A 125,536-nucleotide genomic window follows, 5' to 3' on the forward strand; every position below is an offset into this window, starting at 1 on the left:
ATAAGGATATTATCATTAGGTCAGCTGATAAGGGTGGGGGTATTGTAGTTATGCCTTACACCTACTATCGGGGGGAAATACTCAGACAACTGGGGACAGCTTCCCAATATAAATGTTTGGGGTCAGATCCCATGGCATCTTATAAAAAAAAGAGATTGATTCGGTCATAGATCTGGGCATTACTAACAATTGGATCTCTGAAACGATTGGGAATTTTCTAAAACAACCATTCCCCATCATCCCTGTTATCTATATCTTACCTAAGATACACAATTCCATAACTGCACCCCCAGGTACAGTAGACCGATTATATCGGCACGTGGCTCATTGACACATACTATTTCAAAGTACGTTGACTATTTTCTACAGCCCATGGTCACCAGGATGCAATCTTTTGTGAAAGATACCACTGATTTTATTAATCAGCTTAGTACCTTATCAGGTATTACAAGTAATACCATACTGGTGACCATGGACGTAGCTAGTCTATACACAAATATCACACATGAAGAAGGCATTGAGGCTAGCAGATGTCATTTTGAGCAATTCACCAATCATCAGGGCCCTCCTCCTGATTTCTTGTTACTATTAATGCACATTATTCTCAATAAAAACTATTTTAAATTCGAGAATAAATTCTACTTACAGTTGATGGGCACTGCGATGGGGTCCAACATGGCCCCATCGTATGCTAATTTATTCACGGATACATATGAGCAGAAGCATATCATGAATAATAACACATTCAAAAATAATATTACCAAATATTTGCGTTATATAGATGACCTGTTCTTTATCTGGGATGGCACAGAAAGAGATCTATTATTGTTTGTAGACCAACTTAACACAATACCCTCTACCATCCGCTTCACTGTTAATTTCAGCAAAGAAGAGGTGTCTCTCCTCGACACAATTGTCTATAAATCCAATGGATCGCTAGCCACTAAACTTTATAAAAAACCAACAGATAAAAATACCCTCTTATCAGCAACCAGCCATCATCCAGGCGCATTGAAGAGAGGCTTGCCATATTCGCAATTTCTGCGTGCAATACGGATCACAAGTGACCAATCACAGCTGGACGAGGCGCTAATAGAGATGAAAGAAAAGTTCCTGATGCGGGGATATGCATATAATGATGTCTCTCTTGCCTTGGAGCAGGCCAAAAGTGTGGACAGAAGCAGGTTGTTGACACCCAAAGACCAAAAGACTGACGATAACCGGATCAACATTAGAAGCACCTTCAGTACGGCGTCTGGCTTCATCAAGAGGTGCATACGTAAGCATCGCCACATCTTGACCAATGACAAAGTGATTGGCAACAACTTTATCAAACCACCCAGATTCTGCTATCAAAGGGGCCGAAACCTGGGCGACTACCTTACAAAAGCAGATCCTACCGCCAAGTATGCTGCAAAACCAATGTGGCTATCCAGACCAGCAGGCGTGTATAAATGTCACGGTTGCATCAACTGCCAGTACTTGATATTGGGGAATTCCTATCCACACCCTCACACTGGCATCCGCCAGAAGATCAAGGATACAATGAATTGTGAATCCAAATACGTTGTATATTTTATACAATGCCCATGTGGCCTTTATTACGTAGGAAAGACAATGAGGATTCTTAAAGAGAGATTAGCCCTACATCGTTCTGCCATACGGAAGGCACTGGCTGATACTGAAAACAAGGAGGATTTGTCACATCAACCAGTAGCCGGACATTACAAAGAGAAGAGGCATGGGCTCGCCACCTTGCGTTGTATGCCAATTGCCCAGGCACGGACTTCGGGGAGAGGAGGGAATCGCAACAGGACACTACTACAGCTGGAAGCCAGACTCATCTACAGTTTGGGCACATTGAGCCCACGGGGTCTAAATGAGGACTTCAGATTAAGCTGTTTCCTGTAATCTCCGCACCTGGCCCATTGAGCTGCCTGCTGATACTAGGATTCATCGTTAACAGCAAAACCAGCGCTTACTGCCTTGGGGTTTCAGCCAGTTAGCCGCATTTCCTCCATCATGTCAGGCACCTTAGGTCCCTTGCAGTCAAGATCCACCTGTGGCAATGTTTGCTGAAAGCGAGACACACACAATTTATTCTGCCTTCAATTTATCACTAGTTTCTCCATGTGACAGTGTCTGCATTATGTGTTTATGTTGGTATTTAAGGTGTCGCTTCCTGAAAGGATACATAGTCATCAATGCATTATCATTTCTTACACTACGCATTATGCGTTCTATGGCTGAGTGCTTTCAGCATTTATATACTGTCTTTTTTGTTTGTGCAAATTATTATGCTTTGATGCACTGTTTCACTTTCTATGTATGCTGGTGCATTACAGTGTGTCAGATACCTCAGGTCCCTTTTAGTCAAGAGCCACCTGTAGCAATGTTTGCTGAGAGTGTGACACAGCATTTATTACCAGTTTCTCTATTTGACATTGTCTGCATTATGTATTTTTGTTGGTTTTTAAGGTGTCGCTTCCTGACAGGATGCATAGAGTCATCATTGCATTATCATTTCCTACACTATGCATTAGGCGTTATATGGCTGAGTGCTTTCAGCATTTATATATTGACCTAGATTCCAGTCAGCCACGTCATCCACACGTGTGTATATATGTTTTATTCCCTCACATTTTTTTGCACATTTACGGTGAGCACATCAGGTGTTTCACATGTTTCGCTTAACTTGCAGTTATAATGTGTATTTTGCACGTCCCTGAAATAGTTAATCTATCCAGGTATCAGCTCCAGATCAGTTTAGCCCATGCGCACTCTCTCCGGTTATCCAAGATATCGCTGGGTCTGGCAGACTTATGTAGTCTCTCAGCAGTAACATTATGCAATTCCTGAGCCTTTTTGCGCATGCCTAAACACATACAGTATCAGGTAAACAAATATAGAGTTAATATATTCAAAATGGCCGCTCTTTACCTGCTGATACTGTGGATGCATGTCACATAGGCAGGTGAGGCTAATTAACTGTGATTGGTTTTGTTGAATTGCACTGGGGTTTGGGGTATATATATGTATTGTGCACTGCATTCAATTGCACCACCTTGAGAAAGGTCCCACTGGGGGACCGAAACGTCGGTTTTTGTGTCTTCTATCAAATATAGAACATTTTTGATTTACTTACCTGCGTGCTGTCCCTTGATGTCGTGTTGCAACCGGTATCGTATGGTCTGTTATTGCTTTATGGGATAAGCACCAAAACTTATTTACTTGCATGTGGTGTGCCGGCTGTGCATTGGATTCTATATATATATATATATATATATATATATATATATATATATATATATATATACAGAAAAGAGAAAAAAAACAGGGACTGTTATATATATATATATTTATATATATATAGTGGTGTTTGGTTTGAAGTGGTAATAATAGAGAAAAGGCTGCAAAATATGACCTACAATTACAACTCCCGTTCCCATAGCACTGGACCACCCACCACCACAGAATTTCACTTACTCATATTGGCATATTCAGACATCACAAAGCATTGGGACTCCCCCTTGCAGGACACGGACTCTCCTTCACATGTGTCACTGTTGCGGTGGAGGCACTTAAGGCACCTGCTGCCATGAGCTGGAAGAGGATAATAGTGATTATTTAGCTATGTACAGTATCATTTACATCAAAAAATCCAGCATTGACCTTATATTTTCTGTGACTTTAAAATGGTGCATGCAGTGTACAGTATCTCTCACATCTGCAACTTACAAATAGTAGGTTGTAATTAAATACCATACCCCTATGAAACAGTACTGTACTGGTACGTTAACATAACTGTGACACATAGCAGCGTGGTGCTCTGGGATCATACAGGGATCATTCTGCCGGATCCCTCTAACTAACAGGTGTGCAGATACAGTGGGACATACTGTATCTAAGAAGGTGAAAGCTCTGCACACAGGTCGGTAACATAGAACGTCGCTAATATCCATGTAAAGAGATTTAGATCCTAGTGTTACATTGTTTCATTTTATCTAGAGATTTCAGATGTAACATTATATATATAATGTGAAGACTACATTCTTTGTACCATATATATATATATATATATATATATATATATATATATATATACATATATATATATATAAATATATATCCCTTGATATGTAGTAATATGTTTTTATAGTAGGAAGAAGTTGTCTTACCTGTGTCAGTTAGAGCCAAGAACACGAAGATACACAGGATTAAGGAGAACATATTGATAGAGAAACTTGTTGGATACTGATCTCTGATAGTCTCCTGCTTGCGTGGCTGAGCAATCCGTGGTAGGGATCAAAGGGGAATTTAGCTGCTCTTTGACAATGTGGATAACCCAATAGTAATCTCTTGATCTCCTTGAAAAAACAAACCAGAAAAGGCAGCTGGATCAGTACATGCAAGGGGCCAAAATCACTCACTGGGAAATGTAGTGTACGTGTTATACTAACACAGCCTCACTGGCCCAGTGGCTGCTCTGAGCAGTTCAGATAAAGCCATCACATTACTCCTAATCATTAAATGTCATTGATCGTATGTCATTCTCAAATATTCTGTAATGTAAAAATGAAAAGCGCATATAGCATTTACTTTTGTATGTACTTTTTTTAATCTATCTTGATAGTGCATGTACAGATGGGGAGGCTGCCGCCCTATGGTGAGATATGTTGTAATATTCTGCGTTATCACTGCCATTCAATCCTATGATATTCTGTATTATAACATAATATTCTGTGATATCAGTAAGTAAGGTAAAGCTGGGTACATCTGTATGTTAACAGTGAAGCATTAAATATAAGCAGGACGTGGGTATCAGATACAGTATAACAAGATTGCATTAAGGCTGCCTATTATAGGAGCTTGTCCTTTTATCTCCTTTCTCACTATCTCGTGTTGTGTGTTTGTTTGTACACAAAATGAAGGGACATCAATTCCCCAATAAAGATATTCCCCCCTTATTCAGATTGGAATATTGTGTCCCCTGGAGCAGCTGTGTGTGGGAGAATGACCTGTTATGCAGATCAGCTGTTCTTGGGACTTCCACTGGGACAGAGGTACTGGGTAATACCCGCTGAGACACCTCTATTACCAGTCATAACTTATTACTGCATGAGCAGCATATATTCATACAGTACTCACCTTATTAGTAATTCTGAGATAGCATTAATCTTCAGATGCGCTAAGCAACGAGTCCTCATCTGACTGTAACGGGGGTATTTCAGATATTAATATAATGTCTATAAGTAAATAAGGCGTATTTATATTAAACAAAATGAAGCTCACGGTTTACAGGCTCAGGATCTGTTTTGTAGGATAAATTATTGCTGCAGGGGACAAATGTAAATACACAAAGATAAATACTTCTGTATATGTTGACAGAGGTTTTCTTGCCTTGTAATACATTCCTGTTTTGGATATTTCTTAATTTTTTATTTAACAATAAGGGATTGTGTATAAAACTGTGGTTTAACCTAATGAAAGAAACAGCACCAAATTATGCAAATAAATCATGTTATTCTCGTGGTCTATTCTTGCCCCAGTCTTGCAGACTGATATAATATCTTAGTGCTGTCAGTGCGCTAATGTACTCATTTGTTAATCAGTTTGGTTAAGATACAGTTGTGTGTTTGCTATATCCTATGGAAGACCAATAAAGAGAAAATATTCTCTCTACAAACAGAAGGGGGAAACCCCACTTGTATGCCCGCTAACCTAAAATAATACTGGCTCAATTTGTCAGAACAGGAGGGTAAAGCACCAACATATCCCATAGCGTGGTACAGTACAGATTGACATCAATTACAGAAACAAAATGACGTACAAATAAGAACAAACAAGTACACAGATACAGAAGGGATTTCAGAGCTTACAATATAGGGGGAGTAAAGGGCAATTTTAAAACAAAAGGTAACGTTGCTACTCATAGTGGGACAGAGTATGCCTCAGGGTGGAATATGGAGAATTACACATCTAGTACGATTAACACAATAGTTGCATGTCAATTAAGGACAACTAAATTTGTTCTGACGATTGCCTTGGTGTGATTGTCTTCATTGAGTGTAAGATAAAATATCCCCAAGAGTAATCAGTATTTGTGAAAGATTGGTTTTTAAAGGATTGCACCTTTATTATTAACAAAAGACAAAAATACCCAATGCTACATCCGATGTGACAAAATACATTGCAGAATACTTCAATGTTAGTCATCTCATGAGTAAGGGTCATTTAGTTAAGCCTTTTGGCCAAAGCATTATAAGCCTACAGCCACTTCACTGCATGACCAGTAAGCAGGTCCTAACAATGCCTGTGAAAATTCTCAGTTACCTCTGTTGGAGGGAGAATTACCTCAGTGGGTCTGTCTTGCACACCTGCTACTTTAAAAGTGGGGTGGGGCGAGCTTAAACAAAGGGAGGACGGGCCAATAACCTCCAAACAACTGATACCAGTTGAAAATTAAAATGAATAAACACACAATCCCCGCAATCTGTAATCCCAATAAAGAATACTGTATCACTTGTGAGCACATTCACATGTCTTAGACAGGTCTGCAACCCGGCCTTTCAACTATTATCACCAAGCATACAGTGCTCCCACTGCAGCAAGGGATTCTGGGAAATGACATGCACATGAGCACACAATGTGTCACCTTTTGCCTGGAATATCCATTCTCATGGAGCCATTTAAGCTGATGCATCGCCATTCACACAGCTTTTAAGCACAACATGGGACTAGCAAAACAAGTGCAAACCACTCACAGACATGTTTAAACATTGATGGGTATCATCAGTATATATATATATATATATATATATATATATATATATATATATATATATACACAAATACAACTGTATGCTCATCTGCATGTCTTAGGCAGGTCTGCAACCCCGTCTTTCCCCATTATCACCCAGCATACAGCATTTCCACTGCAGCAAGGGATTCTGGGAAATGACATGCAAATGTCACTTTTTTGACTCACCATAACTTTACTCAGTATTATGGTTTATATATATATGTAGCCCTCTTACCCCCACCCTAAGTGAGATTGGGGTGTGTAGGTGTATCTGACTACTTCTCAGTGTGGTGCTATACCTGTTGGCTCACAGGAGGGCTGAGCTTCCGCCATGGGGAACCTGGGGCATTTATACTAGGGGTACTTACTTCCAACGATGCAGCGCCTCCACCTGCGATGGCTCCCACCAGAGGGGGAGTGGTTCCTCGCAGGACAATCACAATAATCGATACTCACACAGATATATATATTAACCTGGGACTTTACTGAACATGCATGAAAACAGATCACGGCAACATCATAATAACCTGTGTCCCTCTCTAGAGGAGACACTTACTGCGTCGCGCAGGACGCTTCCCAACACTAGGTGATCCCACCCAGTGTCCCGAGAATCCCCACCCGCACTCTAGTAGAGAACGTGGGTGACTGCGCAGTCACTAATTAATGTGTTAGGCCTGTTGGTGCACATATGTAGAAATACCTTCCGAGCACTCCGATGCTCGGGCCTGCAACACTCTTCTCAAAGGGTCAGACGTGCGATGCATCCGTCTGATCCTATCCAGGTACTTCTCCAGGAACCCCAATGAGGGTCCCACCGCTTCACGGGAACACAACCGTCTCACGGTAACAGCAACCGAATCACGGGAACAGCAACCGCCGCTATCCCTGTCTATCCCTAACTAACCCTAACGTGACAGGAACCCTAACCTAGGGCCTGTCCCTGATGAACCGCAACCTGAGATGGCTTGGGGAAAACTCCTAGGGCCTGCGGGGTTAATAACCTACCCCCCTCCCTTAGTACCCCAAGCCCAGAAACCTCACTAACCACTAGCTCCTAACTCACTAATCCTAACGCGCCTGCAGCCGACACACAGCTCTCAGTCAGCCGGCAGACAGTAACACACGCTGCACACACACTGCACTCAGTACAGGCAGCGTCACATGCAACACTCAACACAGCAACCTGGAACCCGCAGCAATAACCCACTGCACTCACTCTCCTAACTCATCCCAGTCCTGACACTCACTGAACCCTAACACTAACACTACACTACGCACTGCAAACTTCGGAATGCGTACAGCAACTTGCTGCACACTAGCACTATGCCTTCTTGTCAGGCCTCACCGCCCTGCCAGCCGTGATCCTGACAAGACAGCACACACACGCACTAAGGGCAGCGTCCCTGTCTTGGGCCGTCCCTCAGCACTTACCCACTAACCTGGTGGGGAGTTGGGGCCTTACTTGGGATGTGGGGGACCTTACTCGGTGCAGGAGCTGCACATGCTCTCTGCACCCTTCCTTCCCTCACAGCTCCCCAGCTCCAACTGACAAACGTGCTGCAGCCCAAACAATGTATCTCTTTGCCTGCCTGGCCTTCCTAAGCCCTATTGGCTCCCTGGTGTCACTTGGGGCATACAGAGGCTCATGGGATATGTAGTCCCAGCTCAGAGCCTTCCCTGGTAGGCTAGGGGTTCGCGGGCTTTCCTTACCCTCCACTGCGCGTGCGCAAGCTTTCCCGGGCTTTCTCTCTTCTCCCTGAGCTGTCCCTATGCTCGCGCGAGCTATCCCTAGCTCTGGGGCTTTCCCTGCGCCTACGCGTCCACTGCGCATGCGCGAGACGGTCCTCAATGGCGGTGCCCTGCTCTGCGGCCGCCAGGACCTTAGAGACGCGATCGCGGCCTTAGCAACGGCCCGATCGCGTCCCCGGCAACCAGCCGCAGGCAGGGGAAGCCGCGCTGCTCCCTGCTCCAGCCCCCACCCTTGGAAGCAGCAGTCGGGTCTTTCGGCACCTGCGATCGCACTGCTCCAAGGGAGGGGGGTCTCAAGGAGCTGCGGGAGCTCCAGGCTACATATATATATATATATATCTATATATATATAGACCATAGAATACTAAGTGCGCAAAAAGATACAATTTACATCCAAAATATTAACAGTTGCTGCCTAATGTTCAGCTACACACAATAGCATATATATGGGGAAAGGGGGGAAACAACGGCGCAAATAACTGTTAACTGTATAATAAATTTGAGCATAAGTAGAATGGGGGTATGGGTTGCCTATGATTCTGAAATAAAATGAAGAGAAACAAAATATAGATGAAGACCTAAATAGCTGTCCTGGAGTGCAAGTGGATTTTTCCTGTTGCTGGCTTACTGCCATTGGAAGATACACGGAACTGACCTAGAGCAGCTGGTTTTTATTTGATTCCACGGGTTACAGGACCTCCTTATTGCGGGACACCTATTGGCTTCTATTCCAATGCTTTAATTATTTGGTCATTTACACAGCTTATGATACTGTATATTTCATCCTATCGTCATTATGAAGGGATTCATACGATCCTTATCTGAATTTATGGACTTTAATAAATTCCTGTTGCACCACATGTAGATTCATTTCTCCTTTACATAATAGTATCGGTACAACTCATGCTCCAAGGCTGCTATGAACAGGTAATGCTCCGGAATGACGTCACACCTCCGGAGCATTACCAGCGGAGCAGCGGCGGTTTATAGCGGCCTTGGAGCTTGAGTTGTGAGATTTTTGTGAGTTTTGAATCGTCTTGTCCATGTTTTATTACATTTTATTTACGTTATCACACGAAGATCGGGTGCTTTTTCTTATCTTTTGCTGTTAGGTTGCGTCAAGGGAGGTTGTTGTGCCCAAGAAGAAGGCTGCCAGGAACCGTTTTAACAGATTTGTGACCTATCACAGGTCATAGTATTGATTTTTTAATTAATTCTGTTCTATATGGACATTTTCTTTTATTTTTAACATTACCATTTTTATTATTTATTTCATTCACACATTTTTTTTTACTCACAATCTACCATTTAATATTGTCATTGTGTGCTATAGGCTATCATGTGCACACTTTGTCACTTGTATGTGTATAACATCAGTTAGTATTGAGAGTATATACTATTAAGCACATTAATTGTACTTTACATACAATATTTGTATTCTGGTTTTTGCTCAGCAAAACACGGCGCAATCTTTACATCCATTTATATATATTTATATATATATATATATATATATATATATATATATATAGCTAAACCCCGTTATAACGCGCCTCGTTATACCGCGATTCGGTTATAACGCGGTTTTCCCGTGGCTCCCGTTTTTTAAAAAAAAAAAAAAAATTTAAAAAAAAATTTTTTTTTTTACATTTTTTTTTTTGCACACTGCACACACTGCACACATTCACTGCACACACACTGCTCATTGCTCACACTGCCACACTGCACACACACTGCACACTGCACACACACTGCTCATTGCTCACACTGACACACTGCACACACACTGCACACTGCACACACACTGCACACACACTGCTCATTGCTCACACTGACACACTGCACACACACTGCACACTGCACACAATTATTATATAGAAATAAACAGACAACTGCACTTTAACAGATGTATTTTGCCTGTACAACGTCTTGTGACTTTTGTTTCACAAAGTTAAGGGGGTGGGAAGTCATTGTGCTGTGGGGGTTGGGGGGGTGGCGGGGCCCTGCGCTGCGGCTACGGCGGGCCCTGTACTGCGGCGGGGGGGGGGGGTTAGCGGTCTGTGTGTGTGAGTGCCTGTCTGTGTGTGTGTGAGTGCGCGAGTGCCTGCATGTGTGTGCGCGCGTGTGTGTGTATGAGTGCGTGAGTGCCTGTGTGTGTGTGTGTGTGTGTGTATGTGTGTATGTATGAGTGCTCCAGCCCGAGTCCGTGGAGGGAGGGGGGGGGGAGAGTAGCGGGTCCCTCCTGCAGCCAGTGGAGGGAGTGGGGGGAGAGTAGCAGCTCCCTCCTGCAGTCCGGGGAGGGGGGGAGAGTAGCAGCTCCCTCCTGCAGTCCGGGGAGGGGGGGGAGAGTAGCAGCTCCCTCCTGCAGTCCGGGGAGGGGGGGGAGAGTAGCAGCTCCCTCCTGCAGTCCGGGGAGGGGGGGGGAGAGTAGCGGGTCCCTCCTGCAGCCCGTGTAGGGAGGGGGGTGGGGGGAGAGTAGCAGCTCCCTCCTGCAGTCCGTGGAGGGAGGGGGGGAGAGCAGCGGGTCCCTCCGCTCAAGCCACGCCCCCCCTCCCTGTCAAACCTCCCACCTCCTGCTCCGGCTCTTACACACACTTACACACACACTCAGACACTTACACACACTCACAGACACTTACACACACTTAGACACACTTAGACACACACTCAGACACTTACACACACTCACAGACACTTACACACACTTAGACACTCACAGACACTCACACACACTTACACACACACTCAGACACTTACACACACTCACAGACACTTACACACACTTAGACACACTTACTCAGACACTTACACACACTTAGACACACTTAGACACACACTCAGACACTTACACACACTCACAGACACTTACACACACTTAGACACTCACACACACTTACACACACACTCAGACACTTACACACACTCACAGACACTCACAGACACTCACAGACACTTAGACACACTTAGACACACTTACACTCACACACACTTACACACACTTACACACACCCATATACACACACACACACTTTCTCTCCCATATATACATACACACACACACTCTCTCACTCTACACAGACGGGGGGTGGGGTCGGAGCAGAGGAAAGGCCGCGACCAGCACCACCACCCGCTCCCCCCCCCCTCCTCCCGCGCAGGCAGCGGGAGCGCCAGGGACAGCGGTGGGGAGAAGAAACCCCCCGCTACCACCTCCGTGCAGGCAGCGGGATCTGAGGTAAGCGGCAACCTGAGGGACATCCCCGCTCCCATCTCCTGCCCCGCGGCCTGTCCCGCGGTGACAGGGGGAAGCGGGGACAGGAGGGACATCCCCGCTCCCATCTCCTGCCCCGCGGCCTGTCCCGCGGTGACAGGGGGAAGCGGGGACAGGAGGGACATCCCCGCTCCCATCTCCTGCCCCGCGGCCTGTCACGCGGTGACAGGGGGAAGCGGGGACAGGAGGGACATCCCCGCTCCCATCTCCTGCCCCGCGGCCTGTCACGCGGTGACAGGGGAAGCGGGGACAGGAGGGACATCCCCGCTCCCATCTCCTGCCCCGCGGCCTGTCCCGCGGTGACAGGGGGAAGCGGGGAGCGGAGGGACATGCCCGCTCCCATCTCCTGCCCCGCGGGATGAATATGCGCTAAAGCGCGGCAGCCATTTTTTTTTCGCGACCCCGTTAGTAACGCGGTGGTCTCGGGGTGGACCCCGAGACCCGCGTTATAACGGGGTTTAGCTGTATATATATATATATATATATATATATATACTGTATATATATGCTTTGTTGTGGAGGGTTTTTGTCACTTTTTTTACCCACCATAGCTTAACTAAGTATGGTAAACCCTGTCCCTTGTTTCTTTTGTGCACAGCCAGCATAACCAACCCCACACTGAAGAGACCCATTAAGGTCGAAACAGTCTGTCTGTGGGTGGGTTTGCTGGCTGTGCATCTTAACCCTGGCTGTGCTCAAAGCTGTGACCATGCAGCAAGCTTAAGCCTATAGGGAAACTATGTTGAATGGTTTTGAAGCAAAAAGTGGCACTGTGTGCTCATTTGCATGTCATTTCCCAGAATCTCTTGCTGCAGTGGAAGTGCTGTGTGCTGGGTGAGAATGGTGAAAGGCACAGGACACAGGACACAGGACACAGCACAGATTACACAGTACAGAGTACACAGCACACAGCACACAGGACACAGCACATAACCAGTAAAAGTCCCACGAAGTGCTGAGAACCTGTTACCAGCCTGGGGATGTGCTGAGTTATCATGTGGAAGTCAGATGCGGTGTTGGGAGGAAGATCCTGTTCTCAGAGCAGAGTTAATGTGTTCTATAGACACAGACATGGTGCCGGAGTTATTGCAGACATTAACGCATTAGACGATGATTAGGTAACACCATTTTCTGCATGGCTATTGGTGGGCGTTATGTCTCTTTGACTGGAGAGGCTCTGATAAAGTGTGTTATATATTCCCCACCGTAATGTATAAACAGGGGCAATCGTGTTAGCTGCAGCACATCTGTAATCACAACTATACACTAATACTGCACCTCTTCCTATAGTATGATCTTCAGGTATCGATAGAAAGGGAAATTTTATTATTGGACTATAATTCTCCTGACAGAGTAATAGAGTGACATACTGTACAGAAAGTGTGTATGTGACAGGAAAGAGTCTGCATAATAGGACAAAATACATTGGTCGTCTTGTGGCAAGTGAAATGTGGTGCAACCGACAGCACATCTGGTGCAGTCAATTTGCACCAAAATGGCACTTTTCTCTTGATATTATGGTGGACATCAGAAACCTCTGATACAGGATATTTGAGGTTGATTGGCTTTGTCTGTCATTCAAGTTAATGGCCTTTAACTCTGATAAATCTCCAATATCCCTTATCAGAGACCCATGAATCCCCAATAGGGGTTTATGTAAAGGCAGAAGTGGGACAATTCTGGGGCATTATAATTGCAACCGGTGAATCAAAGAAAATAGGATTATCATTACACATTTGAGGGAGATTCTTTGCTCCAAAGGAAAAATTGTTAACCAAGATAATTAACCCTATGTTCCTATGCCAGGAATTTGTGACCTGTTCCTGTTATACCATATTTTCCAAATGGGAAGTGTGTAATATAAACTATTCAAAATCCTTGAGTGTATTTCTAAATGATCTTGGCTTCAAAATGGAGACAATACTGATACAAAAACACAGCGCGATATACACCCAGTAATTCCGTGAATATTCCATTGTTTTGAAGTTGAGTATTTACTTTAATAAATCTGGAGTGGTAGATTTCACCATTTTTTTTCCTCTTGTTTGTAGATGTGTGACATTGATAAATAATCTCCAGTAACCTTCAAATATAAATGAGTTACTCATTTGGATGTTACTTCCCAGAATCCTTCTCTGCAGCGTAACTACTGTATGATGTGGCAATGGGGTAACTGGGGACCTGTGGAAGACATGAAAACACACTTAGGGGTATGTAATGTTTGCTGTATTTTGCATGGTGAAGTGTTTAGTCACTTTTATACCCCATATAATTCAACTACTAACAACCTTAAAATGCAGAATCAGTCACAAGCTCAACCTGGATGAGACATATGTCTTTGGGCTATATTCACTAAAGGAGACCGGTACGCTGAGGTGAGTATGATATAAAATATATACAAGTAGAAAAAAATAACCAAATGTACAATTCAGAAAACATTGGTGCATTCATAGCGGCAGAACCAAATGCTAGTATCGGATAGCACGTTGATCAGTGTCCAGCAAGCTCAAAGCTTGTCGTACAGTATAATATTAATTGTTAGTCCAAATAAAAAAGGTATCACATAATCAGTGTTTGACAAATCACCCAAAAATCTACTCGCCCAACCAAAAAATCTACTCACCACCTAGTCCCGCCCCCAATCCCGCCCCTAGTCCCGCCCCCAACCCCGCGTTAAAATAAAACATATGAATAAAATCCATTTAAATGACAAATATATTTATTGTATTATATTATACTACAATTAGCCCTTGTTAGTGTGTGTGTGTGTGTCTGTGTAAATGTCGATCTAGAAATAAAAGCCAGGTGTGAATGACTAGTTTCCTGAACCCCTTAATCAGTGTCTGGATGCCCCCGCTTCACAATATCTAAAGCAGAAATCCCGCCTGGGAACTTACCTGATCCGTAGTCCCTCAATGTCCAGGTACCCTCATTCCCGCAATGTTATACATTGGAGGGAATGTGTTCCCTACCTGTCTTCTGGGTTAGGGGGGGTTCCGATGTCTTCCGTGTGAAGCTTGAGTCAGATCTGGAAGAAATCAGAATAGGTTATTTTGGTGTAGTATAGGGCAGTTAAGATATATAGGGTAAATAAGAGATCCAGAAACAGAGTGAGAGACAGACACATAGAGAGGGTGAGAGAGAGGGGGTGAGAGAGAGAGAGAGAGGGTGAGAGAGAGAGAGAGAGGGTGAGAGAGAGAGAGGGGGTGAGAGAGAGAGGGGGTGAGAGAGAGAGGGTGAGAGAGAGAGAGGGTGTGAGAGAGAGAGGGGGTGGGAGAGAGGGGGGGTGGGAGAGAGAGGGGGTGGGAGAGAGAGGGGGTGGGAGAGAGAGGGGGTGATTTGGTGGGGTGACGGGGTGATTGGGTGGGGTGACGGGGTGATTGGGTGGGGTGATTGGGTGATTGGGGGTTGGGGTGATTGGGTGATTGGGGGTTGGGGTGATTGGGTGATTGGGGGTTGGGGTGATGTGACACTTCTGGTATCCTACACACACTCTCCCATGCACACACACTCTCCCACACACCCATATACACACACACACCCATATACACACACACACACCCATATACACACACACACACAGACCCATATACACACACAGACAGACCCATATACACACACACACAGACCCATATACACACACAGACAGACCCATATACACCCATACACACACCCCCATACACACACACACACACACCCAGACCCACACACACAGACACCCAGACCTATACACACACACACACACACACACACACACACACACACACCCCCGTATACACACACACATCCATATACACACACCCACCCACCCATATATACACACACACACACACACACACACACACACACACACACACACACACACACACACACATATACACACATATACACACACACACATATTCACACACACACACACATACACACACACACACGACAGGGGTAAGAAGAGGAAAGGCCGCGCGACCGAGCACCACCCTTCCCCCTCCCCCCTCCCATCTCCCGGCCTGCTCGGGCAGCCACGGGACCGTGGAGAAGCGGAGACCAAGGAGGTAGGGGGGGGAACACCCCCGCTACCATCTCCAGCCCCGCGCGGGACCGGGGAAAGAAGGAGGGGAACACCCCCATTACCATCACTCACTGCGCGAGTATCGGGGGAAGCCGGAAGCGGCGCGGGACCGGGGAGAGAAGGGGGGGGCACCCCCACTACCATCACTCGCGGCACGAGTATCGAGGGAAGCTGGAAGCGGCGCGGGACCGGGGAGAGAAGGGGGGGACACCCCCACTACCATCACTCGCCCTGCGGCGCGAGTATTGAGGGAAGCGGCGCGGGACCGGGGAGAGAAGGGGGGGGCACCCCCACTACCATCATTGGCCCGGCGGCGCGAGTATCGAGGGAAGCGGTGCGGGAACGGGGAGAGAAGGGGGGGGGGGACACCCCCACTACCATCACTCGCCCCGCAGCGCGAGTATCGAGGGAAGCGGCGCGGGACCGGGGAGAGAAGGGGGGACACCCCCACTACCATCATTGACCCGGCGGCGCGAGTATTGAGGGAAGCGGCGCGGGACCGGGGAGAGAAGGGGGGGGCACCCCCACTACCATCACTCGCCTCACGGCGCGAGTATCGGGGGGGAGGGGGGGAGGGGGGGAGGAAGCAGGGAAACACATTGGCTCGCAGGGAAGGAGCAGAGGGGACGGAGGATTGGTGTGTACTTACTCTGCAACATAACTCCGGCCAGAAAGAATGGCCGCTCGTTGGGGGCGGGCTCATATAGAGCCTGGCCGCGCGCCCACAATGCCTGGGAGCGCGCGCCAATCAGCTGTCAGGTAGGGGAGTTTTTTTGTTTTTTTTTCAGGCAGCGGGAGCTGGGAAAATTTTAGCGCGAGCAGGGGGAATTTAAAAAAAAAACACGTGTGCTGCTTGGGCCAATATTTACTCGCCCGGGGATTAAATCCACCCGCCCCGGGCGTGTAAATGTACAGGATTGTCGAACACTGCACATAATGCTGAAGTAATTGTTAAATACCGATAATGCCTATTTTAATTTATCAACGTTTAATGTTAATCCCCCTTTTGAATGCGTTCTCTGAATCTGCCTTCTGTCTTGACCCAAACTTAGCTGTACCTACTGGTAATTTTGCAACATTCAATATCTCTAGAGAACCTTGGCGCTCATTTGCAGCTCACTGCACAGCTTAAGAGCCTCATTCTAGTAGCTTCGATAAAATCACTGCCATATTGAACGAATAGCCTTGACCTCGCGGTCTGACGCTTGCTTGTGTTACCATGATATTCGGGAAAGAGTTATCGCAAGTCAGATACCGTTTGGTAGGAAAATGCCGCTCCGGATAGCAGTGTCTTCAGCTCTGTCTTTTTCTAAATTCTGCCCGTACGATCTCCCTGCAGTCAGTAAGGCTGCGGTCCCAGTGTGCACTGTAGCATTCGCGCCCGGCGGGGGGGGGGGGGGGGAGGGGCAGGAGGGGGGTGGCACGTGCACAGCGCTTCACCGCGATCTGCGGTCTGGGACAAGACTGCAGAGTTTGCAACGGGGGGGGGGGGGGGTGTGGCTAGGGTTTTCCAGGGCGTGGCCATGACCTCATGCGGCTGGTTCACCCTCATTGGCTGAACCGCCACTTCTTACTATAGTCGAACCTGCCTGATTATATCTGCATTGCTGTGCGTAGTATTCTGGTTTTACCACCAGACCAGCAGCATCACGTTACTCTTTTTTGTGGAACTTTATTGCCCTTTTAACATATATATTTTTTTTATAAATTATTAGCATAAACTATTTTTCAGTCTTTTATCTGTTATCTGCATTTGTTATTTATTTTGTGTGGTGCAGGTTGTCTTGTGCACATCAGTCTGTGTTGTTGTCAGTTTGTATGTGTTACAGTATGTACTTGTCTTTGTTAACGGTTATAAGCAGTGTACACTACGATGTTTCTTTGTGTGCAACTCCGTGTATCACAAGATGGTTTTCCACAGATCCATCAAGCCTGTCCAGGCGTGCACGATTAGACTTTTAAACAAGGTTTTCTAACATCATTCATTGGTTTATTTGGACATTGATTGGACACTTTTGAAGGCTCCGGTTCGTATTTGTTATTTGTACAGTGAGAACTGTGTCTCCCTGCAAAGCTCATACAGGCGATCACACTGTTTTTATTTTATTTTAATAACACAGTACTGCAGCAGGGGGTCTCCAGAGCTGAAACTCATTCATTTCAGCCCTGGGGACCCCTTACTTCCAGAGTTACAGACCCCGATATGGGGTGACGATATCTCCGCAAAGTGTAAATATCCGGTCACATGATGCGGAAGATTTAAATAGTGCAGGGAGATACGGCAACCCATACCGGGGCCTGTAAAGATTTAAATAGTGCAGGGAGATACGGCAACCCATACCGGGGCCTGTAAAGATTTAAATAGTGCAGGGAGATACGGCAACCCATACCGGGGCCTGTAAAGATTTAAATAGTGCAGGGAGATACGGCAGCCCATACCGGGGCCTGTAACTTGGAAAGCAGTGAGTCCAGGGAGCGGAAATTAATGTGGTTCAGCTCTGGAGATCCCCTGCTGCAGTACAGCTTCATTACCTTAGCAGCAAGCCGCTAAGGTTAGGAAGGAGTTAAACCAGAGAACCTGGTTTGCTGGGGGCAGAGGGGGCGGGTAAAGGGGGTAGTTTCCTGAGGGTTGGTGTTTAGGCCTACTGAGAAGGTTGCAGGAGAGGTTAACCCCTTCCTTGCCTCAGCGGTTACTATCACTAAGGTAATGAAGGAGTTAACCGCTCCCACTACGCACCCAAGAGGCCTAACCACCACCCACACAACTACCCCCTTCACCCGACCGCTGTACCCCAAATAAACATTAATATACAATACAACAACTAATACCATCCAATACACCCATTGATTGCCAGTGTGGTTACCTATGCTTTCCATGGGAGCAAAGATAACCCCAATGGGAATGAATGGGCACCCTACTGCCCACACCTTCTAGCCTCCCCGCCCCCTTTCCCCCAGCACATACAATACAGTAATGGCCAAAATCACTATTATCCAGATCTGGATAATAGCGCATTTCCCATTAAATATAGTAAATTAAAGTTGTACGTACCCCTGCCAGGATGAAGGCCGTCCTCATCCTCATATTTGTCCTCCACGTCTTCCCTGGACAGCAACATTAAAAATAAAAAAATTATTACTGGCAACTAATCCCTTAATTATTATGGTTATTAACCAATATAGTGATTAAGGGGTTAACCCCACCCGCTACCCACCCAGGAGACCTAACCATCCTCCCAGGAAACTACCCCTTTCCCGGGGCCTCCTATTCATGCAACTGAGGATCATGGACTTCTTTGCATCATGCTACTGAGGATCATTTTGTCGTTGGGCAGGAGCTGGTACCGCTGTTGGATAAGGAGGATGAATCTTCATACTGGCAAAGGTAAGAAACACATTGGGCCTCATTCTAGTAGCTTCGATAATCAACTTATCGAGGATTTTGAGCAGCTATTGAGAAATGTTGCTATTCTGAAAGCCTCGATAAGTTGGTTAAATCGCAGGAGGAAAGCATTTTTTTAGCGATTTCTCGCTCCTTGCAAAACACTTCGCTCGGGAGCTGCAAAACATCCGGAAATCACATTATTTCTGATATTACGCAATTCGAGTAGTAGTGTTTATCAAAGATTCATCTAGCCAGGCCAAGCTTGGCGAGATGGGATCTGCGAGAAGGACTTTGAAAACAAAATGTAAAACAAATATATATTCACCGCGCTTCTCCATGTATCTTACTGTATTTTATGTCTTTATTTATATAGCCCCATTAATGTACATAATGTTCATGTAAGGAGCGTGCTGCTGGTGAAAGGATTGGCCATGCAAATGTGCAAAAACAGAAAGTGAATCCCTGCGCTTCTCCCATTGGGATAGCGATAAATGGGGAAATATACTGTACATAGTGCAAACTAAATCTGTAAGACTTTTGGTTAAAACCTGCAAAGGTCATGGTAAATTCACTTTTCACTATTCTTGCTTGCATGTAAGTATCGTCACTGTTGTATACTAGTTTTTAACTGCACTAAATTACATAAGCTTATGCTTAGTATATTAACTGTTCAGGGTATATTTCACGGAACATTTGTATGCATTTAGCATAGGGACCTGCTATTGAGACTCACCTTGACGTTGGTTAGCAGGCTTGGCATTACTTGATGAAAGAATGTAACCAAAAGTCTCCTTTGTCTTATACTGTAGATTTACTTTGAAAAAATAAAATGCATTTTTCTTGCATCACATTGAATTTGGGGGTCTGCGGAGCTGATACACATTAATATCAGCTCCAGATACCCCGGCATCAATCCAATGCAATAAAAATGCATTTACAGGCAGCTTCATTACCGTTGCGGCTAACCACTAAGGGGTAAACTACCAGTGCAAGTTTTATTGTGGGTAGTGGGGTGGGTGAAGGTGGTATTTGACCCATGTTGGACGTTTAGGCCTTTTGGGGGGTTTCTGGAGGAGTTAACCCCTTCATTACTTTAGCGGTAAATACCGCAAAGGTAATGACGGGGTTAACCCTCCCGCTACCCAACCAGTAGGTATAAACACCCACTGCTGACCAAATGCCCCTTTAACCCATCCCCGTTACCCATAATAAACATTTTAAAAACACAACAACCCTACTAGCCACCTCGTCTACTCCCAACAACCCCCCCAACACATACAGTACAGTAATGGGCAAAATTACTATTATCCAGATATCCCTTAAAGTGATGTCACATCCTTTAAAAAAATGGAACATATCAGATGGTACAGGAACCAATGAGATTGTTTTCAATCTTATTGGCTGTAGTACCATGTGATGGAAGCCATGTGTGTCACGGGAGACCAGGGATTTACACCTTTATACCGGGGTCATATCACTGAGCAAAACCAAGAAGTAAAACAATTTTGATGTGTTCCTTAGAAACAGACGTACACACAGTGGATTACAAATAACAGGAGAAAACACACTTACTGGGGGTCTGGGCTACAAAACTAAATGTTCCTATTTGAAATAGTCCATAAAACAAAGTCTTTAGGTTGACCAGGACTTATCTCGAAAAGTCCTGGAACTCAAATCGGCATGAAGTTTCTGACACCACCACTGTATCTCTTCTGGAGATGCCAAAAGCCCTTTACCGGGATTTAGTACCAGGACATTTTGTACTATCTTAGACTTGTAGTTCCAGCTGCGACCGCTACGCTCTCTTCTCAGAACTTGACCCCGAAAAGTGGTACTTAGAAAATATATTGCCTTGAAATTTCTGAAGCAGGCTCGCGTCTATTTCTCACCGAGCATCTTTTGGTGAGTTCAAATTTGCCGCTGCTGTTTTGGTGCTTACAATCTGAGGTCCGGATTGGCTGCTGTGTTTCTTATAGTACTTCAGATACATTCATGAAATATACAACCAATCCGAGCCTGGGAACTTTACAATCAGCCAATCAGAGGGCTGCCAGTCTTCCAAAGTCGGGCAAGCGGTTCTTCTGAATGTAACGAGGGCATGCGCCAGTGTGCCACCTTAGCCACTTGTTATTCAGAACCCCCCCGCTGGGTTACGTGCCTCCAAGTCTGGGAAGGCAAATGCTAGCCGCGATGGCTTTCATTGTTTCCTGGCATGGGTACTACACCTAACCATCTTGGCAAAATGGCTTTAACACCTCTGGCAGCATCGGTGGCTTTAGTACAGACTTAGTGGCACCACAAATTGGTAGCCCACTAGACCCCCTCAGAGAACCATCTTTAAAAGTCCCAGCTTTTAAGTATAATAAATTTACAAACATCTGTTTAATAAAAAATATACTTTTCCAATTTAAACTTGTCTAAGTCTTGTGGGCTATGAGGGGTAGAATGGGACTATATAATTTAATTCCCACTAGCCATATCCCCCACACACTGTAAACCTAACTTGGACTGTAAAAACCTTATAGCCACATTGGCTATTAAACATTTTATGAAACATGAAAAATATTTCCCATTTTTCTTCAAAGTCCCGAAGTGAAATTAAAAGATGCTTAGCTTCAATCCCAGAGCAGTATCTCCTTCCCTTAGCTGCAATCCCAGAGCAGTATCTCCTTCCCTTAGCTGCACTCCCAGGGCTGTAACTCCTTCCCTTAGCTGCAATCCCAGAGCTGTAACTCCTTCCCTTAGCTGTACTCCCAGAGCTGTATCTCCTTCCCTTAGCTGCACTCCCAGAGCTGTAACTCATTCCCTTAGCTGCACTCCCAGAGCTGTATCTCCTTCTCTTAGCTGCACTCCCAGCGCTGTATCTCCTTCCCTTAGCTGCACTCCCAGAGCTGTAACTCCTTCCCTTAGCTGCACTCCCAGAGCTGTATCTCCTTCCCTTAGCTGCACTCCCAGAGCTGTATCTCCTTCCCTTAGCTGCACTCCCAGACCTGTAACTCCTTCCCTTAGCTGCACTCCCAGAGCTGTAACTCCTTCCCTTAGCTGCACTCCCAGAGCTGTATCTCCTTCCCTTAGCTGCACTCCCAGAGCTGTAACTCCTTCCCTTAGCTGCACCCCCAGAGCTGTATCTCCTTCTCTTAGCTGCACTCCCAGAGCTGTATCTCCTTCCCTTAGCTGCACTCCCAGAGGTGTAACTCCTTCCCTTAGCTGCAATCCCAGGGCTGCATCTCCTTCCCTTAGCTGCACTCCAAGAGCTGTATCTCATTCCCTTAGCTGCACTCCCAGAGCTGTATCTCCTTCCCTTAGCTTCAATCCCAGAGCAGTATCTCCTTCCCTTAGCTGCAATCCCAGGGCTGCATCTCCTTCCCTTAGCTGCACTCCCAGAGCTGTATCTCCTTACCTTAGCTGCACTCCCAGAGCTGTATCTCCTTCCCTTAGCTGCACTCCCAGAGCTGTAACTCCTTCCCTTAGCTGCACTCCCAGAGCTGTATCTCCTTCCCTTAGCTGCAATCCCAGAGCTGTAACTCCTTCCCTTAGCTGCACTCCCAGAGCTGTAACTCCTTCCCTTAGCTGCAATCCCAGAGCTGTATCTCCTTCCCTTAACTGCAATCCCAGAGCTGTATCTCCTTCCCTGTAACTCCTTCCCTTAGCTGCACTCCCAGAGCTGTATCTCCTTACCTTAGCTGCACTCCCAGAGCTGTATCTCCTTCCCTTAGCTGCACTCCCAGAGCTGTAACTCCTTCCCTTAGCTGCACTCCCAGAGCTGTATCTCCTTCCCTTAGCTGCAATCCCAGAGCTGTAACTCCTTCCCTTAGCTGCACTCCCAGAGCTGTAACTCCTTCCCTTAGCTGCAATCCCAGAGCTGTATCTCCTTCCCTTAGCTGCAATCCCAGAGCTGTATCTCCTTCCCTGTAACTCCTTCCATTAGCTGCACTCCCAGAGCTGTATCTCCTTCCCTTAACTGCAATCCCAGAGCTGTAACTCCTTCCCTTAGCTGCAATCCCAGAGCTGTATCTCCTTCCCTTAGCTTCAATCCCAGGGCTGCATCTCCTTCCCTTAGCTGCAATCCCAGAGCTGTAACTCCTTCCCTTAGCTGCACTCCCAGAGCTACATCTCCTTCCCTTAGCTGCAATCCCAGAGCTGTAACTCCTTCCCTTAGCTGCACTCCCAGAGCTGTATCTCCTTCCCTTAGCTGCACTCCCAGAGCTGTATCTCCTTCCCTTATCTGCACTCCCAGAGCTGTATCACCTTCCCTTAGCTGCACTCCCAGAGCTGTATCTCCTTCCCTTAGCTGCAATCCCAGAGCTGTATCTCCTTCCCTTAGCTGCACTCCCAGAGCTGTAACTCCTTCCCTTAGCTGCACTCCCAGAGCTGTATCTCCTTCCCTTAGCTGCACTCTCAGAGCTGTATCTCCTTCCCTTAGCTGCACTCCCAGAGCTGTATCTCCTTCCCTTAGCTGCACTCCCAGAGCTGTATCTCCTTCCCTTAGCTGCACTCCCAGAGCTGTAACTCCTTCCCTTAGCTGCAATCCCAGAGCTGTATCTCCTTCCCTTAGCTGCACTCCCAGAGCTGTATCTCCTTCCCTTAGCTGCAATCCCAGAGCTGTAACTCCTTCCCTTATCTGCACTCCCAGAGCTGCATCTCCTTCCCTTAGCTGCACTCCCAGAGCTGTATCTCCTTCCCTTAGCTGCACTCCCAGAGCTGCATCTCCTTCCCTTAGCTGCACTCCCAGAGCTGTATCACGTTCCCTTAGCTGCACTCCCAGAGCTGTATCTCCTTCCCTTAGCTGCAATCCCAGAGCTGTATCTCCTTCCCTTAGCTGCACTCCCAGAGCTGTATCTCCTTCCCTTAGCTGCACTCCCAGAGCTGTATCTCCTTCCCTTAGCTGCACTCCCAGAGCTGTATCTCCTTCCCTTAGCTACACTCCCAGAGCTGTAACTCCTTCCCTTAGCTGCAATCCCAGAGCTGTATCTCCTTCCCTTAGTTGCACTCCCAGAGCTGTATCTCCTTCCCTTAGCTGCAATCCCAGAGCTGTAACTCCTTCCCTTATCTGCACTCCCAGAGCTGCATCTCCTTCCCTTAGCTGCACTCCCAGAGCTGTATCTCCTTCCCTTAGCTGCACTCCCAGAGCTGTATCTCCTTCCCTTAGCTGCACTCCCAGAGCTGTATCACGTTCCCTTAGCTGCACTCCCAGAGCTGTATCTCCTTCCCTTAGCTGCAATCCCAGAGCTGTATCTCCTTCCCTTAGCTGCACTCCCAGAGCTGTAACTCCTTCCCTTAGCTGTAATCCCAGAGCTGTATCTCCTTCCCTTAAGAAAACCTAATTTTCTTTAGAACCAAAAACGCGCAGGCGCACTCCCAGCGCTTTATCTATTTTCCTTACTGAAACTTGGACTTAAAAACTCTCGCAACTTAATATATAGGGCCTCAGGCAGTTAGCACCAATAGAAAAAATCGCCAGGGTTTTAACATCTCAATTTTTGACAGCGTTGCTAAAACGGTATGCAGAAAGCCCCGAATACCAGTGATAGCAACATTTCAACAAATGGCGAGTAGCCGGCGCCGAGATGATCTGCCCTCCGAAAAGGGCTCACCCGGCGAGTTGATTCTGCTGCAGAGAGAGAGAGCTGCCTCTCTCTCTCTGTGCAAATCTCTCCTGAAATAAAAATATTTTAATTTAAATGTTATTACTAGTGTAGATGAGCAAGGGGTCTCCCCAGAGCAGAACCGCATGGTTTTTAGGTCAGGGGACCCACTGCTTCCAGAGATACAGGCTCGTTATGTGGTGCCGGTATCTCCTATGCATTGAAATGTGACGCGGGACATTTACATGCATAGGAGATACTGGCACCCCATAACGGGGCCTGTATCTCAGGAAGCAGGGGGTCTCCAGACCTGAAAACAACATGGTTCTGCTCAAGAGACCCCTGCTCAACTTCACTAGTAATAAAATGTAAATTAAAATATGTAATAACCACCAATACACAACCAACCCCCTGTGCCCCCGCATAAAACCATTATTTATTTTTTAACATACAGGATTAATACCACAGGCTTGCCGGCGAGGGTCCCCAGGTGGTCCCCAAGGGTGTCCGCTGGCCCCACAGGGCCCCCCGGGGGGTTCACACGGGTGTCTGGTGGTCCCCGATAGGATCCTCTCTTCCCAGAGTAGCATTGGGACAAAATGGCCACCTATCCACAAGCAGTCCACTTCCTGCAGACTCGCCGTTCAGTGTCCAACAACCGGCGGCTCTCCTTGTCACAAGATCAGGGACTCCCTTCAGATGATACTCCGTCGCTTCTTCTCCTGCTCACGACCAGTGCTCTGTTTTGGCTGCCACCAATGGGTGCTGCTTCACTTATGCACAGCGACCATCTTGGGCACCCGGCTCTGTGTGCTGCGTGTGCAGGCTCTGGAGCTCCAACTGCCCTGCCGTGAATTTCTGCAGTTTTACACTTTTTGGCTCTCCTATATTCTGGAGGGATTGGGGTAAGTCTTCCCTAGCTATACTCTCTCTCTTTGGGGTCTTTTATGATCGAAATTGTGCTAATTTCAGGTCTGCCAGGACGGAGTTGCACCATTACACGTCCTGCTAGCTTCTACTATTAAAATTTTTATTAATACAGTGCGATCGCCTGTGAGAGTTGTGCAGGGAGAGGCTGCTCTCTCTGTACAGGGAGATCGCCTCTGAGAGCTGTGCAGGGAGAGGCTGCTCTCTCTGTGCAGGGAGATCACCTGTGAGAGTTGTGCAGGGAGAGGTTGCTCTCTCTGTGCAGCTCTCCATGCAGCTGGACACGATTGCACGGGGAGAATTTTGAGAGAGGCTGAGATGAGATTTTCTGCTGTCCCGAGCGGTTTATGCATTTTCCTGCCGCACGGTTTGAGTTGGGTTCAGATTCTTTCTGAATACTGTGATATACCGTGATATACTGAATACCGTGATAATTCAAATTTCAATCCGTTTGGCAGGAACATGCCAAACCTTGCGAGATAGCAGCAAACTCATCGAAGATACTTGAATGATGCTCATTGATTGTATTTTATTTGTGTATTTTTTTTAGGATTCCCATTGACTGGCAATGATTTTATCGATGTCCTTTTCAGGGTATAGATAAACATTTTGACAATCAATGCATTTTTTGGCAAATGTTTGTTTTGATTAAAATGTCATGTATTTTATTAGATTTTTTTTTTTTAGGTTGCACATTTATTGCCATTATGTCACTCCATGCCCATATTCTGGGCATGGTTTACAACAGTGACAATCAATGGGTTTATTGGCAAATGTTTATTTATTTAATCGTAAAGTCTTTTATTTTGTGGTGTTTTTTTTAGGTTGCCCATTCACTGTCATTGTGGCAATCCATGCCCATAGGCACGGGCATGGGTTACCACAGTCACAATCAATGGGTTTATTGGCTACTGTGTAATGTATTGTACTGTTATGTCATTGTTATTTTATTATGTTTTCCTTTTGATTTGCTATCAGTCATTAGCTTGTAGCCATTTTTGGCTACTAGTGCTTTTGCCTGTGTAGTGATAGGGTAGAAGGGTTTGGGGATAGTGGTAGTTACCCTATGGAGGGTGACTAGGCCTCCTGGGTGTGTAGCAGGGAGGGATAACCCCCTAATTACTATAATGGTTAACAACTACTAAGTTAATTAAGGGGTTAGTTGCAAGTAGTTTTTTTTGTTATTTTAATGTTGCTGCCCATGGAAGATACAGGGGACAGCGATTAGGACGAGGGTTGCCTTCATCATGGCAGGGGAAGTACAACTTTAATTTACTACATGCTGGCCGGGTAATTGTCTTGGGAGACCAGGCCCATGACCGCTAAGTTCCTTTCTGAGAACTTGGTCGCAAAAAGCAGACATTTCTGAAGCAGGTGTTCTGCTATTCACGCAAAAGCACTTTCAAAAATCCCGCCCGACTTCTGGCACTCAGAATCTCACCGGTGATTGGCTTAGGGGTTTCTAATAGTATTTTGGAGTTCATTCACAAAATACTACAGCAATCAGAGCGTGGGAACTTTCTCCTCAGTCAATCAGAGCGATGCCGGTCTGGAAAGCCAGGTAGGTGGGGAATCTGAATCTGCCAAGGGACATGCGCAAGTTTGCCACCTTAGTCACTTGCTATTCAGATGCCACCCACTGGGTCAGGCTCCTCCAAATTCTGGTGAGACAAACAGCAGCCCGGACGACTGCCATTCTCCCCAGGACATGGGTACTTGAGCCCTTCCCTGCTACCCAAATTGACTTTGCACCCCTGGCATCCTCCGGTAGCTTTCATCTCTGATGTTCAGCAGACTCACTGGCACCAACTTGGTAGCCCTGGTAACCTGTCGGAACATTGGTTCTGAAAGTTCCAGCTCATTTACCGTGCACAACAGTATTTCAACACAAGGTTGATAAAAATATACTTTTATATTTCTTAAGTCTCTCGGTATGGGGGATAGAATAGAAAGCTGAACTTTATTTTTTACTAGCCTTTATCCCCCACACACTATCTAAGAGACTTGGACTGGACTCTAAGAATCCCTCACAACCTGGGCATTAACTGGGTATCCCCCTTAACCTAGGGACCCTTTATTGTAATAGGGACACTTTGCATCCCTTTGCATCATTTACCTCTCTGAGCTGTGCTGAAGCAGGGAACCCTAGCGGGGAGTCGCACACATTTGACAGATTATGCATTTACAGTTTCTGGGCTCAATAGTTGACACACTTGAACCCCAATACTCGGATCAGATGTAACCAAACAAGGGCTTGATCTTTATTTAGTGCCTGATTACCACGTCACCATCACAGTAATGTCTTATGTTTAATGGGCAAATGTGATATTATAAAGATCTGGATAAAAAGGATTTTGCCCATTACTGTACTGTATTTGTTGGGGGGGGGGTGTTGTTGGGGGTAAATGATGTGGGTTTTAGGGTGCCCATTCAGGGCCATTGTGGTTACCTTTGCACCCGTTGAGTGCATAGGTAATCATACTGGAAATCAATGGGTGTTGTGGTTGCTGTATTGTATTTTAATGTTTATTGGGGATAGAGAGGATGGGGTGTATGGGTAATTTCCTTAAGGAGGGTGGTTAGGCCTCCCAGGTGGGTAGTTGGATGGTTAACTCCTTCATTACCTTAGCGGTAGTAACTGCTAAGGTAATGAAGGGGTTAACCCCTCCTGCAATCTTCCCGGTAGGCCTAACCAGCAACCCTGGGGCAACTACTACCTTCAACCTCCCCAGCTCCCTCTACCCCCAACAAACCAGGTACTCTGGTTTAACCCCTTCATTACCTTAGCTGCTAGCTACCAAAGGTAATGAATCTGTTCTTATTTTAATAACACAGTATTGTAGCAGGGGGTCTCTGAAGCTGAGCCGCATTCATTTCAGCCTCGGGGACCCCCTGCTTCCTGAGTTACAGGACCCGGTATGGGGTGCCGGGGATTGCCCTTATTATTAGAAAATAAGAAGTACTGTATCAAAAATGTAATGTTCTGCGAAGCAAGTAGACCTCTGACAACCAATTCATATACAGAAGTATTTATCTTTGTGTATTTGAATTTTGTCTCATGCAGCAATAATTTATCCTGCAAAACAGATCCTGAGCCTGTAAACCGTGAGCTTCACATGTTTAATATAAATACGCCCCTTTACTTATAAATATTAGCTTACGATTTTAAATATCCCTGTTACAGTCAGTTGAGGACTCGTTGCTTAGCGCATCTGAAGATTAATGCTATCTCAGAATTACTAATAAGGTGAGTACTATATGAATATATGCTGCTCATGCAGTAGTAATGTATGACTGGAAATAGAGGTGTCTCAGCGGGTATTACCCAGTACCTCTGTCCCAGTGGATGTCCCAAGGACAGCTGGTCTGCATAACAGGTCATTCTCCCACACACAGCTGCTCCAGGGAACACACTGTTCCAATCTGAATAAGGGGGGATTTCTTTATTGGGGAATTGATTCTTTTCTATGTACAAACAAACACACAACAAGAGATAGTGAGAAATGAGATAACAGGACACACTCCTTTAATAAGCAGCCATAGAGGAATCTTTTTATACTGTATCTGATACCCACGTCCTGCTTATATTTAATGCTTCACTGTTAACATACAGTTGCACCCAGCTTTACCTTACTACTGATATCACTGAATATTATGTTACAATGCAGAATATCATAGGATTGAATGGCAGTGATAACGCAGAATATTACAACATATCCAAGCATAGCGCGGCAGAGGTTAAAATAACCCTCGCTCCCCATCTGTACATGTATCAAGATCATCATGAAGAGAAATAAGTGAAATATTTTTAAGGTTTTGTTTTAAACCTTTTTTACTTTGCAGAATATTTGGAATGGCATAATATCAATGACACTTAATGATTAGGAGTAATGTGGTGGCTTTATCTGAACTGCTCAGAGCAGCCACTGGGCCAGTGAGGCTGTGTTAGTATAACACGTACACTACATTTCCCAGAGGGTCATTTTGTCACCTTGCATGTACTGATCCAGCTGCCTTTTCCTGTTTGCTTTTTCAATTCCTGTTAACCATTACTGGATCAAAGGAGATCAAGAGATTACTGTTGGGTTATCCACATTGTCAAAGAGCAGCTAAATCCCCCTTGATCCCTACCACGGATTGCCCAGCCACGCAAGCAGGATACTATCAGAGATCAGTGTCCAACAAGTTTCTCTATCAATATGTTCTCCTTAAACCTGTATATCGTCGTGTTCTTGGCTCTAACCACTACAGGTAAGACGGCTTCTTCCTACTATAATAAGATATTTAATACATATCAAGAAATCATATACAGTAAATACTGTAATAGGCATCTGAATAATCTAACATTTCTAGATACAATGAAACAATGTAACACTAGGATCTAACTCTCTTTTACATGGATAGTAGCGACGTTCTATGTTACCGACCTGTGTGCAGAGCTTTCACCTTCTTAGATACAGTATGTCCCACTGTATCTGCACAACTTGCTTCTAAAGCAAAGCGTTTCAGTGTGTCAGTTAGAGGGATAAGGCAGAATGATCCCTGTATGATCCCGCAGCACCTAGCTGCTATGTGTCACAGTTATTACTGTATATGAACTTACAGTACCAGTGCAGTTGTGCTTCACACAGGGGAAGGATGTATTTTATAACAACCTACTATTTGTAAGTTGCAGATGTGAGAGATACTGTACACTGCATGCACAATGCTAAAGTCACAGAAAATATAAGGTCACTGCTGGATTTTTGGATGTAAATGATACTGTACATAGCTAAATAATCACTATTTTCACCTTCCAGCTAATGGCAGCAGGTGCCTTAAGTGCCTAAAGCGCAACGGTGACACATGTGAAGGAGAGTCCGTGTCCTGCAAGGGGGAGTCACAATGCTTTGTGATTTCTGAATATGTCAATATAGGTAAGTGCAAGTCTGTAACGGTGGGTGGTCCTGTGCTAAGGGAACGGGATTTGTAGGTTTAGGTCAAATGTCGCAGCCTTTTCTCTATCCTAAAAACTCCAAAGCAAACACCCCAACTGTAACTGATATATACAGTATATATATAGACATATGTCTCTGACGTTATACAATTTCACAAAAGTATCAAGTCCTTTTGTCCCCAGATGTATCCAATATGTGAAAGTATTCATGTATAGGATTAGTCATGTTCGGAGCTAGCTTGCTGATGGGGATGTACAGTACTGTACCCATGATTTTTGTTATTACATTGTGAGGTTACACGCGTGATTCTGTATTTTTTATTATTTCACTATACAGATGGAGCAGGAAATATTATTGTACTTGTTAATATAGGAAAAATACAGAAAATATTGTGTGCGTTAGCGACATAATGCACGTTACCATTAGTTTTAATAGAGACGCAGTATGTCGGGATAAATATTGCGTTCACATTAAAATATCCCATTCATTTACTGGTACTTGATGTCTGCTACATCTGCACATAAACCAGGACCGGCTTCAGCTGTGAATTGCTGATAACGAGAGGTGCAATAAGAGATAAGGAAATTATCAAAGAAAGAGGTGAGAGAAACAGATCCTTATAATTGCACTCCAACCCAATATACACATAACATATAACTATTAAACTAGGTATAAAGCAAAATAAATAAATGGTATACAATAAAGGCAAAGGGGCATAATCTAGTAGCATTCATAAAACGTCTCGCTGGGCATGTTATGTCGCCAATTTTGTCAGTGTAGTTATCACAGTATTCAGAAAGACTCTGAACCATGCGATAGCAAAATGATCAAAACTGACGATGAGCAGCGATGTGATCTCAGCCTCTCTCCAAAGTTCTCACTTGTGCGATGTGCAGCGGTGTACAGCGGTGTGTAGCGATGTGCAGCGATGTGCTGCGATGTGGGCCATCTGCATAGAGAGCTGCCTCTTCCTTCGCATATCCCGCCAGCAATCGCAGGGTTTTAATAACAATTTTAATGCTGGTTTACGTGAGCTGGGGGTCGCCGGAGCAGAACCGTGTTGTTTTCTGGTCCGGGGAACCCCTGCTTCCCGAGATACAGGCCCCGTTATGGGGTGCCGGCATCTCCTATGCTTTTAAAAATGTCACGTGACGCGGGACATTTCAATGCACAGTAGATACCGGCACCCCATAATGGGGCCTGTATCTCGGGAAGCAGGGGGTCCCCGGACCTGAAATCAACGCGGTTCTGCTCCGGAGACCCCCTGCTCACATACACTAGTATTAAAATTGTTATTAAAACAGCTTAATTACCTAAGTGGCTAGCCACAAAGCAATGAAGGGGTTTACTTCAATAGCCTGTTTATTGGGGCAGAGGGGTGTATGAAGGGGGTTGTAGCCCCAATGTGGGTGGTCAGGCCGCCGGCAGGGTTGCAGGAGGAGTTAACCCCTTCACTACCATACTTCTAGTATTTTGGTATAACAGTTTTTATCGTTTTGCGGTTTTTGTGTTATCAATACAATTATTCTGTGTAGTTGAGGCTTTTTAGTTCTTTTATTCTTGTGGTGTTTAGGTGCTTGTTTATTTCTTTAATTGTTGTGCATGATGATTTTTTTTTTAATATAAATTGTCCATTCACTGCTACAGTGGCTTATCATACCCATATTATATGGGTACTAAGTACCACTGTGCCAATCAATTGTTAGAAGGAGAGTATAGTGGGCCCAGGGTGGGTTGTTAGGCCTCCCTGGTGGATTAAGGTCGAGGGGGGGTTAACCCCTTAATTATAATGGCGGTTACAAATTGCTAAAGAGATTAAGGGGTTAGGGTCCATTAGATTGTATTTTTTATTGTACTCTTGTTGCCAACGGAGGACATGGACCTGGAGCATGGTGATGAGGATGCCCTTCATTATGGCAGGGGTAAGTAGAAGTTTTATTTACTGTATTTATGCAGGCTAATGTTTGATTTAGAATGGGCAAATGAGCTATTATCCATATCTGGCTAATAGTAATTTCCCCCATTATGGTACTGGATGTGTTGGGGGGGGGGGGGGGGGTTGTTGGGGGTTGGAGAGGAGGGTATTAGTGTTGTTGTTTTTAAAGTTTATTGTGGGTTTTGAGGATGGGTGAAGTTGGTATGTGGCCCTTGCTGGGTGTTTAAACCTACCGGGTCGGTAGCAGGAGGGGTTAACCCCTTCATTACCTTAACCCCTTCATTACCTTACCGCTAAGGTAATGACGGGGTTAACTCCACCCACAACACCCACCCCTCCCCCGCACAAGGACTTAAAACCTAAAGGTCAAATGCCACCTTCACCCACCCCCGCTAACCACAATAAACATGGGACCGGTAGTTAACCCATTTATTGCCTCATCGGTTAGCCGCTAATGTAATAAAGTTGCTTGTAAATGCGTTTTTATTTCACCGGATTCACGCCGGGGGTCTTCGATGTTGATATTAATGGGTATGAGCTCCGGAGACTCGCGATATCAATCCAATGCAGGAAAAATGCATTTTTTTCTCTAAGTCCATCTCTCACCGCCTTCTCACCTGATTCTCCCAAGCCTCCAGCCAACTTTTTTTGGCGAGCTGAATTTGAGAAACTCGCCATTCTAAACCATGATAACCAAATCGAGGCTACTAGAATTGCACGATTTTCAGTAGCTGTCACTAAGGGACTTATCGTGGCATGCCTGAAGGCGTGTTTGGCAGAGAGCCAAAAATGGCGATAAAATGCTCTCGCCGCCCACTTATCAACGCTTTCTGAATTGTTGTATCATTTTTTGGCCAATGACTTCTCAAAAGCCTCTAAGTGGACTATCGAGGCTACTAGAATAGGCCCCAAAGTGTCCCTGTGAGTTTGTAGTGTAATATAAGCACAGTATTATAACTCAAACACTGCCACACGTCCCCTCTGCTAGCAGCACAGAGATAATAGATGGTTGTAATGAGGGTGGGGAAGTCACATGAGATCCCTAAAGAGTTCCAGTAAATATAAGGCAAAGTAGCTGCCAGACGTCATACTGTAAATATCCAACCAAAATCAGAATGTAAAAAGCCCTTCCCTCCTAATACAGTATGCTGAGGGGAACCAGCCTAATCCTGTGTATCTCATTCCCTCACCTCTGTGTATTTCTGTATATAGAAACACAGACTGTGACCGCAGATAATAACCCACCGGCCCTGCACCGAGTCAGCCCATGTTCCTAACCGCTGTTAAACCTCACACCCTATTTGAACATTACACATATCATATAATCTATCTAATTTATTATGGAATGACTGGGCTATTCACAGATTTGGTGTGTCATTTGGTGTGTCATTCCACCCTGGCTGTTTGCACCATTTAGTCCCCTAGTACTCCATTAATACATTTGAGTAGGAGTATTTATGTATGTGAGGTGACTTTGGTGTATTTGTCATTTGATTTAATTTATTTTTAACATTTTTACATACACATTCGGTAATATATGTTTTAAGTAAATAAATAAAAGTTATATCTTATACTGTACTAGTGGTGTGCATTTAAGTGAATTCTTTTTGGGTACAATCATTTTGTATCTCCCCTTTTTTTCACTGATACATTTTCATTATATGTATCAATTACATAAAGTCTTGTCAACTTTTTTCTAGTGTTTCCATGTTCCCATAACCCCCTCCTTTGCCTCAGAGTCCAGCAATGCATCACATTCCCCTTCTCTGGTAACATGGTATTTTCGGTATGAACTGGAGACTTGTCTCACATTCTCACAAACAGTTCTATACGTCATATGAGTGACTTATGAGTATAGAAAGGTGTGGGACATACAGGTGAACTTAAAATGCTGCTATGCAATATTTTCTCTATCATAACCACTCCAAAGCAAACACCCCAACTGTAACTGATGATAAATACAGGGGAACTTATAACGCTACTCATCAATTTGCTTGTATTATTTCATCTCTTCAAAAATGCAGCATGTATGTAGTTGGGTTAATCTATGTTATTCTGAAGCTGATTAAATGTGAGAGAAATACTCAAATGTAGATGACACTTTGAGCGTATTTTGATTTATACAGTATATGGTGGAATAGTTGAATTTGTAGATCATTTGTAGATATTTTTCCAATGCAGCCCAGATCTCTTCAGCAATTAATATGAACATTGACTTCTCATTTACTAAATTATTCTCACAGGTGGACAAGAATTCCGTTCAATTGCTAAGGGTTGTGCGGGAGAAATACCGTGTGACTCTTCAGGATATGTAAAAAACAAATTGACACTTATACGTGACAATGTCAAATGCTGCTCTGGGGATAATTGCAACACCAATAACTATGACAGTAAGTGCACTGAATATTTATAGGAATGTAATAAAAAATCCAAATGAATCAAAAGCCTGTATGAAAAAAAGACTTTACCAAACTACTGCACTCAATATTGAATTAAAAAGATTTAAACAATTCTTATACAAGGAATATCCGTAGTGTTTAAAATTGATTATTTCTTAATTGTATTTGAAATATACAGAACTTTTCTCAACGACATATAAAACCATAGAAATATATCAAACAAAGTATCCCTTTATAAAGAATCCTGACTGTACCAACAATGTAGTATACCGCTATTCTTATAATGCTTATAGATCATATCATCTGCAGATGAATGATTATCCCAGGACAAGTCGTAAATACAGGTATCCCACAGTTGGGCAAATTGGAGCTGATATGTTGTAACTTGCTATATTTACCCAGGATGTGGGTCTGTGAATCTTGTGTCTCATGATTTAAGGGGAATTGAAGTCAGAGGGTATGTTGAACATGTTTTTAACAGGCCTATGAGAGATATAAATATGAAGAGAGATATTCAGATCCAAGGACAAACTTACTGCTGATAATGTTAGGTTTATTTGTACGGTATGTATAATGCTCAATCTTTAGTTTATTACATTTACCAAATAATTTAGGAAATATGCTAATAACTTGAAACAAACAGTGATAAAATTATCTACGTAAACATATTGAAACAAATGGCAACCTCGCACTCAAAAATACTTAAATCAGAAATAATTCAAAATAGTATATTTTACTCATAAAGATGAGTATAAAAGTGAAATTCTGTGCAATTCAAGTATACAGATAACAGAGCAATCAAACATAGTGTGAACATGAAGGACAAACGAATAACGAAAAATAAGGGGGACAAAAAGGAAATAAGAAAAAATAACACAATAATATTCACAAAAGTGTCAAGGGGGCAAAAGTTAACATTTCAGGGAGGAGTGGCTCAGTGAGCAAAGACATTGACTGGCACTGAGTTTGAAGCAGGGGAAACTGGTTCAATTCCCAGTGTCGGCTCCTTGTGAACTTGAGCAAGTCATTTTATCACCCTGTGCCTCAGGCACCAAAAAATAGATTGTAAGCTCCATGGGGCAGGGACCTGTGTCTGCAACAACAACAAAAAAATGTCTCTGTAAAGCGCTATGTAAAACTAGCAGCCCTTCTCTCCAGAGGACTCGCTTTTGCTTGACAGGGACTTAGCTCCAAATGTCCTGGAACTAAAATCGGCTTGAAAGCCCATCTGCGACCTCTACGTTCATTTTTGAGAACTTGGCCCCCAAAAGCTGGACATAGAAAATATTCTGGGTTGTTTTTTCTGAAGCCGGTGCTCTGCTATTCACGCAAGAGCATCTTTCTCCACATTCAAAAACCCAGTTACTGTTGTGGCGCTTGAGAATCTCCCGGCTGATTGGCTGAGAGGTTTCTTATAGTATTGTGGAGTTCATTCACAAAATACTACAACCAATCTCAGCGTGGGGACTTTCCTTCTAGCCAATCAGAGCGAAGCCGGTCCTGTGATGCCAGTTAAGCAGGGATTCTGAATCTGCCAACCTAGTCCCTGGTTATTCAGATGCCACCCACTGGGTCAGGCTCCTCCAGGTATGGTGGGGCAAATGGTAGTCCAGAAGACTTCCATTCATCCAATAACAGTCCCCTCACAACCTTATATAGGGTTGGAGCCCTCCAGAACCCCTATACCAGTTCTGAATGATCTGGGCATTAACTGGGTATGCCCCTTAACCTAGGGAATCCTCATATTTACAGGGACACTTTGCATCCCTATGCCCCATTTACCTTTCTGGGCTGTGCTTAAGCCGGGAACCCTAGCGGTGAGTCGCGCAAGCGTTTTCAAGAGGAGATATTGCCGGGATAATGGGCCTATATGTATCCGGGAATCAAGCATGATTCCCTGGTACATTTTTGGGGTTTCCAACAACTCTTGACCCCGACAACCTAGACTCATTCTGACAACACTTTCTCTGCAAAACCCCCATTGAAACTCATACCTTAGCAATCCCTGTTGGCTGGCATCTCTGGAAAGGCAAAAACATAAACATTCTTTATTGTCGCACAATTACATAGCATGCATGTAAACCAGTTAGGCTCAAGAGCTGACACTCTTACCCCCTCACTGTCACAGTGGGGACTCCTGGTCTCCCTGCACATTATCTATATTAGCCGTATTGGGCTTTATTATCCAGTTAGGTGGTGAGTGCCTTATTTGTTATACAACTATCTACGTGAACCTACACATTCCCTACAAAAATGGTTGGTGCTGCTGGAAATAGATTGTTCCTTGTCCAGAAAATGGTACCAAATAAGAAAAGGAACCAGTACAACCTCAAGGAACAAATGGGGGGAAGAAAATAAATATTTATATAGTGAAATCAGGTGACAAAACGTGATTGCAGGTCAAAAGGGGTAAGCTATACACTCACACGGAGTGCCGAGGCCTCAGGCACTGAATAAATTACCTGGATGTCTTTTTAGTACGTCTCTCTTATTTCTCCTCTCCAGAAAGATTTTCAGATGCAAAGAAATCAAGGCAGCCTGAGAGCGCCATATGAAAAAACATTTATAGAAGATTTCATTGGGGAAATTATATAAAGTGCTAGAGATGCACTGGGATACTCTGACAAACAATTATAACAAGAGAGGTCGTGGGAGCAAAATCTCCCAGTGATGCTACCCAGAGAATGTCCTTATAGTGTACACATAAAAATGGACACTCCCGGACAGTATAATGAGCCCGTAGAGATTATCCCCCATAGTCAATCATTTGCACTGATTCTAAAACATAAGCAGCCTTGGTGAACACCCAGGTGTATTCATGCACAACAGCTTTGTTGTTAAGGTAAGTCTGGTATGAGTCAGCAAAAATAAACGTTGTACAGTAACTGATGCTCAATAATACAGTGAGTATAAGCACAAGAGAAGACTCACTTACGCTAGTATGCTGTGCTCCTACAGAACGGGAATCAGCAGAGGAATGCAGAAATGAGGCGGTGCAGCTGCCTGGGGGAAAATGTGAACCGGACTGCTCTCTACTGCACAAAAAGATTTTAATGGCACATACAGTACAGTACAAACAGCAAGTGTCACCTATTATACATTTCACGTGGCTCCAAGAGAAGAGAAGCTGTGGAATAAGTAATAATAATAATAGCATGTTCTTGTATAGCGCTGCTAGTTGTACTCAGCGCTTCACAGAGACATTTTTGCAGGCACAGGTCCCTGCCCCGTGGAGCTTATAATCTAAGATTTTGGTGCCTGAGGCACAGGGAGATAAAGTGACTTGCCCTAGGTCACAAGGAGCCGACACTCGGGAATTGAACCAGGCTCCCCTGCTTCAAACTCTCAGTGCCAGACGGTGTCTTTACTCACTGAGCCACTCCAAATGCAGAGTTTTTATATGCATGCTTTTTCATTACATTTGTAGCCATTGCTGTACAGTTATTTAATATAAGGATGTGTGTGTGTGTGTGTGTGTGTGTGTGTGTGTGTGTGTGTGTGTGTGTGTGTGTGTGTGTGTGTGTGTGTGTGTGTGTGTGTGTGTGTGTGTGTGTGTGTGTGTGTGTGTGTGTGTGTGTGTGTGTGTGTGTGTGTGTGTGTGTGTGTGTGTGTGTGTGTGTGTGTGTGTGTATATAATAAAGAAATGTAACTGTTTCCCTCATTCATTCTTAGTGCCTCCTGATAATGGAAAGCCCAGTGGGAAGGTTTGCTCAGACTGCTTTAAGGGGAATAGCTTGGAGGAGTGTGTCAGCGACCAAACACGAGTGTGCAAACATAAAGAGGACAAATGTGTCACCTACATCGGAGAGTTTAAAGATCCAGGTAATTAGCACAGTCCTCAAAGGTGTATTAAGAAAGTGGGTGATGAGACCTTCCCTATACCTAATGTATATAACAGTAACTGATTTAATTGACTTATATGTAACATACTTAATCACACCTGGCACATACAATGGAATAGGCTGTTACTAGGTGTCAAGACTGAGCAGGGGATGAGGGAGATGAAGGGTTTTATCAGTAGGATGATATAAGAGGACACAGAAGGGCACCTGTATATGTAACCAGTGACACGGCAGCACAGGTAACTGCATCTTATTGCTAAATTAAAAACAAAAGATGACCCTAATTTTGACAGGGAAATTATAATCTTTACCACTAAATATATATATTCAGTGTTTAAAGTGTCATGAATAAAAACACTTTGTAGTTTGACAATAATCATGCTGACCCCCTTATTTCCGTTCTTAATTAGCTTCTCATGCGGAACATTGCCACAGCTGTACTGTATGTGTCTTCAGGCTGCAGTACGTTATGAGACAGTCTGTCCCACTGACCCGTTTAGTTCCTGCGTATTTACTATGTGTGTGATACACGGCCACGCACCTTCTGCCACCGGGGACATAACCAAGGAAAGACAGACCTGGGGGAGAGACGGTCTCACAGTCTGGGGGGGGCGCTGTGCATGGAGAGGTCTGGTTATTACTTAGAAAGGAAAGTAGACACAGGGTGGAAGCTGCAGGTTACTCTCACTGTTGGCTATATTTATATCTCTGATAGCAGGCAGATATCACACAATATAATCACATTTTCCCCAGTAACTTTGCTGTTGGGAGTCCTAACCTCCACCCAGGTCCCTAATGTACTTAGAGCAGAGTTGTCCCTGAGCTCCTTATTCAGGATCTGAGCTGCATGCTCCTCACCTCCCAGAAACTTCCACCTCCTACCAGACACCCCGAGGGAACAACTACAAGGTTCTCTGCATTATAGCAGCGTTGCTTTTCAGATATACTTCTCTTTTTTGTTGAAGGGCACATTGGGCCGTATAATCTAGAGTCCTAGACAGTGCTATTCCATAAATCATATTCCCGGCTAATTCCTTTGAATGAGATGTTTATATGTATGTTGGTGCCACATCCTGTATTATGGAATAGCACCACTTAATATATATGGGCCATCATCTTCTTATCCTTGCTTGGGTGAACTTTGTACTGTAGATGATCTCATTGTCTCTTCAATAAGATCATGTAGAGAAAAAATTGAATGAATAGGTAACTGAAACAAGGGAAATGTAATTTCATAAACAAATATAACACAGGGCCACAGGAATGAAAGTTGATAAATGACAACTCTGCAATTGTTACGTTATATTCTTAGATATTTTGTGTTACAAAAATTTCGTTTTATTGTTTCATGTTCCCCAATACAGTTACAGGTGTGAAATCAGGAGTCAAATGTAAGAATTGCAGTTAACAAACCTCTTGTATTTAACACCTATCCTAATTTTTGTTAAGGGAACATATTGCCAAATTAATGCACAAATATATGATGCTGGATATTCTTCATTATCTGATCAGAGAAATATGTTGTCTCTGCAGATGGAACAAAAGTGCAATTGTCCCAAAAAGGCTGCATGTCTCCCTCGATATGTAAGCATGGCTTTGGTCTAATGATTGGTTTTCAAGAAATATCCAGTTCTGGGATTCATTGTACCTAACTACAGAAAGAAGACAGCTCCCTCATTCAACAACAAATTACAATCATTAAATAATGATAGAGTAGTCAAGACGTATACATTTTATTTGGATTATTGATACATGGGGATTGGAATTATTGAAAATGATAACAATAAAAAGTAACCATTGTGAAGTAATGTTTATTATGGTCTCATTTGTATCGATCAAACAGAAAGCTTTGACAGAACTTGAGTTATTATATCCTAATCTTTTTATAGCAACCACAAAGTTAGTTAATAACTAAAGATTTAGATGGAGTTAAATTCACTTTGAAAGCAATACAAGTTCTTGCAGCCCCTTTTTCTCAGGGTAGATGGTGCTATTGGTTTCTCCAGCTGGAGAGGTGCTGCTTGTCAATGTTAGCGATGTCAGCGTTCCCTTCTGTGAGGTGCGTCCTGCGGTTTCAGCGTTGAGCCGAGAGGTACAGTAGTGATGTCACATTTCTGTGAGGAGATTTTTCAAACTCGAAGATCCCAGATCAGAAACTTGTGAACCGGGTTAACAATGTAACATGTTTAAGAAGGTGCGAGGGTAGGGCATCTTACAGGTTATCTCTGATGAAAATCTGAGCCAGTGTGACAGTCAGATAAGCCATGGGCTGAACTATGAGTGATAATAGTGAGAGGAGTATTGCACATCTGTCCAATGGTAATTTAGCTCGATTATAGATACTTGTTCATAGTAAAATGACACTTCAGTGATCTTGTAGAAAAAATACTACAAAATGTTATCAGTGAATACTTTATCTTAAAAAGAAAAAAGAAGGTGTGCGCTCCATAACACATAAAAGTGTGACCATTTAAAATACAAAGTTGGACAAGTAAATGCACTCACAAACAGTGAAGAATTAAAAGCTTTTTGGTGTGATATAATCTCCAGGCAACATCACCTGGACATCAGGGGTCTGCTCTATGGGAAACCCAGGTTTATGCCCAAATATATACATGACCAGAGACAGGGGTCCAGGGGCACTGGACGAAATGTCGCAGGGGTATCAGAAAATACCCTAACTCCATTCCATACCCCTTCAACAGAATCAAGAGGTGCCAGTTATTGAGACAGACCTAGCAAGAGACAAGGAATACTGCCTTCTTCACTGCACCGCAGGCAGCTGGACAACCTCTCTCTCGATCAGAAATGTTATTAGTGAATATTATATATATAATATACAGTATTTATGTATGTATATCTTTATTTATATGCCCACAGTGTACTCAGCACTTTACATAAGAGACAATTCAATTCAGGGAATTATAATACAAGACAATAAGTGCAACAATGTCAGAAAATAGGAAAGGAAATCCCTCCCCTGCAGAGCTCACAATCTAAGTGGGATTTTGAGGGACTGAGACAGCAGGTGAGGGAATATGTGCTGTAGATGGCAGTGCTTGGCCACATGGGTTGGTAGCAGAAACTGTGGGCGTGGGATATTAGCCATAAACACAGGCTATTGAAATGCTTCAAGGATGAGATATGCTGAAAGGTTTGTTTTAAAGGTGGGGAGAGAAGGTGCTTTGTGCATAGTGAGTGTGATGGAGTTCCACAGCTAAGGAGAAGTGAGGGAAAATAGTTCAAGGCTATAGGGGAGATAGTTATGGGTAGAGCCCAGGACACAAGCAGGGGCATAACGAGAAATCAAAGCTGATACAGTATGTAGGAAGGAGAAGATGAGTGGAGAGCCTGAAAGGTGAGGAGAACTTTGTAGGTGATCCAACATGTGATGGGATGCCATAAAATACTGTAGATTTACGTAGGAGATGAGCAAACTGTTTTGTGAAAAATTGAAATAATTCTATCAGTCAGTTTCTCTGTTAGCAGTATGCTACAATAATAAAGGCGGCAGAGGATAACGGCATGCATTAAGGGTTTAGTAGAAGATTGACAGAGGAAAGGCCAGATTTTGTCAATATTACAGTGGAAGAAGCAAAAAATGTTAGCCATTTAACTCCCTTAACAGGGCAGGAAACACAGATAACAGACCTTCTGCCCACAGGGATCTAGGCTTGTTCTCCAGAGGGTTTGGACAGGGAACGTTGGGGAACACAAATCCCGACACAGCAGAGAAGCCTGTAAAGAAATAGGGCAAAAGACTTTCTGGGAGCAGCAGGACTTAAACGCCTGCATCTTAAGCATCAGGAGAAATCGGAGACGACGGACCAGAACACAAGCAGATAAGACTGGCTAGCACCCTCTCTATCCACCTTTAAGACCCACCTTAAGACACACTTTCTTAAAGAAGCATATGAGGAGCACCGTGGCTAATAATATACACATGTTACATAAAGCTTTGCCCCCTGCAGACACACTTACCAGAATGCCCTCCTACTGTCTCTGTATGTTCTTCCTACCTACTAATTAGATTGTGAATACTTTGGAGCGTGGACTCCTCTAAGTAAATGTTACTTTTATGTCTGAAGCACTTATTCCCATGATCTGTTATTTGTATTATTTGTTATTTATATGATTAACACACAAATACTCAGAAAGCTCATATAAGCCCCCAAAATGACCACAATATATATATATATATATATATATATACAGCAGAGACTGCGACTATTCTAAAACAAACCAGTGGCAATCACCAAAAAGACCCAGGTACAGCCAGGTGCATTCTGAATACATGACTTAAACTTGCCTTAAACTAGCCCCAGCATTTCTGCATTGATTAATGGCCCATCAGATTAACCCCTGCTGTGTTAATCCTATGGGTCGTTAGTCAATGCAGAAATGCCTTAAACTTGCCTCAAACTAGTCCAGCACATACCCTGAATGTAACCCGGCTAGTTTAAAGCAAGCTTTAGGATAGTCGTATATACAGTAAATGCCATAAATGGAGTGCTACTGGACATGGCAATATATAATACAAACAAACACAAACAATGGTATTTGGGACACAGACTAAATTTTTAAAGCTTCCAGTGACTGAACTCCAGATCAGAACCAATGCTAACACCACCCTAACCCCTGTCACTAGTTTTAAATACCTGGGCATAAGGTTTGACTCCACCCTTAACATTCGGGATGCACATTGATACCCTGACAACCAAAACCTATGCCAAACTAGGGGTACTTAACAGGAACAAATCCTCCCTAAGTCTCCTTGTCAGAAAGCGTATTGCACAGCAGATGCTAATGCCAATTATCGACTATGGAGACATAGTATATGGCTCGGCACCCCAAACCCACCTTGGCAAACTTGACACCCTCTACAATTCAATTTGTTGTTTCGTTCTCCAATGCAACTACAACACACATCACTGCGAAATGCTCAAAGAACTAGATTGGTCATCATTCGAGTCTAGGCGCAAAGTTCACCTTTTCTGTCTTGCCTTCAAATACTTTCTGGGCAAGCTACCCACCTATCTGAATAAGCTTCTCACCCCTACCACATGCAGCACTTATCATCTGAGATCTGACTCCAAAAGACTGTTCATGGTCCTAAGGCTCAACAAAGTATCCGGCCGCTCCTCCTTCTCTTACCGTGCACCCCAAAACTGGAACAACCTACCGGAGACTCTCACATCACCACCAGTTTAAGTTGTTTCAAAACTAATGCTGTCTCACATTTTAATCTGGTCTGTAACTGTTACATAAGCCTATAATATACATCTTCTCTAACTGTGCATGCAATGTATTATATATAATGTATACCCTGTTCATTTATGTAACTGTATTTGTAACCATGTATTATTTGTCATATTAACTATGTCCAGGACATACTTGAAAACGAGAGGTAACTCTCAATGTATTACTTCTTGGTAAAATATTTTATAAATAAAATAAATTAAACAGAGCCCAGTGCTATATCCAATGGCAAAAATACACAGTGAAATACCTATATATCTCTTGAATAAAAGGGTAATTTAGTTTAACACTTTGGAGAAAAAACAGGTGTAAAAATTCACCAATGTAGGTGCTCAGAAGTGTGGTATGAGTTGCTGAGAGAGTATCCCTTCAAGATATATATAATGGGCATAGGGCAAAGCTGACCGGATGAGAGGATCTCTAACAATAATATGGCTCACCAAGAGCACTATAATGAAATATTGTGAGATTCACCCTGGTCCAGCTGTAGATGCCGTGCCCGTGGTAAGTATCCCGGCATGTAGCACCGCCAACCCTCGAACGACCCGTCCGTCGTGAGGGTGGTCTATGACCGGCGGTGTGTTGAATTCCTCTCTGCTCAGTCTCTGCTCCAGCAACCCGGCGTGCGACCAGAAACAGCAAGTAAGGGAGAACACCTCATGGAGAGGAAACACGCGATGCACCGCCGTGTATACAGAATGAATGCTGGTCAGCTGACTGTGAAAAAACTTTATTGCTACCAATGTAGAGCTAGCACACTTTGACGCGTTTCAGCCGAATGGCTTAGTTTAACACTTTGGCCAAAGCATTGTAAGCCTGTGTGTCCCTTCAAGGCATGACCATCATTCACAGGCCCTAACTCTGATTAAAATTCTTAATAACCTGTACAATACTGGCTAATGGCTAACCACTAAGGCAATGAATGGGTTAACCCCTCCCGCTACCCACCAATAGCCAAATACCCCCTTCACCCACCCCCGCTACCCACAATAAACACTAATACCACCTCCTCTTCCCTCACATGGGTGGGTCCTCAGGTGGTAAACGCGCGTGTATGTGGGCCCTCAGGTGCTCCCTGTTGGTGTATATGGACCCTTGGGTGGTCCCCGTGGGTGTTTGGGAGTAATCAGGTGGTCCCCTCAGGTGTCTTGGGGCCCTTGGGTGGTCCCCGTGGGTCCCCGCTGGCCTGTGGTACCAATCCTGTGGCCAAATATTTTTCCCCAATACATTGAAATAAATACACCCCCATCTCCCCCCCAACACATACAGTACAGTAATGGGCAAAATAACTATTAAACATACAGGACACCTGCAGGCTCCTATTGAACTCCCAAAATAACCACAACATATATATAAGCATATGAGTGTCACAGAGGAGTGCTACTGAGCATGGCGATATATATTTAAAACCAGAGACAGAACATGAAACACAGACAGAGCTCAGTGCACATCCAGTGAAACCTATATTTATTTATTTATTTATTTATAAAATATTTTAGCAGGAAGTAATACATTGAGAGTTACCTCTCGTTTTCAAGTATGGCCAAAATGTTAAACTAAAAGACCATTTTATTTAATAGATATCTATACATATATATTTTGGCACTGTACCTTGTATAGGTTTCACTGGATGTGCACTGAGCTCTGTCTGTGTTTCATGTTCTGTCTCTGGTTTTAAACAAAATAACTATTATCCAGATATGGATAATAGCTCATTTGCCCGTTATAAAATTAAACATTAGCCAGCCAGCATAAATAAAGTAAATAAGCCGTGTTACTTACCCCTGCCATCATGTAGGGCATCCTCGTCAGCATACTCCAGGTCATGTCCTCTGATATCAACAAGAATACATGAAAAAATACAATGTAATGGCCCCTAGCCCCTTAATCACCTTAGTTGTTAATAATGGCTATAGTATTTAAAGGGTTAACCGCTGCTACAAACCCAAGAGACCTATCCACCCACTCCGGGACTACTATACCCACTGTGTACCCATTGATTGGCATAGTAATACATCATACCCATATTATATTGGCATGATAAGTCACTATAGCAGCAAATGGTCATTCCTTTTTCAAGGAATATAGGGCCTTATTCAGAGAACATTCATAAAAAAAATCGCCAGGGATTTTCAAATGAATGTTTTTTGGGCGTTGCTATCACGGTATTCAGAAAGGCTCGAATACCTGTGATAGCAGAATGCCCAAACCTGGCGAGTTGCTGCCAGCGAGAGCCTCGAGCCTCTGCAAAGGCAAAAACCAGCGATTCATTTCTGCTGCAGAGAGAGCAGCTCTGAGAGAGCCACCTCTCCCAGCGGAAATGTCGCCCGAAAATTATTTATTTAAATATACATTCCTTTAATAGTGTAGAGGTGCAGGGGGTCTCCGGAGCTGAACCATGTTAGTTTTGTGTCCAGGGACCCCCTGCTTCCCGAGATACAGGCACCTTTATGGGGTGCCGGTATCTCCTATGTAAGGAAATGTCCCGGTCACGTGACGCGGGACATTTCAATGCAGAGGGATACCGGCACCCCATAATGGGGCCTGTATCTCGGGAAGCAGGGGGTCCCCGGACACAAAACTAACATGGTTCAGCTCCGGAGACCCCCTGCACCTCTACACTATTAAAGAAATGGATATTTAAATAAATATGTAAAAACACATCAATACACGCCCCCCACCCCCCCCCTCCCCCCTGCCCAAATCCATACAGTACAGTAATGGGCAAATTAACTATTATCCAGATATGGATAATATATTATTTGCCCATTATTAAACACTGCAGTCGCATACATAAATAAAATAAATAAATACAGTTATACTTACCACAACAGCAGGTCCCTCTGTCCTCCGTTGCCAGAAAGCATATATTGAAAAAAAATACATTCTAATGGTCCCTAACCCCTTAATCACCTACCCACCCTGACCCGTGAGGCCTAAGCACCCACCCCAGCCTGACTATACCCACCCTATACCCCTTGAGTAGTATAGTGGTACATCATACCCATATAATAATAATATGGGCATGATAAGCCTCTATAGCACTCAATGGGCACCCCAATAAAAATACAGTAATACACAAGACACACAGTAATAAAACCTAACTATACTCCCAAAAACACACTTCACTAAATAAAATCAGTAGCCAGCTAATCCAATCAATAGAAGCAATTACAACATCAACAATGAATTAATTAAACCATTACCCAATCAAACCAATTAATCCATAAAGCAACTCAAAATGAATAGTAACACTAACCAATGTAAACAATGAATTAATCCTACATTAATTAATGCAACCATTAAAAGACAAATAAATACATTCAAACTATCTCTGAAGTATCCATAAAACACATTAGCTAACATAATATAACTTTAAGTACAAGCGAACACCAATCGCAAACCTTTTAATACATTAACCATAAACAAACAATCACATCCACATCAATAACAAGCGAGAAATGCCCCCCAAATATTGGCATAATAATGTATTAATCTGTACCCGAAAGAGGTACAGATTAATATATTATCAGTCAATGTGCCTCCCCCAAAAAATCAAAAAACACACCCAAAAAATAGACCTGTAAAAAGAAACATTTACAAACATAGAATATCTTACTTACCATTAGAAGCGGTGCCCCTCCGACTCCCGGGGTAACAGGAAGCTCACGTACTGTACCTTGAAGGCCTCCAACAGCATCCGATGCCATCATCCATCAGGATCCGGCTCAGGTACCCCAAACTTCTTTTTTCTTTCTTTAATCACCGTCTTCTATCTTCATCTGTAACCATTTCTTGTTGTTCTTTATCTTCTTTCTTCATCTGTCAATCCATAAAACCCCATGTTAAATCCCAGCCGATGCTGTCTCGTCGGCTTCTTGGGCTCAAATGAGGCGTCACGGCCTTAAATATGGCTTGTGACGTCACATTTACCCTCACAATGGTTAACAGCCACCTGATTGGCTGTTAAAACCATGTGCAGACTAATTTTTTTTTTCTTTTTCTGTGACGTCACTTAAAGGGAATGATGGCAGCCAATCAGAATGGCTGTGCTTCATTTACCTTTAACATGACGTCAGTAAATCCAAGATGGCCGCTGTGTCACAAGGTATTTCAGCCAATCAGATCGTGGGGACCAATTCCATACCTGCTGTTGAGACTTACCTTGACATTGGTTAGTAGGCTTGGCATTATTTGATCAAAGGATGTAACCAAAAGTCTCCTTTGTCTTACAGATTTAGTTTGCACCATGTATATTTATTTCCCCATTTATTGATATCCCAGTGGGAGACGCGCAGGGATTCACTTTCTGTTTTTTCACCCTAATCAAAAAGCACGAAGGCCAAAAATACACAATAATAATATATATACAGGCATACCCCGCATTAACGTACGCAATGGGACCGGAGCATGTATGTAAAGTGAAAATGTACTTAAAGTGAAGCACTCCCTTTTTCCCACTTATTGATGCATGTACTGTACTGCAATCATCATATACGTGCATAACTGATGTAAATAACACATGTGTAACAAGCTCTATAATCTGCCCGCTTCGGTAAGGGCAGGGAGCCGGTATTGCTGTTCAGGACGTGCTGACAGGCGCATGCGCGAGCTGCCGTTTGCCTGTTGAGCGATGTGTAATTACTCGCCAGTGTACTTAAAGTGAGTGTCCTTAAACCAGGGTATGCCTGTACTTTCTTCATTCTTTGTAATCCAATGAAACCCCATGTCAAATCCAAAACAGATGTTGAATCGTCAGCATGTTAAGCTAAATTGATACGGAACAGGCCTTATATAAGGGTCCTTGCCCATTGACTGCTAATGTATTTATCTGTGCCCCTTTAGGGTATAGATAAATACAGTGGCAGACAATGCATTTTTTGGCCAAATTTTTTTGGCAAATGCTTGTTTTGAATTTATTGTTATGTTTTATATTTCTGTTTATTGTTTTGAGTTCATTGTTCATTGTTGTGTATTTTTGGGTCTGTTGATTTTTTTAAAGTTGCACATTGACTGCTATAGTGGCTTATCATGCCCATATTATGGGCATGATAATAAGTGGGTATCCCCATGCAATGTTTAAATGTCCCATGTCACGTGACCAGGATATTTAAACGCATAGGAGATACCGGCACCGCATAATGGAGCCTGTATCTCGGAAATCAGGGGGTCCCCGACCTGAAATCAATGTGGTTCTTCTCCAGAGACCACCTGCTCCGCACACTATTATTAAAACATTTTATTAATACAGTGCGATCGCCTGTGAGAGTTGTGCAGGGAGAGGCTGCTCTCTGTGCAGGGAGATCGCCTGTGAGAGTTGTGCAGGGAGAGGCTGCTCTCTCTGTGCAGGGAGATCGCCTGTGAGAGTTGTGCAGGGAGAGGCTGCTCTCTGTGCAGGGAGATCACCTGTAAGAGATGTGCAGGGAGATCGCCTGTAAGAGCTGTGCAGGGAGATGCAGCTCTCTCTGTGCAGGGAGATCGCCTGTGAGAGTTGTGCAGGGAGAGGCTGCTCTCTCTGTGCAGCTCTCTATGCAGCTGGACACGATCGCACGGGGAGAATTTTGAGAGAGGCTGAGATGAGATTTTCTGCTGTCCCGAGCGGTTTATGCATTTTCCTGCCGGACGGTTTGAGTTGGGTTCAGATTCTTTCTGAATACTGTGATATATCGTGATATACTGAATACCGTGATAATTCAAATTTCAATCCGTTCGGCGGGAACATGCCAAACCTTGCGAGATAGCAGCAAACTCATCGAAGATATTTGAATGAGGCCCATTGATTGTATTTTATTTAATTTTGTATTTATTTATTTTTAGGATTCCCATTGACTGGCAATGATTTTATCTATGCTCCTTTCAGGGTATAGATAAACACATTGACAATCAATGCATTGTTTGGCAAAAGTTTGTTTTTATAAACAATGTCATGTATTTTATTTGGTGGTTGTTTTTTTTGTAGGTTGCACATTTATTGCCATTGTGTCACTTCATGTCCATATTCTGGGCAAGGTTTACAACGGTGATAATCAATGGGTTTATTGGCAAATGTTTATTTTTTATATTTTGTAAAGTCTTTTATTTTGTTGTTGTTTTTTTTAGGTTGCCCCTTCATTGTCATAGGCATGGGCATGATTTACCACAGTCACAATCAATTGGTTTATTAGCTTTTAGCCACTTTTGGCTACTGGTGCTTTTGCCTATGTTGTGATAGGGGTAGAAGGTGTGGGGGATGGAGGTAGTTGCCCCATGGAGGGTGACAAGGCCTCCTGGGTGGGTAACAGGCAGAGTTAACCCCCTAATTACAATAATGATTAAGAACTGTTAAAGTAATTAAGGGGTTAGTTGTAAGTAGTTTGTTATTTTAATTTTAATGTGGCTGCCCACAGAAGACATGGAGGACAGCGATGAGGATGAGGGTGGCCTTCCTCCTTGCAGGGGAATAACAATTTTTATTTACTATATGCTGGTTGGGTAAGGTTTTATTTTTAATGGGCAAATGTGATATTATAGAGATCTGGATAATAGGGATTTTGCCCATTACTGTACTGTATTTGTTGGGGGGGGGGAGGGGTTATGGGTTGGTTGAGGGTAAAGGATGTGGGTAGTAGTGTGGCCATTCACGGCCATTGGGGTTATCTTTGCTCCCATTGAGTGCATAGTAATCATACTGTCAATCAATGGGTGTATTGGCTGTTGTATTGTATTTTAATGTTTATTGGGGATAGAGTGGGTAGGGGATAGGTGTAGTTGCCTTTAGCAGGGTGGTTAGGCTCCCACATGGCTAGTGGGAGGGGTACACCCTCATTACCTTAGCGGTAGTAACTGCAAAGGTAATGAAGGCGTTAATCCCTCCCGCAACCTTCCCAGTAGACATAACCACCAGCCCTGGGGCAACTACCCCTTCAACCTCCCGAACTCCCTCTACCCCCAACAAACTTTGTACTCTAGTTTAACCCCTTCATTACTTTAGCAGCTAGCTAGCAACGGTAATGAAGCTGTTCTTATTTTAATAGCACAGTATTGTAGCAGGAGGTCTCTGAAGCTGAGCCGCATTCATTTCAGCCTCGGGGAGCCCCTGCTTCCTGAGTTACAGGACCCGGTATGGGGTGCCGGTGATTGCCCTTATTATTAGTAAATAAGAAGTATCTAAAAACGTAATGTTCTGCGAAGCAAGTAGACCTTTGACAACAAATACATATCCAGAAGTATTTATCTTTGTGTATTTACATTTTGTCTCCTGCAGAAATAATTTATCATGCAAAACAGATCATATGTCTAAAATGTGAGCTTCACATGTTTAATATAAATACGCCCTATTAACTTATAAATATTAGCTTGAGATTTTAAATATCCCTGTTACTGCCAGTTGAGGAATCATTGCTTAGCACATCTGAAGATTAATGCTATCTCAGAAATACTAATAAGGTGAGTACTATATGAATACATGCTGCTCATGCAGTAATAATGTATGGCTGGTAATAGAGGTGTCTCAGCGGGTATTATCCAGTACCTCTGTCCCAGTGGAAGTCTCAATCTGCATAACAGGTCATTCTCCCGCACACAGCTGCTCCAGGGGACACAATGTTCCAATCTGAATAAGGGGGGGGGGGGGGATATCTTTATTGGGGAATTGATGTATCTTCTTTTTTGTGTACAAACAAACACACAACAAGAGATAGTGAGAAAGGAGGTAACAGGACCAACTCCTATAATAAACAGCCTTAGTGCAATCTTGTTATACTGTATCTGATAGCCACGTCCTGCTTATCTTTAATGCTTCAGTTTCAACATACAGGTGTACCCAGCTTTACCTTACTTACTGAGAACACAGATTATAGGCTAAAGCTTTAAAATTCTGGGCATTATTGAAATCCCTGCTCTCTGATTGGTAACAATTCCGGGCATTATTCATTCAGTAATGCCCGGAATGTTTGCAGCTTGCAATGTATTTATTTCCAATGTGTTTATTTCCAGCCAATCAGCTTTCAGAACAGCTCTGATACAGGGCAGGGGATTGGCCAAGAGGAAGGAACAGCTCCGAGACAGGGCAGGGGATTGATTAGGAAGAAGCTGTGTCCCCTCCCCCTCCCTCCGTGAACACAGCTGACAGACTTACAGTAGTTGAGAGAAGGGAGAGAGAGAGTAAAATAAGTGTGTCTGCAGTGTGTGCAGTTGCAGTTTCTGTCTGTCTAGTGTGTAGCTGCAGTTTGTGTGTTGTATGCGTGTGTGTAGCTGCAGTTTGTGTGTGTAGGTGCAGTTTGTGTGCTGTTTCTGTGTAGCTGCAGTTTGTATGGGTGCATTTTCTGTGTTGTATGTTTGTGTAGCTGCAGTTTGTATGTGTGTGTAGCTGCCGTTTGTGTAGGTGCAGTTTGTGTGTTTAGCTGTAGTTTGTGTGTGTGTGTAGCTGCAGTTTGTGTGTATGTGTGTGAGTAGCTGTAGTTTGTTTGTGTGTAGCTGCAGTGTGTGTGTGTAACTGCAGTGTGTGTGTGTAGCTACAGTGTGTGTGTAACTGCAGTGTGTGTGTATCTGCAGTGCCTGTGTGTTTAGCTGCAGTGTGTGTGTAGCTGCAGTGTGCGTGTGTGGCTGCAGTGTGCGTATGTGGCTGCAGTGTGTGTGTGTATGTGGATGCAGTTTGTGTGTGTGTAGCTGCAGTTTGTGTGTCTGTGTGTGTAGCTGCAGTGTGTGTGTGTGTGAAGCTGCAGTTTGTATGTGTGTGTGTATGTAGCTGCAGAGTTTGTATGTATGGGTGTGTGTGGCAGCAGTGTGTGTGTAACTGCAGTGTGTGTATCTGCAGTGTGTGTGTGTCGCTGCAGTGTGTGTGTGTGTGGCTGCAGTGTGCGTATGTGGGTGCAGTGTGTGTGTGTGTGTGTGTGGATGCAGTTTGTGTGTGTGTAGCTGCAGTTTGTGTGTGTGAAGCTGCAGTTTGTATGTGTGTGTGTGTATGTAGCTGCAGAGTTTGTATGTATGTGTGTGTGTGTGGTAGCAGTGTGTGTGTAGAGCTGCAGTGTGTGTGGTGCGTTTGTATTGTGTGTGTGTAGCAGCAGAGTTTGGATGTAGCTACAGAGTGTGTGTGTGTGTGTGTGTGTGTGTGTGTGTTTGTGTGTGTGTGTGTGTGTGTGTGTGTGTGTGTACAGAGGGGGCTGCAGTGTGTGGATATAGATAGCTGCAGTGTAAGTGGACATAGAGGTGCTTTAGAGTATTAACCATTTTATTTTAATAAAAATCTAGATAACTATACAAAAGTGTCTAATTTATGAAATTTAGCCTGTATTAGTAATAATCCCTGAAGAACAGGGCATTACTGGCCAGTAATGCCCTGTTCTTCTGGGATTATTACTTAAATATTGCGTAACAATACAGAATATCATAGGATTGAATGGCAGTGATAACAAAGAATATTAACATATCATATCCAAGTATAGCGCGGTAGAGGTTAAAATAACCCTCGTTCCCCATCTGTATCAAGATCATGATGAAGAAAAAAAGTAAATTATATGTAACAGTGTTTCTCCCACCCAGTGGGAGATTTGTCCATTACTACGTGTTTGGTGGATACTGTGTATCTGCTGGCAACAGGAGGACTGAGTCATCTGCCTATGGTAGAGGGGGCACAGGAACAGGCTTCTGGGGTTCATACCCCACATATCTCTTTTGCAGCGCCTCCTTCTGCTGTAGGCTCCAGGAGCTGAAAGTGATCTCCCATGGTATAACTTATTACCTCTCTGCCCAGTAAGGTCACACACCAGGCAGGAGGCGGTTTATTCACTCTGTACAGCACAGTTACACGGCAGGCTTCTGCCCATTGCAGTACTCTCTGCTCTCACTGAATGATGGTCCATGGACCGTCACTATAGGCCAAGGGCACTCGAAGCCATCCTAGCTCTTCCCCATCTCCCTAGCGGAGACCGAGGTATGGTCCACACTCGCTCCCCCGGAGGGAAGAGCACACGGGAAGGCCCCAATCTCAGGCTCCCTGTTGTGTGACCTGCCTTCCTCAGTGGGGGAAGGACACTATTAACTTTATGGCAGTCCTGCCCTAAAGTACAGCCAGGATGCGGGCACCCGTTGTCCCAACTACAACAGGATTTACCACTCCCTGCTGTCACTCAAGTGCAGTACCAAAAGGGAGGACGATAACCTCATACCAACTAATGGCAACCTGATTGTACTAGGGTTTACTGCCAGCCCAAGGGCAGAATAGTAGCCATCGGGTGACCTGAGGAAAACAAATAGGTAGCGCTATATCCCACAATAGCCTGGCAGCCTATGATTTAACCCTGACCCCTAGTCAGGCAATAGAAGTGGAAAAAAGTTATATCTGTGGCGCTCTGCACTATTATATATTAAACAATTCTATTAAATAATAAGGATGTTATACAACCAGTATCACGGATATCGCAGTATCACGGATATCGCCCGTCCATATAGATGCTCCACGTGATGTAGGTGAACATGTAAATATAAAAAAAATCAAATCATAGCATAATACTACTAAACAAATATACAAATATACAAACAACATACAACACTAGACAAATGCTGAGAACATAAAAAACATATAATAGGTTCTAGCAAGAAACTCCAACTCACGTGGGGGTATCTGCTTACCGAAGGCAAGAAGGTATCAGGCAGTGGAGATTTCAAAGAGTGTCCCCTCTTATGGATAGCTACTACCGCTGCTTGCACCTGGGCTCAGAAGAGTTGATCTCCTATATGGCAGGGACAGGCTCCTCCAGCCCGCGGCGTCTGCCTCCGTCTGCAGTCAGCACTGTCCACACACGATGGTGGCTGTGGGATGGCAGCTGCAGATACTTCCTGTCCCGACCGCGCCAAAACGCGCCAAACGATGCAATTTTGAAATGCAGGAGAATCATACATGCAGGAGAATGCAGCCCGCAGATCGCAGCTAACAGCTCCAAGGGGGACAGCACTCACACATGAGTGCGAAGGGCCTCACGGAACCACCCTACGCGTTTCGAAAGTCCTGCTTTCTTCCTCAGGGGTAATTGTAATAAAAAAGTAGTCCCAGTAAGTCCCGGTATATGTAGTCCCAGTTTAAAAAGACAGTGCACCATTATGAGCTTGATCATGCGTAGATGGAAGAACTGGGACACTCAGCGTTATAACACACAAGATACATGACAAAAAAGAAAACAATAAACAAATAAACAAATTACAATGGACAAAAAATAAAATATAATGATTAATACAATGTATATAATGCAAATGTATTCATTATACCTACATATATATGTAGGCCATATAATGTGATAACATAATGTCATTAAATGATACAGAGCATTAAATGACAGGGAATTAAACCTTTTTTACTTTGCAGAATATTTGAGAATGGCATAATATCACCGACATTTAATGATTAGGAGTAATGTGATGGCTATTTCTGAACTGCTCAGAGCAGCCACTGGGCCAGTGAGGCTGTGTTAGTATAACACGTACACTGCATTTCCCAGTGGGTCATTTTGCCACCTTGCATGTACTGATCCAGCTGCTTTACCAGTTTGCTTTTTCAATTCCAGTTAACCATTACTGGATCAAAGGAGATCAAGAGATTACTATTCGGTTATTCACATTGTCAAAGAGTAGCTAAATTCCCCTCGATCCCTACCACGGATTGACAAGCCACGCACCAGGATACTATCAGAGATCAGTGTCCAACAAGTTTCTCTATCAATATGTTCTCCTTAATCCTGTATATCGTCGTGTTCTTGGCTCTAACAGTCACAGGTAAGGCGGCTTCTTCCTGCTATAATAATATTGTTACTGCATATCAAGTAATCATATACAGTATATAATAGGCATCTGAATAAATCTGAAGTTTCAGGATACAATGAAACAATGTAACACTAGGATCTAACTCTCTTTTACATGGATAGTAGCGATGTTGTATGTTACCGACCTGTGTGCAGAGCTATCACCTTCTTAGATAAAATTTGTCCCACTGTATCTGCACAACTTGCTCCTAAAGCAAAGCGTTTCAGTGTGTCAGTTAGAGGGATACGACAGAATGATCCCTGTATGATCCCGCAGCACCGAGCTGCTATGTGTCACAGTTATTACTGTATATGAACTTACAGTACCAGTACAGTTGTGCTTCACACAGGGGAAGGATGTATTTTATAACAACCTACTATTTGTAAGTTGCAGATGTGATAGATACTGTACACTGCATGCACAATGCTAAAGTCACAGAAAATATAAGGTCACTGCTGGATTTTTGGATGTAAATGATACTGTACATAAATGTGCTAAATAATCACTATTTTCATCTTCCAGCTCATGGCAGCAGTTGCCTTAAGTGCCTAAAGCGTAACGGTGACACATGTGAAGGAGAGTCCGTGTCCTGCAATGGGGAGTCACAATGCATGGTGATTTCTGAACATGCTAATATAGGTAAGTACAAGTCTGTAATGGTGGGTGATCCAGTGCTAAGGGAACAGGAGTTGAAGTTTTAGGTCATATGTTGTAGCCATTTCTCTATCCTAAAAACTCCAAAGCAAACACCCCAACTGTAACTATATATAAAGTGATTTCATCCGGTATCTCTAGGTTCTGGAACAGTGCAGTAAGTGTACTTTCCAGCTCACAGAGCGTTAATCCATACAGAGAATAGCTAATGCAGCTGCCTAATTAATCAGAATTGACTCCTTGAGTGAACAAGGAAGTGTTTAAGGCAAACACAGAGAGCTGTGATGCTGCTATGTGTGAGAGACACACGCTGAGAGATACAGAGTGAGAGATTGCTGTAGCAGAGAGGGGGACAGAGAAGTGCTCCCCAGCTTAAGAATGAATGCAGGCACAGCCCTTGACAGTGAATCTACAGAGGATAGTTTCTCTGAGCTCACATGGAGCCAAGTTCCCCTAAGGAAGGAAAGGAGGAGAGACAGTGCTGAAGCAGGGACGCCTGCTCCAATGGACTACCAGATAAGGAAAACCCTTTATTATTGTGTGCAGAGGCTATATACATTGTTGCATATGCCAGGGCATGTTTTAACCTGGGAACCAGTACAGTTGGCCAGCTGTGGTTAGAAAGGGCTGAAGCCAAGTTGAGTTATTTTCCCTAACGAGAATAGGTATTTCATTTTATGATTTGTTTGACTTAAAGGGACGATGGGCCTGTTATCATATGATTTAATCCCTGTAAATAAACCCCATAAAAGAAATACAGTGTTTCCTGCCTTAAATTGGGACTTAAAGAGACTGCAACGTGGTAGGATATATATATCTATATATATATATATATATTGACAGAAAATATAGACAGCGCCCTTTACACACTACACCTAAATTGCTGCAGCCCTGATAGATGTGGCAAGAATTTGCACCAGGCAAATATGCCCAATAAACAGTGGTGTGAAAATAAATAAATGTATTCTGGCAGGGAATACTTAAAGTGACTATTATATAAAAACACAAAAGCAAAAAAGAAGTGTGCATAACATATAGAAATAAAAAAAAGCAATAAAAGAGATATTGCCAATTGATGTGGGTAAAAATGACACTGAGTGTCACTGGGACTTAACTAAAAAATTCAAATATAAAAAAAAAAAAAAAATGGGTTCTTGTGATAAGCAATGAAAAATTCAAAACACGATTATGAACCCATAAATGCAGTTAATATTAAAAATACTTAAGTCCACATGTGTCCATGATAAGTTGATTTGCAAAAGGTCCAGGCTGCTTCTTCTTGGGCTCACCGAACTCCCACAGTACCTATTAGAGAAAAAGAGAAAAGAAGCGCCCGATCCTTGTGTAAAATCAGATGAACAAAGTTTTAATATCTCATGGACAAGACAAATGCACACTTACAATTTGTCTGATAAAATAAAGCATGTTATGGGACCTGCCCATGCACCAACTGAGGACTCCTCGGTCTCTTCTTTGTGTGTGAGTGTCAGTATTGGCTCCAAAAAGGATGTTGCTGTCAGCTGCTGTCTCCAGGGGAGTAATCCTTAGTGTTTGTGAGCACTCAATCTCCACATGCAGCCGCCATTTAGCCTTTCTTCTCACACTTGAAACCGGAAAAAAATCTTCAGGCAAGTCCTTGCCTCCTCACGCTGGTGCAGGGAGCTGCCCTGTCACTGTAGGCTCACTGCCAGATATCCCTACGCGTTTCTTCCGACTCTGATGAAATCCGCAGAGTCGGAAGAAACGCGTAGGGATATCTGGCAGTGAGCCTACAGTGACAGGGCAGCTCCCTGCACCAGCGTGAGGAGGCAAGGACTTGCCTGAAGATTTTTTTCCGGTTTCAAGTGTGAGAAGAAAGGCTAAATGGCGGCTGCATGTGGAGATTGAGTGCTCACAAACACTAAGGATTACTCCCCTGGAGACAGCAGCTGACAGCAACATCCTTTTTGGAGCCAATACTGACACTCACACACAAAGAAGAGACCGAGGAGTCCTCAGTTGGTGCATGGGCAGGTCCCATAACATGCTTTATTTTATCAGACAAATTGTAAGTGTGCATTTGTCTTGTCCATGAGATATTAAAACTTTGTTCATCTGATTTTACACAAGGATCGGGCGCTTCTTTTCTCTTTTTCTCTAATATATATATATATATATATATATATATATATATATATATATATATATATATATATATATATAGATATATATATAACCTCAGTTTTATTGTATCCCCTGAGGAAGGTCCCATTCTGTAGGACTGAAACGTTGGGTTTCTGGATGTATTTTTGCTTTCACTAATACACTTTGATTTTCAACATTGAGTGCTGTCTCTTGTTTACCAATCCTTGGATCGGTAACGTATAACTATATATATATATATATATCCTACCACGTTGCAGTCTCTTTAAGTCCCAATTTAAGGCAGGAAACACTTTATTTCTTTTATGGGGTTTATTTACAGGGATGTATATATATATAAATCTGAGGTTATGGAATTTCACAAAAGTATCAAGTCATTTTGTCCCCAGATGTATCCAATATGTGGAAGTATTCATGTATAGGATGAGGAATGTTTGGAGCTATCATGCTGATGGGTATTTAGAGCACAGTACCTGTGATTTTTGTTATTACATTGTCAGGTTACACACGCGATTCTGTATTTTTTATTATTTCACTATACAGATGGAGCAGGAAATATTATTGTACTTGTTAATAGAGGAAATAATACAGAAAATATTGTGTGCGTTAGCGACATAATTCGCGTTACCATTAGTTTTAATGGAGACGCAGTATGTCGGAATAAATATTGCGTTCACATTAAAGTGTCCCATTCATTTACTGGTACTGGCATGGATGTCTTCTACATCTGCACATAAACCAGGATCGGCACTATTATCTTCAGAAACAAGGCACTGCTATGGGCACTTCTTTTGCACCCTCTTATGCGAATCTTTTTATGGGCTATTGGGAAAATATTCACATTTTCGGTGACACCAATCCTTTCCGTGATAATATAATTTTTTACCGTCAATATATCGACGATCTTATCCTGATATGGAGTGGAGACTATATTACCTTAATGTCATTTATTGATTACTTGAATAAAAATACATTTAATTTGAAATTCTCCTCATCAATTCATATTAATCATATTAGTTTTCTGGATGTAAATTTATATATTGATGTTAATTGTAACATTCAGACTGATATATTTCGTAAGCCCAACGCCCGTAACTCTTTGCTAAGAGCCAATAGCAATCATCCAAGACCCTTACTGCGTGGTATCCCTGTGGGACAATATCTTAGATTAAGAAGGATATGTTCTACTGAAGAATCGTTCAGACAACAATCAGAGATCTTAAATAATAGATTCAGAAGTAGAGGATATCTGAAAAAGACATTCATTCAGCTATTATGCGAGCATCACAAACTAATCGTTTAGATTCATTAACTAGAACTAATGCTAATAATTCAAACAGACATGGGGAGACCACCAATCAAAAGGAAGAAACACCATTGTTTATTACTACCTATAGCAACCAAGCTAATCAAATAAAAACCATTATAAACAAACATTGGAAAATATTACATCTTGACAAAGATTTGGCTACCGTTGATCAAAACACTCTGAGATTTGTCTATAAAAAGGCTAAAACTATTGGTTTTCATCTTTCCCCAAGTCTATTTGCATCAAACCTGAATGAACATAAACAGAATCTTCCAAAAGGGTTCCACAAATGTGGAAAGTGTAACTATTGTAAATATGCAATGCCTCTTTCAAATATGACATGTAAATATACAGGTAAAATATACAAAATCAAACAATTTATGACTTGTACCACAAACTATGTTGTTTATAAATTGAATTGCAGTTGTGGAAGTATTTACATTGGTAGGACGATACGTCCACTTAAAATCAGAATCTCTGAACACCTTTGTTCTATTAAAAAGAATGATCTTAGTTTACCTGTATCCAAGCATTTTACTAAATGTCCAATTGGTTCTATTAGTACATTTACATTTAGTGCCCTAGAATTTATTCCTAAACATGCTAGAGGAGGTAACAGAGAAGCAGCCCTCAATAAAAGAGAAATGTTCTGGATTTTTACCCTCGGGTCATTATCACCCGGGGTTATAAATACCGATTGGGAACTGAAACATTTCTTGGAATGATATTCTCTTTTTAATTTCCAATTAATGATGTCTATGCATTATTGTGAATTATTTGCATACTCTCTACACTATATGTTTTCCTTATGGATACTATACATCTTGAATACATAAAAAAGCTGTGTGTGCTGTGCACGCGCATAGTAAGTGAAACTTCTTTGACTTTTGTCACAGAAATTGTATTTGTGTTGGTGTTAGTGATGTTTTAATTAAAAATCAAAATACAATCTCAATGACAAAACGCAAATAAATTTGACTTAGAATGCGCGTGCTCGGCACACATCCACTGTATTAGCTATTTGCACTAAGTGTGAATTCCGCGTGTGACAGTGTGCGTGTGACTGAGAGTGTGTGTGTGACTGAGAGTGTGCGTGTGACTGAGAGTGTGCGTGTGACTGAGAGTGTGCGTGAGAGTTTGCGTGTGACTGATAGTGTGCGTGTGACTGATAGTGTGCGTGTGACTGATAGTGTGCTTGTGACTGAGAGTGTGCATGTGACTGAGAGTGTGCGTGTGACTGAGAGTGTGCGTGTGACTGAGAGTGTGCGTGTGACTGAGAGTGTGCGTGTGACTGAGAGTGTGCGTGTGACTGAGAGTGTGCGTGTGACAGTGTGCGTGTGACTGAGTGTACGCATGTGACTGAGTGTGCGTGTGACTGAGAGCGTGCATGTGACTGAGAGTGTGCGTGTGACTGAGAGTGTGCGTGTGACTGAGAGTGTGCGTGTGACTGAGAGTGTGCGTGTGACTGAGAGTGTGCGTGTGACTGAGTGTGCGTGTGACTGAGTGTGCGTGTGACTGAGCGTGTGCGTGTGACTGAGCGTGTGCGTGTGACTGAGCGTGTGCGTTTGACTGTGCGTGTGACTATGCGTGTGCGTGTGACTGCGTGTGCGTCTGACTGTGAGTGTGACTGAGTGTGCGTCTGACTGTGAGTGTGACTGAGTGTGCGTGTGACTGAGTGTGCGTGTGACTGAGTGTGCGTGTGACTGAGTGTGACTGAGTGTACGTGTGACTGTGAGTGTGCGTGTGAGTGTGACTGAGTGTGTGTGACTGAGTGTGCGTGTGACTGTGAGTGTGTGTGGGGGTCTGGGGGGGTCAGTGTGTGAGGGTCTGGGGGGGTCAGTCAGTGTGTGTGGGGCTCTGGGTGGTCAGTGTGTGTGGGGGTCTGGGGGGGTCAGGCAGTGTGTGTGGGGGTCTGGGGGGTCAGGCAGTGTGTGTGGGGGTCTGTCAGTGTGTGTGGGGGTCTGGGGGGTTCAGTCAGTGTGTGTGGGGGTCTGGGGGGTTCAGTCAGTGTGTGTGGGGGTCTGGGGTGGTCAGTCAGTGTGTGTGGGGGTCTGGGGGGGTCAGTCAGTATGTGTGGGGGTCTGGGGGGGTCAGTCAGTGTGTGTGGGGGTCTGGGGGTGTCAGTCAGTGTGTGTGGGGGTCTGGGGGGGTCAGTCAGTGTGTGTGGGGGTCTGGGGGGGTCTGTCAGTGTGTGGGGGGGTCCGGGGGGGGGTCAGTCAGTGTGTGGGGGGGTCAGTCAGTGTGTGGGGGGGTCTGTCAGTGTGTGGGCGGTCCGGGGGGGTCCATCAGTGTGTGGGGGGTCCGGGGGGGGTCCGCGCAGGTTGCGCCCGGGTTTTTGTACCACCGCTTCCTGGGGGGCCCGCAAACGCCCGCGTCACTGGAGGGCTGAATGGCGCCACTGCCAGCCGCTTCTGCGCATGCGCGGCATGGCAGCGGTAGTGGAAGTTAGGCGGGCCCATGTGTGGACTGGGAGGGAGGTCCCATTCGGGTAAGGAAAGGGTGGGTGGGGGGCTGTCCCGGTCGGGCGGTCTCTGCTGTCCCGGGCAGCAGACGGGGACACATGTCAACAGCCGTGGCAGCGGGCGGGGAACGGCGCCGCTGCCAACCGCTTCTGCGCATGCGTGGCTTTCCTCCAGTCCCCATGATTACTGAGCATGCGCGGCTTGGCCGCGGATGTGCGGGGGGAATGGCAGCCGTTAGGAGCGGCGCCGGCGGCTATCGCCGCCGGCCGCATATGTCATCAGCCATGTGGGGGGAGCGGGGGCCATTAGGAGCGGCGCCGGCGGCTATCGCCGCCGCCGCATCTGATTTGTGGAGCGGGTGTGATGTCAGTGTTGGGGTCGGGCTGAGCCAGAACACAGCCCGGCCTCAACTGCCAGCACTGACGTCACATCCGTTTCATTTCTGTCTCCACAATTCATTTTTGCCCCAGTTCGAATAAGGTGCCACTAAGGAAGTTTCACTTCAATAAGTGTGTTTGAATTTTTCAATTATTAAGTCTCATATCTATCATAGTTCTTGTTGTATGTGCTCTATACTCATGGATTTACTGACTGTGCATGTTTTTATTGGATTTAGATTCTCTTGGATCAATGGCTCTAAGTATTAAACAAATTGATTATTAATACATTTATATTGATTCTATTATTCTATAGTATATGATCTTATTTCTATTTATCCATTTATCCAAGAGACTTAAATCTGTTTCCACAGAACATGACAAATTGTTTTTATCTGATATTCTGTTTTTCTTTTCCCCGCATTAAGTATGTGCGGGTTAATCTTGATTAGATGTTCTCCCTTGTTTGTGTTGATATTAGATCACCCCCCACCTTGCAGTGACGCCACTTAGATATTTCTATGATAATCGATTATGTATATAAATACCGATTAATATGGCTTAACCTGTTATCCAACTTTCGGTATATAGAGTGTAGTATGTTGATGTACTTAGACATATTGTGGCGTCACTTCCGATGGGCGGATGATTAATTTCCGCGTCACTTCCAGTCCGCGTCACTTCCGGAAGGCAGATGATGCGGGTTTGCATCATTTCCGGTTGGCGGCTTAGGGGTATAAGAAGAGGCATCGAGTCCACACTCTGCACTCTCTGATGAAGCGCCAATCGTGGTGTGAAATGCGTAAGAGTTTGTTCCTATCTGCACCATGTTGTCCTAATAAAGAAGCTTTTTATTTTCATTGGCGGTTATCCTGTTTGTCCCTTCCAAGCACGGCTGTGCTCCGTTTCACCTACCTTTTCGGAGGATGTCTCTCTAATAATTCGCGTTACCATTAGTTTTAATGGAGACGCAGTATGTCGGGATAAATATTGCGTTCACATTAAAGTGTCCCATTCATTTACTGGTACTGGCATGGATGTTTGCTACATCTGCACATAAACCAGGACTGGCTTCAGCTGTGAATTGCATAATTACATAATCTCTTGTAAACTTTCTTCTAGTGTTTCAATGTTCCCATAACTCCTTACTTTTCCTCTGAGTCCTGCAATACACTGCATTCCCCTTCTCTGGTAACATGGTATTTTCTGTATGAACTGGAGACTTGTCTCACCTTATCACAAACAGTTCTATTCTTCATATGAATGACTTGTTAGTATAGAATGTGTGGGACATATACAGGGGAACTTAAAATTCTGATCTTCAATTTGCTTGTACTGTATTATTTAATCTCTTGAAAAATGCAGCATGTATGTAGTTGGGTTAATCTATGTTAATCTGCAGATGATTAAGCGTGAGAGAAATACTAAAATGTAGATGACACTTTGAGCGTCTTTTGATTTACATATGGTGGAATAGTTGAGTTTGTAGATCATTTGTAGATATTTTTCCAATGCTGTGAGTGTGGAGCCCAGATCTCTTTGGCTATTAATATGAACATTGACTTCTCATTTACTAAATTATTCTCACAGGTGGAAAAGTATTCCGGTCAATTGCTAAGGGTTGTGCTGAAGAAATACCGTGTGACTCTTCAAGCTATGTAAATAACCAAAGGCTTTTTATACGTGAGAATGTCAAATGCTGCTCTGGGGATAACTGCAACACCAATAACTATCACAGTAAGTGCACTGAATATTTATAGAAATGTAATAAAATATCCAACTGAATCAAACGCCTGTACAAAAAAAGACTTTACCAAACTACTGCACTCAATATTGAATTAAAATGAGTAAAATAATTCTTATACAAGGCATATCCGTAGTGTTTAAAATGTATTATTTTTTTTAATTGTATTTTAAATATACAGAACTATTCTCAACAACATATAAAACCATACAAATATATAAAAACAAAGTATCCCTTTATAAAGAATCCTGACTGTACCAACAATGTAGTATACCGCTATTCTTATAATGCTTTATAGATCATATAATCTGCAGATGAATGATTATCCTAGGATATTTATACCACTGTTTGAAGTTGGAAAGTCGTAAATACAGGTATCCCACAGTTGGGCATATTGGAGCTGATATTTTGTAACTTGCTATATTTACCCAGGATGTGGGTCTGTGAATCTTGTGTCTCCTGATTTAAGGGGAATTGAAGTCAGAGGGTATGTTGAACATGTTTTTAACAGGCCTATGAGAGATATAAATATGAAGAGAGATATTCAGATCCAAGGACAAACTTACTGCTGATAATATTAGGTTTATTTGTACGGTATGTATAATGCTCAATCTTTAGTTTATTACATTTATCAAATAATTTAGGAAATGTGCTAATAACTTGAAACAAACAGTGATAATATTATCTACGTGAACATATTGAAACAAATGGCAACCCCGCACTTAAAAATACATAAATCAGAAATAATCGTATATTTTATTCATAAAGATGAGAATAAAAACGAAATTCTGTGCAATGTAAACATACAGAAAACAGAGCAATCAAACATAGTGTTAACATGAAGGACAGACGAATAACGTAAAATAAGGGGGGGATGGAAATATAAGAAAAAATAACACAAAAAATAACACAATAATATTCACAAAAGTGTCAAGGGAGCCTTTCTTCTGGCCCATTGTTACATCTATAACATGTAGTATTGCCTACATCAGATCAAAAAAAGATCTAGCAAAAATTATCACACAAAGTCCAAAGTTTCACATTTTGAAGTATTTCCGACTTAAGTATTTTTCAGTGCGGGGTTGGTATTTGTTTCATTTATTACCCTTTTGGAGTTGGTAGGGACTCCTGGTTTCCCTGCACATTATCCATATTAGCAGTGTTGGGCGTTATTATCCATTAAGGTGGAGAGTGTCTTATTTGTTATACAACTATCTCCGTGAACCTACATATTGCCTATACAAATGGTTGGTGCTGCTGGAAATAGACTATTCCAGGTCCAGAAAATGGTGCCAAATAAGAAAAGGAACTACTGTAGTACAACCTGAAGGAACAAATGGGGAGAAGAAAATAAATATATATAGTGAAGTATGTTCACAAAACGAGATTGCAGGTCAAAAAGGGTAAGCTATACACTCACACGGAGTCCCGAGGCCTCAGGCACGGAATAAATTAACTTGATGTCTTTTTTTGTACATCTCTCTTATTTCTCCTCTCTAGGAAGATTTTCAGATGCAAAGAAAACCAGGCAGCCTCATAGCGCCACATTAGAAGATTTCAGGGAAAAAATTATTTCAAGTGCTAGAGATGCACTGGGATACTCTGACAAACAATTATAACAAAAGAAGCCGTGGAATAAGTAGACACATTGTATTGCAGAGCTTTTTATATACTGACACAAAGAAGACCCTATAACAAGCACTCAGATATATCTGTAAAGGAAATCTACACAAGATATGTGGGATAATGCAAAATAAGACAATTTTATTATACAAAACATATACAACAAAAAGTTAAAAAATAACAATATATAAAAAAAACAGGCAGACACAACACAAAAACCTCCTGGAAGTAGGAAGATGATTTGACAGATCTATAAACAGCGCAAATTACATAACACCAAACAGGTAAGGGATGATGCAGAGGGAAAATGGGGAACAGCCCTAAATATATTGGAAAATCCCAGGACTAAGTCCCGAGAGATACCACTGACCGGCCGGTCATATATCAAAAATAAAGGGACCTCATACCCCCACAAAATATCCCTATACCATCAAACACATAACAAAGAGGCAGGAAGTGGCAACCAACCACAGGTTTTTGTGTTGTGTCTGCCTGTTTATTTATATATTGTTATTTTTTAACTTTTGTGGTATATTTTTTGTATAATAAAATTGTGTTATTTTGCATTATCCCACATATCTTGTGTAGATTTCCTTTACAGATATATCTGAGTGCTTGTTATAGGGTCTTCTTTGTGTCCCTGTGTGTCTCATATTGGTTTCTGACCCTTAGCACCGCCAATTTCTCTCTCATCTTCAGGGATTATTTGATTGGCAATAGATATCTTGATACTTCTACAGATGTTCTGACTGCGGTATTTTCTGTGTGTGTTTAAAATATATATATACAATATATATATATATATATATATGTAACGGGTGTACCCCCTTGTCTGACCCACCCAATCTCACATTGGCCCGTGTGGTCTAACCGTTCCCCTTTACATGTTCGTGTGTGGTGGTGCACCTGCAAGCAACAGGTCTCCTGAGTCTCCCGCTTGATGGTATTAGGGGATGTCATCAGGACAGGTAGCTGAGGTAGTGGGTGCGAGTCCAACATACTTCATGTGCAGCGCCTCCACCTCATCAGGATCTGTGCTTCCGCAGGGAGATGGTCCTGGTGAGGAACTCCTTCTTGGTGGTGCCATCCACTGCTGAGTAACTTCACTCTCACACAGTGGATGTATATGCGAACAAGACATCTTTATTTGCATTGTATGGGCAAGCTGCCCCTCACAGATAGCAACTCAGCCGCTCATCTCTGTGCAGCACTCCATTAGGAAGGTCCCTTCTCCCTAATAGAGCTGCTTTCCACCTTTACTCTCAAAGAGATTCCCCAGCTTCTCTGGTTGCTGTAATCTCCTCTCCTGAGATGCTTTGTCTCTCTCAGCTCATCTCTTGAGCTGCTCTGTCTGTCAGCTCCTCTAACTCTGCCCAATGTCCTGCGTCTGCTCACTGACTCACAGCTAGCCTGAGACACTGCAACACTGTTGCAGACCTTCACGTGCCTCTCACTGAACAGAGGCAGCACAACAAAAGGAAACTGAACTTCTAACTTTAGGCAGTGCTGTGTCTTATATCACCCCCCAGAGAACAAACCTACTCTGTACCACTAAGTGTGGGCACATTCCATGTTGTCACTTCCTTTGAGGATATATGACACCTCACCAGGGTTTGAGGGCAAACCTCCATTGATTGTTGCTGGCAATCCTGCATACTTACCAGGTTTGCTGCCAACATGAGAAAGAGATATGTATACCAATCTTAGACATGGCTACATTCTCCCCATGGGTGAAACCCAACGGCCCGGCTGGGATTTAAATTTGCGGAACCTTCCTTCAGGTAGCACTGCAAAACATAACAACACATTATTACAGTACATATCTTTTCATAACACAATAACAGATACATCCTAACGTAGATGTATAACAACTAGGATTACTCCATGCTGGAGTATCCATTCTGGTACTACCATACCCTCTTAAGGTGGCTTGCGTACAGCATGGTCCACTGGGCTTAGAACATCAATGCTGTAACACTCTAGGGGACATACTGGACACCCACAATCAGACCATAACTCTGGCCTGGATGCTAGTGGACTGAGAGGATCATGCCCATACATTTCCCCAAGGCATCTCCTGGAGATGTAGACTATCCCCTCTTGACTACACCACTTCTCATCTAACCCGCCAGGATCCCAATTTTCTTCTCCTGATCCTTCCTCTTCATCAGTGCCATATCCCCTATCTTCATCAGGGGTACCCATTTCGAACTTACTTTCTCCCTCCCATGGATGGTGAAAATAAAGTAACCACTTTTGGCGATCCCTAATAACTCTTGCCGACACTGGACGCACATAGGGGGTTCCCTGGGCAATAGGCACAATATGAGCAACATTACCCACATTCCCAGACGAAACTCCCAATGTCCCTGGGGACCCAAAATTTGACCCAAGGCTCTTAGGATCACACCCCACCATAACAGTACGATTGTCATCATTAGTGCAGTACACTACCGACACACTTTATTGCAGCACGGCTAGCACCGCAATCTGGGGGATGCCCCGGCGTGCTAGCCGCACTCCCTCAGCGTGCCGCGCATCACCGATGCGCGGTCACGCGTCATCGGGTGCCTGCGCCCCCTGCACGCGCGTCCAGGGCTCCCCGAGGGAGCCCTGGTGTCCCGCGATGTGGGGGACGGCGGCAGGGGGTTCCGGGGGACCCGGCGGACCCGGCAGCGGGAGGGAGAGCTCCCCGATCGGAGGGCACTCTTCCGCTGCTTCGGCGCGCACCCGGCACCCTCCGGCGCGCGCCAGGTTACTGCTGCAGCCGAGAACGGGCAAATGCTCGAATAAACTCGGCCGCAGCAGTATAACATTCGTTGCATAGACATTTCCCTCCCCGACCTCTCATCGGAGACAAAACAGTCACCCCAGTCCAGATTTTCCGCAGTCCATTCTTCAGAAATGGCTCGGGATTCCCCAGACAACCCTTGGCTAGACTGGGACCCATAGGAAAAAGTGACAGGGGCAGGGGTTTTAACTATGGCCGAGGGTTGGGCATAGGGAAACACTGCCGGCATACGCGGGGCTACGACCCGCAACTTCTCGCTTCCTTGCCCGGTACCATCAGACTGGCACTCTGGCTCACCTGTGTCCGTATTCCCAGGCTTCAGCAGGGCCTGCTGTCTCTTCCCGGACCCAAGATTTCTGGTACAGCTGCTTGGCCGCGAGGACACGGCCATCTCGCTGGACTCGTCGCCATCTTGCGTTGGGTTCCCAACCGGAACCTCTTCCTCCAGAACGACATCCGCCACCGGAAGTGATGGTTCTGCTCTCCGCTCCGTCCAGGCCTGGGCTAGGCCTTTCTCCGCCGTTGCCACCACCAGCGCCTGTGGGGGGTTAGGAGGTTCCTCACCACTCCGCTGGCTTGCGATGGGTTCCTCTGTGGTAGGCCAGACTGGCCATTGTAGGGCACACGGGCTTACATCAGGGTCCGCAGCAGATGGGATAAATGTATCTTTATCTTCAGCTTCACTTGTGTGGTCCGCCGGCTGGCGCATCACCACAGCTGGTTGACTACTGTCTTCAGTAGTACAGGATGGGGATAGGGACATCTCCGCAGGGGAACAGTGTCGGGTCGCTTCGCATTCGCTGGAGGCCATCGGCCTGAAGTGGTCCTGCTCCGCCGATACCAGTGGTAGCGATCCCCCTTCTCCCTGGGCAGTCACCTTACCCTTCGTTGATTCCGTCAGGAATGGTTTCATCATCTGGGGTTCCGGTTCTGAAACCGGATCTGGAGCCGTCTCTGTCATCGGAGCTTGGAACTCCTCACGCTTAGGCAGATAAGGGCTAGACACAAGCTGGTTTGCTCTTTTTGCAAAGAAAGTAGCTCCCCAAACAAGATCTTTTCCCAGAGATACACAGTCAGAGTCCTCACACCTCAAGCTGGTGATTCCGTCATTGAATACTTCCCGGAATCCTTTAGGCAATGAATAACAGGCAAAGGTCATATCACACTTCCTCACTTTATGTATACACGGGCACAAAAGAAAGGGGTAAGTCACTCCTCTGGCCCGCCATGCTCCTGGTAGCTGAGGTTGTGCTTTGCTGCATTCTGTTTCTTTCTTAGGGGGAACAGAAGTTGCTACTGGCAGTTCAATGTGCGCACTCCCCCTGGTGGACTCTAGAGGAGGTTCTCGTAGACTTGTAGGTGGACCCAGTACAGGGGCGGAGTGAGTCATAGTCCATGAGGGCGCGGCTCCAGTTTTCACGCCAAACTCCCCAACAGGGTGGGGTTTTCCCGTTGGCGCCAATCCTGGCCAACAATCAGCAAACTGCAAAGTTGCAAGACTTTCTGCAGCTGGCCCACGCGGTGTCCCGGGAACACGGGAACCGCCATCTTGGGTCGTACTGTCTTTCTGCATCACATTTGAGGTAGCGTTTAGCTGTTTGTATATTGAATTTTAACAAAGTCCATTTCGTTCCTCCCATCTAGCAACACTGTCGTCCTCACTAGCCTCAAGGTTACTTTCCCGAGAGCATAGACAGGACAAACACGGCGCAGCCACGGCTTTCACGCCATTCCACAACAAGCTCACAAAAGTCTCTTCTGTAACTTGTTCTTCGTCCACGCACAGTTCATATGCGTGTTCTTCCTCTGACCGCCCTTCTGGACCTTCTGCTCTATGCAGATCCTCCATTCTTGCGGTTCTCTCTCCCCGTCATCCTGGACATTCTGCGCTCTGCAGATCCTCCATTCTGACGGGTCTCTCTCAATCGTTGAACATGGGATTTTTGTACATGGAGCTCCGCTCTGTGGGGCAGCTACCACATCAGTACAATTAACATGCCTTGTGCACCACCTTGTGTACCTAACGTATATCTGAATCGTGTTTGCACTACCTCAGGCTAGGCTCACTCTTTCTGTGTCTACTGTATCGCTTTCCTCCAGTCTGTGCTCCTTGGTCAAGTGATCTGGAATGGAGACTAGAGTACTCTGGCTCTTCCATGCAGTACTTTGGGCGTCTACCTACTATTGGCTAGCCTAGTGCGGACCCTTCCAGAATTCCTGCCCTAAATTACCAGTTTATCCCTTGAGGCGTCCCCCGCTAGCGCTACCTCAAGGCGACTAGAACAGCAATAGCCTCCCGCTCCAGATCTACTAACCCCTAGCAGGATCCCATGGCGTCTTTGCGGCCTGCAGCTCCAGCAGCTACCCGACTACCCCTGGTTCCGTCCCACGCAGCACAAAGTGGCAGCAGACACTCTCCCTGTTTCCTATTGTGTGCCTAGCAAAAGCCTGTTCTGTTAACAGTATCTCAGAAGCACATCCAATTGTAACTGGTGTACCCCCTTGTCTGACCCACCCAATCTCACATTGGCCCATGTGGTCTAACCGGTCCCCATTACATGTTCGTGTGTGGTGGTGCACCTGCAAGCAACAGGACTCCTGAGTCTCCCGCTTGATGGTATTAGGGGATGTCATCAGGACAGGTAGCTGAGGTAGTGGGTGAGAGTCCAACTTACTTCATGTGCAGCGCCTCCACCTCATCAGGATCTGTGCTTCCGCAGGGAGATGGTACTGGTGAGGAACTCCTTCTTGGTGGTGCCATCCACTGCTGTGTAACAACACTCTCACACAGTGGATGTATATGCGAACAAGACATCTTTATCTGCATTGTATGGGCAAGCTGACCCTCACAGATAGCAACTCAGCCACTCATCTCTGTGCAGCACTCCATTAGGAAGGTCCCTTCTCCCTAATAGAGCTGCTTTCCACCTTTACTCTCAAAGAGATTCCCCAGCTTTTATGGTTGCTGTAATCTCCTCTCCTGAGATGCTTTGTCTCTCTCAGCTCCTCTCTTGAGCTGCTCTGTCTGTCAGCTCCTCTAACTCTTCCCAATGTCCTGCGTCTGCTCACTGACTCACAGCTAGCCTGAGACACTGCAACACTGTTGCAGACCTTCACGTGCCTCTCACTGAACAGAGGCAGCACAACAACAGGAAACTGAACTTCTAACTTTAGGCAGTGCTGTGTCTTATATCACCCCCCAGAGAACAAACCTGCTCTGTACCACTAAGTGTGGGCACATTGCATGTTGTCACTTCCTTTGGGGATATATGACACCTCACCAGGGTTTGAGGGCAAACCTCCATTGATTGTTGCTGGCAATCCTGCATACTTACCAGGTTTACTGCCAACATGAGAAAGAGATATGTACACCAATCTTAGACATGGCTACATATATATGAAAAAAGAGATAAAAAGAAGTGCAAGCTCCATAGCGTGATACTGTATGAAAAATGTGATGGTACAAAAAATAATAAAAGAGTCTCCTGGACTTGCACTCACAAGAGGGCAGATTAAATCAGCGTTTATGAGATAAAATCTCAATCGTGGTGATGTCACTGTCAGTGTAGGCAGCAGTCCAGTCACCGGTGGAACAATAATCACCAATCTGATGCATAGTGGACGTTGGAAAGGCTCACGCGCTGCAAATGTCCTAATCAATAGGAGGCACCTAGGAGCTCAACCGTAGGGAGCCACAGAGGCAATCCCGATCGAATCTTCACCCACCGCACATCACCTGTGCCGGGCTAGAGGAGCTCCCCGCCTCCCACCACAGAGAGTGTCCAGTTACCACCTGAAAATACCAGCTGCAGCCATGCTTTGACTTCCCTGTTGGTTTGCGAGCGGACCGTAGTTACATTACCACGTGCAACATTGCGTTCAAACGCGTTTCATCACGTGTTGTGACTTCGTCAGAGGTCTGATTTAATCTGTCCTCTTGTGAGTGCAAGTCCAAGAGACCCTTTTTTTAAAAAATTTGTACCATTACATTTTTCATACAGTATCACGCTATGGAGCTTGCGCTTCTTTTTCTCTCTTTTTTCTTTTAGGTATTCTTGATGTGCAAAACATCATCATTGAAGCTGCAATTTGCTTCTGTCCGGATTCACTACTATATCTGACTTTAGACACTATTCCAAGTAGTCGTCGTTTGGTTTGAATATTTTTTTTATGACTAGTACTGTATATCTTTTGTTTACATGTTTGATGTGTGTTTAATGATTCAGGCTATCAGACAATCATTTAGGTATTCATCACACCACAGCCCTTTCGAATTTCAACACTGGGCAAAATTATCACATGGCCACTGTCTTATTTCAAACACATTTAGGAAGCATATTTTAGCGCTACTTCACTGTTTTTGTATATATATATATATATATTTATATATAAATATAACCATTTCCCTTGTTCATTCTTAGTGCCTCCTGATAATGGAAAGCCCAGTGGGAAGGTTTGCCCAGACTGCTTTAAGGGGAATAGCTTGGAGGAGTGTATCAGCGACCAAACACGAGTGTGCAAACATAAAGAGGACAAATGTGTCTCCACAGTCGGACAGTTTATAGATCCAGGTAATTAGCACAGTCCTCAAAGGTGTATTAAGAAAGTGGGTGATGAGACCTTCCTTATACCTAATGTATATACAGTAAGAGTAACTGATTGACATAGAAATAACTTGCTTAATCACACCTGGTACATACATTGGAATAGGCTGTTACTAGGTGTAAAGACTGAGCAGGGGATGAGGGAGATGAAGGGTTTTATCAGGAGGATATTATAAGAGGACACAGAAGGGCACCTGTATGTAATCACTGACATGGCAGCACACGTAACTGCATCTTATTGCTAAATTAAAAACTAAAGATCATCCCAATTTTCATAGGGAAATTATATACTTTACCACTAAATATATATTTCAGTGTTTTACGGGTCATGAATAAAAGGATTGGTGTTTTGACAATAATCGTGCTGACCCTCCTATTTCCTATCATGTGTAATTAATCTTAATTAGCTTCTCATGCGGAACATTGCCACAGCTGTATGTGTCTTCAGGCTGCAGTACGTTATGAGACAGTCTGTCCCACTGACCCTTTTAGTTCCTGCGTATTTACTATGTGTGTGTGATACACGGCCGCGCACCTTCTGCCACCGGGGACATAACCAAGGAAAGACAGACCTGGGGGAGAGACGGTCTCACAGTCTGGGGCGGTGCTGTGCATGGAGAGGTCTGGTTATTACTTAGAAAGGAAAGTAGACACAGGATGGAAGCTGCAGGTTACTCTCCTGATTAGCTATATTTATAGTAAAAAGTATAAAGGCACAAATAAGTGATAAATTACTGTGCAGTGCGCAATGCATGAAATTAAGAACTCACAGCCCACCTGTTGCAATCAGATAGAATGCGGATGATGATAACTGCAGGCTTGGATCCTCCTCAGAATAACAGTGAGAAAGACATACTGTAGCATAATACCATTTATTCCAATAACAGAATAGGGAAATGTAGGGATTGCACTCACATGTTCCCTGTGTATTCAGCGCATTGCGTCTGATAAGGGCACACTCTAGCCTCTCTGGAAAGACACAGGTTCCGCCGCAGGTCAGCCACCGATGTTCCGCTCCACTCCTCGTGTTGGTCACTTCCGCATTTTCATGCTCACCGCAGTACGGTGTCCCAGTGGAGTCAGGATGGCTGGCCCTTAATGTTGAAGGGCACATTGGGCCATATTATCTAAACAGTGCTATTCCATAAGTCGCGTGAGATGTATTGTATGAGATATATATATGTGTAGCCCTGTTTCCCCCCTCTCTGGAAGATGTACTGCTGGCTACTGCGGTCTGTGATGCGTGCATACCTGTGAGGGTCCAGGAGAGCTAAGTGTCCACGATGTTGTGGGGTAACAGGACAGGCTTTAGGAGATCTTCTGAGCTAACAGGGTGTCAGAGACAAAAGCTCCAGAGGGCTCCAGGTATCCCAGAGACAGTCCCTGCCCAAGAGACTGTAGACTGTAGACTGTAGACTCCGGGGTATACAAAAAGGGATGCTTTATTTAGCAGCCACTGCTGGTGTCATACAGCGGATGCAGATAGATTGAGATGGGTCCCAGACCTCTGGATGGCGTGTGGCCCTCATAGTCTTGTCATGTTCTCAGTTCTGATCTTTCTCTCAGTCAGCTCAGGAGGGACTGACTGGCATGTCTCACTGCCAGCTGGGAGGAAAACAGCACACCTCCTCTCCCTAAGAGGGGTGGAAGAGAACTCCCAATAATTTAGCACTTCCTCTGTGAGACACTTGAAGGGGAAGGAACAAGGTCTGCACCGCTATTGGCTATACACTGACCCTATGTCACCACTACTCCTGACACTCAGAGTCAGCATGAGGGGGGGGGGGTCAATGTCTCTTAGATAGCCTGCAGTAGGCTGTGGCTACTAAGGACTTGCATGACAGGAGACATAGAGGCAGTCTGGACTAGCCATGTTGCATATGGATTTTGGTGCCACAACCTGTATTATGGAATAGCACCACTTAATATATATATGGGCCGTCATATTTTTATCCATGTTGGGCGAACTTTGTAATGCACATGATCTTTTTGTCTCTTCTTAGAGAGAATAAATAGTGAGCAAATTGAATGAATAGGTAACTGTAATAAGAGAAATGTAATTTCATAAACACATATAACACAGGGCCACAGGAAGAAAGTTGATAAATTGCAACTCAGCAATTGTTACGTTATATTCTTAGATATTTTGTGTTGCAAAGATTATTTTTAGTTTTATTGTTTATTGTTCACCAACAAAGTTACAGGTGTGAAAACAGGAGTCAAATGTAAGAATTCCAGTTAACAAACCACTTGTATTTAACATCTATCCTCATTTTTGTTAAGGGAATATATTGCCATGATTAGTGCACAAATATATGATGCTGGATATTCTTTATTATCTGATCAGACAAATATGTTGTCTCTGCAGATGGAGCAAAAGTGCAATTTTCCCATAAAGGTTGCATGTCTCCCTCGATATGTAAGCACGGCTTCGATCTATTGATTGGTATTCAAGAAATATCCAGTTCTGGGCTTCATTGCACCTAACTACAGAAAGAAGACAGCCCCTGCATTCAACAACAAATTACCATCATTAAATAATGATAGAGAAGTCAAGAAGTATACATTTTATTTGGGTTATTGATACATGCGCTGGGGGTTTGGAATTATTGCAATTATAATAACAATAAACACTAACAATTGCAAATACATGTATTGTTATGGTCTCATATGTATCGATGAAACAGGAAGCTTTGGCAGAACTTCAGAACCACAAAGTTAGTAAATAACTAAAGATTTAAATGGAGTTAAACTCACTTTGAAAGCAATACAAGTTCTTGCAGCCCCTTTTTCTCAGGGTAGATGGTGCTATTGGTTTCTCCAGCTGGAGAGGTGCTGCTTGTCAATGTTAGCGATGTCAGCGTTTCCTCCTGTGAGGTGCGTCCTGCGGTTTCAGCGTTGAGCCGAGAGGTACAGTAGTGATGTCACATTTCTGTGAGGAGATTTTTCAAACTCGAAGATCCCAGATCAGAAACTTGTGAACCGGGTTAACAATGTAACATGTTTAGGAAGGTGGGAGGGAAGGGCATTTTACAGGTTATCTCTGATTCAAATCTGAGCCAGTGTGACAGTCAGATATAAGCCATGGGCTAAACTATGAGTGATAATAGTGAGAGGGGTATTGCACAACTGTCCAATGGTAATTTAGCTGGATTATAGATATTTGTTAATAGAAAAATTACACTTCAGTGATCTTGTAGAAAAAATACTACAAAATGTTATTAGTGAATATTATATCTTAAAAAGAAAAAGAAGGTGCGCGCTTCATAGCGCATAAAAGTGTGACAATTTAATATACAAAGTTGGAAAAGTAAATGCAATCACAAACATCGAAGAATTAAAAGCTTTTTGGTGTGATATAATTTCCAGGTAACACCACCTGGACATCAAGGGACTGCTCCACAGGAAACCCAGGTAAGTGTCCAAATACTGTATATACACGACTGGAGACAGGGGGTACAGAGGCACTGGCCATAATGTCTCAGGGGTAACAGAAAATCCCCTAACTCCATTCCATACCCCGGCAACGGAATCCAGAGGTGCCAGTTATTGAGACAGTCCTAACAAGAGCACAGGAATACTGCCTTCTTCACCGCACCGAAGGCAGCGGGACGACCTCTCTCTCGATCAGAAATGTAATTAGTGAATATTATATAAATATATTTATATATGTATATCTTTATGTGCCCACAGCACTTTACGTAAGAGACAATACAATTCAGGAAATTATAATACAAGACAATAAGTGCAATAATGTCAGACAATAGGAAAGGAAATCCCTCCCCTGCATAGGTCACAATCTACGTGGGATTTTGAGGGACTAACAGAGGCAGCAGGTGAGGGAATATGTGCTGTAGGTGGCAGTGCTTGGCCACATGGGTTGGTAGCAGCGACTGTTGGTGTTGGACGGTAGACATAAAACCAGGCTATTAAAATGTTTCAAGGAAGAGGTAAGTTTTAAGGTTTGTTTTAAAGGTGGGGAGATGGTGCTTTGTGCATAGTGAGTGTGATGGAGTTCCACAGCTAAAGAGAAGTGAGGGAAAATGGTTCTAGCCTAGAGGGCAGTAGAGGTGAAAGGGGTGGAGAGAAGACAGTTATGGGTAGAGCAGGGGCATAATGAGAGATCAAACCTGATATGTAGGAAGGAGAAGATGATTGAAGAGCCTGAAAGGTAAGGAGGAGAACTTTGTAAGTGATCCGACATTTTATGGGAAGCCATAAAAGAGATTTACGTAGGAGATGAGCAAACTTTTTTGGGAGAAAGTGAAATAATTTTAGCAGTAAGTTTCTCTGAGAGATTGCAACTGGGAAAGTGAGGCCTGCTAGCAGTATGCTAAGTACAATAATAAAGGCGGCAGAGGATAACGGCATGCATTAGGGGTTTGGTTGTAGATTGACAGAGGAAATGCCAGATTTTGGCAGTATTATGGTGGAAGAAGCAAAACATGTTAGCCATGCTGTAAGGGAGTGAAGGGGATAAACTCCTTTTACAGGGAAGGAAACATAGACAGCAGAGCTTCTGCTCGCAGGGATCTAGGCTTGTTCACCAGAGGGTTTGGACAGGGAACGTTAGGGAACTCAAATTCCAAAACAGCAGAGAAGCCTGTAAAGAAATAGGGCAAAAGACTTTCTGGGAGAGCAGTACTTAAACGCCTGCATCTTAAGCATCAGGAGAAATTGGAGACGCCAGACCAAAACACAAGCAGATAAGACTGGCTAGCACCCTCTCTATCCACCTTTAAGACCCACCTTAAGACACCCTTGCTTAAAGAAGCATGTGAGTAGCACCGTGGCTAATAATATTTATTTATTTATAAAATATTTTACCAGGAAGTAATACATTGAGAGTTACCTCTTGTTTTCAAGTATGTCCTGGGCACAGAGTCAAAGCAAATAATACATGGTTCCTCCGCAATATCACAAAGATACGCCCTTTCCTCTGTTACTCGTCTGCTAAAACTCTGACTTAGGCCCTCATTCTCTCCCGTTTCGATTATTGCAACCTCCTGCAGGCCTCCCTGCCTCTCACCTGTCTCCCCTACAATATATACTAAACGCTGCTGTCAGAATCACTCTACTCTTTCCTAAATCTGTCTCCATGTCTCCCCTCCTGAAATCCCTCTCCTAGCTTCCGATCAAATCCTGCATCTCACACTCAATTCTCCTCCTCACTTTTAAAGCTTTACACTCCTCTGCCCCTCCTTACATCTCAGCCCTAATTTCTCGCTATGCACCATCCCGACTCTTGCGGTCTTCTCAAGGATGTCTTCTTTCCACCCCCTTTGTATCTAAAGCCCTCTCCCACGTTTAACTTTTCTCACTGACTGCCCCGCACCTCTGGAATGCCCTTCCCCTCAATACCTGACAAGCACCCTCTCTATCCACCTTTAAGACCCACCTTAAGACACATTTGCTGAAAGAAGCATATGAATAACACTGTGGATAATCCTGGACACATGATACATAAAGCTTGGCCCCCTGCAGACGCACTTACTAGAATTCCCTCCTATTGTCTCTATACGTTCTCCTACCTACCAATAAGATTGTAAGCTCCTCAGAACAGGGACTCCTCTTCCTTAATGTTACTCTTATGTCTGAAGCACTTATTCCCAGGACCTGTTATTTATATGTAGCCCTGCTTCCTAATGAACGCAGGCCACTATCATATGCTGTATTACCTATAGGCTCACAGGGTCTGAGCCTCTGCCACGGAGAGCCTGGGGTACACACAATACTAAGAACTTGGTGCAGCGCCTCCACCTGCAACAGCTTCTGCCAGAGGGGAAGTGGGTCTTCGCAGGACTTATATACCTTCAACACACACACAGCAGTGTACCTTAACCAATCAACTTTACTTGCAATATTCTCACACATATATCCACATGTGTCCCTCCCTAGAGGAGACGCTCTAATCAGCGTCACGGCGAACGCTGACCCTCCCGTCTCCCTCCATTGGGTGATCCCACCCCATGTTCAGTTCCCTTGGTAATAGTCCTCCCACCCTCAAGTGAGTCAGATATATATATATATGAGTGTGACTGCGCAGACACTGTGTCCCGAATGAATGATGATACCGTTGGTGCACTTGGAGAATTACCTGCCGGGTACTCCAGTACCCGGTGCTGCTACAAGTCTTCACAAAGGGTCAGCGAGGTGCAGATGTCGTCAGCCGTGGATGTCCAGGGCGATCCCACCCGGACATGCTGTAGCTTGCTAGCGTTGTCTGAGCCCAGACCTCCCGCCACTTAGAACTGTCCTGGTGATGGTAGTGCGGCAATAAAGGGAACCGGAACCTCACTATGGCAAGTCCCTAGCTCCGCTTGTCTCTACTGTGACTCAGGGCCTAACTGGGCCTGGGGCATGCAGCCTACGTAGGAGGCGGGTGGCCTCCCCACACCGAAGCTCCATCTCCTCTCCTCTCCAGCCAGCTCTGAACAACGTGTGCGCAACCACCTCCTTTTCCTTCTAAACCTCGCAGCCCATTGGCTCAGCCCTATGACGGGGACCCGCGGAGGTTGATGGGACCTGTGTCTCGCTACCTCCTTCCAAACAAAACTCTCCTCCTTTGCGGGCTTTGCTTACTCTTCCCTGCGCATGCGCAACCTCTGGCTAGGTAAAGTCTGCACTGGTGCCAACCATAACATGGCGTCTTGCACGACGCGGAGCCTCCGTGTTGGAGTGCTCCCTACTGCAGAGTACCCGCCTCCAACAACAACAAGGGCGAGAAGGGGATCCCGGCTACATATATTATTTGTTATTTATATGATTACAACATGTATTACTACTGTGAAGCGCTATGTATATTTATGGCGCTAAATAAATAAAGACATACAATACAATACAAATACAGTTACATAAATGAGCAGGGTATACATTATATACAAGACATTGCATGCACAGTTAAAGATAATATATATTATGGGCGTATGAAACAGTTACAGACCAGATTAAAATGTGTGTCAGCCTTAGATTTGAAAGAACTTATACTGGTGGTGGATGTGAGAGTCTCTGGTAGGTTGTTCCAGTTTTGGGGTGCATGGTAAGTGAAGGAGGAACGTCCGGATACTTTGTTGAGCCTTGGGACCATGAACAGTCTTTTGGAGTCTGATCTCAGATGATAGGTGCTGCATGTGGTAGAGGTGAGGAGCTTGATCAGGTAGCTGGGTAGCTTGCCCATAAAGAATTTGAAGGCAAGACAGGAATGGTGAACTTTGCGCCTAGACTCAAGTGATGAACAATCTAGTTCTTTGAGCATTTCGCAGTGATGTGTGTTGTAGTTGCATTGGAGAACAAAACGACAAATTGAATTGTAGATGGTGTCAAGTTTGCTAAGGTGGGTTTGAGGTGCCGAGCCATATACTATGTCTCATAGTCAATAATTGGCATTAGCATCTGCTGTCCGATACGCTTTCTGACCAGGAGACTTAGGGAGGATTTGTTCCTGTAAAGTACCCCTAGTTTGGCATAGGTCTTGGTTGTCAGGGTATCAATGTTCATCCCGAATGTTAAGTGGGAGTCAAACCATATGCCCGGGTATTTAAAACTAGTGACAGGGGTTAGGGTGGTTTTAGTGTTGATCCTAATCTGGAGCTCAGTCGCTGGAAGCTTTAAAAACTTAGTCTTGGTCCCAAATACCATTGTTACAGTCTTGTCAGTGTTTAAAAACAGTTTGTTTTGGGAAATCCATTTTTCAAGTCTCAAAAAGTCAGACTGAAATATGTGTTGAAGGTCGGAGAGGCTATGGCTGTGTGCATATAGGATTGTGTCATCTGCATACATGTGTATTGAGGATTCCTGACAAGCTGTGGGAAAATCATTGATGAACACTGAGACGAGTAGGGGCCCCAGAACAGAGCCTTGCGGGACACCACAGGTGATATCCAAGGGGTATAGAGTTAGAGCCTGAGATGGACACATGTTGGGTTCTACCTGATAGGTAGGACTGAAACCAGTTTAACGCATGCTTCCCTATTCCAGAGCTCTGGAGTTTGTTAAGCAGGATAGCATGATCAACAGTATCAAAAGCCTTTGCAAAATCTAGGAATACTGCACCAGTGAGTTGACCCCGTTCCATTCCACACTGGATTTCATTGCAAACTTTTAGCAGGGTAGTTACGGTAGAGTGTTTGGGGCGAAAGCCAGATTGGAATTGGCTAGGGAAATTTGTCTTGTTATAGTAATCGCTTAATTGGGAGTGGACACATTTTTCTATGACATTGTATAGGATTGGGAGAAGGGAGATTGGCCTGTAGTTTGAGACACATGATACAGTACTGTACATAAAGCTTGGCCCCCTGCAGACACACTTAACAGAATGCCCTACTACTATCTCTGTATGTTCTTCCAAACAATTAGATTGTGAGCATTACTATTGATTAATAGGTTCTCCATGTTGGTAGGGACCTGGGTTGTATAATGGAATGCTGACATAATTATGTTTCCAATGTAATTACAGCAAGTATGTATCATGTATTGGTATGACTAACATACTGCATTAATTCTCCTGTTCTGTAGATTATGCATCTGAGTGGTTATATCCGTAAATTTTGGACAAAATGGGGCCGTTCTAGTTTCCATCAAAGGGAGAGTGTAGCCAGGGCTGGCTTTTGGCTACCAGTTTGCCCCTCCTGGCAGTAAGCCCTGGTAAGAGCAGGCATGCCAGTAGTAAGTGAAACAAGGTGAATAAAGTGCGCTACTACAATCGAACTCTATAATTTAACCACAACACAACCCAAGTGAGGTAAATTGTAATGGAAGAAATAAACATATATAAAATGATTAATACGTGATCCTAGGTGTATTCAAGAGAGTGTCTGCAGCCGTGGAAGCAGGGGTGGCTCAAACACCCCTTAGACTACTACAGAAAAAAACACAAAAAACAGCGCACAATGCTCATAGTGTATTAAATAAAATATTATTGATTTGCACAATATTAGTTAAGTATTCTGCATACATCAGGGATGAATTAAAACAGCATGTCAAGGGATATTGTTACCCAAGCGCCAACCAGCAGGACTAGGTCTGTCCAGCAAGATGTCATCTGGTATTCTACAGGTTCTTGCTTCCAGATCCAGAGTCGTCACACTGGTACCTTGTGTTAGTCCTTATGGTAGGTCCGTAGCTTAGTCACTAATACTGTTACACATGTGAAGTGCGATGCAGGTAAAAATGTCTTGAAAAAAAACTTGAGCAATAAAATGGCTGAGGTTTCATGCATATAAATTTAAGGTTATGCGTTTGGGAAGCAAGAATTAACAGGCTACTTACAAATTAAATGGGGATAAATTGGGGGAATCCTTGATGGAGAAGAATTTAGGAGTGCTGGTAGACAGCAGTCTTTTCAATAGTGCCCAAAGTCATGCAGTAGTTGCAAAGGCAAACAAGATCTTATCTTGCATCAAACGGGCAATGGATGGAAGGGAAGTAAACATAATTATGCCCCTTTACCAAGCATTAGAAAGACCACACCTTGAGTATGGAGTACAATTTTAACTCCCTAGGAAAGACATTATGGAACTAGAGAGAGTGCATAGAAGAGCCACAAAATTAATAAAGGGGATGGACATTCTAACTTTTGAAGAGAGGCTAGCTAAATTAGATTTATTTACATTAGAAAAGAGGCGCATAAAAGGGGATATGATAACTACTGTATATACAAATAAATTTGAGGACAGTACAGGGAGCTTTCAAAAGAACTATTTATCCCAAGGACATTACAAAGGACACAGGGTCATACCTTAAGGTTGGAGGTAAGGAGATTTCACAGCAACAAAGGAAATGGTTCTTTACAGTAAGGGTAGTTACAATGTGGAATTAATTACCTATGCAGACTGTGATGGCAGATACAATTGATTTGTTAAAAAAAAATGTTAGCGATCTTTTTAGAAAGGAAAGGTATACAGGGATATAACCAAATAAGTATACATGAGAAGGATGTTGATCCAGAGAGTAATCGGATTGCCAATTCTTGGAGTTACATAGTTACATAGTTACATAGTAGATGAGGTTGAAAAAAGACGTACGTCCATCAAGTTCAACCTATTCTAAATTCAGACAACAGATACTTTATTCTATATCTATACTTACTTATTGATCCAGAGGAAGGCAAACAAAAAACCCCATTAAGGGGAAAAATTAATTCCTTCCTGACTCCAAGAATTGGCAATCGGATTAATCCCTGGATCAACATCCTTCCCATGTATACTTATTTGGTATATCCCTGTATACCTTTCCCATCTAAAAAGATGTCCAACCTTTTTTTGAACAAATCTATTGTATCTGCCATCACAGTCTCCATGGGTAATGAATCCCACACTGTAACTGCCCTTACTGTAAAGAACCCTTTCCTTTGTTGCTTGTGAAATTTCCTTTCCTCCAACCTTAAGGGATGGCCCGAGTCCTTAGTACTGCCCGTGGGATGAATAGTTCTTTTGAAAGCTCCTTGTATTGTCCCTGAATATATTTGTATATAGTTATCATATCACCTCTTAGACGCCTCTTTTCTAATGTCAGGAAGGAATTTATTTTTTCCCTTATGAGATATCATTGGATGATATGTCACTGGAGTTTTTTGTTTGCCTTCCTCTGGATCAAAATACTGTAGTTACGGATATAGGACAAAGTATCTGTTGTCTAAATGTAGCATAGTTTGAACATAATGGACACGTCTTTTTTCAACCTCATCTACTCTGTAACTTTGTAACCATGCAATACTGCTGCGGCCAGCTTTATTCTAACATTTACCAGTGGTTACCCGTGGCTTTTTTCGGCTGGCGCCGAACTTGGCCGCGCACCAGCCGCATCTTCCCCTCCCCCTCCCCTCCCCTCGCGACCCCCTGGCTGCTCCGCCTCTGCACAACGCTGATTCTCCTGATGCACGCATACCCCCCTTACCCGCCTACCCCTTTAGCCTCCATCTATCTTCGGGGATGCCGGCGGAACCCTGGCACGCACCCTGGCACACGTGACCGGCGCCCCAGTGACGTGCGGCATGCGTCAGAAAAAAAAAAAAACCAGTGGCGGCCGCAGGAGAATAAAGGCGGCCGCCACTGTAGTAAGCATGAAATGAGAAGGCACAAGAATGAAAGACCCAGCATTGTCAGTCTGGGCATTCAAGCACCTAATTATGTAACTATGTAACTGTCCCTCATTTCATCTAGATTGTAAACTCTCAGGATCATGGCCCTCATTACCTTTTTGTATCTGTTTGTGCATGTTTGTCCTCATCTCTTAGGAGCTGTTGATGTAATATACATAACTCTGTGCCCCTTTGTACCGCACTGTGTTATGTTGACGCTTCACTAATTAACAATAATAATAATACCACCGTCCTGCCTCAAGCTATTCTACATTTTTAATGATTAATGTGAATGAATCTTAAATGTATCTGAGAGGAAGAGTAAGTAAAAGGAAGGTCATACCACATGTATTACTACTGTGAAGCGCTATGTACATTAATGGCGCTATATAAATAAAGACATACAATACAATATTTACTTGGAAAAATGAGTACAAGTTAGATTTGGTAGAAAGTTCGCTTGAAACATTAGGTTTAATATAAATAATTACATGCACTTTAGGATAACACAAAGAAAAGATCAATAACAAAATCCTTGTTAGTTGTGATGTGGAATAAAAGTAACCATATTACATGCAATAAAAATCCTTAATCTGATCAACCACCAACAGTTCAGATTTATTGCTGTCAAAAATAAAAAGGCATACAATTCCTAGACAGTTCTTACTGATGTTATTATTTTCAGAAATCCCAACACATTTGTAATCTGCCTGATAATTAATAGATTCCTCTTTGCATGTATCAATGTTGAGATGGTGGCAGTGAAAGCTACTCCCCCCATGAGCTAGGAATGATATGTATCATTATGTAACCAGTTTTCCCCTTACAAAATAGTGACAGTCAGTCACAGAGCTGCCACCAGCTGTGTGCCACCATATTGTAATGGTTGTCCAGGACTGTGCTTACAAAGGGAATGAGAATCCATTTCATAGATGAAGTACATGCAAGTTGGGTGTTGTTTGCTGGTCACCGTGAAGGATTACTGGAGTTAAAAGGATATTTTCAAGATTTTAACATCACTTACAAGTGATGAAAGGGTCAACCCTAAATGTTTTACTTTGTCATTAGATTAAAAAATATATCCTTGTGACTCCAGTAGTCCTTTGCTGAGTGCGGAAAACACTTTGTATAACCAGTTTGACACAGCAATGGCTAAAGAAATGGAATAAATGATGTTGGAACCTCTTGTAGGATTGGTTGTGTCTGATAAGGCCTTGAGCAAGGCATGGGTGATACCTAGTTGTGGTTTTACTGAAATGATACAGTAGGGTGCTTGTGACAGTGAAGGGGTTTACCAGGCTTATAATAAAGGTCAAGCCCACTTGGTTAACCCTGACCCGTGTGTTAGGGTCTTAGAGTGTCAGCTCTGGGACCCAGATGTTGAGAATGTATTACTGCAACTGTATACTAATTCTGTGACATTAAATATTTCTGTGACTTTTATGCCTTTCTGGGGATGCTGGGATCGGGAGATTTCTAGGCTGTAGGTTTCAGGGTGGGTTTGGCAGAGAAATTCTTTGCAGAATGTGTCTATGTAGCGGGGTTCCGGGTTATGAGATACCCCAAGAGTTGTATCCGGAGATTGAGTGATATCCTCGGATACAGCTAAGCGCATTACTCGGCCAACCTCGTACCCTGAAAACGCTCTTACGACTCACCGCCAAGGTTCCTGCTGCAGCATCTTCCAGGCACGGTAAATGGGTATGAAGGGGTTAAAATATATCTTCAGGTATCCACAGAGTCCTTAGTATAGCAAGGGGCTCCCCCAGTATAGCACGGGTACCCACACACATGCCCAGGTATCCTGAGCCTAGAGTAGGGGTTCAGGAAGGTGCTCACGCTAAGGTTATCAAGCTGAGCAGATTTGCAGTGTTTTAAAAGGTTAAAGTATTTTTCTAATGTGTGCCAAGAATAAGGCTAGTGATTTGTAGGGAATATTTACACGCACTCCATTCCTTTTACCAGAATAAGAACTCAACTTTTTGCACGCAGCAGACAGGACACCACATCTTTTATTAAACGGGAACTGTTTAATCATATAGATATTGCTGACCTGTATATGAGCTGAGGGCTTTCTAAGTCATGGATTCCGGAAGGCACAGATGGCTACCAGCCTTGGCGCCACTATGTCTGTCCCAGAGCCATACTTGAAAGGGCTCAGAGATGCCTAGTTGTTAGGCCAGTTGGGCCCTGCCATTATTCTGGAGCACTCATATCCTGGCCTGAAACAAAGCAACATCACACCCTTTGCCCAAAATGCAGACTCTGTGGAGCCTCGCACTGTGGGGGCGAAGGGGCAGAGAGGGATATTTCACCTGCTCCTGGAAAAAACTCAGGGGTGGGAAACCCTGTCTGATTGTCTCAGATTGGTTGCTAGGAAAGTTGCTAAGGTTTTTTGATAGGGCTGCAGAGATTCTGGGAAGATATTCGAGAGGTTTCAAAAAACTCTGACACAGCTTAGATTTGTCAGTTTTCCAAGTTATCCAAGATTCCAAGATTCTAAGCAAATTCCAAGCGCCACACCAACAGCGGCGAAGTAACAGGTGTCCAGGACTTTTTGTGAGTAACTACCGGTCATTGGAAAGTGCTCTAAAAAGGTGATCTGAAGGAATTTCGTTCCGGAAATGGAGTTATTCATTAGACCCATCCCCAGTAATTGTGTTAATCTTGAATTGTGTAACATTGTTTGTTTGTCTGATATAAGAAATACGTTACCATTTTTTTACCACCTTGTTTTGCTCAATCAAATGATCCCGGTTCTAAAAAGGTGTTGTAGGACCTGATCTCCCATGACAGTGCTATATATACAAACAATGGAATTGCAGCTTGTAAATAGAACAATCACCTGTTATGATAAACACAGCATTATCTCCCAGTACTGATTGCCGATAAGGAAAGGGCTACTGTAAATACCTGTCGCTAACAGAGCAGAGAAGACACAGGCATAGATTTACTAATACTGTAGATGATATTGTTCCACTAAATAGTTACGTGAAGAAATAGAGATTGTAGCAATATTGTGTGAGAATTCCACTGTATTTACTAAGGATTACATGCTCATATGTCTGTTGCGTTATTCAATCTCATTTGAATACACCAATGATGTGATAACTCAGCATTGAATAATGATAGCAATACAAACACAAATATTTCTCACACTATCATAATTTGTTGTAATGGTCCTCCCTGCTATTGTGCCATCCTATACCTTCCCCCCTCACCCCCCCTGCATCCTCTTCCCCATCTGTGCTGCTGTGATGTACAGCCCCCGCCCGCCCATCCCTAATTCTCACCTTCCTTATTTCTGTTTTAACACGCCTCCAGTGCCTCTCTGTTCTTTATTCTTCCTTTTTTTTTTTTTTTTCTAATCCCTCTCTAAGTCAAACCTTCGTATATCAGTATTGCTTGACCTGAGGAAGAGAGGAAAACTCTCAAAAGCTTGTCCTATGACATAAATTGTTAGTCCAAATAAAAAAGGTATCACCTAATACTGAAGAACTCTTTATTCTGCACTATCACAACTGGACTAACACTGCTATTTCCGTATATATATATATATATATATATATCTATATAAAAAGAAATATAAGACAGCGCCCATATCAGCATACACCCAAATTGCTGCAACCCCGGTCCTAACCCACAAGACGACACACCCTGCACAGATGCCTAATAACAATAAAATTATCAATATAAAAACTGACATGGAACAAAGTGATGTAGCAAATATAAAAATTTTTTTAAAGAAAAATATATAATAAAAAATGAAAAAAGTGTGTAGCAATATGAAAAATATAAATACCAATAACATATGTGAAAAAATCACAAAAGTCTAATCATATGAACAAAATGAAAAAAATATAGTCTCTGTAAAAAATGTGGAAAAATAACAAAAATTGAATAAAAAATAATAATAAAACAATACTTATGTGTCCATATGAATCCTTTAAAAAGAAAAATATGGTCCGGGCAGCTTTCTTCTTGGTCTCACCAACCTCCCAACGATACCTACTGGAACAAAAGAGAAAGAAAAAGCGCCCGATCCATGTGTAAATTCTGATATAAAAGGTTTAATTTACCATAGACAGACAATTGCACACTCACACTTTTTCAGTGTTTTAAAAGCATTTTATGGGACAAGCCCATGTACCAGGCGGACGTCAGACTTCCACTGCTTTCTTCCGTTTTCATGCGGTTGTTTGCACTGCAAGATGTTACTGCTACTACTGGTGTCACCGTTTAAGCCTCTCTCCGACAACCCGGATGAGCTTTTTGTGGTTCCCGGTCTGCACGGCTGTACACGAACCTTCACCAATGAGGAAACAGGGAAGCAAGGAACTCCTGTACTTGCGTCTGCACTCAGGCGTCTGGGCTGCTCCACCACCGTAGTTCCTATACCACGTGACCCTACGCGTTTCTTCCGTCTCAGCGGATTTCATCAGGGGATTTTCAAAAGGATGAACCAATCCAAAACGGAATCTGCAACAAAAAGAACAGAAAGCGCACGGCCCATAGCATAAAATCTATGACTTTATTGACAAGGGATAAGGGATTTGAGGAAACAGGCTCACTCATTGGAGTTAGATGCTTATGCTGGGACTGTTTATGCTGTGGACCCAGGTTCTTCCCTGAGCTGTATGAGGACACTTGAGGACACTATTCCTTGCTGCCGACGGCATACCAACCCGATGTGGCGGTGACTATATGTGTTCACACATGCCTGAATATATGCTTTCTTTGTGAATGAGCCTGTTTCCTCGAATCCTCTATCCCTTGTCAATAAATGTCATATATATATATATATATGTAATATATATTTACTACTCATAAAATCTTCATTAATTAGTGTTAATTATGAAATTGTCTGTGTCGGGAGGGGGGGTGGAGGTATCACACTTTTAAATACAGCAGGAAAAATAACTATTTTTGTGCCATTAAAACACACACAGATATGATTACTGAAGTTTAGTATATCTTGGCTTCTGAGAGAAATGGTAAAATACTTCTTGGTAATAATGAATAAAGATGGAGCTAGATTTTGTAGACTCTGATTAAATATTTTCTATACTGGGACAATTTACCTGTAGGTGCCAGAGCTGATATTTATACAGTTGATGATGTGGTAGGAACAAGTTTACAGCTCATGCCGAGTATCATGTGCCAATCTGCCAGATACCTTTATTAATTGTAGACTGTTTCACCTTTCTGTCCTAATGAAAAATTAACAAAAGGTTTGAGGGAATATGAATCAACAATGAATCTAAGCCCACGTTTTTACATCTCAAAAGGCCAAATGAATTAATTACAATATATGTTTGTTCCACCCTTAAGGGGACGCACTCCTGCACCTGTTTTATGGGCCTGAGGATGATACTGAATACTCCATGAAGGTTGGAAGTTTGTGATGTTTAATGCACATACTGTCGCGGCCCCTTTAAATCTTTAACATCCCCGTAAAAATGCGGGGATGTTTTCAATTTGTCTCTGGTTTTTCTGCGCGTTGGCCGCATCATCAGACAAGCGCTAATGGCGCTTCATATTGAAAGCGCCCGCGGCGCCGAAAAAGGACGAAAAAACGCTGCATCTGCCCGCGATTTTAAAAATCCCGCGGTGGCGGAAGCAGGAGGTTAAAGGTGGCCGCTACTGTACTAATGTTAATGTGCAAGTTAGTCAACCAATGAGTATTCAATTTCTTTCTAACTGTATTGTACTTGTAATTGAAACATAACTCTAAAGTTAAATAAGACGACTGAGGGCACCTTTAACTTGACCTCAACTTTGAGCCACTATCTGCTTCTTAGCTTTTGTCATTTATTCTGTTCCATAGACACCAATACAATCTTCATCCATCTAACAAAGCAGACAAGCAAAGATTGATATTCTTTTTGGCCAAAATAATTAAGAACTAGAAGCCTGTAACCACCAAAGGATAATTGAGAAGTAACCAATGTCCCTCTGTTATAACCTGTGTTAGAGCAGGAATCCCTTCTAGAAGCCTGTTTGACTTAAACACATATATCATGACCCTTATAAACTTGGCTATAGTCCATTCCGGGCTTTCTTTGACCCCTGTACTCACACCTCTTGCCCATCCTGTTTAATAGCTGACCAAAATAAATACAGATGCCTTAGTTAAGTACAGAAGGCCACAGCCTTTTATTAATAGTAAACTCCTTTACCTGGTCAAAGAGTATACTTAACCAGTGAACCTGATTACGCTCACTGCCGCTATATGACCCAGTGAGCATTCAGGGTTCATATCACCAAGGGTCTATCTTATGAGTACACCCTTAGACTTGCCACACCTGGCCCCTTCCCAAAGATGAATCCTGCTGGACCTCTTGCATTCTACCAACTTAACCACCTGGGCAAAACTAACCATTCCGCACCACTCCAGCACCGAGGCCTTTTGACCCCTTAAATTTGCAGCGCAGCTGCGAACCGCAGCTCAGACTCCTTCAAACATCCTACAAACTCATATAAAATAAACCAAACTATTCCAGGAGAGGAGAATGCAATTATCCTGATAAAGACCAACACCTCCAATACAGCTAAAGCACTAACTCGGCCCATACTAGCACTGACACTGGGTATGCTGCTGTTCACTGGACCACATTCCAATGGATCGTGGTCATTAATTCCTTGTTTCCCACTCCCGTAGGACATTTAAAGATGGTGCGTCGGAATGGCAGCCGGGCAGTCCGCTGCGTGCGCCGTTGGAGCAGCGATCACGGGACTAGGATTAATTTTCAGACCAGCAAACTGTTCAGCAACGACCTGCCCAGTTGAAATGGCACTGGACCACTGGCTATGTCTTCGTCATGGACCAAGGTCCCAGACCAGGTACATGTACTTAAACAGTGCTGAACACCTCTGTGGGAGCCTTCTCACTTTCCACACTCACCAAGACAACGAACGCCTCTAACTAGTTCCCAAAAGTCTTGGGTACCTGTTTCTTTTTCATCTTTTCCTCTATACTATCCCCTTCATGAACAACATTTTCAAGCAAATCTTTATACCCCGGCAATAATGTCCATGTCTCCACATAGTCCGCTGCCCAAATTTTCTCTCTGGTGGCCTGTTATAAATTAAAATCCAACGGGCTCACCAGACAGAATTAACCCTCCTTGAAGCTATTGCCTGACATGATAGCATCCAACGCCACCTGCTTTTCTGGCATAATATTTATCTATAAAAATGTTTTACTAGGAAGTAATATATTGAGAGTTACCTCTCATTTTCAAGTAAGTCCTGGGCACAGAGTTATGATGACAGGTATGTGGTTACAAATACCTAGTTACATAATTAGATGAAGTGAGCAAGATTATACATTTTATATGTAACAGTGTTTCTCCCACCCAGTGGGAGATTTGGCCATTACCTAGTATGTGGTGCGTGCTACCTGTTGGTAAGCAGGAGGGCTGAGTCGTCTGCTGATGTTTCTGGGGACACAGGACAGGTTTCTGGGGTACATACCCCACGTGGTTCTCTAGCAGTGCAGCGCCTCCATATGATGCAGACTCCAAGATGAATGGTATATGAAAACAGGAACAACTTTATTGGGTCAGAACGCACAACATGGCACTGTGCCCCAGTACAGTCTCTCTGGTCAGCTATCCAACTGAAGGATGGTCCCTGGAAAACCCCTGTGGTCAAGGGCACCACAGCTGGCCTAGCCCTTCCCAACCCCTCTATCAGGAGTCAAATGAACACGTACTCTCCCCCAAGGGGAAGAGGAACAGAGAAGGCCCAAATCTCAGGCACTCTGCTGTGTGACCTGCCTCTCTTAGTGGGGAGAGGAAACCTACAGAATTTGGGCGGCAACCCCCTTACATACAGTCAGGAGGAAGGCAAAAGTTTGACCCCTGATTGGATACACTCAGGCCATGTTACACTGCCTCCCACTGTCACTCAAGGACACTGCAGGAGTGGGGAAAACTCATTATTACTACTGGCAGAAAAAAACACAAAAAACAGTGCACAACACTCAGTGTATTAAATAAAATATTATTGAGTTACACAATATTAGGTTAGTATTCTGTGTACATCAAGGATAAATTAAAACAGCATGTCAAGGGATATTGTTACTCTCTCACGGACGCCGACTTAGAATTTTGTAGATCCATGGAGCAGCCTCACGTGACTTCTATGCGTTTCGCACGTAGTGCTTCGTCAGGAGAGCACGTGAAAGCGCTGCCCGTGGAGTTATATATCAGTCTGCAGCCAATAGACATACCTGCATCTAATGCGTTCACTCGCCTGTTCTGCCTCTCTTTTTTTTGTCTGTGAGCTCCTGTATGGGAGCTCATTCTTTCAGGGGGTGTGGATTCCCTTTGGCAGATGGCAGCAAGAGGGCTAACATTACACATTGCAGTTTATTCCAAGACAGCACCAGCGCGGAGTAACAGCATTCCTTGGTTTGGCTATTACTCAACTTAACTCCTTGAGAACTCTTGGATATATGCCATCGGGGCCAGGTGCCATATTTACTTTAATTTTATCAAGCCACCTATGAACTTCTTTCTCAGTTAAGAACTTGAAATAAACCTCTAAGATTAGACCCCGGGTCCAAGTTCAGCACTTACTGGACTTGTGTGATCAGTGGATAAAGCCTGAGCAGCGCCCAAGGAGGCGATTCTCGAACAATTTTTTTTGAGCAATTCCTACACGTGACAACCCCTCCCGCACGCACTTGGTTAAAACACCATGCAGCTAAAACTCTAACTTTGGCTGTTCAGCTCGTTGAAAACTTCCTTGGAGCTGAGAACAAGGAGAGAGCAAGACAAAGCAGTAAAATAAATTGTAATTTATTCCAGCATTTGACATACATACAAAGTAACACAATAAACACTGAAAACACACTTACTGGGAACAGGGCTAACGAAATGAATCTTCTGTAAAACAAAATGTTAACAAACGACCTCTGTAGGAGCCATTTACAATGACCGGGATTTACTCATAAAAGTGCTGGAACGCAATTCGGCATGCAATTCCCAGCCATGACAACTACGTCCTCAAAAGCGGGACTTAGAACATTTCTTGAGTAAAAACCTCTGAAACCGGCTCGCGTCAATTCCTTACAGAGCATCTTTGAATTTGCCGCTGATGGTTTGGCACTTGGAATATGAGGTCCTGATTGGCTGCAAGGTTTCTTATAGGTTTTAGAGTCCCGTTCAGAAACCACTACAACCAATCAGCCCATGGGAATTCTCCTGCCAGCCTATCACCGATTTGCCGGTATACTGAAGCCAGGTGGGTACAGATTTGGATTCTGCTAAGGGGCATGTGCCAACCTGGTACCTCTGCCTCTTAACATATCAAGCCCACCCACTGTCCAGGCTCTGCAGAGTCTGGGGAAGGGCAAATGGTCACTGGATAGCTCTTTGTTAGCCCAGGATGGAGGTACTCAGGTATAACTACAGTACTCCCCCTGTTCTAACACCTTGGTATCCCTGAGGCTTTCAACTCCATGTCCCAGCAGACACAGTGGCACCAAGCTTGATAGCCATCTGGTCTCTCGGAACCACGGACTTGAAATCCCACAGGTACAGGTAGAAAGGTTTAAACGAACTCTAAAAAGTATGTTAAGAAAGTTTGTAGACTATGAAAAGAGAGCTTGGGATGAACTTCTCCCCTTTCTACTGTTTGCAGTGCAGGAAGATCCCCAGGACTCCACAGGCGTCTCTCCATTTGAACTCCGGTATGGCTGCCAACCCTGGGGTATCCTAGACCTCATAAAAAGTGTCCTGGGAGGAACAGTAGCTCCCTGCTAAGAATACCCTTCAATATGTGTTGGACCTTAGGAAGCGCCTAAATGTGGTCAGCTATTTCGCTAGGGAGAATCTTAAATCAGCCAAAGACAGTCAGGCGAGACATTACTATATAATAAAAATGCCTGGTGATGTTACTATTACCCAGATGTAAGAGAAAACTCTTAGCAAAATTGTAGAGCCCATTTGAAGTACTCTGCCACATGGGTGATGTGTATTATGAGATTTCTCAACCAGGGTACAGGAAGGGTAAACACATTTACCATGTGAACTTACTGAAACCCTGGAAGGTGCAGAGTTCTTTGTTCACCTGGTGGAAGAGGAAACCTATCTGGGTCCTCAGCCCCCACATGGGAACACTTTTGGTGATGATCAAATCCCTTTGGCAAGCCACTTAACCTCTGAACAGAAAGTGGATTTGTTAGAAGTATTTAAATAATTCAGAAATGTTTTTCTGATTAACCAGGGAAACAAATTTAGTTTGGCATGTGATAGAGACAGCACCTGGTGTAAAAGTAGACTCTCGTCCTTACAGGTTGTCTGAAAGCCATAAGGCTCTGGTAGAGAAGGAGGTACAAGAAATGATACATTTGGGTGTGGTTGAGGAATCGTGCATTGGATGGTGTAGTCAATAGTCATGGTCCATAAACCGGATGGGAAGGAAGGTAAGGTTATCTGTGGACCTCCGAAAGGTACATGCAGAATACAGGTTTGATGCATATCAGATGCCAAGGGTGGACAAAGTAATTAGGACAGCGTAGTATATATCAGGGATGAGCACACTTTTTATGCCGAGCCCCCCTTTTCATCCATGAAATTTCTCGGGCCCCCCCTGCCTGATGTAATCAATCACATGAAATAAAAAACCTTTATTAAACGGTATACAATGTAAATTCAAATACATCTCAGCCCCGTTATAAAGCGGTCCATGGGGGCCAACCGATCCGACCGCGCTATTACCAGGGTCGCACTAATTTAAAAAAAAATGGCTGCCGCGTGCCCGATCAGGAGGAGGAAGGAGGGGGGAAGAGGTGGAGTGAGGCGCCGGCAGCCACCGTTCTTCCCCCAGCATTCCCCTTGCACTTCCCCTAGCAGCCTCACTTCAACCAGCGCCGATTTCAACCCTCCCCCCGAACCCCAGTCTGGCACTGATCCCCCCCACCAGCAGCCCTGCACCCCAGCCCGGTACCGATCCCCCCCCAGCCAGCAGCCCTGCACCCCAGCCCGGTACCGATCCCCCCAGCCCCACACCAATCACCCCCCCATCCAGCCCCGATCCCCACAAGCAGCCCCACAATGCCCCAGCAGCTGACACCGGTGGTAGGGGGCTGTGAGTGTGGTTTGTGTGAGTGTGTGCTGTGAGTGTGTGCAGTGTGCTGAGTGTGCGCAGTGTGCTGTGAGTGTGTGCAGTGTGCTGTGAGTGTGTGCAGTGTTCTGTGAGTGTGTGCAGTGTGCTGTGACTATGTGCAGTGTGCTGTGAGTGTGTGCAATGTGCTGTGAGTGTGTGCAGTGTGCTGTGAGTGTGTGCAGTGGGCTGTGAGTATGTGCAGTGTGCTGTGATACTTATCCTTATCTCATCCTTAGATACCCAGATTTAATAAGCCTTTCATCATGCAGACAGATGCATCAGAAATAAGGCATGGGGCAATGCTGTCACAACAGTTTGAGGAGGTACAACACCCAGTCATTTTCCTGAGTATGAAACTGTTCCGGAGGAAAAATAATTACTCCAGGATTGAGAAGGAGTGCCTCACAGTAAAGTGCATGGTCGGGCATCATCTGTGCATGGCCCAAGCCACACACTAACTGGAGAGGAATGTGATATTGTGAGTATAGGACACCAGCCCTATGCCAGGGAGACCTATATGTAGGTCTGCAGTCCAGCAGGTTAATCTCAGCTGGGAAAATGCAGGGTTAATTAGCCAGGTCCCAGCTGCGTCATTATGGGACTGTAAAAACCCAGTCTTCTCACTTGTGCCTGGGTCTGTCTGAACCATGCAGATACACTGGAATTCTGGAGGGAGAAAAGTTTGACTTAAGGTCTGTTTTCCTGTTACATTTTTGCTTATGCTAAATTTCTTCTCTGGGCTTTGAACAGAAGGGGCAAAGCCCTGCTCAGGTCTTATATTGCATTACTTTATATAAGCTGAAGAAAAGCTCTGTTACGTTTGTTCCATGTTTTTGCTGGCTGAATAAAGAAGCCTATCCAGACTACCCTCGTCTTATTGTGTTGTCCCTGCAACAGACCCTTACAGTAATGAACTTTTCCTTTGTTGCTGGTTAAGTCGCCTTTCCTTTAACCTTAATGGATGACCCCTTATAGTTTGCACTGCTCTTGAGATTAATAATGCTTTTGAAAGCTCATTGCACTGAATTATCCCCCAATATACAGTATTTGTATGTACTGTAGTTATCATATCCCCTCTGAGACGCCTCTTTTCTAATGTAAACAAATCAAAATTAGCTAGCTTCTCCTCCATATGTCGGATTTCCCATCCCCTTTATTCTGTGGCTCTTCTCTTCACTTTTTATTCTTGTTCCATCATTTCTTTTTACGGGGTGACGCCTGACATTGGTTACAAGAACACAAAAATTACCAGGCGCTCCTGTGAGTGTTTCAGATGAGAGGAAACAATACAGTATAATAAATGCAAAATATAAAATGGAATAATACTGCTGCGACACACTTTATTCGAGCAAATACCCAGTATGTACCTGGCAGATACCTGGAATGCGCCGCTCCTCACCTCTGACAAGCCCCGTTGCGTTTGCCTTCCCAGCCTGGGTTCATGCCTGGCTGACGGGCGGCTGATCTGTTAAATGATAATGATTAGGATTTAATAGGCTGCAATGCTTCGCGTGTCTACCAGATGGCATAAATTCATGAATTGTAATGCAGTATATATATATATACTGTGCAGTATTGCAGCCAGCGGGAATAAAATGCTTCAATCCCTGCTTGGAAAATACCTCAATGCACTCGGGCAGAAAACAGTCACAAACCTCAATACACCCGGGTATACCCGAATTCGTGGGACTAGCCGAGCTCAAATAAAGTGTGTCGCCAGTGTATACAACCAGTGTCAGTTTGCAGCTCGACCTTCAGTGGATCTTCCTTCTAGATCCTTATATAGTTGCAGTGTCCAAGAGCCAGGGAGCGCAGACACCAGGATGGACATATAGGGAGAAAAAACAATAACACAAATGATAGTGCAATCTTGTATGATAAGGAAATCCTGCAAATGGAAATGGGGGCATACACAGTGGATAAAACAGATGTGTACAGGGAGCATACACAGTGGATAAAACAGATGTGTACAGATAACCACTGCTATAATCCTATGGGATGGGAGGCTGGAGCAAAATAAGGAGTACACATATCACAGTGGTTGAAATCAAGAGTAGCCACACAGGTGTAAAAAATGGCAAAAAAAAAGGTTTAGTTGATGGACATCAGGAGGCACACAGATGCAGTGGGAACTTACAATCAAGCCCCAGAATTCAGGCAATGGAAATAGAGCTTAGTCTGTGTCCGTTGTGGGAGATATAACCTGTATGCGTAGTGGCTGCTGCAGAGAAATCAGGCTGCGCCGGCAATTCCTCCACTGTCAGCCACCGCAGGACTTCCGGGTTTGATTCTCCTCACCACCAGTCTTCCGCACCACGTGACTGCGTCGCACTGCAGGCACATCAAGCTTGTATAGAACAGGAACCAGAGACTCAACGCAAGTTAACTTCTGCGTTTCGCTGTCAGCTTCCTCAGGAGTCTTTGGTGCCTGTTAGTGGCTGGCCTGCTTGATATACAGAGGCACAGCAAATCAGGAGTCATGTATGACGTCATCCTTCAAATCATCTGCCTGCATCATTTCCACCAATGGTGCTGTGTGTTGCTCGATTTTGCACCTATCATTCTCCAGGGGGGTGGGGCTAATGTTCGTTGGCAACACAAACAATACACTAATTGTAATGGGAGGGGAAAAAAAAAAAAAAACTGGCAGCATTAAAAGACTTTGTTGGTTAAGACCCACAGCAGTGGCTTAAGTGCCAACTCGAAGGGGAAACTCGAAACCTATCGTGCTCCAAAAGTCAGAGCTTGCATGCATCATAATTATACAAATATAATAATAACTTTAATACAACACACAATATATAATCACTATAAATAGAATAATGGAAAACACACTACATAAAAATAGTCATTAAAACACCAAAGTAGTTGGAGCCAGCGACAGTCAAAAGTCATACTTGGGGGAAAGGGGGTGGCAGTATAAACAAGGGACATGGTGACAAAATATCATAAGTAACTATATGCAGTAAACATATTTCAACAGATTACATATCATAAAAACCCTTCATAAAAAACGTGTTCCTATAAAAAAGCAGTAATATCAATATCGATATTGAGACCATCAGGTTCCAAAGTTTTTAATTTAAAGATCCAATAGCTCTCACGCTGAATTAATCTCTTGTCTCTATCCCCTCCTCTCCAATGGGGATCCACACATTCGATAGCTCTATATGTGAGACCTGCAGGATTACCATCGTGTACTTGCAAAAAATGTTTGGGTACTTAGGTGAAGGAAGGCTCCCGAGGGGTTTGAGATTATTTAAGAATCCCACTTTTGATTTTGAGGATGAGAAATTCGATAAAGTTTGGGATAAAACCCTGGATGAATGCTCTTTTGAGTTGATGCGCCTCATAACGGCTCACCATAAAAAATCTCTAGGAGCAATAGACATAGAAATTGGCAAAATACAAAGTACAATAGAGTCTTTAGAACAAACAGAAGAATTTAAGAAAAAAGATAAGGAAGTACAAGAGGTGATCGATAAATTAGAAATTAACATTATAGAAGGCAAATCAATCAAATTTGATAGGGACGAAGAGGATTATATTAGTGGCACTTATAGAAGTTGGAAAGAACTAAAGATGGCTGACAATAAGAATTTCTTTAATAAAAGAGACTCCAGTAACCATTATAGATCTTTCCCCGCTCAAGCCAAAGGGGGAGCAGCTTATTCCAAGCCAACAATTACTAAATCAGATTCCCCCATCAGATGCAAAACGTCTCAGGGGGAAGTTCAATCTACCACTAACAAACAAGAGATCAACAGCTCATCCAATAGAGGGGGATATAGAGAAAAATCACCAGAATTATCCCGTAAGAATAGCTACACACGAGATAAAAGATCTCCAAGAAAATCCCCTGAATCTAAAGAAGCACATAGAGAAGATTTGAGAAGCCCACCAACTAGAAGAGATAGATCTAGAGACAGACCAGGCAGAGACGAGAAAACTAAAGATCTAGATAGGAGAGATGAAGGGAGACCATGGAGTAAATCAAGCAGGTTTATCCATAGTCCTAGGAAAGAACAGCAGAAGAGTATTAGTAACAAGACCACGAGCTCCCATTTTTTAGACAGTGTCCCCCATCACAGCAGATGGGAAGAACCGAACAGGTTCACAGTATTGGAGGATCAGAGTTGGGAACACAAGACACCAAAACCCCAAAGGAAAAGAAGCTTAGGGGAAAGAGAGGAAGAAGGGGGAAAAAGGTCGAAACCAACGAATCATTGAGCAGTATTTTTAATCTTAGCACTGTAGTTTTAACCCCAGCACAAAATTCCATTTTAAAAAAAGGGCTCAATTTCGCTCCAACTATAGGACCCAATAGCTTTGAGCTATTTTTAGATGCAAATAAGTATTTGCGGAAACTGGCATTGAAAAGTTTTTTCTGTTGAAAAATAGTACCCTGCAACCCAACGAGAGAGATATGACCAATCAACCTATTAATGTAGGAGACGAGAGTGAGATAAGTCCTCATTTCAAACACACTTCGCTAAAGAGAAAATCAACATTTTACCCCAGTTTCAGCAAAGATCCTTATTTAAAAACATTTTATCATTTAGTCCTAAAAAGTTTTGGCAAATTGCAAGATGATAAGCCTTTTCGGAATAATCTAAGTCCTGCAGAACGTACAGCGTTTAAACAACTAATGGATGGTGATAGGATCATCATAAAGCAAGCCGACAAGGGAGGAGGTGTGGTCGTAATGGATAAGAGTTATTATATCAAAGAGGCAACAAGGATTTTAAGTGATACCACAACCTATGAGCAACTCACAAGAGACCCTACAAAAAAGTTTCTAGATGCTCTAGAAGCACATTTACTAAAGGGGAAACAAAAAGAAATTTTAAATGAAAAATAATTTTTATATCTGAGTGTTACAAAACCAATAATACCGGTGTTTTATTTTCTCCCGAAGATTCACAACAATTTACAAGAACCGCCCGGGAGACCTATTATCTCAGGGATTGGGTCTATAACAGAGAACCTGTCAGAATATATTGACGTCTTTTTAATCAAATACGTTACGAAGATCCGATCTTATTTAAGAGACACCATGCAGGTATTAGAAATCCTCAATAAAACAAAATGGGAAAAAGGTTGCTTTTTAGTGACTACAGATGACACATCATTATACACTTCAATAAATCACAATCAAGGTGTAAGTGCCATACGGAGAACCCTGATGGGAGACCAAGATCTAATGCCAGACCAAGTTGATTTTATAGTGGACAGTATAGTTTTCATTTTAGAACACAATTATTTTTCTTTTAAAGATGGGTTTTATGTTCAAAAATGTGGGACTGCCATGGGTACCAGGTTTGCCCCAAGTTACGCGAACTTGTTTATGGGTGTCTGGGAACTAGATTATATCTGGTCCCAGAACCCATTTGGCGCGAACCTTGTCCTCTGGAACAGATATATCGATGACATTTTTTTCATTTGGCGAGGTGACGAGACATCCTTGAATTGCTTTTTAAAATACCTAGATGCAAACCCCTTGAGTCTTCGCTTTACTAGCAAATATAGCACAGTCCAAGTTGAGTTTTTAGACCTATTGATTTTTATCGAGAACGACCAACTCAATACCAAAACTTTTTTTAAACCTGTTGATTCCAACAATTATGTCCTACAATCCAGCTGTCACCATCCAAGCTGGCTACGAAATATACCATTTGGACAGTTGAAACGCATTAAGCGTAACTGCAGTAAGGAAGTAGATTTTCAGAGCCAATCGAATATTATACAAAAAAGGTTTTTAGATAGAAAGCATGGCACATCAACTATAAAGGAAGCAATGAGAAAAACTAATGAAATTGACCGTGCCTCTCTTCTGCAACCAAAATTAAGGCAACAGAACGAAACAAGTTTTCAAACAGCTTTTATTACACCTTACAATAGGAAGGCTGCAGAAATCAAAGGAATCATCAATAAATATTGGCACATTTTAAAAGATGACCCAGTGTTAGGCAGTACATTAGAAGAGAGACCAAGAATAATTTTCAAAAGAGCTCCCAATTTAAAAAAACAATTAGCTCCATGCGCTTTTAAAACAGTAAAACAAGAGGGGTGGCTAACAAAACCTAAAGGATTTTTTAAATGTATTAATTGTAAGGCTTGCTCGTTTGCTTCAAAGAGCAAATCAGATTTTAAATCAAATATAACTGGTGAGGTCTTCAGAATGAAACAATTCGCCAATTGTAGGACTAGTTTTGTTGTCTACTTATTGGAGTGCCCTTGTGGCCTCCAATCTGTAGGTAAGACAATAAGACCACTCAGGACACGCATCCTAGAACATGTAGGAAATATTAAAAGGAAGTTATTAACGCATAGGTTGCCCAAACATTTTTTGCAAGTACACAATGGTAATCCTGCAGGTCTCACATATACTGTAGAGCTATCGAATGTGTGGATCCCCATTGGAGAGGAGGGGATAAAGACAAGAGATTAATTCAGCGTGAGAGCTATTGGATCTTTAAATTAAAAACTTTGGAACCTGATGGTCTCAATATCGATATTGATATTACTGCTTTTTTTTTATAGGAACACGTTTTTTATAAAGGGTTTTTTATGATATTTAATCTGTTGAAATATGTTTACTGCATATAGTTACTTATGATATTTTGTCACCATGTCCCTTGTTTATACTGCCACCCCCCTTTCCCCCAAGTATGACTTTTGACTGTCGCTGGCTCCAACTACTTTGGTGTTTTAATTACTATTTTTATGTAGTGTGTTTTCTATTATTCTATTTATAGTGATTATATATTGTGTGTTGTATTAAAGTTATTATTATATTTGTATAATTATGATGCATGCAAGCTCTGACTTTTGGAGCACGATAGGTTTCGAGTTTCCCCTTCGAGTTGGCACTTAAGCCACTGCTGTGGGTCTTAACCAACAAAGTCTTTTAATGCTGCCAGTTTTTTTTTTTTTCCCCTCCCATTACAATTAGTGTATTGTTTGTGTTGCCAACGGACATTAGCCCCACCCCCCTGGAGAATGATAGGTGCAAAATCGAGCAACACACAGCACCTTTGGTGGAAATGATGCAGGCAGATGATTTGAAGGATGATGTCATACATGACTCCTGATTTGCTGTGCCTCTGTATATCAAGCAGGCCAGCCACTAACAGGCACCAAAGACTCCTGAGGAAGCTGACAGCGAAATGCAGAAGTTAACTTGCGTTGAGTCTCTGGTTCCTGTTCTATAGAAGCTTGCTGTGCCTGCAGTGCGACGCAGTCACGTGGTGCGGAAGACTGGTGGTGAGGAGAATCAAACCCGGAAGTCCTGCGGTGGCTGACAGTGGAGGAATTGCCGGCGCAGCCTGATTTCCCTGCAGCAGCCACTACGCATACAGGTTATATCTCCCACAACGAACACAGACTAAGCTCTATTTCCATTGCCTGAATTCTGGGGCTTGATTGTAAGTTCCCACTGCATCTGTGTGCCTCCTGATGTCCATCAACTAAACCTTTTTTTGCCATTTTTTACACCTGTGTGGCTACTCTTGATTTCAACCACTGTGATATGTGTACTCCTTATTTTGCTCCAGCCTCCCATCCCATAGGATTATAGCAGTGGTTATCTGTACACATCTGTTTTATCCACTGTGTATGCCCCCATTTCCAGTTGCAGGATTTCCTTATCATACAGGATTGCACTATCATTTGTGTTATTGTTTTTTCTCCCTATATGTCCATCCTGGTGTCTGCGCTCCCTGACTCTTGGACACTGTGACATCGGTTACCAATTTATTTTCATTTTAAAATGTTAATGTCTATGAAACGGTTCCAGCAAATTGTCTGAAAATGTAATACAAGTTGCAAAATAATACATTTAATGTTTTGTGTCGAGCCCAGTTGATGAGATGTGCCGTTTATGTTTAATTTTTATCCCTTCAATAAAACAAAAAATGAAGTGCAAGATGGGGGCTGCAGTAATTTGGTTGAAACTCCCGGCAGATCTAAGTTACTATGGCAGAAAGGTATTTTAAGAAAGGGTCAAGGCGTTTGGCCTTTTGAGAGAGAACACACAAACAAAAACACAACACACAACCAAAGAGGTCACAAAAGCTAGTTGAAGTCTTCACTTCAGTCGCTTCACTCACACATCCATTAGACAGAGCAGTGTTAATGGAAGAGTGAATTTGCCATAAGGAAAGTCTGCATGGGAGAGTTACGTAATCCAGAGTGACATGAAGAAAGTTTCTGTTGAAGATTCTGTTGTCACAACAAAGTGCAATAGGATAGATAGAGCTATAGGGTTCTATTCTATAATGTGTGATAGTCATGTTTCAGGGCTACCGCACGAAAAGTCTAATTCACTTTAATGCAGCTTTCCTTGCGGTAGCGTCATATGGGTGCTTATGCACTTTGTAGAATAAGACTTATAAATAGAGAGATTATGCGATAGATAGATAGATAGATAGATAGATAGATAGATAGATAGATAGATAGATAGATAGACTGCATTTATTGATACATGTAATACAATGAATCAATGTGCTATTAAATTTACAGTGTCTGACTGTCACGGGAGAACAGGTTTATTGTACACCTTTTAACAGGATCATATATTGAAATGAAATAAATTGAGATTTTTTCACAGAAATAGGCATACACACAATGATACACAAAATACAGATGAAAAGACACACTTACTTAGGGGCTGGGGTCAAAAACTAGAATTTCCCAGCTGTATGGCACTCTGAATCAGAGTTTTTCCTTGACTGGGACATCGCAACAAACGTCCTGGAACTAAAATCGACTTGAAATCCAAACCGCGACCGCTATATTCCTTTCTGAGATCTTGGTCGTAAAAAATTTGGACTTAGAATATTTTCCGGGCAGACTTTTCTAAAGCCGGTGTTTTGCTATTCGCGCAAGAGCACTTTCAAAAAGCCCGCCCGCACTTCTAGCATTCAGAATCTCACCGGTGATTGGTTTAGGGGTTTCTTATAGTATTTTGGAGCTCATTCACAAAATACCAGAGCCAATCAAAGTGTGGGAAATTTCTGAATAGCCAATCAGAACAAAGACTGTCTGGAAAGCCAGGCAAGCGGGGAATCTGAATCTGCCAAGGGACATGCGCGAGTTTGTCACCTTCGTGCCTTGCTATTCAGATGCCACTCGCAGGATCAGGCTTCTCCAAGTTTAGTAGGACAAATGGCAGCCCGGATGACTGCCATTCATCCCAGGACATGGGTACTTGAGCCTTTCCCTGTTACCCAAATTGTCTTCACACCGCTGGCATCCTCTGGTGGCTTTCATCTCTGATGTCCAGCAGACTTACTGGCACCCACTTGATAGCCCTGGCAGCCTGTCTGAACATTGGTTCTGAATGTCCCAGCTCATTTACCGTGCACAACAGTATATACAATATTAAACTCAATGTTAATAAAAATATACTTTTGCATCATCCTAAGTCTCTGGGTATGGGGCATACAGTAGAATAGAAACCAGCACTTTATTTTCTACCAGCCTTTATTTCCCACACACTATCTAAGAGACTTGGACTGGACTCTAAGAGTCCCCTCACAACCTTATATTTATGATTGGAGTTCCCATAAACCCCCATACAGGTTCTGGGCAACGTGGTTATTAACTGGTTATCCCCCTTAACCTAAGGACCCTTCATAGTTGTAGGAACACTTTGCATCCCTTTGCCCTATTTATCTTTCTGGGCTATGCTGAAGCAGAGAATCCTAGTGGTGAATCATGCAAGCATTTTCAAGGGGATATATTGCCGGGAATCTGAGAACCAAGCATTATTCTCGGGTACATTTTTAGGAAACCGACAAATCCGGACCCCGACTACCTAGGCACATTCTGACAACATTTTCTCCCAAACCCCCCTTGAAACTCATACCATAGCAATCCCTGCTCGCTGGCATCCCTGGAAAGGTAAAAACACATCAAATACTTTATTGTTGCAAAATACACATTACACATGTACAGTTGCTGGGCTCAAGAGCTGACACTCTTGAACCCTAATATTAAGATCTGCCGTAACCAAAACAGGACTTGACCTTCATTACGAGCCTGGTTACCCCTTCACTGTCACACTGACAGATTGAGACACATTTATGGTGAATATTATACTGTATCTAGGTTTCAAAAGACAGGTACCAGGATTGTTACCTCTAGGGCTGAACAAAGATATTTGGCATGAAGTTAATTTGGCTGAAGGAATCATAAACAATTTATCCTATTGTTTCAAATCTTTTGTTCATTATAAACACACACACACAAAATGATGCAATGAATAAATAAATAAATAAATCAGGCATACTGGTAAAGATGACTCTATGTACATAAAGTTATGTACATGACATTCACATGAAAATTAAACCTGTCCCCAACACATTTGTATAAAGGATATAAATACCAGGACTGGAAGTTGAGCCTCACTAACCACATGAAGAGGAGATCCCATTAGAGGCGAAATCCTCCTCCTTCCATCAACATGAAGTATTTCATCTTCTGTTTCTGCATTCTCTGGGTTCTCACACCCACAGGTACGTTGACTCCATAACAAATATCAGTCAGTGCTGCAATATATTGTATTTTCTATAATATTTGGCTAAGTTATCTTCCCTGGTAATTTGAACACATGGCAGAGAAGAGAGTGTACAGATTGCAACACTGTAATATCCACAAATTACCTAGTAATATACAGTAGGCCCTGAGAGGAGTTAGTGGGGCAGAGCTAGTAGAAGTTTTCTACAAAGTCATCGGAAATTAATTTACTTACAATATTATAATATCACTTACCACATTTTCTTTTCCCATCACAACTGAAACTGACAAAGTACCATTCAGTCTGAGTTATTATCACTCACTAATTGTTGCTCCTTAATTCACCATATCATATAACCCAGCGGTGCGCAAACTGAGGGCGGGAGTTTTGTCTGGGGGGCGCGGGCCATTGCAGAGGCCCCGCGCTCTTCCACCAGGCGTTTAATTTAATGCCGGGGGCGTGAGGCCTATGCAACAAGGAAACGTACCTTGTTTCAGACGTGTCCCATGGCAACGCGGCGTCAAGTGACGCCGCGGGGTCATATGACATGACGCGACCCCAGAGTGTCATTTGACGCATGTGGATGGTAGGAGAGGGGGCGCGAGACTGGGTCAGGCCTTGCAGGGGGACGCAGCTTAAAAAGTTTGCGCTCCCCTGATGTAACCAACCATAAACTATCCTTTATGTATATAAAACATCATCCATAAGTTGGCCAAAAGCATTTTCACTACTATGGAAAACATACTATAAACCTTAAATTTACATTTGAAATAACCACCCAACTGTCCTCTTACTTGACTTACTTGAGTCAACAAATCATTAAAGTATTATACATTCAATATTTTTCTCTTCACAGCTTTTGGTGGCAGCTGCTATCACTGCCACCAGCGGAAATCTGACACTTGTAAGGAAGAAGAATATGTTGAATGTGAGGGAGATTCCAAGTGTATTGTGATTTCAGAATACAGTGAAGTTGGTAAGTAACCAAAAATAACCTGTCAGTTCTGTTTTAGATGTGTTCACGTTTTGCCTCAAAGACAAAAATCAGAAACGTTACTATTAACTAATATCACAAGGATCAGTATTTTTTATAGATATATTGTTTATGTCAAATGTTACATTCTATAACATTACACATAAGTAGTATTTAGGCAGGACATTACTAACTAACTCTTCGATACTATACTGTTACTGTACATATGTTCCTCTTTGCTTTCTCTTTCTAAGATAAATGACTGTTACCTTACAGGCATTTACACTGATGCATCACCTTATTTATATGTAATGTATTTGCCTATGTCTGTATTTTTTTTTTTTTTACTTAAACTTTTATTAAACATTTATTTTTCATACAAAAGAAAAATTAACAAAACATATAACATATAAAAGGGGGGATAGGGGAGGGGGGGGAAGGGATAGCATTTGTAAAAATATAGCATTGTACACAAAAATGTAATTGTCACATATATCACTCTGTTCCAAGTATTCTAATCTATATATGGGGATATACCTGCATGGCGAAACCAAGGAGCCCAAATCTCAGAGAATTGTGAGGTCGAGCCATTCAGATAGGCTGAGAGTTTTTCCATATAAACTATATGCCAGATTTTATTGTTTATTTGGTTTAAGGATGGGGGGGCAGGTTGTTTCCAATTTTTGGCAATTGTACACCGTGTAGCATTTAACATTTGGGTTAGTACTCTAGCTTTTTTTCAGGGAATATTGGCTATTGGCTTGCCTAACAATATATATACTGGGTCATGTGGGACAGTGATTTCTAGGATCTTGTGTATTAAGGTGAACACTTCCGTCCAAGTTTGTTGGATTTTGGGACATGACCAGTATATATGCAGAATATCCCCCACTTCGCCACAACCACGCCAGCATAGTGGGGAGACCCCTGGGAGAAAACCCGCTCTCCCATACCTGGGTTCAAAAAGGACTCACGAGAGTCAAGGATATTCTCACTCAAGGGAAAGTCCCCCCATTCGCTTCTTTACAAACGAATTATGACATTCCCACGGCCGATTTTTTCAGATTTCTCCAGGTTAGGCATTATATCCAATCAGTCTACAAATCAGGTTAACCCCAGGCTTTGACTTTGTTTGAAGACTGGTGTCTACACCAGCCCCATATGAAGGGCATTACCTCCAGAGTATATCAAAGTTTATCCTCTATCAAGAGCAACCAAACCCCCGATAACTATATGGTATCCTGGGAAAAAGATCTTAATGTCTGTATAGATCTCGATACTTGGTAAGACATCTGGGAAGCTGCCTCCAAAAATTCATTGTGCGTTGTAATAAAAGAGAATATTTACAAGTTAATATACAGATGGTACATGACTCCTGCCAAACTGCAATCTATGTTTGTATTTTATTGATTACTAGCTGATATACCCGGCGTAGCCCGGGTGTGGAAGGGCAGGGGGCATGGAGTGGAAGGGCGGGGGGGGGGTAAGGGGCGTAGAAGGGTGGGGGGGGCAAGGGGCATAGAAGGGCGGGGGGGAGCAAAGGGCATAGAAGGGCGTAGAAGGGCGTAGAAGGATGGGGGGGCAAGGGGCGTAGAAGGGCGGGGGGGGGGCAAGGGGCGTAGAAGGGCAGGGGGCAAGGGGCGTGGAAGGGCGGAGGGCTAGGGGCGTGGGAGGGTGGGGGGCAAGGGGCATGGAAGGATGGGGGGCAAGGGGCATGGAAGGGCGGGGGGGCAAGGGGCGTGGAAGGGTGGGGGGCAAGGGGCATGGAAGGACGGGGGAAAGGGGCATCGAAGGACGGGGGCAAGGGGCGTGGAAGGACGGGGGGCAAGGGGCGTGGAAGGGCGGGGGGGCAAGGGGCATGGAAGTGTAGGGGGGAGGGCAAATGGCAGGGAGGGCATGCAGGGCAAAGGGCAGGGGGGCAAAGGGCAGGGGGCAAAGGGCAGGGGGGGCAAAGGGCAGGGAAGAGGGGGGAAATGGGCAGGGAAGAGGGAGGCAAAAGGCAGGGAAGAGGGGGGGCAAAGGGCAGGGAATAGGGGGGCAAAGGGCAGGGAATAGGGGGGCAAAGGGCAGGGAAAGGGGGGGAAAGGGCAGGATAGAGGGGGGGCAAAGGGCAGGGAAGAGGGGGGGCAAAGGGCAGGGAAGAGGGGGGGCAAAGGGCAGGGAAGAGGGGGGGGCAAAGGGCAGGGAAGAGGGGGGGAAAAGGGCAGGGAAGAGGGGGGGGGCAAAGGGCAGGGAAGAGGGGGGGAATATGTATATAAAACATCATCCATAAGTTGGCCAAAAGCATTTTCACTACTATGGAAAACATACTATAAACCTTAAATTTACATTTGAAATAACCACCCAACTGTCCTCTTACTTGACTTACTTGAGTCAACAAATCATTAAAGTATTATACATTCAATATTTTTCTCTTCACAGCTTTTGGTGGCAGCTGCTATCACTGCCACCAGCGGAAATCTGACACTTGTAAGGAAGAAGAATATGTTGAATGTGAGGGAGATTCCAAGTGTATTGTGATTTCAGAATACAGTGAAGTTGGTAAGTAACCAAAAATAACCTGTCAGTTCTGTTTTAGATGTGTTCACGTTTTGCCTCAAAGACAAAAATCAGAAACGTTACTATTAACTAATATCACAAGGATCAGTATTTTTTATAGATATATTGTTTATGTCAAATGTTACATTCTATAACATTACACATAAGTAGTATTTAGGCAGGACATTACTAACTAACTCTTCGATACTATACTGTTACTGTACATATGTTCCTCTTTGCTTTCTCTTTCTAAGATAAATGACTGTTACCTTACAGGCATTTACACTGATGCATCACCTTATTTATATGTAATGTGTTTGCCGATGTTTGTATTAGATTGATTACTAGCTGATATACCCGGCGTTGCCCAGGCGTGGAAGGGCAGTGGGCATGGAGTGGAAGGGTGGGGTGGGGAAGGGGCGTAGAAGGGTGGGGGGGCCAAGGGGCGTAGAAGGATGGGGGGGCAAGGGGCGTAGAAGGATGGGGGGGCAAGGGGCGTGGAAGGGCGGGGGCAAGGGGCGTGGAAGGGCGGGGACAAGGGGCATGGAAGGGCAGGGGGCAAGGGGCATGGAAGGGCGGGGGGGCAAGGGGCGTGGAACGGTGGGGGGGAGGGCAAAGGGCAGGGAGGGCAAAGGGCAGGTGGCAAAGGGCAGGGGGGCAAAGGGCAGGGGGGCAAAGGGCAGGGGGGAAAAGGGCAGGGAAGAGGGGGGGCAAAGGGCAGGGAAGAGGGGGGGCAAAGGGCAGGGAAGAGGGGGGGCAAAGGGCAGGGAAAGGGGGGCAAAGGGCAGGGAAGAGGGGGGGAAAAGGGCAGGGAAGAGGGGGAGGCAAAGGGCAAGGAAGAGGGGGGGGGAAAGGGCAGGGAAGAGGGGGGGCAAAGGGCAGAGAAGAGGGGGGGCAAAGGGCAGAGTAGAGGGGGGGCAAAGGGCAGGGAAGAGGGGGGGCAAAGGGCAGGCAAGGGGGGGAAAGGGCAGGGGGGGCAAAGGGCAGGTGGGCAAAGGGCAGGTGGGCAAAGGGCAGGGGGCAAAGGGCAGGGGGGGGAAAGGGCAGGGAAGAGGGGGGGCAAAGGGCAGAGAAGAGGGGGGGCAAAGGGCAGAGAAGAGGGGGGGCAAAGGGCAGGGAAGAGGGGGGGCAAAGGAAAGGCAAGGGGGGGAAAGGGCAGGGGGGGCAAAGGGCAGGTGGGCAAAGGGCAGGTGGGCAAAGGGCAGGGGGCAAAGGGCAGGGGGGGGGAAAGCGCAGGGGGGCAAAGGGCAGGGGGGGCAAAGGGCAGAGGGAGGCAAAGGGCAGGGGTGCAAAGGGCAGGCGGGCAAAGGGCAGGGAGGGGCAAGGGGCAAAGGGCAGGGAGGGGTGAGGGGGGAAAAGGGCAGGGAGGGGCGGGGGGGGCAAAGGGCAGGGGGGAGCAGGGGGGCAAAGGGCAAGGAGGGGTGGGGGGAAAAGTGTAGGGGGGAGGGCAAAGAGCAGGGGGGGCAAGAGGGCTGGGGGGACAAGAGGGCAGGGGGCAAGAGGGCAGGGGGGGCAAGAGGGCAGGGGGCAAGAGGGCAGGGGGCAAGAGGGCAGGGAGGGAGGGAGAGCAAAGGGCAGGGAGGGCAAAGGGCAGGGGGCAAAAGGCAGGGGGGCAAGAGGGCAGTGGGGCAAGAGGGCAGGGGGGGAAAGAGGGCTGGGGGGCAAGAGGGCAGGGAGGGAGGGAGGGCAAAGGGCAGGGAGGGCAAAGGGCAGGGGGCAAAGGGAAGGGGGTGAAGGGCGGGGTGAGGGAGGGCAGGGGGAGGGAGGGCAGGGGGAGGGAGGGCAGGGGGCAAAGGGCAGGGGGAGGGAGGGCAGGGGGCAAAGGGCAGGGGACAAAGGGCAGGGGGAGGGAGGGCAGGGGACAAAGGGCAGGCAGAGGGAGGGCAGGGGGCAAAGGGCAGGGGGAGGGAGGGCATGGGGCAAAGGGCAGGGGGAGGGAGAGCAGGGGGCAAAGGGCAGGGGGAGGGGGGGCAAAGGGCTGGGGGGGAAAGGGCAGGGGGCAAAGGGCAGGGGGATGGAGGGCAGGGGGCAAAGGGCATGGGGCAAAGTGCAGGGGGAGGGAGTCAGGGACGAGTTAAATAAATCATTCCCCTGCGTTTACAAACCTTGCACATGGCGCGCTCCTCTTCCTCCGGGTACCGGCCTCCCTCCTCCTCCACCTCAGGCTCCTCAGCGGCGAGGCTGAGATGCTCCAGTGAGGAGGTGCTGTGCCTTTCACGGGAGAGGCGGAGAGAGCCGGAGGAGCGCTCTCGGGGATGGAGAGCTGGGGGAGCGGCCTATGTGAGGGGAGAGCTGCAGAGAGCGTGCTCTGTGTTGGTGGGGGATGGAGGGGAGTGCCGGGGAAGAGGTAGAGTGCCGGGGAAGGGAGAGAGCACCGGGAAAGGGAGAGAGCGCTGGGGAAGAGGGAGAGTGCCGGGGAAGAGAGAGAGCGCCGGGTAAGGGAGAGAGCACCGGGGAAGGGAGAGAGCGCCGGGGAAGGGAGAGAGCGTCGGGGAATGGAGAGAGTGCCGGGAAAGAGGGAGAGCGCCGGGGAAGGGTGCGGTGTGTGTGAGGTAGAGCGCCAGGTGAAGGAGAGTGCCGGGTGAGGGACAGCGCCAGGTGAGGGACAGCACCGGGTGAGGGACAGCGCCGGATGAGGGACAGCGCAGGGGAAGGTTGAGAGCCGGGGGGAGGGAGTGGCCTATGGGAGGGTGAGAGCGCCGGGGAAGAGAGCACCGGGGAAGGGAGCACCGGGGAAGGGAGTGGCCTGTGGTAGGGTGAGAGCGCCGGGGAAGGGAGCGGCCTGTGGGAGGGTGAGAGCGCCGGGGAATGGAGCGGCCTGTGGGAGAGTGAGAGCGCCGGGGAAGGGAGCGGCCTGTGGGGGGAGAGAGCAGGAGAGAGCGTGCTCAGGGGGGGGGGGGGGGGGCAATGAGATTATATAGATATAGATTAATTAAAAATATTGGAAGGCTACAAAATATTCCAGTAACTCAGTAACGTAAACATAATACAGTACATGCTGATACTGATGCAGCCATCAGTATCCGATGACTTGCCTTGGAAAATCTGCTGCAATCTCCCAGTAAACTGCAACATTTCATGGGAGAAGAAGTGGCTCAGTGAGTAAAGACACTGACTGGCACTGAGTTTGAAGCAGGGGAGCCTTGTGACCTTTGGCAAGTCACTCAATCTTCCTATGCCTCAGGCACCAAAAACATAGATTGAAAGCTCCACAGGGCAGGGACCTGTGCCTGCAAAATGTCTCTGTAAAGCGCTACGTATAACTAGCAGCACTATACAAGAACATGCTATTATTATTACTTCTGTGAGAGTTCTGCAGCCAGACTAATGGTCCATCGGATTAACACGGTGGGGGTCTCTGAAGGTCCCATTAAAATGGGACTGCAGGGACCCCACTGTGTTAATCTGATTGGTCATTAGCCTGGCTACAGAATCCCACAGAAATGTTGCAACATTTACTGTGAGATTGCCCCAGTATTTTCCCGGGCAAACATCGGATACTGGTGGCTGCATCTGTATATCGATAAATAGGTCCTTTATTAAAGGAATGTATCATTTAGATTTGAAAAAAGAGAAGAAGAAAGAAATAAGTTCTAGTAAAATGTTTAAAGTTGCATGTATGTATATCTTTATTTAAATAGCACCCACAGCGTACAGTACTCATCAGTTAACAGAGAGCCAATACAGTACAGGGAATTTTAATACAATAAATGCAACAAATTCAGACAATGTATTCCAACGATAAATAGGAGTTAATTACATCTAGCACTCAAATTTGGAAGGGAATTTTAATGCTTGCGCTGCCCACGAGCAAGACAGGACCCCAGCACTGAGATGGGGAAGTAGTAAACCACGCACCCACAGCAGCGGAAGCGTGCTTGGCAGGCAGATTGTCAATGTAGCCGGGTCTGGATTGGAGAAAGTGGGTTAACAGATACCTGCCAGGATCTTGGGTTGGAGAAGTCAAAGTAGTAAAGTCCGTTAGCAGTGGTCTGGAGTTGGAGAGATTACAATTGTAGTGATCTGTATAGCCATGCTCTGGGGTTGGAGAAGTTAGAGTAGTACTGATCCGTATAGCCGTGCTCTGGGGTTGGAGAAGTTAGAGTAGTACTGATCCGTATAGCCGTGCTCTGGAGTTGGAGAAGTTAGAGTAGTACTGATCCATATAGCCGTGGTCTGGGTTGGAGAAGTTAGAGAAGTATTGATCTGTATAGCCGTGGTCTGGGTTGGAGAGGTCCGCAGCGTAAAAGGTAGCCTGGGTCAGTATCCAGAAGGGTTCCAAGGTCAAGCCGGGTTGGTACATGAAGAATCAAGCTGCAGGGAAAACACAGGACAAGGGAGCAAGGCACAACAAAACGCAAGAGCTCAAGGTTACAACCAGTTATGCTATGCAAATCAGGAGTGAATGAGCAAGTCATATAAAGGAGACAAATCCAATGAGCCAGGTGGCGGAGCCGATGCATGGCCTCCGCGGAGACACGGATAGGCTAGGAGACAAGCAGGCTAATAGAATACTTGCCACACAGCTTGGGAGCAGTGCACATCATCACGTGTACGTGCCGCGTGAGAGAGAAGCGCAGTGCATATGAGGGGGCGGAGCTAAGCTCTGTGGCAAAGTAGAATTGCTGAGCACTCTGTAAACAGAGCGGAGGTGCGCACACGCACTGGTGCCAGAGCGGAGGTCTGTGGCAATGCAGGTAAGGAGGGAACACGTCGCAATTCCTTACAGTACCCCCCCCCCCACTTTAGGATCGACCTCAGGATGATTCCCATAAGGCTTGTGCGGAAACCTGCCGTGGAATCGCTTTAACAAGCCGGGAGCATGGATCTGACGCAGAGGTAACCAAGAACGTTCTTCTGGCCCATAGCCTTTCAAATGTACGAGTAACACCTCCTCTGGAGAATCTGGAATCGGTTATGGATTGGATTTTGAATTCTCCTTGACCCTGTACGATGACAGGTGGAGGTTTAGGTGAGATGTCAGGAAACTGAGAACTTCGAACAGGTTTTAACAAAGAGACGTGAAAGACATCCGGGATTCTCATAGATTGAGGCCGTTGTAAGCGGTACGCCGCAGGATTGACCTGTTTGAGAATGGTGAATGGACCCAGGAACCTTGGAGCCAGCTTCAGAGTAGGTGTCTCAATCTTATATTTTTTGATGAAAGCCACACCTTGTCTCTCGGCCTAAATTTGTGTGCATCACGGCGATGGTGATCCGCTTGTGTCTTTTGTCTGAGTACTGTGTCCTGCAGAGTCTTTTGAATTCTCTTCCAATAATTTTGAAGTGAATTTACTCTGGAATCTGCTGCTGGAACTCCAGAAGGATTGGAAAGAGATGGGAAGACGTGCTGGATGAAATCCATAATTTATGAAAAACGGTGACTCATGAGTTGACTCATTTCTGAGAGAGTTGTTAGCGAATTCGGCCCTTGGGAGTAATTCCACACAGTCATATTGTGCATCCCAAAAAAAGCAACGCAGGTATTGCTCTGGTGACTGATTTGTTGTTTCAGTTTGACCGTTGGTGTGGGGACGATACCCAGAAGAAAAAAGAAGAGAGATTTCCAACCTTTGAGTGAAGGCACGCCAACATTTCGAGACAAACAGTGACCCTCTGTGACAGGACATATAAAGGATACAAGATCCAATGAGGCAGGAGGCAGAGCGGAGGCGTGGACTCCGCGGAGACACGGATAGGCTAGGAGACAAGTCGGCCAATAGAATACTTGACACGTTGCTGGGGAGCAGTGCACGTCATCACGTGTGCACGGCGCGCATGAGAGAAGCGCGGCGTGTCCAAGGGCGTGGAGCTAAGCTCCGTGGCACAGTAAAAGAGCTGCACGTGCGCGCGCACCCTGTACACAGAGCGGGGGTGCTCGCATGCACTGGTGCCAGAGCGGAGGTCTGCGGCAATGCAGGTAAGGAGGGAACACGTCGCAAAGGTCGTGTTCCCTGATTCCTTACAGAAATCTTCTAAGCTGGAATTATCGCGTCATGCAATAATAGTTATTACAAACACTATGATAGAAAATACATGATCCCATTTGATGCTTGAGGCTTATGAAGTGATAAGTAGAGATGGACGACCCAGTCAAAATCCACTCCTAGGAATTTCCTGGGATTTCCCTTCCAAATTGCATGGGGTTAAATCAGCAGAACAATTGTATCTACTTAAATCTGTGCAGATTAGTTAAAATCCCTTTTATTTGGCTCAGTTTTGCAATTTTAAAATAACCCCCTGGCGGGAAATAACCTAAATCCATCCCGCGGATTGTATTTATTTTGAATTTGTCGTCGAAAAAAGTACAATGGATTAATCCATCATAAAAAATGTAAAAAACCCGCCAGCAGGGAAATCGGTCGTTAAAAATGACAACCAGATGATGGTATGGTGGTTTTTGAATTATTATATGACAGACGGTAAGATCACGTAAGTAACTGTAGGCTACTCAAGGAGATACTGAACCCGCATTGTGGGGTGCAAGCAGGTGGCCATCCACGGTAATTCGTGCTTCGATAGTGTTTATTAAAACTAGGTAGTAATTAGACGCTCTGACTCATGTCGCCCGTCCTCATGGATTACCCTAAATTCCTAAAACAGCTCAGCATTTTAAGAGATACAAATCTTCATATACACATAAGGACCCATTAATAATAATATTTTTATGATAATTGAGTGAATTGAATGAAACATCGAATCAATGAACACGTTATTGTTAAGTGGAGTGTCTACCTATACATTGTATGTACTGTATGTGTATATGTATGTATATGTACTGTATGTGTGTATGTATGTACTGTATGTGTATATGTATGTGTATACTGTATGTACTGTATGTATGTGTATATGTACAGCGTTGAGAACATACCTGTAAGATCATTGGGAGTCCATCATCCAACAGTGGATCAATACATGCTGAAGATGATGATATAATATGTTTAAATAAAACTAGTAAAACATATAAGGAGGTTAATTAACTCCTTAAGTGTCCCTGGGGCCTCTTTATGTAATTAATGTATATGCTTAATTTTTTTGTATTTTTATTTGCGTGTTTTGGCCGACAACCCTAACTCCCTTCTCCCACCCACCTCTCTCACCACAGGTGGAAATATCCATCCCTCAATTTACAAAGGCTGTGCCCGAGACTTCCCTTGTGACGCGGTGCTCTATACTAGTAGTGAAAAATTACATCTACGGTTGAACTGCCAATGCTGCTCTGGGAAAAACTGCAACACAAATAATTATGAGAGTAAGTGTGTCTGTTTTACATCTAGAAAACAGAATACAGTTTTGTGACAGTGAGGGGGTAACCAAGCTCACAATAAAGGTTAAGCCCATTTGGGTACCTCTGATCCATGTATTGGGGTTCGGGAGTGTCAACTCTTGATCTCAGTGATTGTCCATGCTTGTTTTAAAATTATGCGACCATAAATAATGTATGTGTTTTTACCTTTCCAGGAGTTCCAGCAAGCAGACATTGCTGGGCTATGAGTTTCAAGGGGGGGATTTACGGAGTAAGTGTTGTCAGAATGTGTCTAGCTAGTCGGGGTCCAGAGTTGCTGGATACCCCAAAAATGTACCCGAGAATCAGGTCGGATTCCCGGATACATATAGACACATTGCTCCGGCAAAATCTCCCATTTAAAATGCTTGCATGGGGCATACTCTAGGGATGTGAGGTATCCATGGAACGGTAAAGGGGTGCCTAGGTTAAGGGGGATACCCAAGTAATCACCATACCAGCAGACTTATAATAGTTTAAAGTTTATATATTTATTAAACAGTGTGTTTTAAAACATATATGCTTGTGCACAGTAACATGAGCAGGGACTTTCAGGTCCAAGGGAACATGAGGGACCATTTGGCTACCAAGCGTGGTGCCAGCATGTCTCCGCAGACATCGAACATGAAAGCCACAGAGGATGGCAGAGGTGTGAAGAACATTTGGGCAGGAGGTTTAGGCTCGAGTACCCACGTACATAGTTTGCAAAGCATTAATTTTGCTGTTTTGTGATCCACAATTATTACCACACATAAAATAATTTGTGGGGGGTACAACAGTGATACAAATCCCTCCACCGTATAGCATAGAGAAAATAAAAATAACACTTGTGCTCACATTAAGTTTCCGACGGGCCTACAGCCCTGCTCTTCCCTATTCTATTATCTCCTTGCATACAGTGCTCCCACTGCAGCCAGGGATTCGTGGTTCAAACCTATTCCAGCTTCAAATTGGGTGCTCATTTGCATGTCATTTCCCAGAATCTGAGAGAATGGTGAAATGGCTGCAGAACTGTCTGACACAAGTGAATTCGGTCACAAGTAATATCTTCATTTGCTTTATAATATACGGTGGAGGGTTTTTTGTCACTTTTAAAGCCAGCGTAACATATATAATGTGTGGTTGAAACCTATTCCAGCATCAAATGCCAAAGCCAGTTCCACCAGCCTCACACTGAGACCCAAAAGGTTGAATCAGCTGTCTGAGTGGAGGTTACTGTTTATGGGCTTTAACCCAGGCTGTGCTGAAACACTGTGTAATGTGGCAGGTGGAAGCTTATTGGGGTCCATGTTAAAATTGATTTGAAGCAAAAGCTGACACTGTGTGCTCATTTGCATGTCATTACCCAAAATCCCTGACTGCAGTGGAAGCGCTGTATGCTAAGAGAAAATGAGGAAGGGCAGGGTGGCAGTCCTGTCAGAGACATGTGAATGAGCTCACAAGCGATACAATTATCACCAAAACGAGTGGAAGTTTGAAAGAGATTTTAATTCAAATATTAGTTCTACCATTAACTCTGAGTCTCAGCCTCATTACATTTTGCCTAAGGGGTTAATACTATATACTATAAGCTGAAGCGATTGACTATGCTGTTTTTGGATGGAATCCTCTATTGAAGTCAGTGGGGAATTTTGTTTGAATATGTTCTGATGGGCCGTTCCGGCCTATTGTTACGGTTGTGCTCGCCACAAACTGGGGCCGGACCGCGTGGCTGAGGCTGGGTTATGAAATCACCGACCTTAGACCGCGCAGACTGGTCCGGAGTGCGAAGTTCATAGTCAAACAGGCCGAGTTCAGGACTGGAGAGAACAGCGTAGTCATTGGACGAACCAGAGTCGGGATAGGAGATGTCCGGGTATTCGTAGTCCAAGCAGGGAGTCGGCAACAGGAAATCAAGCAGGTCCTCCTGCATCAGCGTAATCGCTGCAGGTCGGGAACGGGGTTTGCGCGAGTGGGGTCCACGGCCCATGGTGCCGGTCTAGGAGAGGGAAGACAGACTGGAGTGGGAACACCGCCAGGCAGCACCGGTAAACCAGGGCTTCAGCGCAAGAGTTCAAGCTGGCCTCTGCGAAATGAGAAAGAGCAGCAGGCCACAGGGTCCAAACAGCAACCACTGCTAAGGTTAGAAGCAGCAGGTTGCGGACTCCAGGGAGATAGCACACAGCAGGTCTCTGGGGTGCTTCAGCGCAGGAGTTTAAGCAGGCCTCTGCAAAGGGAGAAAGAGCAGCAGGCCACGGCGACAAAACAGCAACCTCAGCAAGAGGTGGATGCAGCAAGTTGCTAAGTCGAGGCAGGCGACACAGGCCTCCGGGAACCAGGAACACAGGCCTCAGCGAAGTAGCTGCGGGCTACGAGGAAACAGGAACGAGAACAACAAACTGGAACAATAATTAACAGAGATTAGTAACGAGAAATAACAAGCCTGGAGGCTTGTGGCAAAACACAGGTTACATCCAAGAAGGATTATGCTCGGCAGAGAGGAATTGTGGGAATGCAGTATTTAAAGGCCAGCGGGTCAATCCCAGGAGGAGTGTGTGAGGGCACTGCTCCAATGACTGAGTACAAGGCTAGGTTGCAGTGATAGCCCGCACAGCTGCTGTTGATTGCAAAGAGGGAATTAGTGAGAACAACAGCACCCTGCAAGGCTACGAGAAAAACCAGGAGTGGATTCCTGACACCTATACAGTATAGAGTAAGACTTTTGTTTCTTATATTTAAAAATAACTGTCAGACTGAATCAGGAGATTTTTATCAAATAATCATAAAACTGTTGGAATTCACTAAGCCGTATTTTTTAGAGTTGTACATTTTTTGCAGAAGGTGCAAGATTATTTAGACATTGAGCTGAGGTCATGTTACACTACTGGCTAAAACAAGATTCTCGGCAATGGCTCATTTTGCTAAATAGCAACTACTGACATCTCATTAAACACATATACAGTAATATTCCTGTAATCCTGGGATAATTCACTATACACTTTGGATCCCTGCTCTGTCACAGCATGGCAAGATTTGCAAATGTTTGCAAACTTTATTCACGGAAAAAAAGACATTTTTTTGTCAAACTTCTAAAATAAATTGAGCATTTATTTTGCAAACAAAATTGTAACAATTTTATGAAATAAAAATATTAAAAGCTAAATAATTTGCCACCAGCCATTTTACACATCTTCAGTTACATCATGAATAGGCTTATTTAGGTCTGTTCACTAAATATTCTATTCACTAATTATAGAAAAACTCTTTTATTCCACCAATGACTTTTCACTAACAAAATATGAACTTTAAAAAGCAGAAATGGCTTAATCTCAAATAATTCTTCACTATTATCTACTGTAGAAATCTTCTGCATTTAATAATATCCTCTACTGCACCAACTTCATTTAGGAGTGAAAATTTGCTATAAAGCGACCAAATACCTAATCATTAATACACATTGATTGGAGAACTTCAGTAACATGTGAGTACCAAATAACTAACAGTAATTACACATATATTGGAGAAATGCAATATCATTTATAGGCATTTAGGAATATAACTCTGCTTTATTATTAGTGCCTCCTGACACCGGGGAGCCGAACGGAAAACTATGTCCATCCTGTTTTAACCATAACATGGAGCCGTGTACCAGTGAGAAGCAGATGATGTGCAAAGGTCCGGAGGACAGATGTTTTTAATACAGAGGGAGAGTAAGAAACCCAGGTAACTATTCTCAATCTACTAAGGTGCAGATAACATGAGGAAGCAGGTATTGGGTCATTCCTAAAATTGTCTTTCTTCACACAAAAAAATAGTAATTGATTTGAAGCTAATCTCCCTTAAACTGTTAAACCCCTATCCAGTACATCAAGTTAGTATATGAGTCCTGTGACCTGCATCCCAGAAACATTGCTAGAATACGCCCTTGTCTCACTTGTGATGTAACTAAAATCCTAGTTCACTCACTGTGTCCCCCCTTGACTACTGCAACCTTCTCTTAGTTGGCATTCCCTCCATATAATTGTAACCCTTGTTCCCCCCCCCCTAGACTCAACTGATGTATCTAGGGTGCGTGAGGGCAGATTACATGGTTGTGAGTGGTGGTGCATACCTGTTGGTACAGGAGGGCCTGAGCTTCCCGCGATGTTATGAGGGAGACAGGACCCGGCTTCTGAGGTATTGGCCTCCATGTGGTCTTAATGGTGCAGCGCCTCCATCTCCTATAATTCCCAGGGATGTGGGAAGAGACCCTTATAGAAGAACCCCCTTTGGTCCCGGGGTGAACACTCCAGAATCACTCGGCACAAAGTTGAAAGCTCAGAGTCTTTATTGTACTCACTGTCGGCAGATCAGTAATAGCAGCACAGCACTACACGTACACGATGTGCCTCCTCCTCCTCTCCCACCAGATCGTTCTCCGCAGGATGGTCTGAAGGGTATCTTTCTCCCTGCCTCCAACCGCAACCAAGGGCGCTACGGGTGGGGCTAGCTCTTCCCTCGCCCCCTAAGCAGGGTGAGAGGCATGGATCCACCTCTAACCCACTAGGCCCTACTCCTCAGGAACCTAGCAACACTCTCTCTGCTATTATCTGACTGTCAAGCCAGACACTCCAACCTTTCATCGGACCTCATGGACATCCCTCTCCTGACTCTCTCCTCTCACTCCTGAACAACACTCTCTCTCTTAGACTTAGAACCAAACTAACTGCAGAGCTCCAGGAACCGCTACTAAGTTTGGTCAGCCCCGCCCCTCATGACATCAACAAGACCTCCCCTCTGCACAGGTCGGCAGCAGAGACAGGCTTGTATTAATCAAGCAGGCAGGGCTTGCAAGGGGGGAAAACCCATGATTACTACTGGGGCCTGCCTTTAACAGGGCTTACCACAGTAGTAGGAAGATTTAGTAGCCCGTGCTGTTAACAGGGGGCTACACTCTCCCTATGGTGGAAATCCAATGGTCCCCACTTGGACCTCGCTCGGCAGTACCATCCTGCAGTGAACAACCTGGGGAACAAACACAGGTTATACACACACATGGTCATAACATCTTGAGGTAGTAATTAGTACACACTGAATCCAGTTACTCCTAACATGAAGAACTAATAATAATGCTTAGGGTCTGGCTTTCGTATTTTCCTGCCATTGTGATCAGTGACCGTTACAGAAAATGACTGAACTGACCCATGTTCCGGTCGGTAACTCACTCTATGTATGTAGATGCATCTCCCTATACTCCATATGCGCACCAGCTCACTAATTTTATCTTCATTGTGATAACCGGCCTTTCCAAACTTTGTTCGTAAGTACTCTTGGACCGCCTCTCTTAACCAACTGTCTCTGTTCTCTTCAATCTCCCGCATGATAGGCTCAGGCACATAAGGGTACTCATAACTGTGTGACCGGCGGTATCTGGACACGATGGCTCTATCAGCCCTACTTAACTTGGTGAGTGTGCGGCGACCCACCCTGCTGGGCAGTACCGAAAACAACAGCTCTTCTGGGGCTATCTCGTCATACAAAATACTTTGGCCACGTGGTACAATGAGCTTTTGTTCTATTTCCTTGTACCTATGGTCTAGTTCATCCTCCACCTCCTGTTGAGTGAAAGACCCAGCCGCCCACCAATGATCAACAACATTATTCTTTATAAGAAGGAACCGTGTGCGGTCCATCCCTTTGTGGTAACCGGTAAATAAGGGTGCCCACCACTTGTCACGATGTTCAGATTCTGCGGAATGACTTGTGCGTTCTACCTCTGACTCTACCTGAGATGATACACCTGACGTACCCGCATCAGTAGATCGCGAGCAATCACTCCTTCCCTTGGCATTTATGTACCTGGTGGGATTCAACTTATGCACCACTGGTCTGGAAGGCCCAGTCTCTGCTGGAGTATGTGACCCACGGGCTCTCCCTCTAGCTGTAGGACAAAACGGTACAGGGTTAGGCACAGGTATTACGCTTGAATACTGTATCTCCCCATCCGATCCCTCATCACTCAGTTCCCAATCCCGCAAGTCCTGAGAGTAGGTGGAGAATTTACACAATTTATCCCTGGTAGGTCCCAGTGGTATCACTCGTGACGGGGCAGGGGCAGTGGCCGGGGCAGTGGAGCTAGGGACTGGGGCTGGGGCAATGTCCAGATCAGTGTCCAGCAAGCGAACAATTCCGCGACCCATGGACGCTTTCGTTGACTCTCGCTCTGCCATGCTGCGCGCCTCTCTCGATGGAACTCGGCTCTGTAGAGCATACCGGGCAAGGACCGACTCTATGCTCTGTGATGAAGACAATAATCTCGGCCTTCTCTTTCCGGTGGACCCGGAAACGATGTCATCCGGTGTGCCCGCAGAATCGCCATCCGCCCCGTGGTCACGCACCGGAAGTACGTCGAGGACCGGCATGGGCGTTGGCGGAGCATCCGGTACATGGCCGAACAAGTAGGCCTCAAGCCTCTCCTTCTCGTCCTCCGTGGTTACGGTCTCCTCCTGGCGGGAATAAGGGGGTGGTGGAGTCTCCTTACCACTCCGCTGCTCTTTGATGAGATCAGGCCCCTCGAGGGTTGCTTCGATCGCCATCTCTTCCGCACTGGGAGTCACTACGGCTGTGGGACTGCTCTGGGTCTCCGGCCGCACCAGCGCTCGCTGTCGGACGGGGTCCGCGCTCGGCTGCTCCTCCTTGATGCCGCTGGGGTGGTTTGCCGGTAGGCGCATCGCCACTGATGAGACACGAACCTCTTCTTCAGATGAAATTATGATCGGCTCCTCCGCTCGGGAATCACCGGAATCTTCGGCGATACAGCCAGTGGGTATAGGTACAAAGCTGGCGTGCTCAGGTACCTCCACTGCGGTCGCGCTCTTCTCCTTGGACAGTTCTTTCGGCTCGACAGCCGGTTGGACCTGGGTTTGCCCCGCTCGTTTTTAACGGGGAACCAGTGTCGTTCTCTCGCTGCTCTCCGCCACCTCCGATATCATTCCCGGAGAGGCACCCCGAGGGGTTTCGGTCATCGGTTCCGGCTCGGTAGGCCAGAAGTAGTAGGTACCACACATGGAGCATCGGGCCTTGCTAGGTACCTCGCCGGGCACTCCGCAATGAGCGCATAGGCAACACAGGTACTCCTGATCGGCTATCTGGACCACCAGCAGGCCGCCTAGTACTTGGACCACGGTAGTGTTCATCTCTGACATAGTTCTCGTATAATTGGAACAGTTCAATAGCTCAGCTCCGCTCTCTGTGACTGTCAGAAAGAAATGAAGCTCCTCGCTCTCACTTCCTGTTCCTCCCTTGGCTGGGGTGGACTCTCCTGGTTGGCTCGCTTGGGGCCTCCTCCCTCTGGTGGAATCCAGAGGCGGGGCTTTTTCTCCTTCAAAGTGACGTGGTCTGGCCTTCTGACCAGTCACGGCACAGGTGGGTGGACTCTTGGCTTTCGCGCCGCTCCTCTCCTCTTGGAAGGAATCTGGGTTTGGCACCAGACTCTTGCACATTTCCCGCCACAACTGTCTCACAGTCCGTTTGCAATTCTCACGTGCTTGCTCCAGGCTTGGCGGGAACTGCCATTTTAGCTCGCCTCTCCTGCTCCGCGGAGCACGTGTAGGTATGGCCGCCATCTTGGATACTCCCTCCAAATGTGCCTGTGCCCTACTCTCCATTTCTAATGGGTATCTCGTACCTAGACCATGCTTTCCCTCCAAATATGAACTCGGCATCTTCATACTGTTTGTGGCCCACTAAAATGAGGTGGCTTCTACCACAGGCTCAGCGGAACTCCTCTCCTCCTATGCACTGTACTCTCGGTGTCTACGTGCAAGTACTCTGTGGTGCGTCTGTGTGGGTGATAGCTAGGTACCGGCAACTCCATCGGTACGGGCGTCTCCTACTGTTGGCTACTCGTAACGCGGGCCCTGGGCCATGGTCCCTGGATTGGCTACCACTATGACCCCCCCAGTTGCCTCACGCTACCTGCCGCAAGGGACTCGGGCAGCTCTAGCTACTTCACCCCTCGTACCGCTACCTCCTAAGGGCACCCAGGGCGTACTGTGCGAGAGGCTACGCTCCCCTGACTACCCCCGGCTTGTGCAATTGCACCCTTCCTCCTCCAGCACCTGCACGGAGTGCATCTCACTCTGCCCGTTCTGCCTTGCTACACTGGCGACACACTTTATTCGAGCTTGGCTAGTCCCACGAATTCGGTTATACCCGGGTGTATTGAGGTTTGTGACTGTTTTCTGCCCGAGTGCATTGAGTTATTTTCCAAGCAGGGATTGAAGCATTTTATTCCCGCTGGCTGCAATACTGCACAGTATATATATATATACTGCATTACAATTCATGAATTTATGCCATCTGGTAGACACGCGAAGCATTGCAGCCTATTAAATCCTAATCATTATCATTTAACAGATCAGCCGCCC

General features: G+C 44.4%; 2 protein-coding genes across 2 annotated transcripts in view; one reads left to right on the forward strand and one right to left on the reverse strand.

The window, feature by feature from the left end:
• Positions 1-5,262, reverse strand: part of LOC142497939 (phospholipase A2 inhibitor gamma subunit B-like) — a 16,377-nt gene extending 11,115 nt beyond the window's left edge. Inside the window, exons 1-3 of the mRNA XM_075606408.1 lie at positions 5,149-5,262; positions 4,179-4,367; positions 3,487-3,603 (exon numbers count right to left, since the gene is read on the reverse strand). Coding sequence (XP_075462523.1) covers positions 3,487-3,603; positions 4,179-4,230 — 169 coding nt within the window. The 5' untranslated portion in view covers positions 4,231-4,367; positions 5,149-5,262. The remainder of the gene's footprint in view (positions 1-3,486; positions 3,604-4,178; positions 4,368-5,148) is intronic.
• Positions 5,263-29,677: 24,415 nt separating this feature from the next.
• Positions 29,678-76,243, forward strand: LOC142497938 (urokinase plasminogen activator surface receptor-like). The gene is made up of 8 exons (XM_075606406.1): positions 29,678-30,036; positions 30,585-30,701; positions 34,902-35,048; positions 38,730-38,879; positions 56,453-56,569; positions 64,465-64,611; positions 73,454-73,603; positions 76,005-76,243. The coding sequence occupies exons 1-8, from the start codon at positions 29,985-29,987 to the stop codon at positions 76,121-76,123; spliced, it is 999 nt and encodes a 332-aa protein (XP_075462521.1). The 5' UTR covers positions 29,678-29,984; the 3' UTR covers positions 76,124-76,243.
• Positions 76,244-125,536: the final 49,293 nt, after the last annotated feature.

Source organism: Ascaphus truei, chromosome 6 (assembly GCF_040206685.1).
Source record: "Ascaphus truei isolate aAscTru1 chromosome 6, aAscTru1.hap1, whole genome shotgun sequence".
NCBI classification, from domain to species: domain Eukaryota; kingdom Metazoa; phylum Chordata; class Amphibia; order Anura; family Ascaphidae; genus Ascaphus; species Ascaphus truei.

Coding starts and splice junctions, on each gene's coding strand:
- LOC142497938 (XM_075606406.1), top strand. CDS start 29,985: ATGTTCTCCTTAAACCTGTATATCGTCGTGTTCTTGGCTCTAACCACT. Junction 30,037..30,584: donor CTTGGCTCTAACCACTACAG/GTAAGACGGCTT, acceptor TTCACCTTCCAG/CTAATGGCAGCAGGTGCCTT. Junction 35,049..38,729: donor CAACACCAATAACTATGACA/GTAAGTGCACTG, acceptor ATTCATTCTTAG/TGCCTCCTGATAATGGAAAG.